Raw genomic sequence first — 144179 nt, forward strand, 5'->3', positions numbered from 1 at the left:
CGGTGAAAACCAAAAACGGTGTACTCCGAGGTATGCCGTTTGCACATGCGGAACACCGTTTGCACATGTGCAATGCAAACAGCGCACCAGAGATATTCAAAAGTCACCTCAGAAGCCGACGGAAGCTGAGGCGACCGCTGATCTCCAAGGCGACCAAACGGCCGGGGGCGACCAGCAAAGACCGAAACCATCGACCTCTGAGGACAAGGAAGACCGAGGTTTGACTGTATATTGGATCACAGCCAGCTGGTTCCTCCTTCCCTCTTCCCTGGCTGCTGATTTACTTTTATTTATTTATCGTATTTTAATGATGCTGTTCATACAGATCTATATAAGGAAGATAGAGCTAGAGATGTTCAGAGCCAAATTGACTGTATGAGCAGAGCCGTTAATGTAAATAAGTAGCCAGGGGAAAGAGAAGGAGGAATCAGATGACTGCAGTCCAGTTCCTTGTCTGTTCAGAGACCTGGAGATCAGCTGTAATTCTGGGAGGGCTCCAGGCTTCACCTGGAGGTGGGCAACCCCGATTTGCCACAGTGTCCCCCATGTAGGGTTGCCAGCTCCAGGTTAGGAAATGCCTGAAGGTTTGGGGGGTGGAGCCTGAGAAGGGTGGGGTTTGGAGAGGGGAGGGACTTCAGTGGGCTATAATGCCATAAAGTCTAACTTATGAAGTGGCCATTTTCTGCAGGTGAACTGATCTCTGTTGCTTAGAGATCAACTTTAATCCCAGGAGATCCCCAGCCACCACCTGGAGGTTTGTGACCCTACCCCCACAGACAAGGCCACAGTTTCAGAGTCCCTAATTGGGGATGCTGATTCCTATGGGGCTATGGTTGTAGTAGTGTTTGTAATGGGCTCTTTTTCTGAGAAGGTTGCCTCAGGCTTGAGCTCTGGGAACCGGCAGGTCCTGGCCCGGAGGGGCCAAGTCTCCCATTCTCCACTGCTGCTCAACATGGAGACAAGGGTGGGGATGATTCAGCATTTTAGGTGAATCCTAGAGCATATCTCCAACACAGTGGTGTACCACCCATGGGGACAGGGGTCAAATGACCTGGACGCAAAATCGCCCCACCCCCTCCTCCCTCACACCGACCCAGCTTGGAAGAACTGAGTCGGCGCGGGGGACGCACCTAAAGACAGAGCTGGCCTGCTGCCAGGAGCCAGCCTGTTGCCGTGGCACCCGTCCGAGCTGCCTCCTTCCTTCCCCAGGCCCTCGGGGCGGGGCTTGGGGTGCTGCCAGTCTGCCACTGCTGCGGTACCCATCTGAGCTGCCCGCCCCCGAGCAAAGGGGGTTTCAGGGTCAGCCCCCTTGAACGGGTGTTGTCCCCAAGTGCCATTCCCCCCCCCCCCCGATACGCCTTTTCTCCAACACAGTAACTTCACTTCTGGTTTCATACAAAAAGTGGCATAGTGGATCAGCATTCAGCAGTGATGCTGAATCCCTTGTGCCTGCCCCCCTATTTTTCTTGCCAGAGTGCCAGCCAGAGCTGGCAACCTTCTCCTGGCATCATGTCAGTCTTCCCCAGGTTGTTCATCGCCTTGTGGATTTCCAGTATTGCCCCCAAAAGACAGTAGCAGCCCCTCTCTTAAAGCTGAGCTTTGTAAAATAAATAAACCCAACCAGACTGTGAACCAACTGGTTGGGCTACTTGAAGGTGGGCCAAGTTCGAGAGCTGTTATATTTGCTTTGACCTGAAGAACTTCCACTCACCATTGTCTCGAGGCCTTCTTGTTCTTATTCAAACGCTGCTGCCGTTTGACTACTTGGAAATAATTACCGACTGAAAGCACTGACGACCAGGGAATTCCGGGCTCCAGCGCAAAGTTAGTGGTGAGATTTTTGTGTGACTATGACAAGCATATGCAAGCATGTCCAGGCACGATAATTATATATCATTAGCATGAGATAACATTTGTGCAAATGAGGTTGATTAAACTCTCCTGGGGGAAAGTCTCAGTAGAACTTCACAGCTCAGCCAACTTCCAGCCTCGCTTGGCACACCATGTGTCCTTTCCAAAAGACTCAAAGAGGGGGAAAGAAACAGGTCAGTCCTTATTGCTCAACTGTTTATTATGATACATCTGTAAGATGATTGGATCTATTGATTTACAAGATAGGAATCTAACTACCGGTAAGCAGGGGCAGGGTTCTTGGCCCAGGGTATATCCCCGATGTTAGGAGAAATGTATGTTAGTCCTTATTGTTGTGGCCTAAAAGCTTACCGTACTCTGCTGGCAGCTCTAAAGAAAACCAAGGAAAATGCATTACTCAGTCGCTGCTCATTCCACACTCAACATCCACAGTTTACCACGACCAGTCTCTTTTGCTGGTAGCCAAGTCATGAAATGTAGGCACTGGCATCTCCTCCAAAGGTCAGTGGTCCCCAAGGGATTTGTCCCCACATACAAAGGCATCCTTGGCTATTACGCTATTGTCTGGAATAGCCCTAGAGAGAGGCTGTGTCACATTTCCTGAAAGTTAAGAAATCGTTTTCTGAAAATCATGGACTCGGACGATAGACTCCCTTTGCAATTCTAGAAAAAAGCTCTCATTTCCTGCTGTCTGTCACTGGAAAATCCCTATTTCTCTCTTGTCCCTAGTTTTACTTTTAAAGAATACTTTGCTGTAGTTGTGTTAGCATGAATTGCTAGAATTGTCATTCTTCAGGGTTCAATACCCTTCCCGGGTTCAATCTCTGCCCGTAATTGCTCTGGGCCCACAGATAAGGACTATCAGAACGACTTCATTTGAAGAGCAAATAAAACATTTCGTCCTGCAGCCTGCAAGACTTGTTCCTGAACAAACAGAAAGTATCTGATTTTAGGGCAAATCCACACATTGCCAGTTCTTTAATACTAGGAAATATGAGGGAATGTCTCTAAATTATAACCTGACACTATGCAGTATGGGTTTGGATGCACGCACATTTAAATGTGCACATACAAATATGAGAGTGTTGCAGAAGTGCCTTTTCACATGCCGGCGAGGTTCATTTTGAAAACCAGGTTGGGCAGACAATTGTGTTTTCCTGGCACGTGTTTAACCTCAAACACAAAACTCACTCTTGGCTTTTAAGGCTGTGCAGAATAGATTATTGCAGAATAAATGAGTAAAGCATATGACAGAGTGCAGCCTTCAGCAATGCATAACTGAGAGACTGAGCGGTACACCCTGATATGAGCTTTTGGGCACTGCAAACACGTTGCTACTTTCATCTATTAAATGTTGGAGGGTTTTATAAGCACATGAAGATTTATGGACTGGAGAAGAAATGGAGCAAGGGAGGGCGAAATACACGTATCTGCTTGGCTCGGCTCCGACCCTCGACTAAAATTTACTCCATTTAAAATCACAAGACTCGACACTACCTTTTGTATATATAAAATAATCACGCACTTATAGGCCTGAGCTTTGGTCTCAAAAAGTGCAGCATACATTTTCATCCCAAATATGTGTTACCCATGTCATTTCCAAGATTAAATCCTACTGTGCTTCTCAGAGGATAGGTTTATTATATTTTAAAAAAATATATTTTAGTGATGTATAAATCAGTGCTAAAAGGCAGACAGGAATTTTATTGAAGGACGAAGGTCCCCTGGGCTTGTCTGGAAAATAAGAAACATGTTCAGAGATGATGTTTCTTGCAGGTCTTAAGCTCCGCAAGAGAAGGTCTACGAGGAATCTAGTCTAGACTTAGAGAGCTGCCTTTCATGAAACGAGCAAAATAGCACAACCAACCTCTGATCACAAATACGGAAATTGTTCTGTTTCATTAATAGTCGATTTTTTTACCCTAAATTGAGCCATACCACAGAATGATGTCCAAAAGGGAAATTGTCATATACAGAAGGGGGGGGGGGGGATCCAGGAAATGAAATCCAGCAAGTTAACTTTACATTTTAAAAAGTTTTGGGGATAACTTTTAATGAAGACTTAGAAGAGATACATGAAGAAAAAAACCCAAAACCAAACAGAAAAAGTACACAAAAAGTACATAAAAAACACATTACAAAAGGACTGGGAAGGCTCCTGCTTTTATCTTGCTACAATTTAAACACACAAATTTACTGCTTCTTTCTAATTACCATTATAAAATTAATTCGAACTAATAAGGTTCACACTTTATTATATTTATTTTACTGTTCCACAACACCACAAATCCATTCATTTTTTCTGTCTTAATACAATGATTTATCATAGGTTTCCAGATATCAATGAATTTAGATAAATTATTTTCTCTAATCAAAGAAGTTTAGCCATTTGTGCTAATCCCAACAACTTTACAAGCCATTTCTCTGCTTAAGGTATAGATGCAGTTTTCCATTTTTTGTGCATATAATATTCTGACCACTGATGCCATATATAATAACAAGATTCTGTTTTTCTAACTGTCTGACCATAAGACCCAAAAGAAAACCCTCTGATTTCATTCGTATATTAATCTTCTGAATTGCTGAGTGTATTTGTATCCATAATTTTTTTTAGATTTATTACAGGTCAACCATAAATTAATGACCCTTCGTTATATTCACATTTCCAACATACATTCGGGAGACTTTTATACATTTTTTTCCAACTTCTCCAGTGACAAACACCACCGGTCCATCATTTTATAAAAGTTATCTTTAACAGATCAATCCAGACTGCAGAGGTGGCTGTTGATAGCACCTCTGCTGCCCTGCCTCATTGCCTCCAGCAGGCTTTCTGGAGGTGTAGGGAGGGAGAAAGCTCTTGATGGCAGAGTTCTCATACCAACCAGGGAACTGGGTTATGATCAGGGATCTGGGTTATGACAGTGGCTCCTTCAATATGCTAACTTTCACTGAAACTTTTGCCCTCATTAAAGAGAAGCTGTTAGCAATGGACTATCAACAACTGCAGAGCTTGGCAAATAAATCTTGTTCGCCAACAAATATGTCAATTCCTTTCATGCAGGGATACCCAGCCTATTATATTACAGCGCTCACAAACCCTATACACAGGAGAGCCTATATGCTGGCTAGATTTAACATCATGCCATCTCCGCTACATAGAGGAAGACTTAAAGGTCTTCCAAGTGACAAGAGGTTTTGTCCCTGTAGCATAGGACAGCTGGATTCCATCCCACACATTCTCCTGAACTGCTTATTATACCAAGAACTCCGATCCAGTTTGCTATGCCAAGTTATAGACTCCATGATTGATTATACTGAATCAGATAAAGTAGTCATGCTTTTAAATTGTCAGAATTTTCATTGTTGCCTTATAGTGGCAAAGTTTTTGTCAGAAGTTTGTAAGCTGAATGTATGACAAACGCGAAGTCTTTTACTTTTTACCTTTTAACTGGAATTGTATTTTATACTATTGTGTTATGTGCCAATAAAGGCTTATTGAAATTGATGGCAGAGTTAATGTTAGCAGAGTAGCATAAAAGAGACCAATACACAGTTGCTGTTTTATAGAAATGAATTTACCAACTATTTATGGAGGGTTACGTGGAAGAAAATAAGAATTTTCTATTCTAGCACTAACTTGGTTACATGCGTGTGTAACCTCTATCTGTGGATTCTGTGGGGCAGAACTTGGAAAGAGTTGCAAAGAACTAAATTTAAAACAAAATGGTTTACTTTCTTAACAAATAACACTTTTAACATTTAACATTAACACTTTACAGTCCTGTTAAGTTGCATTTCAAGTCCTTATATTTACAGTCTACTGATAATGCCAAGTCAAATTCTTCTTTGCTGGTGGTTGGCTTATGAAGACTTCAGAGGCTTGGTGAATGGGATCCAAGATGATGAAGGTCCCCAAAGAACTCTCACCGATTACATATACAAAAACCCTGAAACAATAAATTCTAACATTTACAATATAGCAAAAATAAACACTCCCTTCCCACTATTCCCAACAACATTGCAGTTACCTTAAACAAGGTGCTAAGGGCTCAATAAAATCAATCAAGGTCCCAGCCTGGTAGCCTTGCTTCCTCCGACCTCATGAGTTCTGCAGCCTTCTGCTTCTTTTCAGACTCCACCCCTTTCTGGGTCATCCCATTCTTACATAGGGGTTACACTTGCAGCTTGTAGTCTCACATGATGCCTATCCTGCAGTGGTCCTGTATTCAAACAAAGAAACGTACTTTACTTTATAACTTTCTGTCTACGTGGTCAGTGGCATGTAAACAGTGCCGGGCAAAACTGACCAATATTTTAATCAATAGACTGGCCATTAACTGTGACCGTGGTAATTAATTAGCATGCACACAGTTAACCCTTTCATGATTGAAGTGTGACAGACGCTTGCAAAATACAAACAACCCCCTTTTCAAGTTTCAGTCACATGAAACATGCAAACATAAACTTTCATAAACTTTCACAAAGTTTCTCAAAAGAGGAAAGAGATTTTTGGAGGTGGTTTACCACTGCCTGCCTCCAGGGGCGGAGCAAGGGGGAACTGCACTCAGGGCACGTGTCCGCCCTGCTCCCTGCTTCAGTGGCGCCCGCCCCCACCATGCCCCCGCCACACCCCTGCCACGGCACTGCCCAGGGCGTCACTCCCCCCAGTCCCTGTTGGCGCTACGCCACTGCCTGCCTCTGAAAGAACTATGACAGGCCTAAGGTCACCCAGCAGGCTTCATTATTATTATTATTATTATTATTATTATTATTATTATTATTATTATTATTATTATTATTATTATTATTATTATTATTATTATTGTTGTTGTTGTTGTTGTTGTTGTTGTTGTTGTTGTTGTTGTTGTTTAAATTTAGTATACCGCCCTATCCCCGAAGGGCTCAAGGAGGTGTACAGATAAAACATCAGCTAAAAACATACATATAATTAAAACAGCAGTCATATCTTAAAACATCGCCCGCGCCCTTACGAAACCCTCCTAATGCGAAATAATGGGTCCTGATGGTATTAGGGCCCATGGGGGTAAGTGAGGAGAAGTGAGGAATCATGAGGAGAAGTGAGGAATCAAACCCGGTTCTCCACATTAGAATCCACCACTCTTTACCACTACACCACCTGCCTTTCAAATGCTATATATTTAGGCTTAATTCCTTTGGAATCCAACTTTGGGCCAAGAATCACAGTGGTTATTTTATTTATTGCAATATGCATCTTTTGTGATCAACCCACAAAGAATCTGAGTCACTCAATGTATTGTTGAAGGCTTTCATGGCCGGAATCACTGGGGTGTTGTGGGGTTTCCAGGCTTTCCGGTTGCCCAGAAACCACAGAACACCCCCATTTGAGTTACCATTCTGGCACCTAACCTGTCACCAAATGCAAAGACCCAGCCACTGGGGGTGCAAGATTCAAGCAGAAAGATCAAGGCAGGGGAACCTGATGCCGAAGAGTGCCTCTCCGTTGCAAGCAAGCCAAAGGCTGGAAGGAAGTTTCTTCTCATTCCCTCTGCAGCTGTGCCAACTGCAAGAGGAAACAAACAGCCTGGTGACTTAGCCTCCCCGTTAGAATGGGCACCTGGGCTTCGGCCATTGTTTGTTCAAGCAGCTCATTAAAAAAAAAAGACCTCAGCAGCTCTTTTCTGCTTCAGAGGGTTTGTTTGGAAGAAGTAAGCTCCAAATGGATAATGGGCATTGTGTTTTATTGCCTATTGGTTTGTTTCCTGGCATTTAGACTGCCTGAGTGAGAGAGGAAAGGTTTGGCAAAGCCTCTATCGACTGCGAAGGTGTGGCCCTGTTTCGTACGCAGCCTCACAATCAGCCCTGGCTTCTGCAAAGTCATGTAAATAAATAGAGGGGGGCTGATGAAGGAGCGATCGTGCCTGCTTTCTTTCTGGTATTTTAAAAATAGTTCCGGCATCTGTAGAATTCATAGCATGACTATTTTTGTCATCCTGGTTGCAGAGGGGGCTCAGTGAAGTGCTCCTCCAAATGTTCAGTGCTAATTCTTGTCATGGAAGCCGTGGCTGTCAAGAAGTGTAGTCTGCAGGAAGGCCGGGCACCCAAGTGGGCATACATGGGCCAGTTTTCAGAATTCATTCTCACAACCATCACATCTTGCATGTGATGAACTGTGAGTGCATGTCACACATTGCATTCATTGCAAAGTCAGATTTAGCCCAGTACACGTGCACTGCCCCCCAGCAGTGGCGGAGCTACAAGGGGACGGGAGGGTGCGCCATGCACCGGGCACATGCCTGGGGGCGTGGAAAATCATCCCCAGGCCGCTCCCCTCCCCCTCCTTCCTCGGCGCCCCCCCTTGCCACACTTACCTTAGTTCCTTTCCTTTTCCTAGAACTTTTTCAGGCTGAAAATAAGGCCTGTTCACAGTACAGGCTAAAAACGGCCTGAGGAATTACAGTTCCCAGGAGTCCTTAGGGCAGTTTCCTGGAGAGATTAGTAGCCTTGTTAACTAAAGGTAGCGTCTTCATTCAGAGGCAGCAAACCTCTGAATACCAGTGCTAGGAGGCAACATCGTCAAGAGAAGGCCTCTGTACCATGTTGCTGGACCTCCAGAGGAACTGGTTGCCTCTGGATGAGACAGGATGCTGGACTAGATAGCCCACTGGTCTGATCCAGCAGAGCTCTTCTAAGTTCTTTTTACTATCTGAAAACAAAATGACTAGGAACATAATTTGGCAATGTACAAATCGGCACACAGCTCCTTCCCAAACCGTTGGCTAGAAATAAAGGGTGTCATTGTTTGATGATCCTCTACAGGCAATTATTGGGGTTCTGCCCAGCCCCCTTAGTTTGTTTTGAGTGGCTAAGTTAAATGGCCCTTTACAGGAGGGTAGGAAAAGCCTGGGGCTACAGATCACCATGTTGTTTTCTAATTAGGACGGAATGAAAACAGGTCTGAATCCCTAGAGCAGACAAAAATATGTTTTCATACTTGGTGCAGGATAATAATTACAGCTTCTCAGAAAAGCGGCTAATGACGGCTTGCTATTTTGTGACCTCGGGCAGCAGCGGCTTTCTTTTGTTTCCTGCAGGCTGATTCAAGGTTTCAAAAGAGACCTCCATAACATGGTCTTACCTCATGGCATCGAAGAGTATTCCTCTGTGGATCTGCATATCCTTAAAAGGAATATGAAAGCGCCATTTGTGTGGGATTGCTGTTGCATATATGATTGTACCCTGTCCAGTGACTGGATATAGCTGCCAGTATAGTGCAATGGGTAGAGAGTGTCAACTAAGGCCCTTTCCGCACAAATTACTAAGATGTTTCTAAAATATTTTAGTCCCTCCCCTTTACAAAGATACATATACGCACTGACCCCCTCATGCAGAATAATGCACTTTCAATCTGCTTTCAGTGCTCTTTGAAGCTGTGCGGAATGGCAAAATCCACTTGCAAACAGTTGTGAAAGTGGTTTGAAAACGCATTATTTTGCGTGTGCGGAAGGGGCCATGGTCACCATTACAAGATTTCCCCTTTTTTTGAGTTCTGTGTTGAATCAATGCTTCAGTGTTTCAAAGCCTTGCGTTGCTATTCTCTACTGGTATACTTGATACATCAAAGATTGCCCCCCCCCCCCAATTAAAAAAAATGCTGCAAATAAACAGGTGAGTGGGAACGGAGTGAGCTGAAAAGAAAGTTCAGGGAAGCACAGAAGTGTGGGAAACATAGTCAATAGATCACACAGGAACTGAAGACGTTTTCAAAATGTTTCAGCTGGAGAATCATTTTAAAGGGTGATTAATTTGAAACCAGTTAAATTATTTGAATCCCTCCACTGCTCTTATCCCATTGTAGTGACTGTACATCTTGACTCTATGTAGCATCCTCTTCCTGACTCCATATCTTACATTGTTTTGCTTCTTTGTAGGTGTGGAAGATCTTCTTCTCAATGCCATGGATGGAATTAGATGGCTTCTAGAATCAGCGTCTTCAAATTTACTGATGTTCCATTTGAATCTGCTGTGATTTATGATTGTTAAATACCTGCTCTGGCCTCATATTTTTACATTTTTATTTTAATGTGTTGTGTTGGCATCAAATAATCCCTTTGGGTGATCGTTCACAAATATCTTGCACAGAACAGATTTAAATGTGCTGGCCAAACAGGACGAAGTTGAATAATGCAGAGGTACAAATTATATTCCTCTTTCACAGGTGTTGGGAGGAAAACCCTTTCACCAACTACGGCCTCTTCTGGACAGAGGCCCTTTCCCCACTTACCTTTGACCACCCTTTGCTGCGTGCTGCTCTCAGCGCGTATCATCTCTGGCGCGCGCCTGGGCATCCCCATGACCCTGCGCTCAGCACGGGGTCATCAAAAGGCACCGTTTTGAGGAGCGCCAGGGATGCCGTGCGCTGAGGGAGCGCGAGAGCGGCAGCGTCGGGGCGGCTGCGCTGTCGCCACCCCTGTAGTGGGGAGTGCTCCGGGACCCCGCGCTACTTGAGGAGAGTAGCGCGGGGCTTAAGGTAAGTGGGGAAAGGGCCAGAGATTATCTGGCTCCAGTAATCCATGCATCCAAATTAGACTATTGTAATGTGCTTCATGTGGTGCTGCCCTTGAAGGCGGTTCCAAGCTGCAATTAGTGCAGAACACAGCAGCAAGATTGCTAACAGGTATTGCTGGCTAGGTGCCCATCACCCCAGCCTTAGAAGAGCTGCACTGGCGGCAAATTTGCTACTGAGCCCAATTCAAGGTATTATCTATGACTTATAAAGCTCCAAACAGCTTGTGACCAAGGTATCTAAAAGAACACCTTCTCCCATATCGACCTGTCTATGCCCTGAGATCAGCAGATTAAGCCCTTCTGGTGGTCCTACCACCTTCACTGGTAAAACCAGTGGAGACCAGAGACAGGGTTCTTACAGTGGTGGCCCCTCCTTGAGGTGTGAAAACATGTTTTTAATATGCATTTAGAAAACTAGTAAAGATGCATCTGTTTTCCCTGGCCTTTGGCTGAAGAGATGATTTTCCCCTTCTGATAATATGCATTTTTAATTAGGCTTTGTGAATTTTTAAATGGGTTTTAATGAGTTTTTATAAGATTTATTCATTTTGAAAGGTTTTAATAGGTTCCATGGATTTAAAATGGGTTTTATTGTTATATATTGTAATTGTTTTTAGGGTTATCAATATTTTATGACTTTTACCTTATGTTGTCACTCGCCCTGAGATCTTTGGGTATAGGGCGGGCTAAAAAATACATATAAATAAATGCACAAAAGAATAAATGGACATACATCCAACATAAAACATTAAAAACTCAACACTCACCATTGGGGAACATTTTAATCTTTCTGATCATACTATTGTTGACTTAAGAGTCACAGTCCTGAAACAGAGAAACTTCAAGGGAAGATTAGAATGTGAGATTGCTGCACTTGTGTTCATTCACAAGTTCAGAACACTGGACTCCCCAGAGCTGAATAGGAACATAGGATTCTTATTTAAAATGCTAACGTTCTGCCCCCCAAGAATTTCCCCTCATGCACACTGTATCTCGGCATTCTGAATCTCTTCTTTGCAAAACTCCCCCCTCCCTTCTGACTGGGATATAAGGACTTGGAGATCTCCATTCCAACTTGTATCTCAGGCTCATTCCGCACATAATAATGCACTTGCAAACTGCTTTCAGTGCTCTTTGAAGCTGTGCGGAATGGCAAAATCCACATGCAAACAGTTGTGAAAGTGGTTTGAAAACGCATTATTTTGCGTGTGCGGAAGGGGCCTGACAGTGGGAAATTTGACTCTCAAAATCTTCAACTATGGGGATCTTGTTGGTCTCTCAGGTTCTACTGGACTAGCTGATCTACTGCAAACCAAGACAGCTATCCTCCAAAACTTTGTGTATAGGTTATGCAGCTATAGTAAGAAGTGATATAATAATGCTTATGCATTGAGCAGCACATTGAAAGCTTCATAAGAGGAAAAGTTATGACCACAAGTTACGATCACATGACCTCTCTGGTTTTCTGTCTGAAGCTGTTCTGTTATTCCAGGAAACTGTATGATGCAATGACCGCTTTGCTGGAAAATAAAATTCTCTAGTGCAATGGTTCTGTGACGTGGGTGGATGGAATTACTATAAATAGAATAATGCTACTTCTTTTTAGGTCTGGTATCAGCATATTTGTTGCCAAATCATGGGTGGGGGGAAGAAATGCTGACATACTGAGAACATCCCTGTGAATATTTTTTCCCCTTATATGACAAATTTAGAGATGGATTGACATCTTGTATTTTAAAAATGCAAGTTCCCCTTAAACGTGGGAGCTGCATGACAGTCCTGTGGGCAGTTATGGAAAATAGGTTGACACCTCTACGATTTGTAGGAGTTCTAGCCTGATCCTATGCATCCAGTATTTATCCAGTGATAAATATTAATATTATTACATTGTTTAAAATATCACACTTTTTTTGCCAAATAAGAGCCATCAAAGCAGTTGACAATTTTTTAAAAATCCCATAAAAGTACTTCATAAAACCTGTTATTAAATTAAAACATATAATAGCAATTAAAACATATTACAGGATACAGTAGAATTAACAGGATATAACAGGATACAGCAGCAATTAAAACATATAACAGGATACAGTAGAACTTATTCCAAAATAAGGAAGTGTAGGACTTCCTCCATAAGAATATAAGAACAAGCCAGCTGGATCAGACCAGAGTCCATCTAGTCCAGCTCTCTTCTACTCGCAGTGGCCCACCAAGTGCCTTTGGGAGCTCACATGCAGGATGTGAAAGCAATGACCTTCTGCGGCTGTTGCTCCCAATCATCTGGTCTGTTAAGGCATTTGCAATCTCAGATCAAAGAGGATCAAGATTGGTAGCCATAAATCGACTTCTCCTCCATAAATCTGTCCAAGCCCCTTTTAAAGCTATCCAGGTTAGTGGCCATCACCACCTCCTGTGGCAGCATATTCCAAACATAATCCATAATCTTTAACATACCCCCCAATCTTTAACATACCCCCCCAACTTTGAATCTTCTGTGTCCATTCAAAATGCTGCCTGTTTGCCCACGCCCTTCCAAGTAAAGGACCAGAGAGGTCAAATTGGGAATCTCTCCTGTACAGGTAAATTTTCCAGTATTTCTTGTTGTGCGTGAACTTTGATTGCTCACAGAGTGACTTTATACTGCTTGCTATCTGTAATTCAATCAGATTTCTACACAAAAACCTTAGAGATTGCTGAAATGCATGTAATACAGTGAGGATTTTCTGAAATACCAGGGGGCAGAATTTTTGGGGAAGTTAAGATGGGTATAACTACCCTGTTTCCCCGAATATAAGACATCCTCGAAAAATAAGACATAGTAGAGGTTTTGCTGAAGTGCGAAATATAAGGCATCCCCCGAAAGTAAGACGTAGCAAAGTTTTTGTTTGGAAGCATGCCCGACAAACAGAACACAGAAAAATAAGGCATCCCCTGAAAATAAGACATAGCGCATCTTTGGGAGCAAAAATTAATATAAGACACTGTCTTATATTTGGGGAAACACGGTATATCTTTTTTTATACCTGACTTAGAATGCCAGAACTGAACTGCAAAATCTCAGCAAACAGTCCTGTGACCTTTCTGAGCTTTGGAAAGGTCACGCGTTCATATCTTCCCTCACTTCCTTCCGCCATGCAATAATGATGCTGATTGTGAATGCAGAGAAAAAACGTTTATTATCCGGTGGTGAACTCCCACCTCTGTGTGTGTGTGTGTTTGATATTTGAATATAGTATAAAAATTAATAAGACACAAGCTCCATCAGGCAAACGGAAGAAATCGGCTTCCTTCCTTGTCAACTGCAAATGATGTGCCCGCCGCATGAAAAGAATGCATATTTTAGAAGTCCTGGGAAAAGGTCAGCGGATACTAATAGGGTTGAAATGCTTATTTGCACTGAATCGCTTTCTGCTTTTTTTTACTGCCTTTCATGAGAGGGAAGAAAGACAGGACGAGGTCTGTGCTGCAGAGAAAAAAGTTGGAAAGGGCGGGTGACTGGAAGAAACAGGCCATAATAATGCTCGGAAAAAGAGCCTCCTTGACTTGGAACGCTGGAGACTGGCAACTTGTAATGTTATCATTAGCATTTCATGCCCACAGTTGTATGCAGCACAATGCGAGACACCGCCGCTACGCCGTCTCTCTCCAGAGACTTGCTCAAGATGGGTAACAATGAAAAGGAAATAATAAAAATGCAAATGAAAAGAATACATCAAGAAACAGTTCAGTCGGGCGAATGCTGCGCCCCTGAAAAAAAACACTCTCCCTGTTCTGCAGTGATAAAACCGGCGGCCGTCAACAGAATCAACAACAGCATCAAACAATTATAGACGCGCTAAAGCAGGTCAGGAAAATATCAGCCAGGAGGGCAAAAGACACCGTGATCTTTAAAATAACAATAAAGATGACTTAGCTGGCTGCCTGAATGCAAACTGGGTGAATGCCAGGGGACTTCGAGCCCTTCGGGGGTGAGGCGGCTTATAAATAAATAAATAAATGAATGAATGGATGGATGGATGGATGGATGGATGGATGATGGATGGATGGATGGATGATGGATGGATGGATGGATGGATGGATGATGGATGGATGGATGGATGGATGGATGGATGGATGGATGGATGGATGGATGGATGGATGGATGGATGGATGGATGGATGGATGAATATCTCTGATGCTTCCCCCTCCCCGCCCCCTCTTCCCCTGAAACTCCCAGGATTCTCAGGGTCACGGTAGACAATCTTGTATCTAACCTTGCACTACAGACAGACTTTTGATACTTTTTTTTGCACAAGATCAGTTTACCCAAACTAAACTACAAATGTCCTAAAGACTTGTTAGTCAGCCCTCACACTCAGATGGGTCCTGGCATGCCTTGGAAAGGTACTGAGTATTGAATCTATTACCCCACCTTTCTCTCCTGTAAGGAGACTCAAGGCGGCTTACAAACAGCTTTCCCCTCCTCTCTCCACAATGGACACCTTATGAGGTTGGTGGGGCCGAGAAAGTTCTGAAGAACCGTGACTAGCCCAAGATCAACCAGCAGGAATGTAGGAGTGAGGAAACAAATCCAGTTCACCAGATAAGAGTCCTCTGCTCATGTGGAGAAGTGGGGAATCAAACCCAGGTCTACAGATTAGAGTCCATCTGTTCTTAATCACTACACCATGCTGACTCTCAACACACTGGCCCTCATTTGTTACAAGGGCTGGATATCACATGAATGTGACTTGGTCCAGCCAGGCTCCGAGGGGGAGGGGCTTCCTTGGCTGGCCCCAGAATGGTGCTGGGCAGGGGTGCCAGAGCGGGGTGGGGTGGTTGCCTCGAGAGGGCTTATCAGGCCCATGAACCAGCTGAAGCAACTGCTCCCTCACTCCAGATCTGGAGTGGGGGACTTGCCTCAGCTGGCTTGCGGGCCTCATAAACCCCCTCAGTGGGCCAGAGTCAGCCCCTGGACCACATGTTTAACACCCCAGCCCTAGCCCCTTCCCCATAGCTACAATGTTCATAATTTTCTAGGAAGAAGGAATGTGAAAAACCAGAGCCTGAAGTATAAATAAGCTCAGTATCTCTCATTTTATAGCACGAACAGCAATGTTACTATGAATAGGGCCCGATTCTAGGCATATTTACTCAGAAGTAAATTCTGGTGATCGTGTATGAGATTACAACAGCAAAGGGCCGTACCCTTATCTTGCACATACTAATGGTAGATAGCTTTTTATACATAATGCTGCTGTTCATATGACAGCCAAATGGGGTTGGATATGTGAGGTGTAATGACAACAAGACCTTGAGGAAATGCAGTAAAAATCCATGCAAATAAAATCAGATGCAATAAAATCCATGCAATAAAATCAGAACTCTGCTGAATTCAGGAGCTTGGAAAATAATGTTGGCTGCTTCAGATGTCTTCAGTTACATTGTTGTACCATGAAAAAAAGCTGAAAGATGAAGGTGTTTGGATACGTACATTTATTATTGGCTGAAACACTTTGGCAAAGCCCCCATGATAAATAGCATCTATTGAGTTCACGGATCTTATCCCACTGCTGGTTTCCAAGGGACTATCCAGCTAAAGAGACAGTAGGAAATGGGGCATTGTCACATTCAAGGCTGAGGTCCGTCTGTAAAGCAGCCCTGAGCATCTTTCAGAGGATGAGTGATTAATGTTAACCCAGTAAGAATGAGAAACAAAAGGCAGGCTTGACCTTTCAACGGGACCTGGGAGCAGTCTCAAGAATTATGGTCATCAGAGCAAAGACAGGGGAAGGAAGGAAGGAAGGAAGGAAGGAAGGAAGGAAGGAAGGAAGGAAGGAAGGAAGGAAGGAAGGAAGGAAGGAAGGAAGGAAGGAAGGAAGGAAGGAAGGAAGGAAGGAAGGAAGGAAGGAAGGAAGGAAGGAAGGAAGATATTTAAAAGTTGTTTTTCACAAATCTCCTATGGAAATGACTCAAAGAGACTTGCCTCAATAAAACAATAAAACACCACACCCTGTGGTGATATTGGGCAGGGCTGGATCTGCTGTGCGTGCGTGCGTGCGTGCGTGTGATGGGGATAGGTGCAGTAGCAGGAGGTGGGAGAGGTTCAATTCCCTGAAAGAGATGGCTCATTTTGCAGTGTGCACATACCTGTTCCCCCAGTGAGGCTGCCGCTAGGAGATGGGGAGCCTCAATTGCCCAGCAGAGATTACTCTGTCCGCAGTGTGCGCACCCTGTTCCTCCGATTAGACTGCTGCTAGGAGGTGGGGAGGCTCAATTGCATGGAAAGGATGGCTTGTGTTGCCGCACGTGCACCCCCTTCCTCCAGTTAGGCTGCTGCTAGGAGGTGAGGGACAGGCAAGACTCGTGCTTTGTTTCCATGTGAGGTTTAATTGGGGACCAGGAGAGTGATGGGGGGCTGAAAAGGCATCTTTGTCTAGCCAGGGGTCTGCAACCTGCGGCTCTCCAGATGTTCATGGACTACAATTCCCATCAGCCCCTTCTAGCATGGTCAATTGGCCATGCTGGCAAGGGCTGATGGGAATTGTAGTCCACGAGCATCTGGAGAGCCGCAGGTTGCAGACCCCTTGGCCATGCTGGCAGGGGCTGATGGGAATTGTAGTCCATGAGCATCTGGAGAGCCGCAGGTTGCAGATCCCTAGTCTAGGCAGCCTATGGCAGACCTCAGCAGCTTTGGACAGTAACGCCTTTAGAAACTATCTAAAGGGAAGCCACATCTTGGCTTTCTTTAGGTTAGGAAAGCTTGTTTTATCACACTCCATCTCCATTAATTTCAGAATACTGGACAAAAGCCGAGAACACAGAAAGTGCTTTGATTTCAGATATTCTTAAATAATCAGATGGAACCAGCTCGCAGTCTTATCACAAGGGCATATTGCAATTGGCCAAATGTGACAAAGTTCAGAACTTTTGTTTTAAGAGTTTCTGACCCCCTCTTTGGGTTTAGAAGTTCCTTGCCGGAGCTTGAATTCATCAAAATGTTTTTAGATGCTGTCATTTCACAACTGCAGCTGAAATACTTTTTGAGGGGAAAGCTAGACGCCAGGTTCCATCAAACGCCTTTCCTCCAGATCCATTTCTTAAAAACCGGAGAGTTGTTTTGGATTCCTATTTTAGTGACTTTTTAATGGAATGTTTCTTCTAAGCTTCTTTCTCCTTGTGATGTCTGGATTTGAATGTGTATTTATATGTGCGCGCACACATTTTTTTTAATGGTTAGCGGTACATCAGAGAGAGACTTCAGCTTAAATACTTGCATGGAAAGAAACGTAGCCTGTGTTTGAAAAAGTGCTTTGGCACGAAGCAGATAGTTTTGAATATCCATTTACCAGATGGATTGATTTGTTCAATACAACAGAAGAAATTGGTAAATGATGTGGAATGCTCTTAAAATGCATTTTGTTGTTTATCAGAATTCTCATTACCTTCAAGTCTTCAAGTCTTACACTATTTTATTACAAAGTATTTAAACTATTCTCCTTTTTTTTCAGTCTGTAATAGTTCCTAACAATAACAAGAAGAACCATAAATGCATGCTACAATATCATGGTGGAAAAATGTGCTAAAGTATTTCCATAAATCAAATGTAGCACTTTGGCATTAGCTTTGAGGCAGTAAATTTAGAAAATTAGGACCAGATGAGTTTAAAATAGAAACTTACATAACTGTTTTGCTGGGATACATTTTTATATCTTGCGTGTGTACATACATTTGTGTGAATAAGTGCTTTAATCCAATTGTCCTTTCGAAAATATTTTGGCAGCTGCTTGGACAGCATTTTATGTTTACCGGCATTATCCGGCATTAGACAATAAATGAATATGAATTTCTAAATACAGACCTGTTTTCATAATTCTCATAAAAATATGTTTAGGCGTGAGGTCCAACAATTCTAAAACAGCCGTCACATTGTTCTAATTTTTGAAAGTTAATTGTTTTGAACAAAGAGCACACTAGTAACCTTTTCTTCTAAAAAGAGACAATATGAAACCTATACGGCTTCAGTCCTGGATACCTGAGAGAGCGTATCCATCCATATATTCCTGCCCAGGTGCTGAGACTGGAGGGGGAGGTGGCCCAAGGATGTAAATAATGGGGGGTTCCCGGGTTCAACTCCCCCATTACATGTCCGAAGCGCCGCCCCCCGTTGTGGGTTTTTAAATATTTTAAAGTGTTTTTTTGTTTTTGGCCTGCAGGGGGAGCAATTTTTAGGCTAGCAGCACCAGATTTTCAGGGATGTTTTGGGAGGCTCTCCTGATGATACTACCCAGGTTTGGTGAGGTTTGGCTTGGGGGGGGGGTTCCAATGTTATGGACTCCCAAAGGGGGTGCCCCATCCCCCATTGTTTCCAATTGGAGCTATAAAAGATGGGGGCTACACCTTTGAGGGTTCATAACTTTCGACCCCCTGAACTCTGGCACTTCAGATGTTTATGGACTACAATTCCCATCAGCCCCTGCCATGCCAGCAGGGGCTGATGGGAATTGTCATCTACGAACATCTGAAGTGCAAGAGTTGGACACCTCTGTTCTAAAGCAGCCATTTTCTCCAGGGGAACTAATCGCTATAGCCTGCAGATCAGTTGTAATTCCAGGAAATCTCCAGTCACCACCTGGAGGTTGGCAACTCTGTTATGCTACGGAACTAGATTACTGAACGAATGTTCCCAAGGAGCTGCGAAGGCTAAGATGTCAACCAAGATAATAAACTGGGCATCAAATAGAGGCGGCCATGATGTGTCAATGGCTATCACCTTCAGACTCCAAAGATACAACTGACTGCTGATAGAAACTTCCAGAGATATATCTGGCTGCTGGAAACAGAACAGTGGATCCGACAGACCTCAGCAACATCCAGTGAAGCAGGACTGACTTTCATTCATCCCTTTGTGGGGGCGTCCATGATTTCTGTAAGGAAAAGTTGTCGAACAAAGCCTAATACACAACCGAGCCTTTCCTTGCATTGTTCACCGCGAGGGCTATGTCACAGTAGCTCCATTGTGCTTCCCTTTCAAAGCCGGACTTCCCAGTGATTTGGGTGGGGCGAGGAGGAAAATATCAGGAAGCTCGGCTTTGAAAATGGCTGGGGAAAGGGCAAGGAGAGCAGCTTGCTTCTGGCTGCATCAGAGGCCCCTATGAATAAATGGACACGAAAGAAATGGCAGCTCAGCCAGATCCCTTTGCTTTGACAACCGAGCCTGGCGCGGCGGTCAAACCACCACTAGTTAGCAAAAGCACAGGATTTGCAGTTGCCTTGGTAAGGTAATTGTTTTGCTAGAGTTATGAACGTTAAAAAAACACACCCATCCCTCTTTCTTTACTTTTAGCACAAGTGGGAAGATCGGCACGCTACGTTACACTGCCGGAGTGTGTCCGTATGTTAAAGAGGTCACGGCAAACAAGGGGAAAAGAACAGAAAGTAGCATTCAGTGCGCAAGACGAGTGCCACTAGGCTTTGTTTCAGAAATGAAAGGCTCTTTTTAAGTGTCATTAGAAGCAATAAACCATCTCCTTACATTCCATTCCTTCTGCTGCCTTCCCCACATAACTCAGATTCTTCCTGTTTTCCGACAACTCTGGTTTGCGACTGAATAGGTCAAGGGGAGACTCACAGTGGTGAGGAAGTGTCTACGTTAGTGGTTTAATTGATGGACTGATTGATTAGATTTGTAGCCCACTCTTATTTATTTGTTAGATTTATAATCTCTCCCTGCCGCAGCAGGCTCAGAGCAGCTATCAACCTGTTTGCACAAAATAAAATATGATTATAGAACAATAAAACAAGTTAAACAATAAAACAATAATAAACCCCAACATTAAACCCAACGTGGCACATAAACAAACCAGGGTGGAACGGTTTAAAAATAATATCTTCTCAACTTTTGTTCCACACATTCACCACAAAATAGGTGAATTGGGGGGGGGGGGAGGAAAAAGGAGGAGGGGAAAAGAGAGAGAAGAAGAAGAAGAAGAAGAAGAAGAAGAAGAGGAGGAGGAGGAGGAGGAGGAGGAGGAGGAGGAGTTTGGATTTATATCCCCCTTTCTCTCCTATAGGAGACTCAAAGGGGCTTGCAATCTCCTAGCCCTTCCCTGCTCACAACAAACACCCTGTGAGGTGGATGGGGCTGAGAGAGCTCCGAGAAGCTGTGACTAGCCCAAGGTCACCCAGTTGGTGTGTGTGGGAGTGTACAGGCTAATCTGAATTCCCCAGACAAACCTCCACAACTCAAGTGGCAGAGCTGGGAATCAAACCCGGTTCCTCCAGATCAGAGTGCACCTGCTCTTAGTCACTACGCCACTGCTGCTCCCAGAAAAGAAGAGGAAGGGAGAAGGACACCATAGAGCAGTGGTTCTCACCCTTCCTAATGCCGCGACCCTTTAATACAGTTCCTCATGTTCTGGTGACCCCCCCCAACCATAAAATTCGTATATATAAAATATAAAAAGACCATTTTCCAATGGTCTTAGGCGACCCCTGTGAAAGGGTCATTCAACCCCCAAAGGGGTCACGACCCCCAGGTTGAGAACCACTGCCATAGAGGAAGGAGAGTTGGTTTTTATACTCCACTTTACTTTTAAGGAGTCCCAAAGTGGCTTATAATCACCCTCTCTTCTTCTCCCCACAATAGTCACCTTGTGAGATTGGTGGAGCTGAGAGAGTTCTGAGAGAACTGTGACTGGCCCAAGGTCATTCTGCAAGCTTCATGTGGAGATGTTTACTGGATTAGAGTCTGCCACTCATGTGGAAGAGTGAGGAATCAAACCGGTTCTCCCAGTTAGAGTCCACTGCACCTGACATCTAATGAGTGTGCAGTCATACACATAGATTTGGTATTTAGCATTCAGATAGAAATTCAGATAGAAATTAATCAAAATCCAACCTCAACAGACCCTGCTTGTTCATATAGTTATGGCAGTCCCAATAGGAAAATTAACTATGGTTGGAACCTGCCTCCTTTCTCATTCAAGCTTGCACAATTCCTCTCCCTATTATGGTGCCCATCCCACATAATTTCTGTCCATGCAAATCCCATGATTCCCAGCATAGACTTTTTCATGGTCAAAGGGGACCTCCTCTTCCCTTTTTAAAAAGATGAAATGCTGGTTGGATCCAACCCATTATTTGTATTGAAGAGTTGTTGGCCCTTTCCCCACTTACCTTAAGCCCCGCGCTACTCTCCTCAAGTAGCGCGGGGTCCAGCTGCACTCCCCACTTCAGGGGCGGCGAGAATGCAGCCGCCCCGACGCTGCCTCTCTCGCGCCCCCTCAGCGTGCATAATTCCTGGTGCCTTTTGAAATGGCGCATTTGGGGGAAGCCAGGGCGTACGCCAGGAATTGCGCACGCTGGGAATTGCGCGCAGCAACCCTCGGACAAAGGTGAGTGGGGAAAGGGCCAAGGTTTTCATTCTCTGCGTACTCTTGGGCGCCTTGTTTGACCATGGCCCTTTCCGCACAACTGAAAGAAAATGCCTTGAGGCAGGAAATGAAACATTTCTTCTGAAGAGTTCCATATGGTTTTTAGCTCAAAACGTTTTATTTCCAGCCTCAAAACATTTTATATTCATCATCTAGTTGAGCAATTATTTTTGTGAAGGTCTTTAAAAACATTTCCTACTGCTCTCTGCAGTTCCCGGACTTTCTCCTCAGCGCCATTTTCTGATCTCTCTCCGTTGTCTCGGCTTTAGTTCCATATTTTTAATGGGGTTTTTAAAAAATACATTGAAACTATGAAGGCACAACCCACGAAGAATTACAGCACAAGGCTTTGAAGCACAGCGACGAATCCACAGAGATATTAAAATAAAACAGGAGAATCACAAAATGGCAGCCAGGAAGCATTTTTTTCAAAGGGGTGAGTGCGGACATGCAGGGAGGGTTGAAAACGTTTTGCACACCTTTTGCAAACATTTCCAGTGACTTGGGCTGAAATGACCCTTGTCTCGTTTTTCATCGGGCTGTGATGGGGAGACAGAAGGGAAGGGGGAAACGAAAGAGATTATCATGCATTAGTTTGTTTAGACTTAACGAAAAGTATCAGGCGGCTTTTGTTTTTGGATTCAGCGTCTTTGAAGAGGTTTTGTGAAAAACAATGAGGAATTCTGGGTCACTCTTAGAATATACACAAACAGGACAATGTGTGCCAAGTATACAAGCCTTGCAACAGGTGGCATCTCTGTTTGGGGCAATCAGGATATGAATAGTTCGAAAACACAATGAAGATTTTAGTTGAAGGGTGGTGTTTCAGATACAGCTATACAGAGGAACACAGGAAGAAGCACTTTTCTTTCTTCTAGAAGCATATCAAGGCAACTGCAGTCACAAACAATTGCTCATTTTCCCAGTGCAGTAAATCAATGTGTCAAATGAGTAATTCTCAAGTTACAGTAAACACACATTTACTTAACACCTGTGATTGAAGGCTCATGTTTATTCTCCATGGTCTTTAAATTGTTTGTTTATTTATTTATTTATTTATTTATTTATTTATTTCTACTTTACTCTACTTCTACTTGCACTTACTTTTACTTGTACTTGCCTGCACTTACTCTACCTTGCCTTGCCTCTACTTTGCATTTCTTGTTCTTCCTGGTCTCCCGGGGTCCAGCAGGCGGTTTGTCTGCATGAATGTGCACACCACTGCAAAGGCGGGCAAGCCACGCCTCCCCCCCCGGAATAGCGGGCCCTCATTGGCCCAGCGGAGGTCTGGGGAAATGGGCAGTTTATGGGGCTCAGGTGTGACCTGGGACCCCGGCGAAGGGTGCATTACCTGCTCGCCACGGGAAGGGACGTTGTGTGAAAATTTGGGGGCGATCCGTCCAGCCGTTTCCGCGTTAGACCGTCACCAACAAACGGATGGTTAGCTTTTTATATATATAGATTTACTTATTTATTTCCCACCCTACCCCCAAAGGGCTCAGGGAGACTTACAATGGCATAAGTCTCAGATCATACTGTTCCCTAAGTAAAATATCTTAGGTGCCCTGTACTCGGCCAGAACAGAGTGGAGACTCACAAGCAAGGTGTAACAGTTTTTTTTAAAAGGTTTATTGCTAGAAGAATTGGGACCCTAACTCCTCCCAGGGTCTGACTAAAATAAAATACTTGCTTGATTGGAACAAGTTGAAGCTTGAGACTGATTCTTTCTTGACTTTTCCCAAGAAAGTCCACTTTGTGCTTTCTCTTGGTTCCTTCAGTGTCTCAACCCATACTACCTATAGCAGTGTTTCCCAACCTTTTCGACGTCGCGGTACCCTTGGCCTCGCTCTTCATATCTCAAGGTACCCTTGAGGTTCATTTGAATTTTTTTGCATTTTAAAGGATTTTTTCCTTTTTTGGCCTGTAGGTGGGGGGAGTGGCAAGCAGGGGGAGGGGAGGGAAATCAGCATTGACAGCCACATTGTTTGTTTGCCTACATTCGGCATGGATTTGGGGGGATTTAAAGGAAAAGCTCCCTTTAAATCTACCCCCCCAATCCACACCGCATTTAGGCAAATAAAACAATGCTGTTTTAAATGTTGTTTAAAGGAAGCCCTTGAGGTTTCCAAACCCCCCTCCCCCCGCCCCTTCAAAATCCATTTGATTCCGGTGAGGGGGGCAGGCGGTAGCATTGTCAGGGTACCCCTGGGACGTGCTCATGGTACCCCAGGGTACCACGGAACCCTGATTGAGAATCACTGACCTATAGGGATAACTGAGACTTTAAAAAGTCTGGGGGCATGACACATACATAAAATTCATACAAAATTTATAAATAACAATCAATAAAAACAAATCATAAAACCATGATGGCAAAACATATTGTTTTTCCCACAGGAGGCTCAGGAAAGATATCATAATTGGAAACATCTGGATGACTTGATGGAAAGGCCGGGTGGAACAGCTCTGTTTTACAGGTCCTGTGGAATTGGGTCAGGCTCCACAGGGCCCTGATGTGACTGGGCAGCATGTTCCACCAGGCCGGTGGATGACCTGGCCCTTGTTACAGTCAGCCAGATATCCCTCGGACCTGGAACCACCCGTAGATTCCCCTCTGCAGAGTGGAGAGGTCTCTGATGGGCACAGGTCAAGGGGGCAAGTAGCGGATCAAGTAGCAGCCAGAATCCTTTTGACATCAGTGTGGTCAAGCAGTCTGAACTGATCTAGACAAGGACCAGAAGACGGGCAAGGGGCCTCCAGTTCATTTACTGTATTAAATGTGGCAGGAAGGTCAAGGCGGAGAGACGAGTTTTTACCTGTGAAAAAACTTGCAAAAGCCTCACAGCTGGCCAGTTCCTGATATTTGGGACCTGTACTCAAGATCATAAGTGTCCGAATTACCCTAAACAATTGTGCCAGGTGTGAGCTCACAGTGGCAAAAAATATTATTTTTGCCTCCTTCACTGCACTCTTGTAGGCTTTCATAAGCATCCCAAAAGAGTGTCTCAATTCCTCATCGCCAGTATGCTGCCACACTCGCTCCAGTCGTCTCAGATCCTGTTTAGTCCTTCTCAGCTCCTCAGTATACCAAGGGGCCAATTTGGGCTGAAAACAGAGAGGATGCCGCGGTGCAACAATCTCGATCGCTTCAGAGAGTTCAGTTTCCCAGCTCTCTATCAGCCCTTCAAGAGAGTCATAGGCAGGTGGTGACCCCCGCAGGATGTTCTGGAACCCAGTGGGGTCCCTAAGTCTCCACAGGTGGGCCCAAATATGCCCATTGCCTAAGCAGGGTGGGGGGCATAGCAATTTCAGTCCGGGCCTTAAGAGCGAAGTGGCAGGACCATGGCACTCTACCTATAGAGGCTAGGACCACACCTGCCCCGAAGATCAAATCCTTATAAGCGGGGCCCTCGGTGTTCATAAGGGAGAGACCTAGTGCCGCCATGGACACAAAGGGAAGACACGTTGGCTCTTTCTTAGGCACAGGTGAACGCACCTACATGCAGGCTGAATGTGTGTTCACTGCAACATGTCAGCAGGGCCAAAGGAAACCATCAAATCAAAATTGATAGAGTTGCCATGTCCCCTCAGGCCACTGGTGGGCAGTGGTGGGATCCAAAAATTTTAGTAACAGGTTCCCATGGTGGTGGGATTCAAACTGTGGCGTAACGCCAATGGGGCTGGGCGGGGCACGACGGGGCGTGGCCGGGCATTCCCGGGGCGGGGCATTCCTGGGCGGGGCTGTGGCAAGGACACAGCCGCTGTGCCGGTCCTTGGGTGGGAAACGAATGCACGCAGGCACAGGCTGCCACGCACGCCGTTGCACCTCCTGCTAGACTGCTTCAAGTTCTGTGCGCTACTGCTGAGAGGAGGGGCGTAACTAAGGCAAAAATCTCGTGGCGAAATCACCAATTAGTAACCCCCTCTCGGCACACACAAATAGTGAGTAACCTACTCTCGGGAACCTGTGAGAACCTGCTGGATCCCACCTCTGCTGGTGGGTCATTGGGGTGGGGTAGGGTTACCAGATCCAGGTTGGGAAGCCCCTGGAGATTTTGGGATGGAGCCCGAGGAGGACAGGGACATCACTGGTGTAAGGTGCCATAAACTCCACCCTCTGAAACGTACATTTTCTCCAGGGGAACTTTTCTCCATAGTAGGGTTGTCAGGTCCTCCACAGGCCACTGGTAGGGGATGTGGTGGTAGGTTGGGAAACTGCTGGATTTGGAGGTGGAGCCTCAGGAGGAAAGAGAACTCAGTGGCCCCTTCCACACACGCAAAATAATGTGTTTTCAAACCACTTTCACAACTGTTTGCAAGTGGATTTTACTATTCCGCACAGCTTCAAAGAGCACTGAAAACAGTTTGAAAGTGCATTATTCTGCATGTGCGGAATGAGCCAGTGTGGAATAATGCCACAGAGTCCACCTCCCCTCACAAATCATTCATTTTCTCCAGGGAACTCATGTCTATAGTCTGGAGACAGGCTGTAATTTCAAGAGATCCCCCAAGTTCTACCCAGAGGTTGGCATATCTAAGGCATCCCCCTCCCCAAACTCCACCACCCAGAAACAGGTTTGCCTATATATCTCTAACACACCACATTCATTTTTCATTGCGCTGTTCCCACTTTATTGAAAAGCAAGAGGCTGAATTTTCCAAAAGGGACCAGTAACAAAATACGAAGCTATAAAGCCATTAACATCCATAAGGTTATTAAGAAAACGTGAGTCTTTTTATTAACCGCAAATCTGGCCTTTGTAGAGCTTGTTTGACTCTGTCATTAATGTGCAAGGGTCAGAGTATCGCAGTTGCTCACATCCCTTTCAAACTGGATCCGGTTTCTAACGTTTGTAAAGGATCAGAAACATAGTAACGTTTGCAGGTTGTGTTCAAACGACGGCGGTAAAATGGAATCTTTTATCCCAATGGAAAATAAAAATAATGTCAAATGCCCTCCCCCTTTCTTGCCAGCCGCATGATATTTTAAACACTGTTGTGTCTGACTGGTTGGCTTTTAAATGCTGCAGAGTCCAAAGTTTGACCATCACAATTATGGGGATTGGTGCATCATGAGGTCAAAATCACGTCACTCCGCACGAGAAAGCTAAAGGATGAAAACACCCTACAAATTCCAAAAATAAATTTCAAAACTTCTTCTTTTTGCTCACTGGTATACAGTACAAAATATCAGGCGTACACCGTGTACGCCTGATATTTTGTACTGTATACCAGTGAGCAAAAAAGAGGAAGTTTTGACATTTATTTTTGGAATCTGTAGGGCGTTTTCATCCTTTAGAGTCCAAAGTTTAAAGCAATTCCTTTGTTGCTCATGTTAGTTACCTAAGGCCTTTTTTGCACACACGGTTTATTCTAGAATTAAAGCAATCCGCATCGACATCCTGACCTTTTTGATGCTGTTTCGTCGCTCAATAGCATTCACACATGGCCAGGTTGTCATGGATCTTCTGCTTGCTTCGCAACTCCCGGGTTTTTGCATCACCCAGGAATGCGGCGCAAACGACGACTCTGATTGGCTGTCGCGCCGTCCTGGGGCTGCCATGACACGCCCCTACCTGGAGCCTTTCCCGAAATGGCGGCTGATGATTTCCAGGCTTCCAAATTGTCTCCCATCCCGTTTCCGTGGACAGGCTGTTGAGCTACCGTGTTAATGGGGGGCTTAAACGACCAACGAGTCACTGTGCTGCAAATGTATCGAAGCAACAGTGCCATGGGAACTCGGTAGCTCGAAGCTATCAGGCTTATCACAACCGAACGCGGAGGGAGGGGAGGGAGTCGAGTGGAGACTCCAAACAGAACAATGGGATGTGGCGACGCGAACCGGCAAGCCCAATCGTGATCTCTCATTGGTTGGATCAAATCATAGGCCACACTGTGGGTAAGTCACCCCCTGACTGTCGCTTACTCCAGATTTGTTTCGCACCTAGCCACCAGATTGTGGGGGGAAACCGGTTTTTCCCAGAAAGTTGCACAAGTATCGAGCGACAGGAAAAATGTGGAACAACGGCTGAAATGAGGTACAGATGGGGGGGTCGGGACACATTGCGGCTCAAGTGTGTGCAAAAAAAGTGTGAAACAGTAACGACCTCACATGTTAGATCTGCAACAAACAGTCTGTGCGAAAAAGGCCTAATTCAGCTAAACAAGCACGTTAACTAATCAGAGGCAACCACTTCAGTGGAAAAGTTGCATAGAATTGCAGCCGAGTCCATAAATATGGATTTTAAAATGTTTTCAGGCCCACAACATATTTATATTAACTGATGCATTTGTTTGAAATCTTTTTTCAATCCCACTTTTCTTAATCATTTCAGAAAAAAATAAAAGAATACCACTGGCAAAGAACAGAACCACAACAGAGAGGACCGACCGAGCAACAACAAACACGTCATTGTGATCATAATATTTATAGAGCGTTATCAGTGCAGCATACATGTTATTTTAGAGATTAATGTAAGCAACGCAAAAGTTGCCGCCCCCCGCAAGATCTTGCAATCTGAATTAAACTGAGTGTGTGTCCGTGTCAGAGGAAACAGCAGAGGAAGGGGCAGGAGGAAGAGATGAGGATCACATCCATCAGTATGTTTTATGTCCGCTGCAGATGAAGCCAGAGTTTTGATTTGGGGTTAGAAGGAAGAGTCAGAACTTGGGTTGAGAACAGAGGTGGGATCCAGCAGGTTCTCACCAGTTCCCGAGAGTGGGTTACTAATTATTTGTGTGTGCCAAGAGGAGGTTACTAATTGGGTCCGCTTTCCCATCTCCACACCCTCGCCTCCCCGAGAGGCATACTGCCTTTGAACGTGAAGATTCCATATAGCAATTCATACCACAATGTAACTCCCCTTGAACTTAAGTTAATCTCTTTCAGGTACCTCGTAATTCATTAATTCTCGGGGCCTTTCGTACTTTTTTATCTCAACGCCCTCTATCAAAGAACTTGTGTGTTTCACCATTGCTGTGTTCAGATTTGTGAGTTGGGGCATTTTCTATAATGTGATGATGATTTAGAAATGACCTGGTGCAAAAAGAATTTGGGGGGTTGTGGTGGGGTGGCTGCCCATGGGCATCCAATTCAGGTTTTGCCCAGGGCTCAGGTTTGCCTAGGTACGCCTCTGGCCCCTTTGCTGAGGGGGGGCTGGCAAGGGAACCTGTTACTAAAATTTTTGGATCCCACCACTGGTTGAGAACCTCCAGGCAGTGACAAAGATCTCCCATTATTACAACCGACCTCCAGTTCACCTGGACAAAAACGGCCGCTCTGGAAGGTGGACTCTATAGCATTATGCCCCACTGAAGTTCATCCCCTTCTCAAACTTTGCTTTCCTCAAACTCCACCCCTTCCCCAACCTCCAGGTATTTCCCAACTCTAGACAGAACTCAAGGGACAGAACAAACTGTACAGGATCCAAAACTCTATTATGATCAAATCTTCCTTGACTTTCTTTTTTAAAAAAAATCACCTGCCTGCCACAAGCGGATGGGGGTCACAGTACTTGGGGGGGTCGAATAGGGCCAGCCCTAAACAGCACCTTCCCATCTCAGCTAGCCAATTCCCATCTCAGCTAGCCAGTTGCCTCCTGCCTGGAGATAATGCTCCTTGTTCCCAGCTTCTTGCACGATTTGCCCTTCTTACAACAGTTTGGACATTGTTTCTGGTTGCCTGATGCCAGGGCACCAAAATGGTGGCTAAACTATGGTGACAGCAAGTAGCCACATGCAAGTTCTGGAAACCCTTCAGGAAAAATGTGACTTGGCCATACTTTCTTGTCAAAAGAGCAAGGGACATGAAGAAGTAAGGAAAGTTATTTACTTAGGTTCCTGGGCAAGGGTGGCGGCCGCAGCAGTGCGAGGGGAACGGTCTGTGTGTGTTAAATGCCATCAAGTTGCTGCTGACTTATTGCAACCCTACGAATTAATGAACTTCAAAACATCCTATCGTTAACAGCCTAGCTTAGCTCACGTTGTTGGAGGCGGCTTCAGAGACATGCCACGTTTTTTTGTGGCATATCTCTATTATATCCTATGAGGGATTTTTGCCAGCATTTTTTCCTTTTCCGGTCTCGCTGCACCTTGGGGGAGTCCTTTGGAGCAGGCGGTGCAGTGCAAGAGTGGTGTTGTCCCCCCCTGCTTGCCTGATCTGGATTGGGCTGCGAGTGTCTTCTGTTTCTGAGGTCAGTTTAAACATCTGGCACTTCTCTTTCCATACACGGTAGCAGTTTTTGCTATTAGATTTTGAGTATCGCTTTGCTCGCATGAAATATCAGCGTGATGGTCCAGTGATTGCTGTAGTCTTTGACCTTCCCTTTTTTACCCCTCAACCCACAGGGGACTTGCAACATTTAGAAATAAAACATTTAAAATACAATAAATGCAAATAAAATGCAAATAAAAGCAATAAATAGAACAATAAAACCAATTAAAATATCAACGTCAGAAATTTCCTGGGGAATTAAAACAAGCCAGCTTCCCAGTTCTCTGCATTAGACAAAGACCACACAAAACAAATCAGCCTTATGTGTTCTATAGAATGTTGAAAGATCTCACAGGACATGAACTTCCCTGGGGAGCTGATTCCAGAGAGAAGGAGCCACCACTGAGAATGCCCTTGTCCTGGTGTTTGATAGAGGACAGAGTAAATAAGTAATTTTAATTGTTAAGCAATGTATATTTTTACATGCAGTAGTAACAGATTAACATTAAGACTTGAAAAAAAGAAAATAATTGATTAAGAAGAGTTTGGATTTTTACTCCGCCTTTCTCTCTTGTAATGAGACTCAAGGCGGCTTATAAACTCCTTCTCTTCCTCTCCCCATAACAGACACCTCGGTGGGACTCAGAGTTCTGAGAGAACTGTGACCAGCCCACGGTCACCCAGCAGGCTTCATGTGGAAAAGTGGGGAAACAAACCCGGCTCACCAGATAAGAGTCTGCTGCTCATGTGGAGGAGTCAAACCCGGTTCTCCAGATTAGAGTCAACCACTCTTAACTGCCACATCGCATTATGCCTCATGACTGCATACTTTTCCATATATTGTCTAAATTTAGCAGCCAATACAGCAATTCAGCCCAAAATTGCAGTTATATAACTATCATGTTAATGGATACATACAGCAGTTGCCAGTGTATCATTCCAGCTGAAAACCAAGTCCACAATTCCTCTCTAGAGAACAGAAAGGAAACAAGAACTTCTTGCTAAGTTTCTGCCACTGGACACAATTGATCAATTGACAGAGCACTGGCTATGAACAGAGATGCTGAGGGCATGGAAGGAATCAAAGAGAAGAAGAAGAACAACAACAACTGTAGCCAATCATCCTCAAATACTTTTCTAAATGCTGAGATTTCCACTAAACTCCCCAAAATTGGTACTGGTAAAATCTCGTTGGTTTCTCAGGGGAAGTAATCATCCAGACAGAATCACTGCTGGCAGGCCTTTCCCAATTCCATAATAGTTCTGACAGAATGTAAAGGGCTGCATTGGTTATTACACAGTTAATTAGAAGAAGAAGAAGAGTTTGGATTTATATCCCCCCTTTCTCTCCTGTAGGAGACTCAAAGGGGCTTACAATCTCCTTGCCCTTCCCCCCCACAACAAACACCCTGTGAGGTAGGTGGGGCTGAGAGAGCTCCGAGAAGCTGTGACTAGCCCAAGGTCACCCAGCTGGCGTGTGTGGGAGTGCACAGGCTAATCTGAATTCCCCAGATAAGCCTCCACAGCTCAGGCGGCAGAGCTGGGAATCAAACCCAGTTCCTCCAGATTAGATACACGAGCTCTTAACCTCCTACATTTATTTTCACACACATATATATTGAAGATAAGCCACAGAGGGAAATGGGGCCAGAAAAGAGCAGGGATCCAACCAGTTCTCACCACTTCTCTAGAAGTGGTTACTAATTTTTTTCTGAGTACCGAGAAGGGGACTGGAGGTGTGTGTGTGCGGCGGCACCACTGTTTGAATCCCACCACCATTGGAACCTGTTATTAAAATTTTTGGATTCCACCACTGAGCAGGGATATTTGTTTCATAATTTAATTTTGGTCTGTATGTGTAAATTGAAATTTTGATTTCCCCCCCCTTCCAATATTTTAGCACAAAATGGTTAGCCAAATCAGGCAGGCACATGGCCACCTATATAAAGAAAGGGGGGGGGGCCTGAATCCCCTCATAGTCAGTGAAGGCCCAGCCACATCTTACTCTGAAACGGAATCCTTGTATAGTAATCGGGTAACAGAATACAGCCTACTGTTCATTTTTAGACCACTGGAAGCAATCCGAGAGCATCTGTGCCTTGGAAATACTGGTGCAGGTCCAAGTTGGTCAGAATAAAAGAAACAAACGCACAGCCAGAGGGGCTCCCACCAGCGGAATGCTTTGAGACTCAGACTGGAGGGTTTTCAGTCCAAATGATTTTGTCTGGCTGGAGTTCCTCCCAGTTCAAGATAGTGAATGTCTGGCTAGGAATCATCTAAACCTAAGAAAGAGGCCAGTTATAAATAACAGCAATAGTATTTCATCTTTGATTCATCTCTGTTCTGGCCCCATGTGAACTCAGATGGCTTTTTAAGTCTTTTTAAAATGGTGACTAAATTTTTTTTAGTTCATTTAAGCCAAGGCCGGTACCTGATCCACATGGAAATAAGATTTCCCCGTGAAAATGTACCTTGGGCTTTTTGATTGTCGAGATAATGGTTAGAGCCAGTGGTAGGATTCAAATAATTTAACAACTGGTTCCAAAAGGACTCAGTGGTGGGATTACAACCAGTTCTCTGAACTAGACAACAAATTAGCTGCCGGGTCTACAGAATAGGTGCGAATAGGCTGAATCCCACCACTGGTTGGAGCATTATGGAAACCTCCCATCAGGAAAACAGAAATAATTAGGACAGCAGGAGAAGAAGGACCACACCACAAAGAAGAAGAAGAAGAAGAAGAAGAAGAAGAAGAAGAAGAAGAAGAAGAAGAAGAAGAAGAAGAAGAAGAAGAAGAAGAAGAAGAAGAAGAAGAAGAAGAAGAAGAAGAAGAAGAAGAAGAAGAAGAAGAAGAGTTTGGATTTATATCCCCTCTTTCTCTCCTGTAGGATACTCAAAGGGGCTTACAATCTCCTTGCCCTTCCCCCCTCACAACAAACAGGTGGGTGGGGCTGAGAGAGCTCTGAAGAACTGTGACTAGCCCAAGGTCACCCAGCTGGCTTGTGTGGGAGCGCATAGGCTACCGGTGATCTGAATTCCCCAGATAAGCCTCCACAGCTCAAGCGGCAGAGCTGGGAATCAAACCCGGTTCCTCCAGATAAGAGTGCACCTGCTCTTAGCCACTACGCCACTGCTGCTCCTGGGAAAGGATCTCTTTCGCAAAAATATCCACTGAGAATGAACATGTAACTTGTGAAGGTAAATTATGTTGTCAATGAGCCCCTTGGGTGTCGCTGATGGGCATCCCTTTTGAGAAAGCTCACTTTCACAGAACGTTAGAGAATCTATATATCTAATCATAAGTCTGGGTCTCTATTTTATGGATATCCAAATGAGTGCAGATCAGGGCCACCTGACACTTAGAACAGGAATTTGACTTTCTGAAGCGCGGGGATCTCCTAGGTTTTCAGAAAAAGCTGATATGTTGAAAATACATGGGGGGTGGGTGGGTTTTCAAATCCCACCAATTAACATATTGTCTGCACATGTGCACTTAAAACAGATATTGTTAGGACCCGTTGGCATCCGTGGTGGAGCCCTGGAGCCCCGATAGGTCTAGCTGCAGCTGTAGAGGAGCCTGGGAATCCAGTGGCGAAGGCAGCTGGGAACCAGGGAGGCTAGCTGAGGTGGTGGTGGTGGTGGTGGAGGTGGTGGAACCTAGGAGCTGCTGCAGGTCTGGCTGCAGCAAAGGCCAAAGAGGTTCTTGGTGACTCCCAGACACTGACACTGCTATGGCTGCACTCCAAGGTGAGTGGTGGTTTCTGGAGCCACACCAGACAGCAGTTGGGGGCAGGAAAGATGGGATTCCCCCCACGAGTTTTGTTGGCTCCCTACTTTTATATCCTAAATCTCTGTCATTCTTTTGCTGTGGTCATGACACACTTAATGCTTAAAGATCATTTTGTCATGCAGTGACTAACACTGGCATTAACAACACATTTAGTTTTCATTCCGCCTTTCTAATAAAACTACTGTGTTTCCCCAAAAATAAGACAGTGTCTTATATTAATTTTTGCTCCCAAAGATGCGCTATGTCTTATTTTCAGGGGATATCTTATTTTTCTGTGTTCTGTTCATCGGGCATGCTTCCAAACAAAAACTTTGCTATGTCTTACTTTCAGGGGATGCCTTATATTTCGCACTTCAGCAAAACCTCTACTACGTCTTATTTTCAGGGGATGTCTTATATTCGGGGAAACAGGGTAAGTACAGAAGGCGTGCTGCTATAAGGTCTGCCTCATCTATCGTAAAATTCCTACAAACAACGTGCTAAATGCTAAAGTATTAAGGAGTAACCATTGGATCGTAAGCAAATGACATTGTACATATATTGGGAAGCTGTTGCTTATCAACAAAAACAAATGGGATGTAGGATTATTACAGGTGTGTTTTTTTCCACTTGCATTGGTATAAAAAGCTCTTCCATACGTCATTGTTGTCGTCATCATCATCATCATCATCTGATTTTGTTTAATATCACAGCTGCCAGTTCTTTAGCTGGTTATTAACCTTTCATTACAATTGGAGCCTCACCCAGAGGCGCAGGACATTGTAATGTATTGGCGTAGTATTTGGGCAGATCACAGCAGCCTTCTGAATCGGACAGATGTTGATTTTGTCCATTTGAAGATGTTTCAAGTGCTGCCCCAGTGTTCTTGGAATGGCTCTTGTCTGGGCCATTCCTTCAGACTTTTAGGAGCTTTAGTTAGTCTTGACTGTAGCTTCCCACTTGGTGGGGAGAGTCTGAAAATAAGAACATAGTGCTCCCATCATGAAGCAGTTCATTGGCTACCCATTTGTTTCCAAGTCCAATTTATGTTATTGGTATTGACCTTTAAGGCCGCACATAGCCTGGTAAGCGACTCTAGGTGAAAGATTGCCTCTCCTGATAGGAACTTGTGTGCTTCAAGGTTCATTTCTTTACTGAATCTAATGTTGTTAGTGTTTAGTTTTAGGTTCTCCTGACCCCAAAGCAACTACAAACAAAAGAAACTGCCCATTCTTTTCTTAAAGCTACAAGTATTCCTTTTGTTATTTTGGTTTTTTAACTCCACCCCATGTGTTTTTTCTTTGTTTCTTTTTAATTTCAGATTTTTTTCTGCAAACCTGAGGCATTTTTCAGAGTTCTCCAGAGTGTCTGGGGGTATGTAAAAAAAAAAATTTAGAGAACGGGTTTGCTAATATTAGGGTACAAGTTTAGGGAAATGGGTTGCCAAGGAGTGCATGAGTAAAAAACGGTTGGGAACCACTGGTTATAGGCAGTTGGCATGCAGGTCATTGACAAATCTTACACAGGTGCCCTGTCTGTATTGTTTTATTTTGTTTTCATTTTATGTTGATTTTTAATCCCCGGAGATGGTTGTGATCTTTTTAAGTGCCATCATTACGTTGTGTACCCCTTGGCCACCCAACTCCCCAAAATTGCACCCCCATATTAGCAAAACCATGACATAATTTTTTTTCAGTACCTCCAAACGCTTTGGCATGTACCCCTGGGGCTCTGCGTACCCCACCTTGGGAAACACTGTCCTACCCCTATGTTGAAAAATAAAAAGACCTTAAGACTTGATTGAAAATTGCAAATAAGAGTTGCAAATAAAGGAGAAACCCTCAAGAAGAACCAACAAGCAAGCAATTTAAAGAAAAAGCAGAGTAGATGCAGAAAGTCTCCCCTGCACACATGTCTTGAGAGATGCAAAACTTGGCAGTTACATGAATTCGGCGCCAAGTCAAGTCACACTTCGAGCCGAATGAGCGAGAGCGAGAGGAGCCCATTCGAATAGAACGCCTCCCGCACACGCGTGTTGGGCTTCTGCAGCGTGACGGGACCCGCGGGGGAAGGGGCGGGGCGAGGCTTCCACCTTGTCGCGCTCCAGCCAATCGCCGGCAGCTATGCAGATGAGCTCAGCCCGGGGCTTGTCGCCCAGCACCGCGGTGCGCTCAGACCCGCCGGGGACGGAACGGCGCGCGCCCCGGGACCGCTCGCGCGTGCAAAAGTCCTCCGCAAACAGGGGCGCCTGATTCTCGTTTTCTTTTCCGGGCGCCTTCCATGGAGTGTAAACGCCGCGCGGTCTGGATGCCTTCGGACTGATTCCGCTCGGGGGGCCTCGTTCCGCGCTCGCCACGATGAAGTACAAGGTAAGGAAGGGCTTTGGAAAGTTTTGTTTCGTGCAACGGCGCGATGGAAATGCACGCTGGGTAGTCTGCGTTCGCACAGTTGTTGTTTTTTTTTTTAAACTTGCAGATCGGCTACGGTTTCTTTGAAAGGACAGGGTTTGATCTTTTTCAGCCTCCGGAAGATCGAAGCAAAAGTTCCCCGAAGTGTCTTTCAACAGACATTTGCAACCTCTGCAGCTGTTACAGCGATAGACGAGATAAGCAAGCTTGACTTTATGTGGTTGCTAGCTGCCCTGCAGTATTGATGGTTTTTATTCCATGCCTTAGAACTGTCTTCAAGAGAGTGTTTTGTTGGGCGTTCTCTGAAAAGGCTGCTTCTGTTACTCCCAACCCTCCGGAGCTGTTTAACGTCATACCCTGGACGAGCGCGATGTTTGCATCCACTTACTCTAGAGTAATCCCATTGAGTCTTGTTCGATTAGTGGGTTTGAGAAGTTGTTTAGGAAGACAGAGAGTGTAAAGATTTTGTCAGCAGATGCATACTTGGAAAGGTGTTGCTGAGAAGAGAGGAATCTTCTCCAGAGTTTAGAAAGGGCCCATCACTAAAATAAGAAGAGGAAACTTTTGCCTTCAGTGGCTGGCGTCCCTGAACCACAATCAAGGTAGTGTTTTCCCCTCTTCTTTCAAAAGTGGTAAAACTGAGAGTGCTTGACATTTGCTGGATACAAAATCGTTGGGCTAAACAGGGACTATTTAGCTCTTGACTTAAATAGAGCCAGGATTTCAACCCCATTACGTGTCCAAACGCAAACAGTTGATCAGAAGAAAACTTTTCAGCACCGTTTTATTTATTGCTTTCTTTCCAGTTTAGACCCAAAGCAGCCTATATCGTTCTCGGCTCCTTCCTTTTATCCTCACAGTGACCCTGCGAGGTAGGACAACTGAGAGAGACTGGTTGGCTCAAGATCACCTAGGACAGGGGTAGGGAACCTGCGGCTCTCCAGATGTTCAGGAACTACAATTCCCATCAGCCCCTACCAGCATGGCCAATTGGCCATGCTGAAAGAGGCTGATGGGAATTGTAGTTCCTGAACATCTGGAGAGCCGCAGGTTCCCTACCCCTGACCTAGGACGTTTTTATAGCGCAGTGGGGATTTGAAAGTGGATCTCCCAGATCCTCGTGTGTGTGTGTGAAGCGCCCTCAAGTCGCAGCTGACTTATGGCCACCCCAACAAGGGCTTTCAAGGCGAGTGAGAAGCAGAGGTGGCTTCCTCTACAGAGCCTTCCTTGGTGGTCTCCCTTCCAAGTTGTTACCCTGGTTAGCTTCTAAGATCTGATGAGATTGGGCTATGCCTGGCCCCCTTCCTTCCCACCTCAGATCCTTTAAATAAGATATCAACGCTTTTAAACAAGAAGGCATTTAAGAGCCTGCGCAGGGTTGTGGGTGGAAAGTCAGACATCTCCTAAAAGCGTGTCGCTGTTTGTTTATCTTATCCACTTCACAGAGTTGTTGTAAGGATTAAAAGGGATAATCCTCATGTACGCTATTCCTGGGAGAAAAGATGGGGGCGCAGATATGATAACTGGATTAGATCTGAAATGTCTGGGCTCGCACGTCCCTCGAGTTTGATTTCCCCTGTGAGCAAAAATACGCAAACGGCAAAAGCCTGCCCACTTCAGCCAGGGAGTGATTTCTTGTCTTACACACTATTTCCTCCCCACCTCCTCAAATGACTTACTTTCTAGATTTCATTATGCTTTGGCAAAAGCACGCTTGACACCAGGCATGGTACTACCGTGTTTCCCCGAATATAAGACAGTGTCTTATATTAATTTTTGCTCCCAAAGATGTGCTATGTCTTATTTTCAGGGGATGTCTTATTTTTCCTGTGTTCTGTTTGTCGGGCATGCTTCCAAACAAAAACTTTGCAATGTCTTACTTTCAGGGGATGCCTTATATTTTGCACTTCAGCAAAACCTCTACCATATCTTATTTTTCGGGGATGTCTTATATTAGGGAAAACAGGGTATAAACGAGTCTGAGCAAAACAAACAAACCTGTGGCAAACCCCCCCCCCCCCCCGCGCGCGCGCGCACTGTCTAGAAAATGCAAGGTTCTAGCTCAGGGGTAGGGAACCTGCGGCTCTCCAGATGTTCAGGAACTACAATTCCCATCAGTCCCTACCAGCATGGCCAATTGGGAACATGGCCAATTGGCCATGCTGACAGAGGCTGATGGGAATTGTAGTTCCTGAACATCTGGAGAGCCGCAGGTTCCCTACCCCTGTTCTAGCTACAACGAGTCTTGGTCTCCGGAAACTCTGTCTCCTGACCCCATCCCCCCCCCTTCCCCTGCAGTGTCTAGAAAAGAAAATCCAGGTTGTAACTAGGAAAGAGTCTCGGTCTCTAAAAAAAACTCTGCAAAGAAGTTATCATGAAAGCACTGAAGTGATCAGTCATAACTGAATGCTAATTAAAAAATTCTGTGCAGAGTACAGGAATGCCCCAGGGACATGAAATTAGCAAATGCCTCAGCTACAGCCTTGTTTTTGGAGGACTTAAAATGGAGGGGTGGCAGTGGAAAGGTTTATTTTCTTGCCAAGAGACAAGAGAACTGTCAAGGTCAGCGTGGAACGCTGCATGTTAAGAAAGCCCTTTCCCTTATGCATGCGCACGCCCAGGTCACACAACATTGCGAGCTAATTTGGCTGCAGATTACGCCGGTATAATGTGTAGTGCTGTGCTAGTTCCAACCCATGATTGCAGTCCTGAACAGGCGAAGCAAAAAGTCACGCCTAAAGGTACATTCGCTCATTAATATGCATGTGCCTTCCCAGAACTTTCAGATGTCCTCGAGCAATAGGGGAATTTAGATCCAGAAATCATTAATAAGCCGACATGAAGGTTGCATTTATCATATTCAGGTGACAGAACTGCTTGAAAGCCATGCTTGTATTACCTGGGGCATCTAGCCCTCCCTTCTTCTGATAGGTCTCCTTAGCTACTGTTTTAGAAGATAGTGGGGGCAGGGGCATATCTACAAAACGGGCTTGCCTTTAGCCATGATCCGGACACTGAAACTCGTACAGAACGCGGCAGCCAGGCTTCTTATGGGAGCATCAAGCAGATTACCCCGGTCCTACACCATCTGCACTATCTGCCGACCGAGTTCCGGGTCATGTTTAAAGTGTTCGTCTTGACCTTCAAAGCCATTCACGGCCTTGGACCCGCATACCTACGAGACCGCCTCTCCCCATATCGCCCCGTTAGGCTCCTCCGTTCATCGGAGGAGGACCTCTTGGTGATCCCTGGCCCTAAAGCTATCCGGCTGGCCTCTACAAGGGCTTTTACAGCCCTGGCCCCCACCTGGTGGAACAGGCTTCCAAGGGAGATCAGGGCCCTGCGGAACCTACAGAGTTTCCGCAGGGCCTGTAAGATGGACCTGTTCCACCAGGCATTTGGCCAGCCTGGTTAAATACATCGCTGCCATTTCATCTGGCCTCCTGTGGGCATAAAGGTGGAGAGGGGGGAGGGATGAAACGCCATCAGACGCTGTATGGTTCCTGGTTTTATTATTGATAATTTGTTGTTTTATGTTGTGTTTTTAAGGTGTTTTTATTACTGTTGTTCACTGTCCTGAGCCCCTGGGGGGAGGGCGGTCTAGAAATTTAATAAATAAATAAATAAAATAAAAATGCGCCCAGGGTGAGCTTTCCAACTGTGCTTCCCGTCCTCTTGCAATCTCGATATTAGGCCCCTATTGGTGCACCCCAAGATCGTATTAGCCTTTTTTTGTTGCTGCATCACACTGAATGTTCATATTTAACTTACTGTCCTCCTGTACCCCAAGATCTTGTTCACTCACATTGCTACTCAGGGGCATATCCCCCAACCAGAGAGAAAGGGGGGAGGGAGGGAAAGGGGGGAAATTAAGAGTAGCTTACTTCTAGGTGGTGTGGCTGGGGTGGGGGCTCTTCCTGCATGCCTCCAAGGGGCGCTTGGGGCTCGAGCCCTCCCAGTTCCCCCCAACTGGTTGTTAGCCGCCCTGAGCCCTATGGGGGAGAGTGGGGTACAAGTCCTATAAATGAATGAATAAATGAATGAACTTATGCGTCTGACTGGGGAAGGTATGATTTCTCTCTGTGTCTCCATTCAAGCCTGCCCTCACCTCTTTTCAACATAAGCCACTGTAGATATGTGTCTAATAGAGGAAGACCATCTAATCTCTGGTTCCTATCTCTAAATTCTCCAGCTTTACAAGCCCAGGTGGGCTCTCTGTTTAGCCAGCTGATCACTTGCCTATCCCCTTTCCCCCAAGTACTTGGCTTGTTCAGTAAGTCTCTCCTGTCAGAGTCTCTTGCCATACCTTGAGAGTCTCACCCAGCTGTTTTGGAGGTCTGGTTCGTGAGGGATGTTTTCAGCCAAGTGACTCACTAACTACTTTTTGTCCGAGGCAAGGTCTAAGTGGCCACAGCAATACGGCTGTTGAACGCTGGCAGAAGAATCCACAGGAGAGGGGTTTGGGGGGCGTGGTCATGAGTCACTGGTGAAGATGGGTGGGACAGAATGTCTGTCCTAGAAGATGGGTGGGACAGAATGTCTGTCCTAGAAGAAATGGTGAAGCCTGGCTGGTCTCCTTGCTTTATGAAGGTCAAGGACGAGGAAGGAAAGCAGTGAACAAATCCCTGCACATTTCCTTCTGGCAATGAGGACTGTGGCCGGAGGACCAGTTCCAATCCAGGATAAAATAAGGCTCTTTGTGAATGTTGCTTTGTCACAATGTGGAGAAGAAACAGACTGGTGGAGAGATTTCCTTGGCAAGGAGAATATGTCAGGGAAAATTCTACTATTCTATGGTAGGGAAAGTTCTACTATTTTATGCATTCCTGCAGCCTTGTGCTGTTCACCTTACATCTCACTTGATTCTCATTCCCTGTGGGAGGTTGTGTTGGGTAAGCCCAGCCCCAGAAGGGGGAGGGACCCTTTCTTGACCCCACCCCTCACAAGTGGAAGAGAGTGGTTACAGGCTTCTGGTTTTGCTGTTGGGTGCTGGTAACAAGAACAGCCTCATTTTAAAGGGACTGGTTTCTTATGATGTTCCATCCAATGGTTAGACAGACATTGTAAAGATATATCTTTGCTTACTTCTTTGTGGATTAGTTCTCTGCAGTTCTTTACTCTTTTTTTTTAAAAAAATGGGCATTTTGCCATCGACTGCAGTTGGATATGAGATATTCTGATTAGATTCCAAATAGTCCTTTTGTGGTTGTAAAGCACCTTGACATTTCTGGTCCTTCTCCTTCCCTTGCTGTCAAAAGAGATTATCCTGTTTCATATGTAGTCTCCTTCAAAACAGCGAGGGTACATGAAACGAGTTATCTGTAATGCTCCTTCCTAGTGAGTTAGAATTGAAACTTTGGTTCAGAAGGTCAATCCGTAATTCTAGATGAAGCAGGCGAGACAAAGGGAACCCAAGAACCATGAAAGACAGAAGGTTTGGGGCCTCCATAAAGCGGTCTTGCAAGACTGGCATGTTTACTTTTCCTAATCAATTCCCAGTATTTATTTGAACAGCTTTCCCTGGTCAGTGTTCTTCATCTGAAATCCACAAACCATTTGCTCTGGAGTAGATCTGTTGACTTCAGTGACACTACTTTGAAGTGAATTGTTTGTGGTTCTCGGATGTTGACACAACATAAAAAAAGAACTGTGCAATTAAAAAAATCTGTAAGCACAAGAGGATACTAACCATTCAGAATCTTTATCTGAGCCAGCATGGTGTAGTAGATAGGAACAGGTGGACTCTAATCTGGAGAACTGAGTCTGATTCCCCACTCCTCTGCCTGAGTGACAAACTCTTATCTGATGAACTGGATTTGTTTCCCCACTCCTACATTCCTGCTGGGTGACTTTGGGCTAGTCACCGTTCTTTCAGAACTGTCTCAGCCCCACCTACCTCACAAGGTGTCTGTTGTGGGGAGAAGAAGGGAAAAGGAGTGTGTAAGCCACCTTGAGACTTCTTGCAGGAGAGAAAGGTGGGGAATAAATCCAAACCCTTTCCCCCTTCCCACACTTACCTTAGTTCCTTTTCTTTTTCTAGTACTTTTTCAGGCTGAAAAAAGTGGCCTCTTCACAGTTCAGGCTAAAAACTGCCTGAGGAATTATACTTCCCAGGAGACCTTGTGAGCCTCAAGGTCTCCTGGGAACTGTAGTTCCTCAGACTGTTTGACCCTGAACTGCAAATAGGATGCTTTTTTCAGCATGAAAAAGTACTAGAAAAAGAAAAGGAACTAAGATAAGTGTGGGAAGGGAAAGGGGGCTGCGTGGGGGGGGCAGGGCAGGGGTCTTAAGGAAAAGGGGAGGGGCCAGGGGTGCACCCCCACCACCTTGCTGCTCCACCACTGCATTCATGTGTGATGTGCCCTTCAGTATTTCACATAATGAAAATGAGCATGTGGCCGTTCACATCACGTTATGCTCACAGTCAGATTCTATTGACAGCTTGTATGCTTCTTGGAGCTTTTGTGTTGATGGGCATGCATAGTAATCAAGATGCCTCCATATCCCTTTCAGATTTGTAATATTTACAGTCCCTGGGGAGGACATGTGAACCTGAAGGATGGCAGCTTTTGTTTATATAACAATTTTAAAAAATAGTCCCAAAATGTTCCCCAAAGGTAAAGTAGGGACAGTGGTTTACTAGGAGCAGATTAGGTGCTGTCACCCATCCACCCCACCCCCACCCCCCGGAAAGGAGGGAAGGAATGTTTGAGATGATGAAGGCTAACAGAGGCCCATTACGCACCAGGAGTCAGTTGCGTAGCTGGGGCAAATGTCTGTCACAGCAAGATTTCTTGTATGGATGTATTTCCCCAAGCCCCGCTTTCAATTTTCATTCTCCCCTCGCCAAGTGACACAACTTTAGGTGCAACTCTACTTGTCTTTGCTGTCGGAACGGGGAGATTTGCTAGTGAGCACAGCTTTGCCCCAGACATCTTCCCTCCACCCATGGCCAGCCTTCCCACTCGCTCACACTCTGGGCATTCCTCTGCCCTTCCTTCTTTTCAGATTTGTTATTACTTCATTTTTTTTATTTATTGACAGATCAATATAAACAGAGAAGCACTGCAAAATTGCTGTCTTTTATTGCATTTTAAAACCAGGAAGTGTTTATGTGTATGTGTGGAGGTGGGAGAGAGATATCAGTTCTAGAACTTGGTGCTATTCCTCAGCAAAGTGTGGTTCAGGGAATTGCTTTGCCTCTTTGTTAATATAATTGGAATTGATATAACTGCAATTAAAAGGGCTTTAACAAAGCCCTTTATCTTGCAGTTGTTGGGTGTGATGAGATCTATGCCTTTAAGAGGGAGGAGAGCTGTGCCTTTAAGAGGGAGTTAAGAGAACCAGGAAAAGCAGAAGCCTGTTAAGACTGCTGCAAGCAGCTATGGGGCAGGCAGTGAATGGCTCCTTGTGTGTAATCAGAGAAACGTGAGGAGACCACGTTACAGCCCCACTGTGCGGCTAAGAGTCCCAAGGGAGGCGTTCCATGTATAATGGGCCACTGATGAAAATACTTGAATAGCCACAATCAGGAAACTGCCATTTTCCAAACGCAGATTTTCCTTGGGGAATTTTTCCTAGTGAATCTGTGCAGCTGCAGCATTGCAGACTTTGGCTGGTGTAGAAGATAAGTAGCTTCCAGCTTTGGAGATGCAGAATTGTTAAGGATCAGTGTCTGTGGCAGAACTTCATTCACAGAATTGCTCCTATAAGCTGTTCCCATGAACAAAAACATTGCAATATGGAAAAGATTTATGATCAGTGTCCTCTTGAAAATCTCCCCTGTGTTCTTAGCATACCAAAGTCTGACATGCATAAACAACTGGTGTATAATTCTTTCCTACTCTTTGATTTGTTTCTAATGGAAATGGCTTCTGGGAGAAGTCCTGAGACATACAGCTGTGTAACTTGGGAAGCAGTTCCAAGCCTTGTACTCTGGGAACCAGCAGCAGCAGCCAACTGAGAAGGGAGTAGCCAGAAGGGTTTGGCCAGAGAGAAAGAAACTGAGGCGAAGACTTTTGAACGTGAATTCAGAGAAGTGGCAAACTGGACGAGGAGAAATGTTTGTGGGTCAGTTCGGGGTGTGTCCCCACAGCCCTGACCAGATTTGCTTTTCAGTTTAAGCAAAATGATTGCAAGACAGGACTTCTCTCTTTCAGAAGGACAGCTTAATGTAGAGTTAGTGTGGTGTAGTGGTTAAGAGCAGGTGGGTTCTAATTTGGAGAACCGGGTTTGATTTTCCACTCATCCACTTGAGCGGCAGAGGCTTATCTGGTGAACCAGATGTGTTTCCGCACTTCTACATTCCTGCTGGGTGACCTTGGGCTAGTCACAGTTCTCTCCAAACTCTCTCAGCCCCACCTACCTCACAAGGTGTCTGTTGTGGGAAGAGGAAGGGAAAGGAGCTTGTAAGCCACCTTGAGTCTCCTTACAGGAGAGAAAGGCAGGGTATAAATCCAAACTCTTCTTCTTTTGCCTTAGAGAAGCCTACTGGGTGTATTGTGTAAACTGTATTTGCTTCTTACACCAAACAATGTTAAAGAGAATATGGAAATGTTGGGATATGATTCACCTAATTGGACTGGATCCAGACTAAATTTTCCATCATTGGAATGAAAAGTTTCTGCCTTCCCCTCACGCTGCAGCCCACCGACCCCCATAAAATGTGGCTCCTCTGGGCTAGGAGGCCCTGAGGAATTTGGAAATTGTCAGTTTAGTCTGGATCCAGCCCACTTCAACAGATGTCCATTAACGAGAGAAAGTCTGCCAATTAAAGGCCAGTTCCAATGATACCTGTGAAGCGTTGACAGCAATGAGCAATATGTGGCCACACTTCTTGCATTTGGGAAATAGATAAATGAATATTTTATCCCTGTGCCAAATTTGGTGAGAGAAAAGGGTGGGGGGGAGAAGGCTGGACTAACTGACATTTGAAAGTGTTTTGTAGATGCAGGGTTTGGTCCGTGAAAAGTTTCCATTCTTCAGAAGATGGAGAGGGCCTTGAAGCTGTAGCCGTGGAGCTGCGTGCGGTTCACTCCCAAATGTCCCCTCCTTCTGTCATTTCCGTTCTACTGCAAGTGGGCCTTCAGGGCAGAAGGGAAGAGTGACAGATATGTGCAGATAAGTTGACAATTAATGACACAAAACTCCTGGGATTTTGGGAGGTGCAGGATATCAGCTGAAACTGTCCTACAGTGCAATCCTAAGCAGAGATATACCTTTCTAAGTTAATTCGAGCTAGCAGGGTCACTCTGCTTAGAAGGAGGAGAAAAAGAGTAAGTTTTTATACCCTGCTTTTCTCACCCTTTAAGGAGTTTCAAAGCAGTTTACAAACTCCTTCCTCTCCCTTCACAGACACCTGGGCCCCTTCCGCACATGCAAAATAATGTGTTTTCAAACCACTTTCACAACTGTTTGCAAGTGGATTTTGCTATTCCGCACAGCTTCAAAGATCACTAAAAGCAGTTTGAAAGTGCATTATTCTGCAGGTGCGGAATGAGCCCTTGTGAGATAGGTGGGACTGAGAGAGTTGTGAAGGAACTGTGACTAGCCCAAGGTCAGCCAGTAGCATTGGGTACCTGTAGCATTGGGTCCCACCAGGAAAGAATTACAATGAAGTCACCTGTTGCTTGTCAAACTGAGATGGGGTTGTATTGGCACTTAAAAGTATGATTCATCTGTACCAGCTTGAGGAAAATGTCAAATTGAAGGTGCCCCGTTGCAAAGGAGGACATGGATCCTGTTTGCTTAGTAGTTATATCAAAGAGGAAATAAGCAGGTGCAGCTTGTCATGTAGACTGTAGAATCACTTCCTGTTTCTGTATAGCCATGAAAGTTACAGGGGCCGTGTCTCTCTAGCCCAGTCTCTGGGCTCAGTCAAGGTACAGAATAAAACTAAGAGGTTGAAGAGAGCGATTCCCTTCCATAGTATTTATCCATGATCCACACACAGCATATGCAAATATGCAGCTATACCCTCAGAAACGAAGGAAAAGGTACAGGTTTAGAATTTGTATAATCTATGAAATTGATATGCTATGTCCAAAACAATATAAGATTCACAAACACGCGTGGCACGTAGGTGCTGGCTCAAGCAATTTATATTACGTGTTAGTTACTTGTAAAGTATGCCAAATTGTTGGCTATTAGACTTATCAAACTATTATATCTCCATAACACATATGTATCTCCACTTTAAATCCAATTCAGGCAACAATTTATTACAAGACAACCTTCTGTCAAGTCCATAATCATGTATTTGTTAAACCAACAATGTCCATAATCTTGTAAATATTATTGCGTCAATGTCACCCGTTGTGACTGTAATACAAGTTCATAACAATTAATGAAAATCCTGAATTGGTGGCTTGCTGTGAGATGTCGGGGAAAGCCGTGCAACCTTATGAAGTACTGCATTAGGAGATTTAACATTCAGGCTGATTCTGCACAGGCAAACTAATGGCTTAAATGAACCCGTGTGGCTTGTGCTGCCGTTTGCAGGTCAGGTGCAGGGGCCAGCCGGGATCACTGGGATCCCGGCAGCAGGAGGCAGCATGGTTCACACAGGAAACTCGGTGTTTCCCTGCGAACCGTGCACCCAAGAATCCACCCCCACATGAGAATCCCCCCACTTACCTTCACAATATGGCAGCGGCCAGCTAATAGAGAATCCACTCTCATGGCAGCCACCTGGGGAATCCACCATAATGATGGATGAAAGGGGTGGGTGGGAATAGAGCGCCTTCTGCTTGCCATAGTTCGCACAGGAAGCATCTGAAACCCGGGGTGAAGAAAAAAAGTCACCGATTTAGCTACTTTCATTTAACCCAGGTTCAGGCAAATATAACAGGTTAGAAGCGTTTGGGGGGGGGGCGAGTTCTGTGAGAACTGCTCCCCCATAAGTCTTTTTAAAAGGGCCTGAACCTGTTATATTTGACCTATGCAGAATCACCTTCAGGCTGCCCAAAGTGTAGGAGATTAGATGATGGCCATAGGTTAAGAGAGCAGTTGGACCATTTGGCTGGACTAGTATTGTTTACTGGAAGTAGCTTCGTAAGGTTGTAACTTTATGTGGTTGCTTGGCTTCATGCCGCATCTTCACAGCACAGTCTCTCTAATTTCCTGGGATGTCATACATCTAACTGTACAAAGCCTAAATCTGCACCTTATCTTTTGGTCCTGAGGGTGTAGTTCAGAGGTCTGCAACCTGATTGGCCATGCTGGCAGGGGCTGATGGGAATTGTAGTCCATGAATATCTGGAGAGCCGCAGGTTGCAGACCCCTGGTGTAGGAAGATTCTTTAGAGGAAGGCAACGGTAAACCACTTCAGCTTGCCTTGTAAGTTCCTCGCTGCCATTGTTGTAAGTCGGTTGCAACTTCACACCAAGTACTTACGTACTTAGTATAATTCACACCCATGCATTTTTTAATTGTGAGAAGGTGTTTGAGTACCCTCAGCTAACACAACTGATATATTTATTATTATTTATTTATTTTATTGGATTTTTATACCGCCCCATCCCCGAAGGGCTCTGGGCGGTGCACAACATATAAAATACAGTATAAAATAAGTAACCATTTAAGGCAGCGATAAAAATTATCAATTCCTATTCTAATTATAAAACTCAGCAGGTTAAAATATAGCTTCATATAGCTTCAAATGCTATTTTTGACCATACACGCATTCAGCTTCCAGTCACCAAAATGCTCTAAAAAAAGAACATATTTACATCCCACCAAAGCATTCGCTGATTTTTTTTTTCCACACATAAACGTTCCTCTCCATGGAAATTTTTAGTAAAAGATGGAATATTTTTATGCACTGAAGAGAAAGAATGCATGCAGAACTTTCTATCCTTACCAATCACAGACTGTTTTGTGGGTTTTAGTTATTTTAACTTAATAGTTTTATCAGAATGAAGGAGGAGGAGGAGGAGTTTGGATTTATATCCCCCCTTTCTCTCCTGTAAGGAGACTCAAAGGGGCTCACAATCTCCTTTCCCTCCCACCCCAACAACAAACACCCTGTGAGATGAGTGGAGCTGAGAGAACTCCGAAGAGCTGTGACTACCCCAATGTCACCCAACTAGCGTGCGTTGGAGTGCACAAGCTAATCTAGTTCACCAGATAAGCCTCCACAGCTCAAGTAGAAGAGAAGGCGAATCAAACCCGGTTCTCCAGATTTGAGTCCTCTTAACTACTACACCACGCTGGTCTACCTATTGGTAATGTACCTTCTCCTTGAACATGTTCCTGTGGAACTTTGTCCCACAAGTGGGCAAGCATCCACCTTCTGTAGAAACAAGACTCTTCCCAAAGTAAAAAAAACGAACCAAAGCCTGTCTCCAAGTCTTTGCGTTGCTGCGGGTAGTGATGACATCACTGTTTCGCTACGTTTGTGGCATCATCTGGAGGCATCTAGCTGAACCTGTAAGCTGTTGTTTAAATCTGCTGTTCTAAAATAAAAATGGAGCCTGAAAAGCATATGACAAGAAACGGTGACATTTTGTGACCGAGGGTGAAACAAGGGTAGCGTTTCTTCCCCCCAGCCCTTTTTCAAATATCATCTGAATGGAAAATATGGTTCACAACCCAACTTCAAATAGGGCACATGTCTTTCTCCCTTTGATCTTGAAAAAATGTCTCGGGCACCAAGAACAAACACATCTAAGCTGCCTTCGCCGTAACCAAATCCCCTTTTAAAAGAGCATGTGAACGGCAGCGGCAACAAAACAATAGCGGTCTGGAGAGAATATTTCTGGAACAAATCTTGTTAGCTGTTTTTTTCCTTCCCCGCTGAAAGGAGGCTGTGATTGGAACTTAATTGGAACGATGGACCTCAGAACACAAACAGCATGGTGAATAGACTCATTACTGTCTGTGCCTCCGCCAGATCTAGAGGGGTGATATTTCTGCTGGCCAAGGGTATTGTACTGGTGAATTGTTAGCTCTGTGGATTTGCTTTTGGGGTGTGTGTGTGTGCGTGTTTTAGATCATTAGTTGTCAAATAATTATATGGCAGGAAAGTGTGGATAAACACAGTTTAACATATTATTAAACAACAACAATAACATTTACAACAATGCATCTCCTCCTTTGTGTTACGTCCGGTCAATATTTAACAGAATCAGGAAATGAAAAAACAATTTATTTCAACCAAGAATGCTTCTGTGCACATGTAGAAAGCACTCCTACTTATCAGCGAATAACCAGAATTAGCCCTCAGACACCTGAGATAAAGTAGCAGGGATTCCAGGATTTCACTTCTGAACTATCTTGATTGCTAGCATCTCCCTGTTCTAAATGACACAAGGTGTCAAAGGGAGCAGAAAGTGGCATGGAAATCATGGATAACGTGGGTGTATATGCACACGTAACTGGCTAGCCTATCCCTTAATGCTAACAGTTAGAATAACTCCCTATTTCCGCCCTCCTGTGTTAAGTGTTACATTAAAGATTTGACGGGTGACTATCTGATTTACACTCCTTCTAGACTTTTTGAGACAATCAAGAACTACTCCAAAATAATGTCACCTGCAACAGCAATTATCTGAAAGCCAAACCATTAGAGTTTTGGTTCACCTGCGACCGAGACCATTCAGCTTCAGGCCAATATTGATTTGAGTCCAGTTCATGCAAGGTAATTTACTAGTTCCCGATTGCACAAGAAATTATATTAATTTAATTGCCTTAATTTATAAGATACTTTTAAACTTTGCTGATCCTTTAGCAACTAAAGGTTAAAGTGAAATCAACAAAGTTATACAATAAAGCTGGATTACATTTACTGTAAGACATATCGTTAAAAGGACATGTTGTTAAATACCGTAGTGATTGGAAAAAAAATGCATACCTGTCTGCACACCTTGGCCAGAAGCCCCCTAGATTTTTAGGCCCTAGATTTCAGCCGGCCAAGCCTATAGGCAAATCTGGCACTGCTCAGACTTTTTGATGGCAGAATCTGTAATGTGAGCTCATCTTGATTTTCAAGAGATTCATATGGGAGTAGGGTATTCTCTCAAAAGTCTCACATCCAGGTCATTTAGGGATTTAAAATGATAATGTCTGTACCTTGAAACTGGACAAGCAATAAACTGGAAGTCCGTGTAACTTCTGAGGAACAGTAGCAGGAATCTCTTGCTGTGCAGTTTCAAACGACAACAGGGGTACTGTGTTCTGCACAGAGTGAAATTTCTGAGTAGTCTTCAAGAGCAATGCACTATAGTAGTCAAGATACTCAGGTAAAACAGTTTTTGTCCCTAAAACAAATTATCCATAGCTAGGGAAATGCATCTCTGCCTACAGTCGCTACCTGAGCACTCAGGAGTCATGTTTCTATTGACTTGTGTCTTCAATGGAAGCATGGCTCTTGCCAAATAGAAGCATGACTCTTCTTGGACTCCTTAGCCTTCACTGTTTGGGGCTGAAGAGCTCAAGCATATCTAACACTGAAAAGGGTCACTGCCCTAACAGGGCTGCCTTTCTAATAGTGCATTAAGCATACATAGACCACTTCTTCCATGTTAAGGAGGACCGAGAGGGCATCTTGCCCCCAGATTTTGCAGCTGAAATAACATCCATCTAAAATATCCTGTTTCCCCGAATATAAGACATCCCCAGAAAATAAGACATAGTAGAGGTTTTGCTGAAGTGCGAAATATAAGGCAACCCCCAAAAGTAAGACGTAGAAAAGTTTTTGTTTGGAAGCATGCCTGACGAACAGAATACAGAAATATAAGACATCCCCTGAAAATAAGACATAGCGCATCTTTGGGAGCAAAAATTAATATAAGACACTGTCTGATATTCGGGAAAACACGGTAGCTATTCAGTAGCACATCAGGTACGGCTTGCCCAACAACCAAGGACCAACATAATCCCTAGCCTAGAAAGACGAAATAGATACATATGGTCTTGATAAAAAGGTTGAGTCAATCAGCCACAATGAGGGATTCAAACAAAGGGTGGATTCAAGCCAGCCATCAATTATTTTGGCCAACCTGAGATAATTTCTTTTATGGGCAGCATTTCAGGGACCTAAGAGAAGCTGATACAGCAATGGCCGTGGCATTCCACATTCATTACTTCACTCTAATCACCTGTCTTGGGACGCCTCTTTGACCTGCTTTGCCAAGTCTGCCAGCAAGAACTGCTGCGTGAGCACGGCTATGTGGGACTCAGTGCTTATTTAATGGAAACTTTGAAGCGGCAAAACACTGTATTTGCACAGAGGGGAGCAGCTGCTTGCAAACAGTTCGGTGCGCTCACACCAAAGGCACCATTTCGAAAGTCCTTCTCAATAGCCCCATTAAGATATGGCTTACTTTAGCATGAAGCATGTAGAGTCACATGTCTATTCACTCGGAGTAAACATCAGGGGTAGATTATTTTTTTTAAGCAAGAACATTTTAGAATCAAGTTCTACAAATGCAAAGAAACACTCTCCAAACTTTGCCCCCGAGGCGTATTTAATCAATTTTCATTACAGGGGTTTTTTTTCCTGAAAAAAAAATTAACATTTGAAAAAAAAACCTGGAGATGGTTTTTAACAATTAAAAAGATTTCTGCTCAGAAGCTGGGTGAAAGACATCAGAAAGGAAAGTATTAATAATGAGGGGAGTTTGAATGACCTGCTGACCTCTGTCCATGTACTGGTGGAATTCTGCATTCCCTATCCTAGTTCTTATTGTCTCCAATTGCTTCAGCAGATTAGCCCCTTCCGCTCCTTATCCTCTGCAACATCAGTTCCAGAAGTAGAGGGAACTGCTTGCCCCAAGCTTCTACTGTGGCTCCATGCAATTCTCATTCATTCATTCATTCATTCATTCATTCATTCATTCATTCATTCATTCATTCATTCATTCATTCATTCATTGGGGGGGGGGGGTGGGGGGGGGGGGGGGTGGGGGGGGGGGGGGGTGGGGGGGGGGGGGGGTGGGGGGGGGGGGGGGTGGGGGGGGGGGGGGGTGGGGGGGGGGGGGGGTGGGGGGGGGGGGGGGTGGGGGGGGGGGGGGGTGGGGGGGGGGGGGGGTGGGGGGGGGGGGGGGTGGGGGGGGGGGGGGGTGGGGGGGGGGGGGGGTGGGGGGGGGGGGGGGTGGGGGGGGGGGGGGGTGGGGGGGGGGGGGGGTGGGGGGGGGGGGGGGTGGGGGGGGGGGGGGGTGGGGGGGGGGGGGGGTGGGGGGGGGGGGGGGTGGGGGGGGGGGGGGGTGGGGGGGGGGGGGGGTGGGGGGGGGGGGGGGTGGGGGGGGGGGGGGGTGGGGGGGGGGGGGGGTGAAGTCCATAACATCTGGAGGGCCGCGAGTTTGACACCTATGCTGTGGAGCTTTAGCCAACATCTTCTGCCTGAGGCCCGTGGGCTAAAGTAAATCCTTGTGACGGCGAGGCATGGACTCTACCACTGAGCCTATCTCTGAGGGAACTCTCCAGCAATAATGTTGCAGTGTTCCTTTAACAGTCAGAAGGAAAACTGGTGAGGCAAGCCAGGCCGGGGCATGTGCATCTATTGCTAGAATGTGAAGTATGAGGTATCGATTATCTATTTTTAGATAATTTGTAGGGAGGTGAAGGAACCTAAACAAATTGGTTTGTAATGCTTTGCCATTCGGACTGCAGCGTCAGCCCCTAAATACAAAGTCTTCTCGCCAAGGCAAACAAAACTGTGTCACTGGGAAGAATTACTGTATTTCTAACCATAAATGCTTGTGAAAAGCTGTCTGTAACCACGGCAATGAAAGACCAGAAGCGTTTCAAGGATGTGAAAAGGGAAAAGAATGGCATGTACTTTGCTGACCAAAACCCAAGCATAGTGTTTATTCCGGACATTCCTGATAATTATCCTTGTCACCGTCCAGGGACAAAGTGTGGTAAGAGAGATATGTAAAAAAGCAAAACAAAAAAACCTACCTGATTTTGCAAGCTTGGTAGCCTAGACTGCTCCAATTGCCTGATATCTGAAAGGCTGCATCTGATGGGCAGCATTGATTCCAGAGCGGGAAAAGTAATTAATAAAGTTCTTGGTTACTATTTGGTCATCCCTAACAAGTATAGCATGTGATACTTCTCCTGTTACAGGGCTGCGTCCTGATGAAGTGGACGGAAGAGAAATGTACAGTACATTCTGGGCAGTCTATTTTAGCATGAGTGACCAGAACAAATGCAAACTAAAGCATTTCAGAGGGACACTCTTAATTAGAATTACATGGATGTCCTCATTTATTTGGATGCCTTAGAGAATGCAAAGAGGCTTCAGTTAAAATTTCAGCAGAGGGTTTGCGAAGATACAGTTTTACATGAGCCTTTGGACAAACAGGGTTCTACTCACCTGTTGCTGAGTAGCTTTTATTTGTGGACTGTGATTTTGTTGTATTCAGAACTGGAAGTTGTAGAAAGCAGCTGTGGATCTTCCTAAATATCGTGTGTGTGTGTGTGTGTGTGTGTGTGTGTGTGTGTGTGTGTGTGTGTGTGTGTGTGTGTGTGTGTGTGTGTGTGTGTGTGTGTGTGTGTGTGTGTACACACCGCAAAGGCCTCTTCTGCACATGCAGAATAATGCACTTTCAATTCACTTTCAATGCACTTTGCAGCTGGATTTTACTGTGCAGAATAGCAAAATCCACTTTCAAACAATTGTGAAAGTGGATTGAAAGTGCATTATTCTGCGTGTGCGGAAGGGGCCCAAGTTGCGGCCAATTTATAGTGAACCCTGGTGGGGTTTCAAGATTAGTCAGGGGTCCCCAAAGTGTGACCCATGGGCTCCCATTTGACCCGCCAATCTAGTCTTCAGCCTTGCCTCTCTCTCCTCCCCTCTTATCTCTGTCATGAGATGCAATTGGCAGTAGGGAGAAGTCTTTTCAATGGTGGGCTCGGCCTGGCCAAGTCCAGCTTTCTACTGCTGGATTCACCTCTAAAGCCCACTTAATTTTGGAGGGAGAGTTTTGGAGGCAGAGCCAGCAATATAAAGCTGGAGCAGGCCAGGCCGAGCCTGCAGTTCAGCACTCATCCCTCAGATATTTTTAAAATATACAGTGTGGCCCTCAGACTGAAAGGCTGGAGACCCCTGAGGTAAGTAATTTTTCATTCCATCTCACAGAATCCCTCTCTTTATTTCAGCACCCATGGTTTTCTCCGTGGATCTGCATTTCTCCCTGCATATTACCAAATAAAGGTATGAATGGAATATAAATTCCATAGCATACTTTGATTTTTTGTGTGTGTGCAATTGAATTAGCTTCTTACGATTTGTGAGAGCAGATAGGTTATCTTTGCTCAAAGTTGAGAATATAGATGCACATTCTCCCGGGAAACATGCACTGCTTCCCTTTGAGCTTTAACAGATTGATTTCCATGTGATGAAGCCAAGTTGCAACGTCCTTTGATTTGTAATACTTTGACAGTTCAGACTGTTTTCTTTAAACAACAGTTTCCATTTTCTTCCTCCATTTGAACTGTAGTGGAAATTGCCACCGATTTTTAAATGATTTAATTCCCTTGGCCAGCTTAACATTGGGATACAATTTAGAAATGACACGTAATAGCATTTCTAAAAGTGTTGGTGAGAATCACAGTTTGTGTAAGATGATAAAAAATGATCTCACTTTTTTGTGTCTGGAAAGGGAGTAGAGCCTGCTGTTTTGAAGTTTGTGCTTTATGCCCATTCATCCATTCATGCAAGCAGGCTGGATTAGTATTCTTCAAAACAAGAGTGAACCAAGAATGGACTTGGCTTACATGAATGTAGTCAGCATATTAAGAGGCCTTTCTTAAGATGTGTCCCATTGAATAGGAAGTTGAAATTTCAGCGGGAAACTGCGACTCACACAGAGACAATAGCCTTGGAGGAGTGCTTTACATCATGGGAATAAGTTTTGTTTCCCAATGAGTTCCAAGTAAAAACATCTTTCAAAGCAATGGTCCATAGAGAACCTGAGGCTACAACGTCTAATCTATAAGTTCAAACAAACTGTATGCGAGAAAAGTCTGATTTCATTTGTGGATTCTTCCTCCTGCTAATTCTTTATAGAATTAAAATATCTGAGGTAATCGGTTGACTGGGATTTTCCACATGTGGCTGCTCTTGACAAGATTCTGAAAGGTTTCTCCGCCTCATTATTCATCTGAAATTGAATATTAGGTTTAAATTATAAAACTGTATGTTGTCCTTTTCTACATAAACTCTCCCTCATGAAGTACTATACTTCACAGACATAACAGGGATGAGAATTGGACTTTTGGAAATTTGAAAAACCATGCCATGTTTGGATATCGACCTGAGATTATTTTTCTGTACTATATACTAAAGGCGAGGCTCAGTTTAGGCCTTGTCCTTTCCCCTATTAAAGGAAACGCATAAACCACCTCAAATATATTCTACTCTGGCACTACCTAAAAAGTTGGCAGTGTATTTAATCTTCAGCCTACATGAATGGCTGGTTAACAGTATTTTTTCCCAGAGGCGGGATCCAGCAGGTTCTCACAGGTTCCCGAGAGTAGGTTACTAAATATTTGTGTGTGCCGAGAGGGGGTTACTAATTGGTGATTTTGCCACGTGATTTTTGCCTTAGTTACGCCCCTCCTCTCAGCAGTAGCGCGCAGAACTTGAAGCAGTCTAGCAGGAGGTGCACCGGCGTGCGTTGCAGCCCTGCATGCCTCTTGTGTGTTCATTCCATTTCCTCGCCTGCCATGACTGGCGCAGCGGCTGCGTCCTTGCCACAGCCCCGCCCAGGAATGCCACGCCCCCGGAATGCCCGGCCACGCCCCCATCGTGCCCCGCCCAGCCCCATTGGCGCCACGCCACAGTTTGAATCCCACCACCATGGGAACCTGTTACTAAAATTTTTGGATCCCACCACTGTTTTTTCCCCTCTGTACAAGCCTTTCTCTGGTTGTGCTGAAAATGTGTTTGGTGACTTTGTCATTCACAGATATAATCAGCCAAAATTCCAGTGGCTGTGGAGGGCACAAGCATATTGCACAAATTGTCACACACACCCCAAAGAGAATCCTTAGACTTTCTTCAACCAGATTTTAATTGGGTTTTTCCAACATGTGTTAGGTTGACATATTGAACATATTTTCTTGAAAATACACTGAGAAGAGACAGCTGAGGCGATGAAATAAGCTTGTGTTGAATTTTCTTTTGCTTCTGTTGTTTTCCTAGTCAACTTTTGCCTTGTGGCACCCAGCGTATTCTCTCCTTTCACCAGGAACGTCACTGATTGCTCCAGGGAATTAAGTTGGGGTTTTCCACATGCTCTGTTTTTTTGGTGAGGCACAGTTTTAATCATAGTGAGATCATACTTGGTTTCCCCACCCTCTGCTGCTTCCTTGGTTTCCCCCCCCTTTTTTTTCCTGCCCATACAATAATGCACAGATGCTGTGGTCTTAAAGCCTCTTTTACTTTCAAGACTTAAAAAAACCACTGTAAAAATGGGTGAGGTATGGAGGGAAGTTAAATATATGTGGAGAAAATTCTATGAGCTCATTCATGGCATTTCCAGAAGACTGACTAGTTTAAACATGGCACAAAGGATGAGGTTTTCCTCTGCCTTCGGATAAGTAAAGGCACATCTCTGCAGCACTGTTAATGTTTCTTTGGCAAACTCCATGGAGTTTTGGAAACATGAGAACGCCCAGGCTGCCCCTTCTTGCTTGCTGTACCTGCGTCATCACACACCTACTGACACCTTCCATTAAAGGCAAAGTTACACAGAATCAGTTGACTGGAAGGTGGTGTTAGAAATTTCTCCATAGCAGGATCCTCTATGTGTAATCTCTTCTACACATTTAGCTAGTGCTGGGTCAAAATACCTTCCAACTTGTGTCTTTACCACCTTGGATATTTGCAGGCAACACTTTTTGGTTTAGCATTAAGACCATCCTACATGAGCCAGAGGAGTCCTGTGGCACATAGTGGTAAACTGCAGTCCTGCAGTCAGAGCTCTGCTCACGACCTGAGTTCAATCCCGACAGAAGTCAGTTTCGGGTAACCGGCTCAAGACTGACTCAGCCTTCCATCCTTCTGAGGACGGTAAAATGAGTACCCAGCTTGCTGGAGGTAAAGTATAGGCAGCTGAGGAAGGCAATGGCAAACCACCCCATAAACATAGTCTGCCTTGGCAACATTGTGATGTGACGTCACCCCATTGATGACATGGTGCTTGCATAGGGCACTGCTTTTACCTTTACATAAGCCAGATCATTGTGTGCCAAAAGCCGAGCTACTAATAGGAAGTCTGTTTTTGGCTACAAAAACATACAGGTAAAAGCAGTGTTGTTTGTATTCTGGGCCTTTTTCTCTCACACCGTGTCCTGTGAATACATTCTCATAGCCATCTGGGGTCTCTTATGAGTGTGCTCAGAAGTGGGTGTGGTTAGTGATGCGTGAGGATCGGAGTATAATTTTTTGGTTCTCTGACAACAGTGTGAGAAAACAGTATTTAAAAATGAACAAACAACCACCCCACACTGAAATCTGTTTTCAGTTTGGAAGCTTGTGTTCACAGACATTTTAAATGAATAACAATCCCATGAGCAAACCAACCAACCAACATTCCAACCTTTAGCCCAACAAGCATCACTTTTAATGTGTTCTTAATTAATCAGCATTCTTTGGTACATGACCCATGGCAAGCAGTCATATGGTATACTGGACTAAGGAACTGCTGTAAAATCCTAGATGTTCACACATATTGAGGACTGTTTATATATGTGCAGTTCACAATGGTACTTGCTTGGAAGTACATTTTCAGGGCATTTCTGTGACATTGTTGGTACCAATGTGACCTTGAAATGGAGATCAGGGAGGCACTACAAATACACAGCATTTTCACATGACGATAGTATTGTGGGCCCTGTTTATGAATTGACTGTGTGAGAGGCTAACTAAGGCTCATTCCGCACATGCAAAATAATGCACTTTCAAACTGCTTTCAGTGCTCTTTGAAGCTGTGCGGAATGGCAAAATCCACTTGCAAACAGTTGTGAAAGTGGTTTGAAAACGCATTATTTTGCATGTGCGGAAGGGGCCTAAGAGAATTACATGACAAAGGTTGCCCACCTGAGGTTTTTTTTAGCAACAACTGTTGTGCGCGTTATGTCTGTGTAGATAAGATATGAGTGGATGATATTAATAGGTTGAGAACCAGTTGGCTTCCCTCACAGTCTGTTCAGGAGCTGACTTAATCTCTGGCTCCTATGTCTATTATGACTATAAGTAAATCAGAGTTAAAGTTAGATTTAGATGGAAAGCGGAGTGAAAATTGAGGGAACAAGCATTAACAATGTTACTGGCAGAAGATAGTGAAGACTTGAAATGACGGCTGATGAAGGTTAGAGCAGGAAGGGCCAAACCAGCTGAACATCAAGAAAATTAAGTGATGGCCGCTGAGGATGTATGCAACTTTAAGATTGACGATGAAGAAGTTGAAATTGTGTTTTCTATTCCTCGCCTCAATCATCAACCCAAAAGGAGACTACAACCAAGAAGTCAGAAGGAGATCAAGGATACAAAGGGCAGCCATGAAGTAGGTTGAAAAGATCCTTAAGTGTGAGGATGTTTCACTAGCGACCAAGATCAAGATAAATCATAGCATCATCTTCCCTATTGCTATGTGTGAGCGTGAACGTTGGACAGTGGAGAAAGCAGACAAGAAGAAAGTTGATTCATTTGAAATGAGGCATCGGGAGAGAGGTTTACAGATGCCAGGGACCACCAAAAAGACACATCAGTGTGCTCTGGATAAAATCAAGCCTGAACTTTCCCTAGAAGCTAAAATGATCAAACTGAGGCTATTGTTCTTTGGTCACATCATGAGTCAGTGGAAAAGACAATAACGATAGGAAAAGTTGAAGGTAGCAGGAAAAGAGGATGACCCAACATAAGAAAGAGCCTGCAGGATCAGACCAGAGTCAGATCAGACCAGAGTCCATCTAGTCCAGCACTCTGCTACTTACAGTGGTCCACCAGATGCCTTTGGGAGCTCACGTGCAGGAGGTGAAAGCAATGGCCTTCTGCGGCTGCTGCTCCCGAGCACCTGGTCTGCTGAGGCATTTGCAATCTCAGATCAAGGAGGATCAAGATTGGTAGCCAGAGATCGACTTCTCCTCCATAAATCTGTCCAGGTTAGTGGACAGTAGCAGTAGCAGTAGCAGTAACATCAGTAGCAGAGTGCTGGACTAGATGGAGTCTGGTCTGATCCAGCAGGCTCTTCCTTATGTTGTTAGGTTCATCCCACCCTTCTTCCAGTGAGCTCAGGGTGTGTGTGTTTCTCATTCTCTCTTCCTCATTTTATCATCATAACAACTCTGTGAAGTAGGGGGAGTGGTCCATGGAAGAGTGGCATTTTGAGCCCAGGTCTCCCAGATCTGGCCGTCATGCGCCAGGTATGCGTATAAGCAAGATACAGTTGTCATTCTTTAGCAAATGTTGAGCCAAAAAAAAGGGCACCATTTCATTTCCTTACTTACCTCCTCCCCAATGTCCACCAGTCCCTTGCCAGAAGTGGTGGGTTTTTCCATTGCCTTTTCTTACCTTGCGAAGAACTAGCGAACAGTTGGAGCAGGTAGCAGAGAGTCACCTGCAGGATATCAGTGTCCCATTGCATTAGCCCACCAAGAAAACAGATCCCTTAGTACAGGGATGGCGAACCTATGGCACGGGTGCCAGAGGTGGCACTCAGAGCCCTCTCTGTGGGCACGAGCAAACAGTCGCCCTCCCCTCCCCCACACAACTAGACTGACCTGGGCCGCTGGGCTTGATTATTAGCATTAAGTTTTGGGGAAGCAGTGTAGGTAACCCTGTTAAGCGCTGTTAAACCCCACCAATTTTCATGTAAAGTACTAAAGTGTGATCCTTTACCTGGGAGTAAGCTTGGTTGCTGGCAATGGGGCTTGCTTCTGAGTAAACCCTCTTAGGGTCATGATTCACCTGTTGGAAGAGTTGCACGGTTGCTTCAAAGCAAAGCCACCGACTACCACCAAGCTTACTCCCGAGTAACGCACACCTCGGAGCCAACCGTTTTTCTAAACGAAGACCTCAGTATTCAGGTTAAATTGCCGTGTTGGCACTTTGCGATAAATAAGTGGGTTTTGGGTTGCAATCTGGGCACTCGGTCTCGAAAAGGTTCGCCGTCACTGCCTTAGTAAGAGAGGAACGTAACATTCCTTGAAGACAATTCTGTGCTAAGGAGAAGGGTGAGGGTCTTCCATGGGAGATGGGGGGCAATATAAATTATGCTTCCACCTTATGTTGCAGTTTGCAGCAGGATCTTGTCCCTGTTATAGGGTAGAACAGCTGTCTTCCCAGCATCCGAAGGAACCCATTTCTGAATGAGTTATTCTCCAACTTGTCCCTAAATTGAGTGCAGAGAAAGCGCCTGGCTGACAGCCGTAATCCATGATATGCCTCCCTCAGGCGGATCTGTTCTGAAGTCTGATTCATCCCTGTAACGCATCAAAGTTTGGAACTTATGTGTGAAACATCTGGAGCTTAATTATCTTGCTGGATACGTGCCTGCCACACCTGGAAAGCCAGACTGCTATTGCTTGGTTAATCCTGGAAGCAAATTTGGGTCAGTACGCCAACAAAGAAAATGCAAGTTAGTAAATGATTGGTTTTTTAAAAGGAAAAGCAAGTACCTTAATTAATGCTAATGGAATACAGTAAATTACCATCAAAGAGAGTGCATTTTGGACTGTGTTTTGATTTTTGTTGTGTTCAACTTGATCAGTTCATCTTGCTGGATTCAGATCTTTGTACGTTTCTTAGTATGCAGGAGGCGGTTTTATGGGACGGGGAACTGAGACACTTGCTTGTCTCTGACCCGGGCCCAAATCTTGCCACACTCCGTTGCCCCCAGACAACTTGGCAGTCCTGAAGCTCATGCTGACTGGCAGCCCCTGCCCTAGAGATGCACAGGAATGAAGTGGCTGGGTACCCAGGACTCAGCGCCTTCTCATGGCTGCATCCCAGGCGTTGGAAGCCTTCGTTTTTTATTTGTATTAAAAACACATCTTCCAATATTTTGGAGGGGAAAATGACGCCGTGCTGCCAAAATAAAACACACTGTTGGAATTATTTTTTGGCTGACGGGTTCTACAAAGATCACCCTCCCCCTTTCTCTTTTCACCAAACGAGCTTGAGATTCACTTCTTATGACACATTTTTGCACTTGGTAAAACCTTTTACATGATGTGTAGGGATCGCCAGGGCGGGGGCACGGTCCTACCTGGATCCCTGATTTGCTGCACTTGAATTAAGGTCAGGGCACCTTAAAGATTCACGATGTTTTGGAATAAGAAAAGGTCTTTTAAAAATAAATCAGTGGTAACAGGTGACCCCCTTGTAGTGCTTTAGTGGTATCTTGGAGCAGCAGTGGCGTAGGAGGTTAAGAGCAGGTGCATTCTAATCTGGAGGAACCAGGTTTGATTTCCTGCTCTGCCACTTGAGCTGTGGAGGCTTGTCTGGGGAATTCAGATTAGCCTATACACTCCAACACACGCCAGCTGGGTGACCTTGGACTAGTCACAGTTCTTATGAGCTCACTCAGCCCCAGCTACCTCACAGGGTGTTTGTTGTGAGGGAGGAAGGGAAAGGAGTTTGCAAGCCCCTTTGAGTCTCCCATGGGAGAGAAAGGGAGGATAGAAATCCAAACTCCTCCTCCTCCTCCTCCTCCTCCTCCTCCTCCTTCTTCTTCTTCTTCTTCTTCTTCTTCTTCTTCTTCTTCTTCTTCTTCTTCTTCTTCTTCTTCTTCTTCTTCTTCTTCTTCTTCTTCTTGAGTTTTCAGGGCACCTGGAACTGGGCTGCCCAGTCCAGAGGCTACAGCAACCAGGGATAGCTCCATTGTGCTGCCTCCAGATGGCTTCCAGGTGGTGCAGGGAGGCAGAACAAAATAGAGAATCCCAGCCACCTGAACCCTCCATAGGACTAAACAGAGTGACGCTACCCTTTTGGGTGGTGTAAGTCTGAGGCCTGCGACAGGGGTGTTCCCAGCTCAAAAACTTGGTGGAAACCGACTAAAGTTGGATCCATACCCGGGAAAGTCTCTAGCCTGTCCCCAGTTGCACCATTGGACAGGTTTAGCCCAGTGGGACACAGACTCTGCCCACATCCCAGTTGCTGTTCCCAAAGGCATAAGGGCCACTTACACTGGTGGCGTGGGCCAATACACCAGTGGCCCTGCACCAGCTCCAAGAACTGATTTTCCCCCTCCTGTAGGATTTGGCTGTTAGGGATTAGGGTGCCAAACTGAGATGCCGCCCTCTACTTGTCACTTTGGCTCTTTATTTTTTAAATTTTGTCAATTTAATACACACACACACACCCAAAAAAATTGGATGAGATTTGAGCAATACACGTTATTGTAAAAATCACCATTACCAAGTTTTCTTTCTTGTCGATGGGTAATGCTTGTGTAGCCTGAAAAAGATGTCAGGCGAGCACGCAGAGGAAGTGTGCATACTTTTTAAAATGCAATCTTCAAGGAAGCTTTGCAGCTTATAATATTGCTGTCTAAAAATGGGACTTTGCAAGCCTCAGTTCTTCGGGAACCTCCTGCTTCCTGCGGACAGATTTGTGACACACTGTGCTCCAGTCATTTTCTTCCTGGAGAATACAACACAATAGGCACTTTATCCCAGGGTGGGGGATGGGGAAAGTTGAAAGCGGGATTGAAGCTGTGAAAGAACTAAAGCAAAACTAAAGCAAAAAGCCGGTGTCTGGACTACCTAGCACAGTGATGGCAAACCTATGGCACGGGTGCCAGAGGTGGCACTCAGAGCCCTCTCTGTGGGCACGCACAAACAGAGTCCCCTCCACCCCCGCCCCTACACATCTAGGCTGGCCTGGGCCACTGGGCTCGATTATTAGCATTAAACCTAAGACCTAGTTTTGGGGAAGTAGTGTAGGTAACCCTGTTAAGCGCTGTTAAACCCCACTGATTTTCATGCAAAGAACTACAGCGCGATCCTTTACCTGGGAGTAAGCTCGGTTGCTGGCAGTGGGGCTTGCTTCTGAGTAAACACTCCTAGGGTCATGATTCACCCGTTTGAAGAGTTGCATGGTTGCTTCAAAGCAAAGCCACCGACAACCACCAAGCTTACTCCTGAGTAACGCACGCCTCAGAGCCAACTGTTTTTCCTAAACTGAAACCTCAGTGTTCAGGTTAAATTGCCGTGTTGGCACTTTGCGATAAATAAGTGGGTTTTGGGTTGCAATTTGGGCACTCGGTCTCGAAAGGTTCGCCATCACTGACCTAGCAGAACCAGGTAGGGGCTAGGATCCAATTGGAACGTTTGAAAACGAAAACGGTCCAGCCTGTTGCAAATGAAGTTACAGTTCTGGGGTTTTTTTTTTCCGTTTGGTGAGCCAGAGTATGGAAATGTTCACTGTCAGAAAGCCCAATAAAATATGACCTCCTTTATCTTGCACACTGATTTTGCTATATTCCTGAAGGTTTAGTTTTAGAACTTGTGTTTTCTCTTCATGGTGACTAGTGCTACTACCAATACCAGTAAGAACTTTATTAGGCGTGTCATATGCAGGGACATTACGTTTCAACCATCAGGATCAAATACTGGACTATTAAAATATCCAATAAAACTAAATAGAATTTTAAAAAGGCAAACTAATTCAAAATGTACTACTACATTCTTTAAATAATTAAATCAGACTAGTTAAAATCAGATCAATTAGAAAGCTGTCCTCTTTCATCTGCCACTTCAGCTAAAGTAGCAACTTCTTTAGTTATCTCAGGAGAATGATCGTTCAGTAGATAGGGCACCACATGGACCATTGACAATCCTTTTTTTTTTGCTTTGAGAAGTGGGAGTAAATGGATGTTACGTGGAATAGAATGAAATTGACAGTCCAGAAGAATGTGCTGTATTGAGTCCACTGAACTTCCAGAACATGAACAGTGCCTTTCTAAATCTGGAGTCCCTTGAAATCTTCCTGCCATGACTTTAGAGGGAGACTAGTGCTACTAGTGCTAAGCTACTAACTAGACCATAATGTTTCAGCTATCAGGAGGGGGGTCTTCTCCCTCCCAATTCCCTCTATACCAGAGGTGAATCCCAGGCTCTCAGATGTTCTAGGAATTCCAATTCCCATCAGCCCCTACCAGCATGGCCAATTGGCCATGCTGACAGAGGCTGATGGGAATTGTAGTTCCTGAACATCTGGAGAGCCGCAGGTTCCCTACCCCTGCTCTATGCCATGTCCCAGTTATTCACAAGCACCCCCTGGACTCCAGAGTGGCCTTTTGGGGGAGCAAGTTGGATTGGCTGCTGTGGTCAAGAGGAGACGGCAAAATTGCCTTCAACTAACTCCTCTCTATTCAAAGATCTTAGGATCTCATTCCATATCTTCCTTCTTTTCTGGAAGACTTTAAGGGCATGATTTCCAAAGACGGGGCATTATTATTACCATGACCATACAGTTGTCTTTTTTGAATCATTATTTCTCCTTCTTCCTATTGTGCTATAGCAGTGATGGCGAACCTATGGCACAGGTGCTAGAGGTGGCACTTGGAGCCCTCTCTGTAGGCATGCACACACAGAGTTCATCATGGGGGGGCGGAAAATCACCCCCCCACACACACACATCTAGACTGGCCTGGACCACTGAGCATGACGTGTGTGCACCGCGGTGAGCAGGGAGGACTCGGCTGGCGGGCCTGATGCTTGTGCGCCAGGTGGCTGCTGCCTGAGGGGGGGGGGCGCAGAGGAGGCAGAGATGCTAGAGAGGCACAGAGCGGTGCGCGTGGGACTTGCTGGAGACTAGGGCAGGCTGGCCCCTGCTCGAGCAGTGGGGGCGGAGGAAGAGGGAGCCAACCGTTTTTTTCTAAACTAAAACCTCAGCATTCAGGTTAAATTGCCGGGTTGGCACTTTGCGATAAATAAGTGGGGTTTGGGTTGCAATTTGGGCACTTGGTCTCAAAAAGGTTCACCATCACTGTGCTATAGGCAGTTGTCAGGACCCTAGCCACAGCTAGTAGCTCTACTTTGGCTTTGGAGACCTAACTAGACATTGCCGGCACACTCCCAAAGCAATTTGCCCACCCACAAGGACCAGAAACTTGTTTTTTTTTAAATGAAGGCTGAGATTCTCAGGATTCAGCATTCTGTGCCTATTGCTAGATTGTTTTTCTTACGTTCACACAGGATTGGGGAGGGCACCGCAGGGCTCAGAACTTTTGTACCCCCCGAAATTAACTTGCCGCAATTTGGGTCACCATGCCCAATTGCTTATGTGGCACAAAAGCAAAGGATGCAGAGAAAGGACAATAAACTGCATTCAAGACGAACAATAAACTATTCGAGACAAACAAGCCTTCTTGCTGATTAAAAGAAAGAATAATGTCAAATTACAGCCGCTTGCTGAAGAGTTTTTGTTTGTTTGTTTGTTACAGATGCATACATTCTTTTCATTTAATGTCTCCCTCCTCCCTGTTACTGTCTAAACTTTAGGTGGGGTGGGACGGGGGGTGCAGAGCGAGGGTGAAACAGCTGAGAGTGGGAAGTGAGCAGGAATTTCTTCTTTGCTCGGCGAAGGTGATAGTTTCCTTGGTAGCTGTAATAATAAACTCTACACTGCGCTGCGTAGGTGGCTGTAAATGAAAAAGAGTTAATCATTCTGGTATACGGTTGAGTGTACACAAACCTACGTGCTCGGGGACATTTTATTCCCCTCCTTCTTCCCCAGCTGGGGCAGGAGTGGCTGGCACAGAAAAGATTGCGAAGCCATTTTTTTATTAGTTATTGTTGTCTGGTGGGGAGGATCTAAGCGAGGAGTTCTGTAGGGGGGCATTCGGACCAGATGCGGTTAGCTGGGCAAAGAAACCATTGTGCTTAATCTCCACATGCTGTAGTTATCGTCTCTCACTGTTTGCTTCAAGGCTGCCTGCATCTACCACCGTCCTGTTACTCACGTCATTCTCTTTGTTTACTTTGTGAGGCAGGATGGATACTCCCAGCTTTCCCACCCTGGCTCGAGTTTGACCTCTTTCCCCTTTGTCGTTTCAAAGCTTTCCCTGCGTCTGCAGCCTGAAAATGTCTTTCATCCGCTTGCCTTGAGTGTGAAAATGAATGAGCCGACAGAAATTCTACTTTTGAGAGCGTAACTGTTATTTTTCATACGGTGATTCCCTCCCCCCTCACCATCTCAGTGAATTTAAGTGCTTGCTTTGGCTTGGACATGATAGCATGTCCCAGTTGAATTCCGAATCATCTTCAAGGTGTGGGTGTTGACCTTTAAGGCCTTACGCGGCCTGGGACCCTCGTACCTTCGGGACCGCATTACCCCATATGTCCCGGTTCGACCTCTGCGCTCGGCAGAGGCCAATTTACTGGAAGTCCCTGGCCCCTCAATGACGCGGTTGGCCTCTACTCGGGCCAGGGCCTTTACGGCACTGGCGCCGGCCTGGTGGAACACTCTCCCTCCAGCTGTCTGGGCCCTGCGGGACCTTGGAGAATTACGCAGGGCCTGTAAGACCGAGTTGTTCCACCGGGCCTTTGGTGAGACCAGCCACTGAGGGTGCCCCCTGCCCCTGCCCCTGCCCCTCCTCTTTGCCCCATATGGGTCCCTCATACTATTGGGACCCATTGTATATATATATTTCTGGAGAGGGTTTAAGCAAGGGTTTCATGGGACGCTGTATTAGGAATTAACTGTTGTTTTAATTGTATTTATGGCGATAATTTTGTGACAATTTTATGTATGATGTTTTTATGTTGTACTCCGCCCTGAGCCCCTCGGGGATAGGGCGGTATATTAAATTAAACAAATAATAATAATAATAATCTTTTTCAACATTTGAATCTACCCTAGACCAATGGTGGCGAACCTCTGGCACAGGTTGGCATGTGCAAACAGAGTTCGTCATGTGGGGGGGAATCGCCCCTCCCCCCCCCACACATCTAGGCTGGCCTGGGCCGCTGGGCTCGATTATTAGCGTTAAATCTAAGACCTAGTTTTGGGGAAGCAGGGTAGGTAACCCTGTTAAGCACTGTTAAACCCCACTGATTTTTCATGCAAAGAACTGAAGTGCGATCCTTTACCTGGGAGTAAGCTTGGTTGCTGGCAATGGGGCTTGCTTCTGAGTAAACCCTCCTAGGGTCGTGATTCACCCGTTTGAAGAGTTGCACGGTTGCTTCAAAGCAAAGCCAACTACCATCAACCTTACTCCTGAGTAACGCACGCCTCGGAGCCAACCATTTTTTCTAAACTAAAACCTCAGTATTCAGGTTAAATTGCCATGTTGGCACTTTGCGATAAATAAGTGGGTTTTGGGTTGCAATTTGGCCACTCGGTCTTGAAAAGCTTCACCATCACTGCCTTAGACTGAGTCATATTATGGGTCCATGTAGATCGTTGTCCACTGACTAAGTTGGTCTCCAAGTTCTTAAGCAGAGAAAGGTTCTCAGAACCTCTAACTGGAAATGCCACGGACTGATTTTGAGATGTTCTATGTGTTACCATGGAGAGCCAGCATGATGTGGTGGTAAAAAGCAGCGACTCTGATCTGGAGAATCAGATTCAATTCCCCACTCCTCCACATGAAGCCTGCTGGATAACCTTGGGCCAGTCACAGTTCTCTCAGAACTCTCTCAGAGGTAAGCAATGGCAAACCACCTCCTAATGTCTCTTGATAACCCTGTGGCGTTGCCATAAGTTAGCTGTGACTTGACAGCATACCCACAGTCCTTCAGGTACCTCATCCATAAGCCATTTAGAGATTCAAAGGCAAGAACTAGCGCTTTGAATTGGGCCCAGAAACAAATGGGCCACCAGTTCAGATCTTCCAACACTGGCAGGATGTGGTCCTTGCATCCAGATGCTGACAATGGTTTGGCTGCCACATTTTGTTCCTGCTATTTTCAGAGGAGCACCACATAGAGCGCATTACAGTAATCTAGCCTTTATGCAATCCGTGTGGATCACAGTGGCCAACTTGTGCTTTTTGAGGAATAGATATAGCTGCTAAAGCTGAGAAAAGGCATGGCCACAGAGGTAGGGTCACCAACTCCAGTTGGGAAATTCCTCGAGATTTTGGGATTACAGCCCAGGGTATAGAGTTACCATCCCGCCCCCCAGGAACAGGGGCCCCCTGCTTCGAAACCCCTCCCCCTCCAGAGCCATTCAGCTAGCCCAGGGGTCTGCAACCCGCGGCTCCGGAGCCGCATGCAGCTCTCTCAGCCTTATACTGCAGCTCCGCATGGCCTGGAGGTCGGTGGGTAGCGTGGGCATGTCTCTCCAGCCCTCCAGAGCAGCGCTGGAAGGAAAGGTGAGTCGAGGGGCCGAACCGGAGGCGGCTCCATGTGGAGCCGCCTCTCCGGCTCAGTAGATCTTTGGGGCCGTGGAAATCGGGTCCAAATGGCTCTTTGGGTGGTAAAGGTTGCTGACCTCTGAGCTAGCCAATGGGGAGACTTACTTACTATACCCCAGAAAGATAATAGTAGAGTTGTATATTCCTCTGCCACAGAACAAAGCATGCTAGACCTTCTTAATTGTAGAACGCTCCGCCTACCTAGCGCTGCTCCCCCATCCGTTTGATAGACATTTGATGAACTATAAATGCTCTTGTATCAAAGCCCCATGTTCAGTAATGCACAAAATAATGCATTTTGCTATAGTGTAATGCGGAAGCATAGTGTTTTCTCAACCACTGCACCACAACTGACCACACTGTTATCTCTCTGTGGAACAGAGTATAGCTGTAAATGAAGTCCTGTGCTGAAACATCAACAGCACTTCTTAAAGTGACATCATCGTGTCACCGACAACCATGGGAACACTGTGATATCTAGGCAAAAACCAATGGTAAAAATAGCTTCTACTCTAGATTTTTTTCTCAAATACCAGAGTGTTCCTGTTGTCCCCAGTGATGCGATGATGTCACTTCCAGAAGTGATATCATTGCTGGCCTGTGGTTACAGCTAGTAAGTTCTCCCTCCCCCCTGGTTGCCAGGGGATACCTGGCAAACCTACTTGGGTGGGTGAGGTCTAGGGAGGGGGAGGGTATAATACTATAGAGTCCATCCTCAAAAGCAGTCATTTTCCCCCAGGGGAACTGATTTCTGATGTCTGGAGATCAGTTACTCTAGGAGATTTCAAGGTCTCACCTGGAGGTTGGCAACCCTACAGAGGAGACCTGGTGCTCCAACCACAGAACAGGATCCAGAAGCTCCCCCAACCTGTCAACCTGCTCCTTCAAGGGCTGTGCAATCCCCTCCCCACAAGGCAGTCTAGTTTTGTAATTCTTGAGCAGTTTCTAACTCCATTCACCAACAGCAAACTCAGTCTTGTCTGGATTGAGCTTCAGTTTATCGGCCCACCGTCATACCATTAGTTTTGACAGACTCACCTGACTTAGCTGCTAAGGAGAAATAGAGATGGATATAATCTCTATTTCATCCACATAGGTAGGTCCTCCTCGGAGGAGGACCTACTTGTGATCCCTGGCGCCAAAATGATCAGGCTGGCCTCGACGAGGGGCAGGGCCTTTTCAGCCCTGGCCCCTACCTGGTGGAACAGGCTCCCTAGGGAGATCAGGGTCCTGCGGGACTTACAGAGTTTCTGCAGGGCCTGCAAGACAGACCTGTTCCGCCAGGCGTTTGGCCAGCCTAGTTTTTTTAAAAAAACATCTACCATGTCATCTGGCCTCCCGTGGGCACAAGGGGGGGAGGGGAGTAGTCAGACGCCATCCACATTTTAAAATGGGTTCTGTTTTTATATAATTGATATTAAATTATGTTTTAATGTTTGTTTTAACCTGTTGTGAACCGACCTGAGCCCTCAGGGGGAGGGCGGTATATAAAACTAATAATAAATTTTTAAAAAATAAAAAAAATATTGGTGGTATGTACTCCAAACCCTCTGATTCTCTCTCCCACTACACAAGTATTAGGTGCTGGAGAGACAAATGTGCTGGCATTTGTTGGTATCACTGCTGAAATTATGGACGATTGATTGATGAGTGAAATTATTGATGATGAAATGAGTGGAGGGGAAATTATTTTCACATGACAGTACAATCCTGATTAGAGTTACTCCACTCTAAGCCCACCGATTTCATAGATGTCGCTGTGGGATGGTTACTATCCATCCTTGGCAACTTTGACATTGTTGAGCAACTGTAATCCACAGAGCCATAGAAGCATGAAACAACCCATAATAGCCATCCAGTCGAGCTTTTGAGGGGATGGAGGAGGAGAGGCCGTAACTGGTTCCCCTTTGTTAGCATTGGGAAGCCCTCCAAATTATGGCTGACACTTTGTCACTCTTAATTTTTTCTCCTACTGTTTTCAGTGCATTTTGTCCAATTAAACGTTGAAACAGGGATGGTTCTCCTTGCCTGGTCAAACACAATAACTGTCTGTCGTCCACCCAGCTGTGAAATAGGGACCTGGAACAGTAGGCTGGGAGAGGTCAAAGCTAATTTAACATGGCACTTATTGGCTATATTACCACCTCATAAAACTTAGGCTATGGAAACTGGTGTGCTTTATTCACATCTGGCCCAAGGAAGAGAAAGCAGAGCTCTGGAAAGGAAACGGACTTTGTTTTAACAAAATGAAATTGATTGTTAGATTTCACTTTTTCATTGAAGAGCAGTCTTGTGCTTGGGTGGTCGGTTTGTCCTTGTACAGGAGCAAACGTATATACTAACAGCAGAAATTTGGCCACTTCTTAATGTCAGAATTCCCATGGTTTGGGAGACATCGAAAGTTGTCTGACATAGATGTGTAGGTTTTTTGTGGATAGACTTTGTTGATTTTAGAACAAGTGAACTAACAATGGAAGTCCTCAGAAGAAATAAAGAGAGTGGAACCTAGTTGCTTCTCCCTTCAGATTCTAGGCCTTTACCACAAGCACAGCTTACCACAGATTTTCTCAGTGATCAGACCTTGTGTCTTGGAAACATTTTCTATGAAATCGGTCCGCACACCTCCATTCCCCCCATTGCTTCCCCCCTTGTCTCTTTAGTTGAATTTATTCCACATGATACTGTTGAAAATATATTATTCCTAACAGTATACCGCAAAAGGCCAATTCTCCCCATCAGTCATTTTCTCCTTTACTTTGTCCTCCATTTTTGAAAGGAATTTTAACTTTTTTTCTCTATTGCCTTCATGTTGTAAATGTAAAGGCACAGACACAAGCCAGATCAATTGTATCAGCTTTGTCAATTTCATCCTGAATGAGTGATGTCACCTTAAGGTGAAGACATAATGTGTTGGCAGTTAGGAAGAAGAAGAAGAGTTTGGATTTATATCCCCCCTTTCTCTCCTGCAGGAGACTCAAAGGGGCTGACAATCTCCTTGCCCTTCCCCCCCTCACAACAAACACCCTGTGAGGTAGGTGGGGCTGAGAGAGCTCCGAAAAGCTGTGACTAGCCCAAGGTCACCCAGCTGGCGTGTGTGGGAGTGTACAGGCTAATCTGGATTCCCCAGATAAGCCTCCACAGCTCAGGCAGCAGAGCTGGGAATCAAACCTGGTTCCTCCAGATTAGATACACGAGCTCTTAACCTCCTACGCCACAGCAAGTGAAATTGATAAGGGAAGCTGTTCTTGCAGGAAGAAATTGACAAGGGACTGCCAAAGTAACAATGGTGCTTTTCTACACCAGTTCCTTGTCAATTTCTCCTTGCAAAAGCTACTTTCCTTTTCAATTTCATTTGTCCTTGACTGCACCCACAATGTATCTTTCCCTTAAGGTGGAATCGCTCACTTGGGTTGAAACTGACAAAGCTGATACAATCGACCTAGCTTGTGTCTGTACCCTTATGTTACACTGTTAATGCGAAAGAGATTTTTAAAAGAATTCCTTTCGAAAACAGGAGAAAATGGCTGAAGGAGAGAATGGATAACTACATGGGATTATAGATAAGGGTCAAGTGTTTGGTGGAGTGTAGAAACAAAGACCGTTTCAACCTGATTCCATGCTCAAGGGAAGCTGGCTCAGAAAAGGATAGGAAAAAATCACCACAAAGGTGCTCAGGAAAACAATGAAGGGAAAAAATGAAGGGAAAATGTTTCTGGTACCAAACTCAGGGAAAACATGTAGAAGTAAAAGCAAAAAAACCCCTAGCATATGGCTGTGGTGGCGAACCTTTGGCACTCCAGATGTTATGAACTACAGTTCCCATCAGCCCCTGCCAGCATGGCCAATTGTAGGGGCTGTCCATAACATCTGGAGTGCCAAAGGTTCGCCACCATTGGCGTATGGCATCAAGATACATTGTAAACGATTCCTGTGAAAAGGGCCTTGCAGCGAAGGAAGAGATCGAATGCTGATTGAGGAGCTCATCAAACCTTTCTGTTTTAATATAACAAATTGATACTTTCAAACCAGGCAGGTGGTTTTCTTCATGAGATCCCAGTGCAGTAGATTATTAGTTCAATATTGAAACACTTCTCTGGCACTGAGCCCTATTGAGAGAGCCTGAGTTGATTCTGTGTAGACTGCCTTGGGATTGTTCTCTATACAGTGGAACCTCGGTTTTCATTGGTAATCCGTCCGAAAAGTATCGATGAAAACTGAAACCGATGAAAACCAAGGCAAACTTTTCCATAGGAATCAACGTAAATCCAATTAATCTGTTCTAAGCACTCCAAAAAACACACCAAACACACTTTTTTTGGTGAATAAACAAAAGACCTCCAAAGAGGTCGTTTCTGATGCCTCTTTAAGATTTGTCTGAAATGGAGCAAGACATTGTCATTAAACAAGTTGCAGACACGGCCTGCAACAGCTTTGTCCGGGTGATTTTTCTCCACAAACCCCTGCACCTTACTGCAAATCAATGAGAACCGAGGCAAATCGATGAAAACCGAGACAAATTTTTCACTGAAAAAATCGATGAAAACTGAAACCGATGAAAACCGAGGTTCTGCTGAATCTGGAGTTCTAATGCCAAATTTCAGTAACTTCTAAATAAGAAATATTTTAAATGGCCTGTCTTTTTAACAGTGAGTAGCAGGGGCTATCTAGGCTTGCGGCAGAGTGGAACAGGCACAAGACAGGGGTCTATTGCCCAACTGGCATGCCCCAGTACAATCTTGCCCTTTGCCGTCAATTCCTCTAGTGGGCAGGCTGAGGAATTGGGTGGCTCTGGGGGACAGCAATCGTGCTGCCCCGATGCGTGGATCACCCACCTATGCTGCGCCATTTTTTGCTTCCTGTTAACTCCTTGTTCATAAATACCTCCGGCTATGGCCTAAATTTTTTACCCACAAACAAACTGTTGCATGTTTATTGGTTGAGGGGTGGTTTTTACATGTTGCCTTGAGCCCACAGGATCCCTCCTTGGCCTGCAATGCAAATTGATCTTTTACCCGGGTTGATTTTATGTAGTGCTATAGAGACTACCTAAGACAGCCCTAACAATCCTTTCCCTTAAAAACAGCGGTGTCAGGCAGGAGTTCTGAAAAACTGGAACACTTCAGAAATTAGCTTGAAGCGTGAGCTCCAATCATAATTTAGAATAAACCTATAACTTGTTGAAAGACTTCACAAAAGCCACAGATCTTCAACTTGGAAGTATGACTGTTCGTATGTTCCACATGTCAGTGTTTTAAGGCTTCAGATACATTCCCTCTTAATTTTCAATAGTTCACTATTCCTCTGTGTTGTGAATGCCTCCTCCGGCATGCAGCGGGTAGACAGGTTAATGGCTGTCAGTATGCTTTGCTCCAGCTACCCGAGCCAAGAAATGAAGTGTTCTGGGTCTTTGAAAAGGTTTCCAAGAAAGACAGCCCATACAGATTGTCTGCTTTTCTCTGAATGCCTTGCTTGGCTGATACTCTTAAAACTGAATGTGCCAGACAGTCATGTATACAGTTACAAAAAAGTGAGGCAGGCAAAGCATGTTTTGTCTGTGAATGGAGACAGCATATTTTTAGATAGGTACCAGAAAGTTCATGTTATGAAATGATATTATGTGAGTATCAGATCAGCCAAAGAGCTCTGTCATGGATATAAAGTAGGGTTGCCAGATGTCTTCTTCTCTCCAGCAGGACAAAAATTGGGTGGGGGGAAGAGAACAACATTGTAACATCACTTCTGGTTGTACTTGGAAGTGACCTCATCACATGGAAGTGACTTTATCACACTCTAGGAATTCCTCCATCTCTCTGGTAAAAACCACAGCGATTTAGGGAATTCCTAGAGCTTCATGACATCCAGAAGTGATGTGTCCATTTTTGGTCCAAGTTGAGTGAAGAGAGGAGGCCAGGAGATTGGTCCCCATGGCAGACAATATGGTAAGCCCTAATACAAAATGGGGCCTAATACCCATGATACCCTGTTGGCATTGGGAGCCACATCAGCGCTGCTTCTTCTGGAACTGCTGTAAGATAAAAAGACAAAGAAAACATGTGAAAAGCCCAACTCCATATGAAGAAGAAAAAGAAGAAGAAGAAGAAGAGGAAGAGGAAGAAGAGGAAGAAGAAGAAGAGGAAGAAGAGGAAGAAGAAGAAGAGGAGGAGGAGGAGGAGGAGGAGGTTTGGATTTATATCCCCCCTTTCTCTCCTGTAGGAGACTCAAAGGGGCTTACAATCTCCTTGCCCTTCCCCCCTCACAACAAACACCCTGTGTCTTGAAGGATGGTAGCAGCGTTGCAAACAACCACAGAGGGGGATCTTCCTGTGTGGTTGGCACTTCTGTTGTTATTGAGGTAACATGTGCAGAAATGTTGTGGCTGCAGATCACTTGCTACAAGGGTAATATGTCTGCTGGGTGTTAGATTTGGGTTTGATGTCAGGGTAGAGAACATTACATGTCTAGTTTCTTTTTTACATGGGGGGCACATAACTTTTAAGGTTGTTCTCCACAGCCACAGATTACAAGGAATCAGAAGATTTTGCAGCAGGGAGCCGAACTTTGAGGTGCCAACCTTATAAGGAAATAACTGAGCTTGGTGGGTATATGTTGGGTGGGGAAAAGAGAAGGGAAAGGTGTTTCGTATTCTGTCATCAAAGTTTTGCACGGAAAGTCAGAACCTGCTGATGTCACCCATTTGGAATGAGTTGTCAGTTGCCGAAAGTTGGCTTCATAAACTTTGTCTTTCTCATCCTCCCAACAATCCGGTGAAATAGATCTTCTTTGTAATTGTTAGAGAGGGATCAAACAATGTTTCTTTGGAAGAAGAATAACAGCTGCACTTCATAACATTATAGAAACACGACAGTACAACAGTAAACAGAAAGGCAGTTAACATCTTTTCTCTGAGGCCAATATAACACACCCTGGCAGTTGAAGTGGCACCAGAGGGGAGGGGCTAGATCTGGAGGGAGCATTTTGAGCAAACAACCCCCTCCCTCCATCAACAGTAAACTTCCTATGCAAATTCGGCCTCGTTGCTTTTTCCAACAATAATTCCCATTATCTAGAACAGGAACTGAGGCTGAGAAAGGGGATTTGCTCAAGGCAATGTGGTGAGTTAATGGCAGGATTAAGAATTAAGCCCGGGACATCATCCACCCTTTTCTATCATCAGAGAAACCTTACGAAATATTAAAAGTGGTTTTCCAAATGCAGAAACCAGAGTTTTGCAACCCATTCTCCTGTTCAGCATAAGCAAGGTTTTTTGAGGCAAATTTGGCGTGCCCAATGTTTGCCAGTAAAGGTACTAAGCATCTTTTCCTAGGAGAACACCGCAGCAAAGAAAACACATAACTTTCTAATTCCTAGACTTCAAGGCGAATGAAGAGATCTCCTGGTTATACGTGTACAATATTAGTTTCTATCTTAGCTGCGTTGATAGAAAATTTCTTAGTATTTGTATTTTATTTCATGGCAGAAATACTGTGTTTTGACTTCTGTGGTTTTTAAAAAATATCCTCTGTGTAAAGAATTCCATGATTAGGCATCCCTAAAACATGTTTAGGTGGCTCCGTTCTGACACTGAAGTCACGTGGCTTCAAGCAGCTGATCCCGGATGAGGTGCCATTTTGTGCCGTCTGAACGTAATCTTTTAATGCTTAAAGAATGAAATAGGAATAGTCAGTGGTGGGATCCAAAAATTTTAGTAACAGGTTCCCATGGTGGTGGGATTCAAACTGTGGCGTAGCGCCAATGGGGCTGGGCGGGGCACAACAGGGCGTGGCCGAGCATTCTGGGGGCGGGGCATTCCTGGGCAGGGCTGTGGCAAGGACGCAGCCGCTGCACTGGTCCTTGGGCGGGAAACAAATGCACGCAGGCGCAGGCTGCCACGCATGCCGGTGCACCTCCTGCTAGGCTGCTTCAAGTTCTGCGCGCTACTGCTGAGAGGAGGGGCGTAACTAAGGCAAAAATAATGTGGCAAAATCACCAATTAGTAACCCCCTCTCGGCACACACAAATAATTAGTAACCTACTCTTGGGAACCTGTGAGAACCTGCTGGATCCCACCTCTGGGAATAGGAGTGGAAGGTGTCACTTTGATGGCTCTGGGATTCAGCCACATGAATACTGATGTATAGGTCATGCTTATTTAATGGTACTTCTATGTGACGTTGTTTTTTACTTTAAAGAAACCAGGCGTACCCACAATTGACTGTATGCTTAAGTTCCCTCTGTCTTTTTGGTATGTTTACAGAATCTGATGGCAAGAGCCCTCTATGACAATGTCCCCGAATGCGCAGAAGAGTTGGCCTTCCGCAAAGGTGACATTTTGACCGTGATAGAGCAGAACACTGAAGGACTGGAAGGGTGGTGGCTCTGCTCCTTACATGGAAGGCAAGGCATTGTCCCCGGCAACCGTGTGAAACTTCTGATAGGTCCTATCCCGGAGAGTCCTCCTCACCAGGAAACACCAAGTGCAGGATCAGTCCCTCAACCCTTTAACCAGCAGAAGGTCTACCAAGTACCAAGTGCACATGCTTCTCCTCGCGACCCTGTCTACCAAGTGCCTCCTTCATACATGAATCAGGGTATCTACCAGATACCAACTAGTCACGGTCTTCAGGGGCAAGATGTGTACCAGGTGCCTCCATCTGGGTCAAGGAGTCTTGGCGGAATGGATGGCTCTCCCATCAGCAACAAGGTGGGTACCGTTTACCTTGAAGCATCTGTTTTGAAACTATTTGCTTGACCTGGGGAAACTGTGGGATTTGGAAAGCAGATGAACTTGCATGAGGTGAACTGTAGGCAGCAAGAAATGGAATGAAAAGTCATATAGCTTCATTTAAAAAAATACCTCTGTACTTTTCCAAGTTAAAAAAAAAAGAAACAGTACCTGAGCCAACGGCTATTTTGTTTTTCTTTCCAAACTGAGAACCCTCCTTTTATTTATAAACTCAAAGCAGCTGCCACACACAATATTCAACCCTCGCGCCCCCCCCCCCCAATTTTTTTACAAAGACATATATACAAACAGGCACTTGAGATGCTTCTTCTGGAGGAGAGACATCTATGAAGACATCTCACAGCACAATCTGGTGGGGAGGGCCAAAACCACGCAGCAGGTGGCATGACCCTGGGGTAAATGCCACTTACACCAGCATAAGGGGCATTTAGAGAAGATAGTTTTGGATTTATATCCCCCCTTTCTCTCCTGCAGGAGACTCAAAGGGGCTGACAATCTCCTTGCGCTTCCCCCTTCACAACAAACACCCTGTGAGGTAGGTGGGGCTGAGAGAGCTCCGAGAAGCTGTGACTAGCCCAAGGTCACCCAGCTGGTGTGTGTGGGAGTGCACAGGCTAATCTGAATTCCCCAGATAAGCCTCCACAGCTCAGATGACAGATCGGAGAATCAAACCCGGTTCCTCCAGATTAGATACATGAGCTCTTAACTTCCTACGCCACTGCTCCCCAGTGATGGGGAGCTACGCAGCAGCACGACACCCAGGCGCCAGGGCAGTTTTGGTAGCAACACTTCTTTGGCACAGGAGCTCATCATGCCAGCACTGAAGGGGGCATTCCTGGGCCCGGTCCAGCTTTAGTCAGCTTCCTGAGCCCTCCTGGCCCGGGAATGCCCCATTTGCCAGCACAGACACATGTAGGCAAAATCAGTGGCTCAGCCCATTATTCTGCATAGGCTTCCTTCATTGGGAAAGCGATAGCTTTGCTATTAGCTTGCTGGCTGCAACGCATCAAGCCTTAGCAGGCAACGTGGCTGTGCTGCTATTGTGCTGTTCCCATCTGCAGCACAACTCTCCTGTCCTCAGGATCACAGTGCCAGTCTGATACTGGTTCTAGCAGCGCAGTGGGGGATTACAAGGTGCAAACCACAGGAGCGAGCATAGGGAGTGAGTCTGGGCTTGTGGTAAAGGGTACAGAGTGATGTGCAGCTGCCATCATGTTCAGCTGGCTCAGATGTTGCCTGTTTTCTCCCTTCCTTCCAAATTGACAAGAGATCCCAAATGCACGGTGACATCTTGAACTAGCAGACTTGCATTCCAGTCCCTACGAGCGTACAAGGTGTATGTAGTCAGCCTAATGGATTCTAAAAAGGAGACCTCAGCTAACTGGGCCTCTGAGTGGGTCTTAGTATAGATGCTTGGTTTTATCATTTGATTAATCTGTGAAGCTTTGGTTCGATTCATGGTGGTTGTGTGGATGGTAGAAGACGTTTTGGCCTTCTTTGCACATAGTAACATATAGATTCTTGTGCAGAAATACAAAAACGATTTCATTTTTTCCCCTTTCACACTACTTGTTAGCAGTCTGCATTTACCCAAACTAAATTCAGTGCGAGCCAGCAAGGTACCTTGTTGCTCAAAAATAAAATGATGATGCAAGGTGTGTTCACAGTCTCTACCAGGAGAACAGGAAATTGGATAATCTCATCTGAAATGGTGGATTGAATATGAAGCCTAGAGTAAATAAAGCTACGCTTGACATGCCCACTGCATGACGCAAGAACCAGAGGAAGGACTGCTCTGTGAAAATCCTTTGCGTTTCACCCGATATGAAGCAGCTGGAAGCTGGGCTATCAGTAAATCCTATGTAATGTTTCGAGCGCGTTACTTGACCCCTATAAATATGCCCCAGTGACGTGTAGCAGACAGGGATACCCCAACAGGAAGTGCATGTCTGGAAGGTGCTGTGGTTTAACCTTTCACTGGAGTTGATGTTGGCTGCCATTCTGACTCTTTTGCGATGAAGACCGCTATCCTCCCGGCTTGTCCTTTATTCATGCCCCATGCATTTGCCAAGTAGCTCAAACTGTCTGGAGGTTTAGAGAACCACTTTTTCCATACAGGACCTTTTCTTGCCTGCTTACTTTGGGTTTGTATGTGTGTGTGAGGGGGTTGTGGGTTTTCTAAGAAGACTTGCCGTGCATGCCTGATCCTTTATATGTTTCTCTTGTGCAGCCTTGGAAACAAATCCATGAAAATTACCAGCCCACAAAAGTCTTTACACAACCATCTGGCCACACATACCTGTGAAAGTGATATGTAGGCAGAACGATGAGGTAGGGGGACAGGGACGGAGGGAGAAGGAACTGCACTTGGGGCACGACCTGCCCGCGTGCCCCCCAGCCCGCCCACACCCCAATCCACCCACGCCCCTCCCCTGGGGAGGCGGGTCAGGGGGGCAATTTTCCACCCCCACATGACCCCAATGGTGCACACCCAGGGTACACCCCCCCTCCCGGTTGCAGCTTTGCCATTGTGGGGGGATTTGGTAAACCTTTCTACCTGTACTCTGTCTCAGAAAAAGATGTTAGTACCATCAGTTGAGGTGCAACAGTCAAGAAAATTGTACACTTCCACATTAGGATATAGTCCTGAACAAATAAGAGAATTATAATTCATTTTTACATCCTGTCTTTGTCAAAATCAATATTCAGGAGCAGCAGTGGCGTAGGAGGTTAAGAGCTCGTGTATCTAATCTGGAGGAACCGGGTTTGATTCCCAGCTCTGCCACCCAAGCTGTGGAGGCTTATCTGGGGAATTCAGATTAGCCTGTACACTCCCACACACGCCAGCTGGGTGACCTTGGGCTAGTCACAGCTCTACGGAGCTCTCTCAGGATGTTTGTTGTGAGGGGGGAAGGGCAAGGAGATTGTCAGCCCCTTTGAGTCTCCTGCAGGAGAGAAAGGGGGGATATAAATCCAAACTCTTCTTCTTCTTCTTTTTATTGTACAATGTTGTATAATTAAACGGAATGCCAAAGTGCATTTTTACTTTCAAACAGATTGGGGCAGGGGGGAGAGTAGGACTAGGTAGGCACTAGGACCCAAGCGGAGCGTTGTGTAACAAAGAAGGTCTGGCACGTGGAGTTCTGTGGCAGAGGAATATACAAACCTACGAACATCTTTTTTCTGAGACAGACCATAGTTGTCTGGAAGGAGTTCTTCCCCAGTCTGATTAGAATCTGAAAGACCCAAGTGTGAATCCCTGAGCTGCCATGGAAACCTGCCAAGTGACCTTGAACCAACCGTACATTCTCTGCCTAACTTTACTCCCAGGGTTATTGTGCATGTAAAATGGAAAAGAAAACAGTGTGAACTGCTTTGGGTCTCCATTGGGAAGACTGGCTGCAGTATAAATGGTGTAAATACAATAATTGTGGTGCGGTCACCTTAGAAGTTTGCAAGTCTGATGGAGGAAGCTTTTTAAAAAATAAATTGGCATCATCCTCTATAGAAGGAGAGCGCTTCTGGATGGATAAGTTCATGCAAGCCAACGAAATGGCATCTGAAATATTATTGGAGTGCATGTGCCCAAGCATACAGAATTTGTGAACCACCAGACACCATTCATCACCCCAAATGACCAAGGTGACTTTTAGGTGCTCCCAGCAGACGTCATGAGATCACCCACTCAGTCTTGTGCTTCTACCAAGCCCTGTACAATCTCAGGTTGTGAGGGAGCCCTCCTGGGCAGTGAGCCACCCTGGGAAGAAGGAACGGAGAGCGCCAAGTGGTGTAATGTTTAGATTCGCAATCTTGGACTGAGAAATCTCCCTGGGGGAATTTGGGTCAGTGTCTCTCAGCCTTGTCTGCCTCAGTGAATTGTAGTTATGATAAAACACAGGATGTGGGAGTGTGAAATATTTGCATGAATGGGGAAGAGGAAAAATCTGAGAGAACTGAAGCTGACAGGCCTTGGTGCAGTGGCAGAGAGAGAGGGAGGGAGAAGGACTTAGAGCAGGGGTGTCCAACTCTGGCACTTCAGATGTTCATGGACTACAATTCCTATCAGCCCCTGGGACTGATGGGAATTGTAAGTTGGACACCCCTGTTGGAAGTTGGAAGTGGGACCCCCCTGACTTAGAGGAAGGGTGCCTGTGAAAGGTTGGTAGGACAGGAACAGGTAGACCACCCACTAGAGCACAGGTGTCAAACTCGTGGCCCTCCAGATGTTATGGACTACAGTTCCCATCATCCCCTGCCAGCATGATGCTGGCAGGGGATGATGGGAACTGTAGTCCATAACATCTGGAGGGCCGCGAGTTTGACACCTGTGCACTAGAGAGAGGAGCCTTACCCACTCTCAGAAAAAGATGTTAGTAAGGTTTTGTATATTCCTACGCCACAGAACTCAACATGGCGGACCTTTTTTGTTGTAGAATGCTCCTTCTGGGTCGTGGTGCCTACCTAGCCCTGCTCCCCTCAACCCGTTTTAGAGTTAAAATACATTTTGCCTTTAAGATATAAACAAAGACAGGGGATGTGCTCTACTCTGTACTTTCCCCTTTAAAAATGGAATAACCCTTATTTTAAAAAAATTCAAAAGGGGGGAATTATCGAGTAGACCCCCAAAACTTGTGGTGATTGGTCGTGAAACAGTCATTGAAGAAGATAACCATAGTTACCCGGACCTTGTTGCTAGTTGTGAGGGACCCACATAACATTTCAAGGTTCACGGCCCCAAAAATGTCGGTCCGCCCCTGGCCACAAGTCACGGCTCATAAGATGTGACACCTTTGTAACTGTGGCTATTTTGGTTTTTACTGGCACAAATACAGCCATTTACTGTACCTGGAGTTTAAACAGTGATAAACACTTAAATGAGCCCAGAGTGGGTGTGGGCTTCCAAGGAACCCAGACAACAAATAGACATTAGCAGTGCAAGGAAGTGACTTCCTCTTGCCTTTGAATCATGTGGGTTTGGCTGTGATGCAGGAGCAATAACCAAATCCAATTGGATTTAGCCTAATTAGTACCTTAGGCCCACTTTTGTGTGTAAAAACTCCACTCTGAAGTCATCCGTGGGCGGAGCTTAACAGTCTTGTTGTCTGAATTGCTCCCTGTATAATTAACAAGGTATTTTCCTCAGAATGTTTTGTAAAAAAAATTGTTTGCTCAGAATCTGATAGCTGGCCCAGGATTTTGAATGTGGAACATTCTATCTATCTATCTATCTATCTATCTATCTATCTATCTATCTATCTATCTATCTATCTATCTATCTATCTATCTATCTATCCATCTATCCATCCATCCATCCATCCATCCATCCATCCATCCATCCATCCATCCATCCATCCATCCATCCATCCATCCATCCATCCATCCATCCATCCATCCATCCATCCATCCATCCATCCATCCATCCATCCATCCATCCATCCATCCATCCATCCATCCATCCATCCATCCATCCATCCATCCATCCATCCATCCATCCATCCATCCATCCATCCATCCATCCATCCATCCATCCATCCATCCATCCATCCATCCATCCATCCATCCATCCAAATCCGTCGTCAAATCCATCCAAATCCGTCCGTCCATTCGTCATCCATTCAATCCAAATGATCCAAATCCGTCCGTCCGTCCGTCCGTCCGTCCATCCGTCCAAATCCCGTCCGTCCATTTAGATTTGTATACCGCCCTATCCCCAAGGGGCTCTGGGCCGTGTTCAACATAATCAATACAATACTAGATTGAGAGCAAACCATACAAATACACAACAAAATTAGGTCATGACTCCCTCCATTTAAACAATCATTAAAACTTACTAAAATTCCATTTAAAACAGCGGTTAATACGATAAAAGGCGTCCGGTTAACCCATTTTTAAAACCCTCCCCCAAAGAAAGGGGGAACTGCTGGACCCCTCCATAGGAGGGTTACCCAGATGTAAAAGATCAGAAAGGAGAAAAGAGCGAACATTTGAGAATGTTTGCAATTTTTACAATTCCAGAAATCTTCTTGGGGTGCCAACTTCATGTATATCCATTCTATGTCGCCAAATTGCCTCTAACTCATGCTGACCCTATGACTGAGCGTCCTCCAAAATATTATGTTGTTAACTGCCTTGCTGTGGTCTTGCAGACTGAGGGCCGTGGCTTCTTTCACAGAGTCAATCCTTCTCATATTGGTTATTCTCTTGTCCTGCCGCCTTTGACTTTTCCAGTGACTCTTATCTTGTCATTATGTGACCAAAACATAGCAGCCTCAGTTTAGTCATTTTAGCTTCTGGTGGCAGATCAGCTTCATTTGATCCAGACTCACTTATTTGTCTGTTTGGAGGTCCCTGGTATTCATACCATTCTCCTCCAGCACAACATTTCAAGGAATCAACTTTCTTCCTGTCAGCTTTCTTCATTGTCCTACTTTCAGATAATTCCTCGAAAACCCCATGAGAATATCCATACTATAATACTTTAGAACAAAATTCGGGCAAGCCCCACTCTGCTGCCAGTGTACGTTATCACTCACGTGTTCATTATCACTCTACGTCATAGGTGTCAAACTCGCGGCCCTCCAGATATTATGGACTACAGTTCCCATCATCCCCTGCTAGCACCATGCTGTTCCCATCATCCCCAGTTGCTGGGCGATGGCAACAGAAGAAAGAAGATGAATTTTCCTGGGGAGAGGGTTCCAGGGTTTTGGTGCCATGACCGAGAAGGCCCTCTCCTGGGTTGTCATTAGCTAAATGTTCCCATCATCCCCTGGAACCCTCTCCCCAGGAAAATTCATCTTCTCTCTTCTGTTGCCGTAAACCCAGCACAATGAATGATAGGGAACTAGCTATGTTGCTGGCAGGGGATGATGGAACTGTAGTCCACTAACATCTGAGGCCGTGGAGGTGGATACGTGTGCTTCTATTATCTCGATGATCAGGCTGAAGGACCATTGGTGTGATTTCACCCCATCCTTAAAGGAGTGAAGGAGAAATGTCCCCATATTCTAAAATTTGGCTAGTGACAACCCAGGAGAGGGCCTTCTCGGTCATGGCACCAAAATCCTGGAACCCTCTCCCCAGGAAAATTCATCTTCTCCCTTCTGCTGCCATCTTCTAGCAACAGACAATGACTTTTTTGTTTGTTTGATGTTCCCTTAATGATCACTCCTTCCTGAAATGAAGTCTAATGAAGTCCCTGAAGCTAAAAAGAGGACAGGCAGGTCAGTAGGTGTTCCTAGCATGGATTTCGTCGCCCTGCAGAGCTCTTTGGGTCCTGCTGTACAGCTACTAATGTTATATCTGGTCTTGTTGTTGTCAGCCTCTGCTTTTTTCTTAATATCCTGAAATTTGTAAACTATAAGCAAATGATATTCAAACTGACTTCACTTTATTCAGTTCTAAGGCAGAATTTGTGTTTCCTTGGGGTGGAATTTTGCTGACATGGAAATATTGGGTTGGATCCTACAAAGCAGATTGAAGGGATCTAACTAGGCACATGGTATTTTACATAGCATCACAAGCAAGAGTTTTGAACAGCTTACTCTTTCAACAGTGGAGTGCAAGTGTAACCTCTATCTGTGGGTTCTGTGGGGCAGAACTTGGAATGAGTTTGCAACAACAAATTTTAAAAACAAAATGGTTTACTTTCTAAACATATAACATCAAACATCAACATTTAACATCACACTTCAAGGTCCTGTTCAGGTTGCATTTTCAAGTCCTTATATTTACAGTCTACTGATACTGCCAAGTCCAATTCTTCTTTGCAAGTGGGCTGGCTCCTGAAGACTCCAAGGGCTTGATGAACAGTCTTCAACATGATGAAGGTTTCCAGGAGAACTCTCACCCATTACAACCACACAAAAAAACCCCTGAAACAATAAACTCCAGCATTTACAACATAGCAAAAATAAACAACTACCTTCCCACTAGTTCCCAACAAGCATTTGCAGTTACCTTAACAAGGTGTTAAGGGCTTATACAAATCAAGGTCCGAGTCTGGTAGCCTTGTCTCCTCCAAACTACATGAGCTCTGCAGCCTCTTGCTGCTTTGAGTCTCCACCCCTTTCTGGGTCAACCCATTCTGAGCATGGGGGTTACACAAGGATGAGAGAGCACAAGGAAAGATAAGATTTGGAGAATCAAGGGTAGTAAAGCAGAAAAGAAAAGGCAGAAATAGAAGAGGCAATACCTCTCTGAGGCCGGGGGACCAATTCAGGCAATCCGTTGAGTCATAGTTAAGGAAGTTTGAGCTTGATTTGACATATTATTATAACGAACTATGATTTGTGTTGAGCCTGTTCACAAACTGTGGTTTGCTTGATTCATGTTTGGACATTCATCAGTACTTTACATTCTAAACTATGACTTAGAGGCCATGCTTTAGTGTGCCGTCTAAACTGGGCTTAGTCCACAGCGGACTTGGAGCAAGGTTGTATTTTGAAATATCTTTTAACAGCAAGACCAATGCAATGTACACATCAGATGAAAGCTGGCCTTAACTCCAGTGTATTTAGTGGAATTTCTGAACATAACGTAGGAAAGAATCCCACCGCTAATTAAATACAAGAGTTTCCCTCCCCCCGCCCCCATCCCTGGCATCTCTGAGTATTGTGCAGTTTTCTGTTTGTCAAAAAAACAGAAAAGCTGTCAGCCCCTCAGTGCTTTCATAAAACAGCGTCCCTAATTAAAAAAGGATTTTTATCTTCTCTTGTGTCTCCCCTCATCTAAACAAGGCAGTCTCTCATCTTAAATCCCCATTCTCGGGAGCTCAGTAAAGCAATCTTTAAGCATTTAAGGGAGCTTGGTGCTACCAACAGTTGAGCTCGAGGTTTCTTTGCCTTGACGTCGAAAATGATGAATATCTTTCCTTCAACTGGCAGCACCTGTCCCCGGAGGATTAAGTGAACTGCTGTGCCTACTTTCCTTAATGCGGGCTCTGCTTGCAAGTGCTCTGTATGTCTTGGCAAGGCTCTAGAGTTAAAAATATTCCATCTGCTGTGATCTCAGAGATCCATATTAATAGCAGCAGGTCAAAATATCTATCAGCGAGGCTGTAGTCACCCTGCAAATGGCCTATAAATGGCTTCGGTCTCAAGCCCCATCATGCCTCCCCTCCCCCCCGCAGGTATGCCACTGGACAGTAGTGTGGGGGGCTGTCTTGGCAGTTGAAAAGGCATGGGGGGGGGGAAGAGAACGACAAAACTGCCTTGCCTACCATGCAGCAGCATAATTAAAGGGTTGAGTTTGGCTCTACAATGGCATAGGAATCCACAGGTCAGGTCTGTGGATCCCATAACATCTTGTTTGGCCCAAAGAGAGTAAAGGGGTTGGTTTTAATATATATAGAGCCGTTATTTAATGATTATTGATTTTATTGTGCTCTATCTATTTGTTTGTTCACCGCCCTGAGCCCTCCGGGGGAGGGCGGTTTATAAATATAATAATAATAATAATAATAATAATAATAATAATAATAAGAAGAAGAAGAAGAAGAAGAAGAAGAAGAAGAAGAAGAAGAAGAAGAAGAAGAAGAAGAAGAAGAAGAAGAAGAAGAAGAAGAAGAAGAAGAAGAAGAAGAAGAAGAAGAAGAAGAAGAAGAAGAAGAAGAAGAAGAAGAAGAAGAAGAAGAAAGGGAGAGGCAAAGGCAGCATAGAATGGAAGAGGATTTATATCCCCCCCCTTTTTCTCCTGTAAGGAGATTCAAAGGGGCTTACAATCTCTCCCCCCCCCCCCCAACAAACACTCTGTGAGGTAGGTGGGGCTAACATTGCTCTGTAGACTAGCCCAAGGTCACGCACCTGGCATGTGTTGGAGTGCACAAGCTAATTAGTTCCCCAGATAAGCCTCCACAGCTCAAGTGGCAGAGCGGGGAATCGAATCTGTTCTCCAGGTTGGAGAACACCTGCTCTTAACCACTACGCCACTGCTGCTCTTAACATGAGCAAATGCAGTTAAATGTGTTTTTTGTTGCTGTTTACAGTATTTATTAAAATTGTGTCCCACCTTTCAGTTAATAAGTTCAAATCTCTACAGGACTTGACACAGTTTCACAAGGCCTGTAGGACAGAGATGTTTCACCAGGCAAACGGTTGAGGCAGCAGCGGTATTACATCAATGCAAACCCCCTTTTCTTCCCCTCCCCTTTTCTGTCTTTTTCTTGCACTGTGGAATGGGATAGAGGAGTTTTTAGTTATTTAACTGCTAAAATTTTAACACCATTTGATTGGAACTATTTAGTGGACTTCGATTATATTGGAATTAACTGATTTTATTGCTTTTTATTTACGTTGGAAGCCATCCTGAGTCCATTAAAAAAAAGGGCAGCCTATAAATAGAATGGATGGATGGATGGATGGATGGATGGATGGATGGATGGATGGATGGATGGATGGATGGATGGATGGATGGATGGATGGATGGATGGATGGATGGATGGATGGATGGATGGATGGATGGATGGATGGATGGATGGATGGATGGATGGATGGATGGGTGGGTGGGTGGGTGGGTGGGTGGGTGGGTGAATGAGTGAGTGAATGAGTGAGTGAATGAGTGAATGAATGAATGAATGAATGAATGAATGAATGAATGAATGAATGAATGAATGAATGAATGAATGAATGAATGAGAATTGCATGGAGCCACAGTAGAAGCTTGGGGCAAGCAGTTCCCTCTACTTCTGGAACTGATGTTGCAGAGGATAAGGAGTGGAAGGGGCTAATCTGCTGAAGCAATTGGAGACAATAAGAACTAGGATAGGGAATGCAGAATTCCACCAGTACATGGACAGAGGGTCAGCAGGTCATTCAAACTCCCTCATTATTAATACTTTCCTTTCTGATGTCTTTCACCTGGCTTCTGAGCAGAAATCTTTTAATTGTTAAAAACCATCTCCAGGTTTTTTTTTTTTCAAAATGTTAATTTTTTTTTCAGGAAAAAAAACCCTGTAATGAAAAAAAATTGATCCTTCGGGGGCAAAGCTTCTGAGAGTGTTCTCTTTGCATTTGTAGAACTCTGGTTCGTAAACGTTCTTGCTTTAAAAAAAAAAATAATCTACCCCTGATGTTTACTACTCGAAAGTGAATAGACATGTGACTCTACATGCTTCCATGTAAAAGTAAAAGCCATATCTTAATGGGGCTATTGAGGAAGGACTTTCAAAATGGTGCCTTTGGTGTGAGCCCACCGAACTGTTTGCAAACAGCTGCTCCCCTCTGTGCAAATGCAGTGTTTTACCGCTTCCAAAGTTCCATTAAATACACTGAGTCCCACATGGCGTTGCTCCGCATGGCAGTGCTTGCTGGCAGACTTGGCAAAGCAGGTCAAAGAGGCGTCTCGAGACAGGAGATTAGACTGCAGTAAGGAATGTGGAATGCCCACTTTGACCATTGCTGTATAAAGCTTCTTAGGTCCCTGGAAATGCTGCCCATAAAAAGAAATTATCTCAGGTTATTACTAAAATAATTGATGGCTGGCTTGAATCCACCCAGTTTGTTTGAATCCCCTCATTGTGGCTGATTGACACAACCTTTTTTATCAAGCACCATATGTATCCTATTTCATGCCTTTCTAGGCTATTAGGATTATGTTGGTCCTTGGTTGTTGGGCAAGCCGTTACCTGATGTGCTACTGAATAGCTACCGTGTTTTCCCCGAATATCAGACAGTGTCTTATATTAATTTTGCTCCCAAAGATGCGCTATGTCTTATTTTCAGGGGATGTCTTTATATTTCTGTATTCTGTTAGTCCAGGCATGCTTCCAAACAAAAAACTTTCTCTAATGTCTTACTTTTTTTGGGGTTGCCTTTATATTCTAGCACTTCAGCAAAAACCTCCTACTATGTCTTATATTTCTAGGGATGTCTTTATATTCGAGAATGGGATATTTTAGATGGATGTTATTTCAGCTGCAAAATCTGGGGGCAAGATGCCCTCTCGGTCCTCCTTAACATGGAAGAAGTGGTCTATGTATGCTTAATGCACTATTAGAAAGGCAGCCCTGTTAGGGCAGTGACCCTTTTCAGTGTTAGATATGCTTGAGCTCTTCAGCCCCAAACAGTGAAGGCTAAGGAGTCCAAGAAGAGTCATGCTTCTATTTGGCAAGAGCCATGCTTCCATTGAAGACACAAGTCAATAGAAACATGACTCCTGAGTGCTCAGGTAGCGACTGTAGGCAGAGATGCATTTCCCTAGCTATGGATAATTTGTTTTAGGGACAAAACTGTTTTGCCACCTGATTATCTTGACTACTATAGTGCATTGCGCTTGAAGACTACTCAGAAATTTCACTCTGTGCAGAACACAGTACCCCTGTTGTCGTTTGAAACTGCACAGCAAGAGATTCCTGCTACTGTTCCTCGTCAGAAGTTACCGCGGACTTCAAGGACATTGCTTGTCCAGTTTCAAGGTACAGACATTATCATTTTAAATCCCTAAATGACCTGGATGTGAGACTTTTGAGAGAATACCCTACTCCCATATGAATCTCTTGAAAATCAAGATGAGCCCACATTACAGATTCTGCCATCAAAAAGTCTGAGCAGTGCCAGATTTGCCTATGAAACTTGGCTGGCTGAAATCTAGAGCCTTCAAAATCTGAGGAGCTTCTTGCACAAGGTGTGCAGTATTTTTGAGACAGGTATGCATTTTTTTTCCAATCACTACGGTATTTAACAACATGTCCTTTTAACGATATGTCTTACAGTAAATGTAATCCAGCTTTATTGTATTACTTTGTTGATTTCACTTTAACCTTTAGTTGCTAAAGGATCAGCAAAGTTTAAAAGTATCTTATAAATTAAGGCAATTAAATTAATATAATTTCTTGTGCAATCGGGAACTAGTAAATTACCTTGCATGAACTGGACTCAAATCAATATTGAAGCGCAAAGAGCTGGAATGGTCATAAATTAAGCGAGGTGAACCAAAACTCTAATGGTTTGGCTTTCAGATAATTGCTGTTGCAGGTGACATTATTTTGGAGTAGTTCTTGATTGTCTCAAAAAGTCTAGAAGGAGTGTAAATCAGATAGTCACCCGTCAAATCTTTAATGTAACACTTAACACAGGAGGGTGGAAATAGGGAGTTATTCTAACTGTTAGCATTAAGGGATAGGCTAGCCAGTTACGTGTGCATATACACCCACGTTATCCATGATTTCTATGCCACTTTCTGCTCCCTTTGACACCTTGTGTCATTTAGAACAGGGAGATGCTAGCAATCAAGATAGTTCAGAAGTGAAATCCTGGGAATCCTGCTACTACTTTATCTCGGAGTGTCTGAGGGCTAATTCTGGTTGATAAGCTGATAAGTAGGAGTGCTTTCTACATGTGCACAGAAGCATTCTTGGTTGGGAAATAAATTGTTTTTTTCATTTCCTGATTCTGTTAAATATTGACCTCGGACGTAACACAAAAGGAGGAGATGCATTTGTTGTAAATGTTATTGTTGTTGTTTAATAATGAAAATATTTAAACTGTGTTTATCCACACTTTCCCTGCCATATAATTATTTGACAACTAATGATCTAAAACACGCGACACACACACACCCCAAAAAAGCAAAATCCACAGAGCTAACAATTCACCAGTAGCGCAATACCCTTGGCCAGCAGCAGAAATATCACCCCTCTAGATCTGGCCGGAGGCACAGACAGTAATGTGGATCTGTTCACCATGCTGTTTGTGTTCCTGGGAGTTATCGTTCCAATTAAGTTCCAATCACAGCCTCCTTTCAGCGGGGAAGGAAAAAAACAGCTAACAAGATTTGTTCCAGAAATATTCTCTTCCAGACACGCTATTGTTTTGTTGCCGCTGCCGTTCACATGCTCTTTTAAAAGGGGACGGTTACGTTCTGGCGAAGGCAGCTTAAGATGTGTTTGTTCTTGGTGCCCGAGACATTTTTTCAAGATCAAAGGGAGAAAGACATGTGCCTATTTGAAGTTGGGTTGTGAACCATATTTTCCATTCAGATGATATTATTTGAAAAAGGGCTGGGGAAAGAAACGCTGCCTCTTTGTTTCACTCCTCGGTCACAAAATGTCACCGTTTCTTGTCATAGTCTTTTCGAAGCTCCATTTTTATTTTAGAACAGCAGATTTAAAACAACAGCTTACAGGTTCAGCTAGATGCCTCCAGATGAAATTACCCACAAGCGTAGCGAAACAGTGATGTCATCACTTCAATTACCGCTTGTGCTTATAAAGACTTGGAGACAGGCTTTGGTTAGCTTTTTTTACTTTAGGAAGAGTCTTGTTTCTACAGAAGGTGGATGCTTGCCCGCTTTGTGGGACAAAGTTCCACAGGAACATGTTCAAGGAGAATTACATTACCAATAGGTAGACCAGCGTGCAGTGTAGTAGTTAAAGAGGGACTCAAATCTGGAGAACTCACGGGTTTGATTAGCCTTCTTCTTCTTGAGCTTCGTGGAGGCTTATCTGGTGAACTAGATTAGCTTGTGCACTCCAACGCATACGCTGGTTGGTGACATTGGGGTAGTCACAGCTCTTCGGAGTTCTCTCAGCTCCACTCATCTCACAGGGTGTTTGTTGTTGGGGTGGGAGGGAAAGGAGATTGTGAGCCCCCTTTGAGATCTCCTTACAGGAGAGAAGAGGGGGATATAAATCCAAACTCCTCCTCCTCCTCCTCCTTCATTCTGATAAAACTATTAAAGTTAAAATAACTAAAACCCACAAAACAGTCTGTGATTGGTAGGATAGAAAGTTCTCTGCATGCATTCTTTCTCTTCAGTGCATAAAAAAATATTCCATCTTTTTTATAAAATTTCCATGGAGAGGAACGTTTATGTGTGAAAAAAAATCAGCGAATGCTTTGGTGGGATGTAAATATGTTCTTTTTTAGAGCATTTTGGTGACTGGAAACTGAATGCTGGGTGTATGGTCAAAAAAATAGCATTTGAAGCTATATGAAGCTATATTTTAACCTGCTGAGTTTTATAATTAGAATAGGAATTGATAATTTTTTCTATGGCTGCCTTAAATGGTATATTTCTTATTTTTATACTGTATTTTTTATATACAGTTGTGCACGCCCAGAGCCCTTGAGGGATGGGGCGTATAAAAAATCAATAAAATAAATAAATAATAATAAATATATCAGTGTTAGCTGAGGGTACTCAAACACCTTCTCACAATTAAAAAATGCATGGGTGTGAATTATACTAAGTACGTAAGTACTTGGTGTGAAGTTGCAACCGACTTACAACAATGGCAGCGAGGAACTTACAAGGCAAGCTGAAGTGGTTTACCGTTGCCTTCCTCTAAAGAATCTTCCTAGGTCAGTGGTGGCGAACCTATGGCACTCCAGATGTTCATGGACTACAATTCCCATCAGCCCCTGCCAGCATGGCCAATTGGCCATGCTGGCAGAGAACTGATGGGAACCTGTAGTCACTGTTATCTGGAATACCATAGATTTTCCTGCACGATCTAAACAATCTCTTATCCAACTACCAACCTGCTAAGCTGTCATAATCGAGCTATACCACACTGCCTTCCCTCCCTAAATTATACTATCTAAACGGAATTCTCATGTAGAAATGAAGTGTATCCTCAATCCTGGTTCTTCTGTAACTTTAAAATGCAGGTTCTCAATTCCTACTTACCACACTGAGCACATTACAATTGTGTTATGTTCACGCATCTCTATCTGTAGCTACTCATCACCTTTCCAGGTGTTCTCAGAAACCCACTAATTGGAGAATCCTTCAACCGCCAAGATGTTGTAGTAAGCGATGATTCATGTATGTGAGTGATGTCAGTAAAAGATTATTCCAGGGCAAGGCCAAGTTTTTTATATAAGCTTTATCTGTGCAAGTGATGAGAGACAAAGGCATTCTTTGCTACACCCAAACAGGCCGTGGAACATTGACGGCTTCTGATTTTGGTGATGCAGGACAGAAAAAGTGGCGGAGTTCTTCAGGCAAAGAGCCGGTGTTATCATAGTCATGAAGCAAACTATGGGTTTGTGAGTTTTCCAGGTTTTGTGGTCATGGTAGTTTTTGTTCCTGACATTTGGCCTGCATCTGTGGCTGGCATCTTCAGAGGCATCCTAATCAAGGTGCAGAGAGCTCCGTAATCATAAATAACCTGTACCTTGGCTTCACAGTCAAATGACTGAAAATTGAAAAATGAAAAAAAACTAGATACTGAAAGACTAACATCAATAAACTGAGGAAAAACTTGCCAAAATAAAGGACTGCATGAAGCATCTCTGGATGTGGTATCTGTTTCTCTTCAGAGGCATGTCACACTGAGATGTGTTCCTCTCTGTGACACAGTGTGAAGATGCCAGCCATAGATATGAGTGAAACGTTAACAGCACATCTATGAGACCATGGCCGTGCAGCCCGGGAAACCCACAGTATCCAATTGATTTTGGCTGTAAAAGCCTTTGGTGGCTTTTAAAAAATGTTTTAATTGATTCCGCATGGGCCAAAAACAGCAGTGTGAAAATAGTATAAATGGGTTTAAAACGGTGTAAAAGGGTTTATACTGTTTTCACACCGTTTTCACACCACTGTTTTTGGCCCATGCGGAATCAGCCATAGTCTAAAAAGATCCCCTCCCAGCCCGTCTCTCACACTGCCAAACCGAGTTATTTTCCCCATTGCTACCTTAAAGATATCCGTGTGCTGTTACACTCTTAGCAGCTGGTGGAGATTCCCTAAAAATACGTTCACAACCTGTTAAAGCTGGGTAACAACAGTTTTTTCTATTGCGACTGAGAAAACTGTCACAAATTAAAGAGCAAGTTTTTTCCAGTTGTGTCCCCATATACTATTGTTTTATACAATTGATCTGGTCCGGTGAAGAATTCTGGGGAACTTGAAAAATTGCATACTGTTTGGGTTGGGGAAAACAAGTCTTAGTTAATAGAGTATTAGGCAAGGCTCTGTGTCTAATGAAAAAGTTCTTGTGGGGATAAGAATAAAGTAAAGATCAGTTTACAAATAAATGTAAACAGAAGGGGTGAGGAGGAGCATAATTTGGATATATAACAACATACGTTCTATGATGTTAAAGACTCGATGGTATAGTTAGTGGTAGTGGTCAGGATAGGAGGCCGGCATGATGGTACAAGACAATGGGTGGCCTCAACCAAAAGCCCAACAGAACATCTCTGCCTTACAGGTCCTGCGGAATTGGATAAGATCCTGCAGGGCCCTGGTGTCAGGCAACGAGAGAGTTTCACCAGGCTGGAGCCAGGGCCGAAAAAGCCCTTTCTCTTGTCAAGGTCACCAGTAGTCTTTAGGGCCAGAGGTCACCAGTAGATTCCCATTGGAGGAATGGAGTGTCCTCTGCGAGCATCATGAGGAGATGCAGTCCCAAAGATATGAGGGTTCCAGACCGCTCAAAAGTCAAAACTAACACCTTGAACGTGACCCGGAATTTGGCTGGCAACCAGTGCAGCCGATGTAGGATGGGGGTGATATGCTTCCTCGCTGTTGCTCCAGGAAGGATCCAAGCTGCCGCCTGTTGCACCAGCTTTAGCTTCCGGATCAGTCTCAAGGATAGGCCTGCATATAGCGAGTTAGCCTGGAGGTGACCATCACACGGATCGCTATGGCTAGATCGGCACAGGAGAGGTAGGAAGCCAGCTGCCTGAGCTGGTGAAGATGGAGAAATAAGAAACAAAACATGGACCGGGTCAGCCAACCCCCAACACAAAAACTTGCCACGAATCAAGGAAGCTAATATAATAATACTATATTGACTATACTTGTATTAACACATCCAATGAACATATACCTCAGTCCACTCACCGCATTACCCAAACATGGAAAGCTGGATGTCCAAAGTTCAGTAGTAGAGTGGTCAAACTTGAAGCGTATCAACCGGCAACAATTGGTAAGTGATCCCAAAGTGCAACATGACGAACTTGCATTGCACTTTGGGATCACTTACCAACTGTTGCCGGTTGATACGCTTTGAGTTTGACCACTCTACTACCGAAATCTTTCTGTTATAATTCTTGGTATAAGTTCATTGGATGTGTTAATACAAGTATAGTCAATATAGTATTATTATATTAGCTTCCTTGATTCGTGGCAAGTTTTTGTGTTGGGGGTTGGCTGACCCGGTCCATGTTTTGTTTCTTGCTTTGTATCTACTTGACTAATTGCTTCCATTGAAGATGGAAAAATACCACCTCTATGGTGTGTGGGACCTGGGCCTCCACTAATAATGAGGAGCTCATGGTCACACGCAGGCTTTTGATGAAGGAAGCAGTTAGGATAGATGGTGGCCCACCTGCACAACAGATTCTGTTGCTTGGCTTGCAGAATTGGCCTGCAGATTATAAGCATGTTCACGCTGTCTTCGTTGACATCTTACTCACCCCTGCATTGAATTTGTAACATGAGTGGCAGGCCGGTGTTTGTTGGCTGCCAGTGCTCCCGCATGGTGTTCATGTGCTGAATGTCAGCAGCACATAGAATAACAATACTTCCCCAGTGTTTTAAATATTACAGGAGTCTTGGCATAAAAGACGTGTCAAAGTTCTGCGTTCTTCCTGCCTTGCTACTTATACGAAATATGTCAGATATGTCTGACCTTTGTCCTGCCGCTGATGGGAGTCTTAATTCCACTGGAACTCCGTTGGAGAAATAGCAGAAGTGTAAATAGAGTCGACATAATGACAGGGTTGGCAGTTGCAAAAAAAAAAATTCCACCTCCCAGTCTAACCATGAAAATTGGTTGGTAGCCGTGTCTGTTAACTGTCATGTTCAGCGGCGGTACGCCAGTTACCAGATGGCCGCCTCTATCACGCTGTCTGGGGAATTACCCCAGGGCCTTGGGGTGACCTTTCTTGAAAGAATTCTGGGGTTAGGTGGACCACAATGTCTAGTCCAGCAGGGCACGAAATGCTGCCCCGTTTGTATTCCTGAGGTAACAAGCAGGAAGAATCTACCCTCCATTTGTATAAGGAAAAAGAAGAGTCTAGATTTATACTCGGCGTTTTTCTTCTGCAAGGAGACTAAAGGCAGCTTACAAACTCCTTTCCCCTCCTCTCCCCACAACAGACACCTTGTGAGGTAGGTGAGGATGAGGGAGTTCTGTGGCTAGCTCAAGGTCACCCAGCAGGTAGACAAGAGTGGGGAATCAAATGGAAAAGAAGAAGACGACGAAGACAAAGAAGAAGAAGACAAAGAAGACGAAGAAGAAGAAGAGGAGGAGGAGGACGAGGACGAGGAGGAGGAGTTTGGATTTATATCCCCCCTTTCTCTCCTGCAGGAGACTCAAAGGGGCTTACAATCTCCTTGCCCTTCCCCCCTCACAACAAACACCCTGTGAGGTAGGTAGGGCTGAGAGAGCTCTGAGAAGCTGTGACTAGCCCAAGGTCACCCAGCTGGCGTGTGTGGGAGTTCACAGGCTAATCTGAATTCCCCAGATAAGCCTCCCCAGCTCAGGGGGCAGAGCTGGGAATCAAACCTGGTTCCTCCAGATTAGATACATGAGCTCTTAACCTCCCACGCCACTGCTGCTGGCTCTCATGTGGAGGCGTGGGGAATCAAATCTGATTCTCCATATTAGAGTCCACTGCACCTAACCACTACATCACACTGGCGCCCCGACGCTGGCTCATTTAATGAACCACAGAGCTGCTTGCTTGACAGGATACATGCATATGCAGCAATTTTTTTTCTTTGTAAAAGAACACACAGTTGGCATAGAGTAAGCACAAGCTACCACTCTTGAAAGAGCGAGCGCCCCACGGCCTTTCAGCTCCGCTCTTTCTTTCGTAACGCATTGATTTAATATTGCAGGTCTGATGCTAATTCTTTACTTAATGCCCCCAAGCCCGGTCCTGTTACCTCTCAATTAGTAGTTCTAAAAAAATGAAGCAGTTGCCGTGTTTGGCAATTGTAAGTGAGGGCGGGGGGGGGGGGAGGAGAGAGAGAGAGAGAGAGAGATTGTGGGTTCACCATCTGGTTCTGTTAATGCGTAAACAAGTTAAAAATTCTGGTTTGAGCCGTAGGATTTTCAAGAACCAGATGACCACAGGCATTCTTTTAAAAGAGGGGAAGTGGGGGGGGGGGGGGGATAGTTTGTAGTTCACTGACATTTCTCAGGAAGCAAATTCCTGCATACCAGGATGGAAAAAAAGAATAATCGCAAAGAAAGAGAGCTCAGAAGGGAAAGGTTTCTTCTTTCCCGGTGTTTCCATTATTGGAAAGTTCTTTCTTTTAAATGTTACATTATGCCTTGGGATTTTGTTTATGTACTTTAGTCTTATCCCATAATAATTGGGGCCAAAGCACAGTGTATGCTGGATCCCAATGGTACATCCTCTTATTCCTGCTGCTAGAAGTCAAGTCTAGAAGGAGATTTTGGGACTTCTGGAGTTTTAGTTGTGGCATGGGGCCCACATACCTACGGGACCGCATCACCCCTTATGTTCCACATAGGCCACTGCGGTCGGCAGTGGCAGAACTGCTGGTGATCCCTGGCCCTGCAACGATGCGGCTGGCCTCGACCCGGGCCAGGGCCTTGACTGCTCTGGCCCCTGCCTGGTGGAATGCTCTACCTTGGTGAGTTCCGCAGGGCCTGTAAGACAGAGCTATTCCATCGGGCTTTTGGAGGGGCTGGCCGCTGTTCCATCGCCCCCCACTGAAATCAAAGCTGCCTGTCTGGACCACCTTGGTTGGGCCCTAGTTCCATCCTGGGCCCTGCCTACCTCCTCCTCTTCTTCTTTTTTCTTGGCCTTATAGATCGGGCGCCTGTATGTGTATGTTTTACACAATTTTTGTTGTTTTAATTTACTTATTGTTATTAACTGCTGCTGTGATTTAATTGGATTCAGTTTTTATACTGTATTAAATTGCTGTTGGAAACAACCATGTTGTGAGCCGCCTCAAGCCCTTCGGGGATGAGGCGGCCTATAAATTTAATAAATAAATAAACTCTGGGCTGCTGATTTGTACGTTACCAGAGCTGGGTCCCATATTGCTGTGATAGACCGCCCCAGGCAGAGCCTTTGTGCATTGAATAAGTGATGGTGCTTCTTCCTGTACTAGCATAGTCCAGACCTCAGAAAGGAGAAACATAGGCATGGGGGAAAACCTTGCCCATTTCTGAACCTTCACAAATCCCTGCGACAAATATTATTGGGGCCTCCTGTGATCCACCCATGAGGGATGTGTTCCCGTACTGCTCCACTGAAAAATCTTTCCTGATGATTCTTCCAAGGACCCATGTTTGACAGCTGAAAGTAATTATTGAAAATTCCTTGCATTTGACCTGCACAAAACACAGGTAGTAAGATCATGAGGGTGCTGCTTGTTCAGGTCAACAGGCAGGGATGGCCTTAGGAACTGCGGGCCCCTATTGGGAACATTTTTGGTGGGGCCCCGGGGTCACAGCCAAGGTCTGTAGAATCATAGAGATGGTAAATGAAGTCTGTTACAGACTTTATATCTCTGTGGTAGAATGAAAAGCTCTTTTTTTTGCACTTCTAAAAATTACTGAAGGTTAATAAATTATAAATGAGTCCTATTACTATTGCCTTTGGTTATGAAAAAGTTCTCTTTCTTGCTTTTTTCTCTCTGCAAAAGACCATTTTACAGGGCAATCCCTCTGTGGCTGGTATATTTAATTCAAGTACAGAACAAAAATCAAAATGGAAACAGTAGAAACAAACACTTTTTAGGAATTCAGAAGAAAATTATAATCGTTGCTGTTCTCTCTTAAGCCTGCAATGTGTTGCTGGGTGTACTTGACAAGACTACAGTCGATTGCACTAGGGCGGGGCTCCCTTGGGCACGGAGCCCAATTGGGAACAACTTGTCCAGTTGGCTTGAAGCTGGCCCAATCAACAGGCAGTTCCACGGCCCCACTACAGCAAGGACAAAGATAAATGTACGAAAGAAAAATTGTCGCTTGCGTGTTCTGCTGACGGGACTGAGATGTTGGATGTATGAGCATGGTAGATTTTGGACCAGATTCTCTGTGTCATGAGAACAACATGTTATAGAATCATAAATTCATTCCATCCATTACAGATATTTATACGTCATGGAATGATGCCATCCCTACAGCAAAGGGAAGTCACATATGAACATAAGAACATAAGAAGAACATAAGAACTAGCCTGCTGGATCAGACCAGAGTCCATCTAGTCCAGCATTCTGCTACTCGCAGTGGCCCACCAGGTGTGGCTGTGACTGTGACTGTGAAAAGCATCTTTGACTGTGAAAAGCATCTTTGCCTTTTGATCTCCTGGAGGGAGGACAGGGAACTATGCAGAGGTGCTAGGATGCAACTTAAAAGTTACCTCATGGCTGGAACAGAGTTTTCCTGAGAAGGAGAAAACAAAGGATTTGGGATTCCATCTTGAGACGTGGTCAGAGAAGCATCTCTGGGCCATGGGTTCCCGGAATGGGGACAAAAGAACCAAAAGGAATGTAATCAGCTGAGCAATCTCTTAACTGCATTTATGTTTTATTTCTTTGATTTGTGTTTTTCAATAAAAAATCGTTGAGACCTCAGCTGGTTGGAGTTATTGGAGAAAAGGACCCAGAATTTTACTGAAACAAGCGTGGCTCTCCCAGGCTTGGTTTCATGATAGTATATTAAGCAGAGCAATTGGACATTTCTGCTTTGGGTTTTATCACTGCGGTAAGCTCATCCTTCAAGCTCACAAAAAAACTCAGAACTGGTGCTGGCTCAGGAGTGGTCTCTGAGTCCCTCACCCTTGGGGAGGGCAAACTTCCTCCTGTAACGTATTGTCGAAGGCTTTCACGGCAGGATTCAACTGGTTGTGGTGGGTTTTCTGGGCTGTGTGGCCGTGGCTATGGCCACACAGCCCGGAAAACCCACCACAATCAGTTTCCTCCTGTAACCTTGCATCGACGTTTATAGGGAAATCTTAGCACTTAAAAAGCCAAAGACTTCGGAATAAAACAGTGTTAGTTAGGCTTAGATGTACAGAAAAATGCATCTCCATCTGCGGCCTGCAGTACATGCAGCGGTCACGTGGTATCTCTTGGGTCTCGGGAGCACAACCACATTTACATGGGTTCTGATCCAGTAAAGAAAAAGCAGCATAGAAACATGCGTCAATCCATGCGCCTCCCCTGCTGGATTGGGGCAGTGTTCTTTTTCTTCAACCACTAATTACCACCTGGACTATGACTTTGTACATGTGCTTTTGGGGGGGGGGAAAAATCAAAAGAAAAACTACCGAGAACTATCCACATAATTGCGGCTCTGTGTTCAGCTGACCACTTCAACAAGCTGCCAGCATAAAGTGCCCATGCAGCAAAAAGCCGTACGCAGATGGACGGTCCCAAGTCTTCTAAACCGTTTGCTTGTGCCGGGCTCCATCTAGGCAGAAGCAAAAAAGAAGGGACAGTTTGCTTTATGGATACAAGAATTGACCCCCCCCCCCCTCCACTTACCAAACTGCTTTGGTAATCTGCTGAGGAGGAACAATTCGATTTCCTGCCATTTAACATGCATACCAGTGGTATTTATAGGCTTTAGTGATGCTTTTGGCCTGGTTCCAGAGAAGCCCGTATGACTGAGCATTTTCTCTGTCGTTCACGTAGGCAGCCTGGCGCCAAACTCTGTGCTTCACAGAGAAGATTAAAGTTTAAGGGTGCCTTGGGAAGAGCCTTTTGTTTTCAATTTGCCCTATCTGTGCTCCTGCAGGAGAGTTTGTCACACCTCAGAGACCTGTCGTTTATGTAAAACAGAATTGCTGCAAATTAAGAGACCTTGGGGGGGGGGGTTGATCGTAAAGTGGTGCTTTAAAAGAAAAAATATTTTTTTTTTTCCACCAGTGCATCTCTGCTACAAGTACGGTCTGCCAAATATTCAGAATTACTAGATGAGGCTAAGAGTGTCTTATTGAAAGTTATGGTCTAGATGTTTTTGCTCGTATTATTTATCATTCATAGGGGGGAACAACTGTGCTCCAAAACTATTTGCACACTCAAGGAAGGGAAGAAGGCTGAGAGACTGTAGCCTTTGAAATGTGTTTCAAAGTGTGTGCATGTGTGTAGACTCTGGAAAGCAATGAGATATCACTGGGAGGGGGAGTGCTCTGCCTTGCGATTCTTTTTAGAAATTCGGCCAATCAGCAGACTTGATGAATCTGTGCTGACATACTGTCAGAGCAACCCTATGCAGTTGTTATTCCAGCAGAAACTCACTGAAAATGGTTGTGTGCAGTGGTGGGATCCAAAAATTTTAGTAACAGGTTCCCATGGTGGTGGGATTCAAACAGTGGTATGTGACAAGTAGGGCTGAAGTGAACGACACAGCCAGTGTAGCCACCAGGCATTCCGGGGGCGGGGCATTTATAATTTCTCTGTTACTGTAAAAAACTCTTACTGTAAAAAAAAGTTCCTAATTTCCAGCTGGTATCTTTCTGTCCATAATTTAAACTCAATGTAGCAAGTCCTATCATCTACTGCCAACAGAAACAACTACTTCTCCTCTAATTGACTGCCTGTCAAATAATACTTTCAAAACTTAATTTTGTTTCTAGAAATCAAAAGAAGGATACTTTCCTTAAACAAGGAACTTTACCATATTTCTAAAACATGTTTTTAAAACAGCCCAACAGGGAGAATTATCCCGTTTTCTACCTTTGCTAACCAGCCACACAGGAAACAACAGGACTTTATGATTTTTGGACCTAATGGAATTTCTAACAGAAAAGCAGACCCAATTAGTAACCCCCTCTCGGCACACACAAATAATTAGTCACCCACTCTCGGGAACTGGTGAGAACCTGCTGGATCCCACCTCTGGTCGTGTGTGTGTGTATGTGCGTGTATTTTGTTATCTAGTCACAGCTGACTCGTGGCGCCCCCGTATTGTTTTCCAAGGCAAGTGACGTTCAGTGGTGGTTGCCATTGCCTGCCTCTGCATAGTGACCCTGATATTCCTTGAAGGTCTCCCATCCAAATATTTGCCAGGGTCGAGAAGGGACTGTGTGACTGGCCCAAGATCACACAGTAAGTTTCCATGGCTTTAACTCTTGAGTAGGATTAGACTGTGACATTTTTCCAAGTTCCACGACTCTTGGGGCAGCATATTGCAAACTGCAAAGAGCCCCTTAACTCACAAAATTCAGAGGTTACACTACAGGAAGACACTTAGCTTGGCCCAGCTAAGAGATGTTAGCACTGATCTTGTAGCTGGATCAGCTACTTTGCTTGTGGCATTTTTTTTCCACCCTACTGAATGTGAATAGGGAAAAGTTCTGCCCTGATACATTCTTAGAGGAGTTTGGATTTATAGCCTGCTTTGTAAGGAGTCTCAAAGCAGCTTACAAACTTCTTTCCCTTCCTCTCCCCAGCACAGACACCTTGTGAGGTAGGTGGGGCTGAGAGAGTTCTAAGATGACTGTGGCAAGCCCAAGATCATCCAGCAGGAATGTAGGAGTAGGAATATCCAGTTCACCAGATTAGAGTCTGCCACTGAGGTGAAGAAATGGGGAATCAAACCTGGTTCTCCAGATTAGAGTCCACCGCTCTACACCACGCTGGCTCTCCACATGCAGTATAACAAACATTCTTCCTTAGTCCTTCAGATCTCTCATATGTCAAGTTTTTGTGCTGTTAGTGGTTATGCATCTGTTCGGGATCGCAGTGGGGATGGCAAGAGAGATGTAGAAAGCATCATGACAGAATGTAATCACCTGACTAAGGAAAACAAGCTGAGAAATTCAGTTCTACTTTCACTAAAAGTATACCCCACTTCTGCGGGGCGTGGGAGGCTGGTGTTTGCTAGAAAATACTAAAAGCAGTTCTTATCCAATATACCCCTTAGCAGAAATAAGTAACACTTTTTGCAACCCACTGTCAGGCATCTGCTGGTTCTGTACTTTTTAAAAAAATGTGTAGCTAAATAACTTTTAGAATTTAGGGAATATCCATTTCCCCTATAAACTGTGTTTATCAATGATTTTATAATGTAATTACAATGAATTGAAAGTTTCCCATGCTGATGTTCATTCTAGATCAGGGGTAGGGAACCTGCGGCTCTCCAGATGTTCAGGAACTACAATTCTCATCAGCCCCTACCAGCATGGCCAATTGGCCATGCTGGTAGGGGCTGATGGGAATTGTAGTTCCTGAACATCTGGAGAGCCACAGGTTCCCTACCCCTGTTCTAGATGCATTGTTCATCTTGATACATTTGAAATTATAGTGGCAGAAGATTTCTTAACCAAGAGTCTTGAATTTTTCTCACCTCTTGAATGTCTTAGTCTATGCTCAGTAAGGAGCTGCGGCCAATCTGGCTGTCGTATTACTACAATTGTCGTATTACTACAATCTGTGGCCAAGCTGGCTGTCGTATTAATACAACTGTATGATGCATGTGCTTCTTGATATATCTCGAATCCCCACTACCGTCTTAGCCAGGTTTCAGAACACAAACTAACCAGGTTTGAGGTAGTTTGTGTTCACAGAGCCTGGCTGGCTGAAGACTGACCAGGAGAATCACTCCACAAACTTGGTTTGTTTGTGTTCTGAAACCTGGCTAAGACGGTAGTGGGGATTCGACCCTTCACACAGTAGGGTTGTGAACTCCAAGGAGGCAAATTCCAGGAGGATTTGGGGGCGGAGCCTAGGGAGAGTTGGATTTGAGGAATGGAAAGATCTCAGGCAGGGTATAATGGCATACAGTCCACCCTCCAAATCAGCCATTTCCTCTAGGAGACTTGATCTCTTTTGTCTGGAGATGAACTGTAATTCCAGAAGATCCCACCTGGATGTTGGCCACCCTGTCACACAGTGCAACAGCACACAGTTGCCCTGGAGATCACACACAGACATCGACTGTGATTTTATGTCTCCACCAGCAGGCTTCTCCATGTAGGGGGACTGGGGGAGGTTAACCATGCTGCTTGGGAGTATTTGATTGACCAGTTAATCCTATGCAGATGTAGCCAGAGGTAAGTAACAGTAGGTTTGTTTAAAGTAAAGGGAGAGGAGGTGAGCTTTATCACCAGCAACTAGTTTGGGATTGCATATTTTATTTTCAAAAACGTGATTTTTTTCCCCCTTTAGCAGCACTTCCCAGATCAAATGCGTCATCCAGGAAAATTAATGTTTGCATAGACTCTTAATACACACAACCTGAGACTGGCAAAGTTTCTCACTATTTATGTTTTCCTGTCTGTCTCTTTCAACCTATAGGTTGTAACTCCAATCAGGTCAGGACAAGGTTATGTTTACGAGTTCCCTTCCAAATACCAGAAGGATACCTACGATATCCCACCAGTTCGGCCTCTCCAAGGGGTAAGTACCAATAAAACTGTCAGCGGCACTTAAACCAAGGGACCCAAAAGGACTCGCTATTTATCAACTTCCTAAGTGCAGATCAAGTTCTCTCATACCAAAGTGAAAATATTTTGTTCCCAACTGAGGTGGCCTTTCCGACTCTGCCGACCACCAGAGACATTAGACGTTTGAGAGGCCCAAAAATATAAAATCCACATCTGTCTTCCAAAGGGCACTGGTCATTAAATTGGTCAGCCAGAATATGTGATGTCTGCAAAGAGAAATATTTTGTTCAGGTATTATTTTTCAATTGACATGTTTATAAAAGCCAGCTAGGTCTCAGGAGCGCTGACAGTACAAACAGTCAATCTCAATATGGGAATAGATTATATTTGCCTGCTAGGGCTGTTTTGAGGGCATTTTCCTCACTTTGGGTAGAGTGAATATGTCCTGATACTAAGTGGAAACATGGAATGATTCCTGAGGAGGTTATAGGAAGCATATGTGGGATTCATAGGGAGTTATCCATGTCAAAAACCATATTTCTGATCCATAGAAGGCTTCTGTCATGATAAGAGTCTCTTCAGTTGTGCAGCTCCAGTCAACCGCCTACTATTACAACAGAGCCACTCCTGCCTGTATCTATGGTTATTCTCTGTATATTTGTGAAAGCCATAGTTTCCCTCTGAGGCACACACATAACGGAAAATCACTGTTAGGCTGCACTCCCGTGGCATGTAGAAGAAGAGAAGAGTTTGGATTTATATCCCCCTTTCTCTCCTACAGGAGACTCAAGGGGCTTACAATCCTCCTTGCCCTTCCCCCCCCTCACAACAAACACCCTGTGAAGTGGGTGGGGAGCTAGAGAGCTCCAAGAAGCTGTGACTAGCCAAGGCCACCCAGCTAGGTGTGTGGGAGTCACAGGCTAATCTGAATTCCCCAGATAAGCCTCCACAGCTCAGGCGGCAGAGCTGGGAATCAAACCCGGTTCCTCCAGATTAGATACACGAGCTCTTAACCTCCTACGCCACTGCTGCTCCATGTAGATGCCATGCTGATGCTATCTTGCACAAAATGGTGTCCTCTGAATGCACACAATTGACAGGTACCTGCCTGCTAATTTAATGTAAAGCAATCCCAAGAGAGAGAAGCCACGCGTCTTCCTCTTATTGAATGAGGGGCCAATATTAGCAGACTCCACAGTGTTCCATGCTTCAGTTTCCTTCTCTCTGGGATTGAGGTTTTCCACAAAGCACACAGCGGAAAGATACAAAAAGGCACCCAAATGACAGCTTTTCCATCTCCACCTCTAAGGCCCTGGAACTGGAGAACATATGTGCTGATCTCAGTGGAACAGAGTAAGGACGATGCGGGTGCGGGGTGGATGAGTTAATTCACACTTCATGAAAATTGCTAGGGATTAGGCATCAATTACGGCCGGCAGCTGCATTCGTACTTCAGTGGAGATTGCCTGGGTTGGCTGCATCTCTGAGATAAATCATAAATGTTGAAGGATATGCCTGGGCCAAATCTGGCCCGTGTTCTGAGGCCTTTTATTTGTTTGGATTTCTTTCCTGAATGAGCTTGACGTATTTGAGGTACACCATATTGAACTTTATTCTGAGGAAGATGCCCGTTTGTGCCACACGGGAGCTAGAGACGTTTTTTATGTAATTTCCTCACAAAGCCTATTGTGAAGATCTAAAGATCTAATAAACTTCTCCACCTTGTACCTTATTTCTTTTTTTCTCCTTCTTGCTAGTGCAGCCTTATCTTCTTTCTGTTATGCCAAAGGTGCTCAAAACTATCAAGTGAGCTTTATTGAATTCTGTTTTGTATCTTTCTCAGCTAAAGGTTACTTCACATAACTGCCTTATTTGGTGGCTTGGAGTGTTCTGGAGTGTGCTTCTTGGGGGGGCATGCTTATGAGGTGTGTGTTTCAAACAGAGGGGTCTTCAAACTACTGAAAAGCCCTCAGATGTTCATGGACTACAGTTCCCATCAGCCCCTGCCAACATGGCCAAGTGGTATGGCTCATGGGAATTGCAGTCTATGAACATCTGGAGGGCCATAGTTTGAAGACCCCTGGTTTAAAAGGTTAAAAAAACTGAAAAACTACCCACCCACCCCCAACCCTCATCCTGTTTGTGACAGAAACAGCCAAGTAAATTTATCCCAATTCCTAAGAAAGGGGGAGGGGGGGCTCATCTGAAATACTCAGTTACCACGATGTTCTGATTTGTGTGATTTATTTGTTCTTTGTTTAGATATATGATGTCCCCCCTGCGTCATTTAAAGGTCCTGCACAAGCTACTCAAACGGGCGATGCAAAATCCCAGGGGGCGTACGACGACGTTCCTCCCGCAAAAGGGGTGAGTGGATTGCTCTTTTATTTAAAGCAGACATGTACTTTCTTGCCGGGTGAAGGGCATGTTGAAACAAAAAGTACCATTTCTGCACTGAAGCGAAGGTGGGGAGAGAGATGGTAAGTGCTGAACTCTAGCCTTTCAGCATTCCCATAAACATGGCTCATCTATTAAAAGGAACTGTGATAAAGATAAAGTTAAGAATGTAATGACTAGTTTTATGTAAGGTCGCTGTGTAATTAAAGTTCAGAACGGTACACGGGCCCTTTTTAAGGATGGGGTGATGGAAATATTTGGGAGGTGGCCACACGAGCATTGACAAATAGTGCAGTGTTAACGGTGTGCGAAATTATTGACTCTTTTTCGTTCCATACTGGAAAACTGGTCAGCGAAAATGTAACCTCCACCCCACCAAGTCTGGGATTTCCCTGCGTTCTGTTTACTAATGACAGAGCTATTCCACTGGGCCTTTGGGGAGGCTGGCCGTGGTTCTGTCGCCCCCCACTGAGATCGAGGCTGTCTGTTTTTTCCATCCTGGTAGGGCCCTGAGATTTCATCTTGGGCCCTACTACTCCTCAACTTTTGAAGCTTCTGTTTTTAGTAATTTCTGTTAATTGTATTTATTTTAGAAACTGCTGCTTAAGTTTTAATAAGTTTTAATGGGTTTAAGTTTTATTTGTATTGGTTGCTGTCTAGAGAACAGCTGTGTTGTGAGCCGCCTTGAGCCTTTCGGGGGTGAGGCGGCCTATAAGTCCAATAAATTAAATAAAATAAATAAGGCAGGATCGAAGGATTGTCTCGTGAGGTCTGCAAATCTAATTTGCATTTAGTTCATCAGTTCCCTTCCTTCTCCCTCCCGTATTTCCCGGGTAGACCGTCGAGCCCCTGAATCCCAGAACCTTCCCAGGGTCCGATGAGCTCTTCCTCCTGCCTCAGACAGGGCCTCTGGGTACAGCTGCATTTCCCAAGGCTCACAAATTCTGAGTCAGAATGTAGCTGCATGGGAGCCTCCTCCCTGGCCATCCAGACCCTTTTTATTCCCTCCCCCCAATCTGGGTCCCACCCCTGGTCCATCCCCCCGGCTCTTCCCTCAGAGCCTTTAAAGGCACTCAAGCAGCCCGCTTGCTCCTCCCCATCTTTTCCCTGCTACTGCTCCAAGAGACCTCATCTTGGCTTCTGGGCCTACTCCCGGCCCTTTGCTAAGGGCCTGGGCTTCTGGTGAAGCATTGAGCCATGTCTGGTCATGGCTTGGTCTGCTTTCTAGGCCTTTGGAGCCCAGACCTTGACCCCTCTAGCTCAGGCGGGAGACTCCCCTCCCTCCTGGCGGCTTTTGGCCTTGGTCCTACAGGGTCTCCACCTGGTCTTTTCTCTCCTGGGCTATCCCAGGCCTTCGAGAACCCTCTACTTTGGAACAGACCCTCCTACTTTGGAGAGCAGGAGACAGAGGCCAGTCCATGCGCTTGTTCCTTCGGATTAATTGATTGTGGCTTGTTATAAATTGCGAATTGTTATTCGCTTGTGGCGTGTTATTAATTGCTAATGGCTTGTTGTGGTACTGAATACACTCGTTATTAGTCCGTGAAGTTGCAATGCTAATTGGGTTTTTTTAATGTAAAATTAAGATGTGGAGCTGATCCCATGTTTGGCACTATGAGTTTTTAAGTAGAAATTTCCACTTGGTGAGTGTTTTGTAAGCCCATGCTCTTAGAGCCAAATTCCAACCTGCATGGAGATTTATTGGCTGAGGATACAATCTTGTGTTGGGACTGTTGGATTAAATCCTTAATTTTTTTTGGTGATGTCATCAAGTTTTGAAACCATCTCATCGGGGATGGAGCACTTAGCGTATCAGCCTCAGTTGCTTCAGCTCTTGAAGGCTGAGAGAACTTGTGTAATTTTATACTTCCAATGCCTCAGACCATCCTAACTCTACAGGAAGTATGTGATTTGGCCAGAACTCACTTGACTATGGCTGCCGGGGATGGAAAGGAGTTTTATATTTTAATATAACTGAAAGAGGCAGATGGTCACTTAAATGGTGGAATAATACCTGGATAATTGTTATTAGCTTGTGGCTTGTTATTAATTGCTAGTGGCTTGTTATTAATTGCTAATTGTTATTAGCTTGTGGCGTGTTATTAATTGCCAATGGCTTGTTATTAATTGCTAATTGTTATTAGCTTGTGGCTTGTTATTAATTGCTAATGGCTTGTTCACTAGATTAATTGCAACGCATCTACCTCAAAGCAGCAAGGAATACTTAACTGGCCCAGCTCAGGTGCCAAAAGATTATGTTGCCATCTCCCAACCCTGAGAAGCCCACTAAGCTAAGGTTCATCATGTACCAGGGGGAGGGGGGGCGGCACTGGATAGATCACACCAACTGAGAGCATTTCTGACAGCTGCCTACATGTGTGAAACAGGACAATGCCTCTGAGCCTACATTTGGTGCAGAGTGTCTTCCAGTCTCCCATATGTTTTAATATAGTGGTTTTGTCTGTGTGCTACTACAGCATACATAGTGATCGGATTATGCTACATACTGGTTAGCTTTGTATACCAGAACCATGTGGCTTGTGAGATTGCTTTCATGGTAATGCTTCTCCAGCCCTTCCCTAGGTATTGGAAACGTACAAAATCAGAGGTCTCCATGGTATCATGTGTATTTGCCATCTTGCTAATTTCTGCAAACATATCAACATTACCAATCAATTACTTTCAGTTACAGTTTGCCCCCATCTGGGGACACTTATGTCTAATAGCGTTGCATTTTGCCTTCCAGATCTACGCCATCTCCCCTTCCACCTGCAGAGATGACGTGGATTCCAGGGAACACTTGCCCGACTTGGCCGCTTGCGTAAAGCACGATACAAGACCAGAAGGTGTGTACGACATTCCTCCTCCCATTGCCAAAGCAACTGCAAAAGAAGGTGGACAGAAATGCATTTGCAACCCATCTCCCGCTTACGAAGGGACCTCACACCACCACGGCCTATACGATGTCCCAATGAGCCATCAGACTCACTTCGCGGGGCAGCAGATGGCTCCGCAGACAGATGTCTATGACACTCCCCGAGGAGTCCCCTTCCCCGGGCAGCACCTGGGGTTTGTTGATGGTCTGAATCCTGAAGGAAAAGAAGGAGTCTATGATGTCCCTCCACAGGTCACGCAGGACACTAAAAAACTGCAGGATGTGACTGATGGGATGAACAGGTTGTCTTTTTCCAGTACGGGAAGCACCCGGAGTAATATGTCCACCTCTTCCACGACATCAAAGGAATCTTCTTTGTCAGCGTCTCCTTCTCAGGACAAAAGGCTGGCGCTGGATCCCGACACAGCCATAGAGAGACTTTACTGGCACCAACATGCGGTGGAGACAACTGTCTATGGTTTAATGGCCTTCGTTGGCCCAGACTGGCGGTCTTACGAGTCCATGGAGAAGCACATCAACAAGATCCGCACTGCTGTGGACAAGGTGGAGCAGTCACTGGTTGACTACCTTAACTTTGCCAAGGGAGCGACTGCCAACGCTTCCTTCATCCCCGAGCTCAGTCTCTACAACAAAATGAGACGGGAGCTGCAGAGGCTGGAAGATTCCCATCAGATCTTAGCCCAGACCAGCCACGACCTCAACAACTGCAGCTGGTCCCTGAACGTCCTGGCTGTCAACAAGCCGCAGAACAAAATCACGACGTTTGACCTGGACCCGGTTAGTGAATGGTGGTGAGGAACCATCCCGGACGGCCATTTCGGAGCAGCTGGACCACCAGCATCAGCGTCAGCGCCCGAAGTGCGTTTTTTTCCAGACTGGCGCCCTGTATTTCGCCGCGGCAAGATGCAGTGCGGAGAACCTTGAATACCTGGCGTGGATTATGTGTATGACAGTCCTCAAGGCCAGACAGCGTTTCATCCTGGAGACAAGAGCCGGGACGGCTGTGGTTCTTTGGCACCGCTTTTGTCTAAAGACCCACATTATCAGTGCAGCAGCAACGGCTCCGAAAAGAGCTGGATGGATGATTATGACTATGTCCACTTGCAGGTGAGCGCCACACTATTTATATTTACTTAACTTATATCCCACCTTTTCCCCCAATGGGACCAAAGAAGAAAAAGAAGAGTTTGGGTGTATGCCCCACCTTTTTCTCCTGTAAGGAGTCTCAAGGTGGCCTACAAACTCCTTTCACAACAGACACCTTGTGAGGTAGGTGGGGCTGAGAGAGTTCCAAAGAACTGTGACTAGCCCAAAGTCACCCAGCAGGAATGTAGCAGTGCAGAAACACAGAAAGGTTTTTTAAAACTACCAAGCCCTAACCCATTCAAGCAATCTTATTGACAGGACCCTTCAGAAAGCTTTTCAGCCTGGAGGAAACATGTGCGTATAGTTCTTATGCTACCCCTTCATATCTGAAATTAGCAATGACTTTCCCTTAGATTCTTCCAGTTCTGTACTGGTTCTTCTGGGAAAGGAAGGCATTCCACAGCACCATCCACGGTCTAGATTGCAGCTCTTTGGAACATGACTCAAGAAGCTGAGGTTGCCTTCCCTTAGTCTCTGGTTGAAACAGGAAAGAGAAGCCTCTAGACCAGGGATCCCAAACTACAAGTCCGGGGGGCCAAATGCTGGCCCCACAGAGGCATTTATCCCAAGGCCCGCCAGACATGGCTGATGAAACTACATTCATATTGCAGTGGGGAGGCACCGAGAGGGAAGGGAGGAGCTAGTCTCAGCGGCTGTTGGATTACAATTGCCCAGTGGCACCCCCCCCCCCCCAAATCTCCATGAATTTCCTGACCCAGAGTTGGAAACCGCCCTGCGCGTAAGCAACTCCTGCTCCGCCCTTCCTCGGCTACTCATGTATGTGCTAAGCCTCAGGCTTTCTATTTCTGCCCTCACTCCCATTGGCATCAATGGAGCTGGCCGGGCTCCTAATCGCTGTGGCTGCTAGAGGAGGAAGAACCCAGGAAGATACCTGATCCTGGGTTAGATGCAGAATGCTCATTGGGAAAGTTCTGCTTTTTTTTTACAGGGAAGGAATTCCACAGCCCTCCCCAACAATATTTGGGAGCCCCACCCTGGCACTCTGACGCCACTTTGGTCACTGTTCTAAAATAGAACCATAGCAGAAAGGCTGGAAAGGTGAAATCAAACATTTTACAATCATTTTGTGCATGGGAATTTTGTTCATAGTTTTTTAGTCCGGCCCTCCCCAACAGTCTGAGGGACAGTGGGCAGGCCCTCCTTGTTTAAAAGTTTGGTGACTCCCTGCTCTAGACCATAGGTAAATCAAACTGTGACGTTCTCCAGATGTTATGGACTACAATTCCCATCATCCCCTGCCAGCATCATGCTGGCAGGGGATGATGGGAATTGTAGTCCATAACATCTGGAGGGCCGTGAGTTTGACACCTGTGCTCTAGACATGCAGCATCCTTCTCCTGGTGTTCATGTGTTCTAAAGGCACATGAGCTAACAACTTCGTTGAAAACTGTGCAAGTCTTGGTCTGGCAATTCTTGGATGGGAGAACTATCTGGGAACCCCGTTTGAAACGTACTTCAAATTTGAAGCTTATTACAGACTGTCCTTTTATCAAGAGCAGATCTGTGGGTAAGCTGTTGATATTCTCCTCCTCTTCTTCATGTTGGCAAGAAAGCTGGCATAAGAAGACAGTGAAATGCTTGTTGAATAGTAGCTACTGGCATAAGAAAACAGTGAAATACTCGTTGAATAATAGTTAATCTATCAGTTGACCCAATACTTGTGATTTGTTAAACTAATTTTCTTTAATGTTCTCCAATCAGGGCAAGGAGGAGTTTGAAAGGCAACAGAAAGAGCTTCTGGAAAAAGAAAATATCATCAAGCAGAGCAAAATGCAGCTGGAGCACCATCAGGTAGGAGTCAGAAGGGAAACACCTGGTCACCCAGAGCCAAGCCCTGGTTAGGAACGGGTGGGATATGAAGTCAATAAAGATAAAATAATAAACACCAAAATATGGCAGGAAGACACTTAGAGACACTAATTTTGTTTGGGTGAACTATACTAAACTAAGGGCACATTCGCACATGCAGAATTATACACTTTTGATCCACTTTCAATGCACTTTGCCAGTAGATTTTGCTGTGCGGAATAGCAAATTCCACTTGCAAACAATTATGAAAGTGCATTGAAAGTGGATTTAAATTGCATTATTCTGTATGTGTGAAAATGCCCTATGAATGCCTGGTGGAAAACCAAAACTTTGAGAGCAGGTTGCTGTACAACCATACATTTAAAAAATGTCCTTAAATATCTCAGGCTGTTTCTGCACAGCCAAGGGAGAGAGCCTGCATCGGCGTTAATCATGCCGATGCAGGCTCTGGGGCCGTTCGCACAAACGGCCCCATGGGATGCGCAGCTGTTGGAGCAAGCTCCGCACAGCCGCGTATTCCCCTCCCCAGCCCCAAATGCCTCCTTACCTTCTGTTGGCAGCCGCGTCTCTTTGAGGAGGGAAGGGGACACGCCCCCATGGCCACAGCGACGGCTGAAGCACCAGAGACCAGGGGGTGTGTCCCCTTCCCTCCTCACAGCGACGGCTGCCAGCAGAAGGTAAGGAGGAGTTTGGGGCCGGGGAGGGGAGGGGAAAACGCCAGCTTCCATCCGCTGCTGTTCGCATGGCAGCAGATGGAAGCTGGCTTTTGCAGGAAAACTCACTCCCCAAGTGAGTTTTGAATACATCATTTTGGCGGGCACAGAGCGCTGCTGCATTGATTTGGCAGCGGCGCCTGTGCGAAGGGTCCTCGCCAAAACGGTGTTTTACCAGGCTGAAGCCATTGCTTTCAGCCCGTGCAGAAACCACCTCAGCTTGTCAAAATACATTTGGCATTTTTTCAGACATTTGCATTATTGCACCAGGCTGAGGTTGGCAAATGGATGGTTGCATTCAGATGTGACAACAAACCTCCCCTGAAAGAATGGTTTAGACCTGTTTCAGAATCCTGGTTTATCACAAGGAAACAAACTCTGGTTAACCCAGATGCCTGCATTCCAACATCACAGCAAATAAGAGTTTGACTCGGTACTACTGACACTAAGAGGCCTTCATGCGCACTCCATAAGTGAGAGAGAGAGAGAGGCAGAAAAGCGCGGATGAACATGCCAACAAGCCATGTTCACGCTTGTCCCAAACCATGTGTGTCTCAATGCAGTCTCTGTTGCTGTTACTAATTGCCAAGGGTAATTTAAAGAATGCCAAATGCTTTCATTATTATCAAAAGCACTACAGGCTACGTGCTCAAACTGCCTCTCCTCTTTGCCTTTCAGCTGAACCAGTTCCAGTGGCTGGAGCAAGAAATCACAAAACCGGTGGAAAACGACATCTCAAAATGGAAGCCACCGCAGGGCCTTCGCCCCGCAAACAGCCTCCTGGCCTCTCAAGACAGGCAGCTGCTTTTGTTTTATTCAGACCAGTGCGAGACTCACTTCATTTCCCTCTTGAATGCCATCGACGCCTTCTTCAGCTGCATCAGCGCCACCCAGCCCCCCCGGATCTTCGTCGCGCACAGCAAGTTTGTTATCTTAAGCGCTCACAAACTGGTGTTCATCGGAGATACACTGACAAGGCAGCTGGCCACTCAGGAAATACGCAACAGCGTTATGAACTCCAGCAACCAGCTTTGCGAGCTGCTTAAAAACATTGTGATGGCGACCAAGGGAGCTGCGCTGAATTATCCCAGCACGGCGTCTTTGCAAGAGATGGTGGACCGAGTGACGGAACTCTCTCACTACGCCCAGTTGTTCAAACGCTCTTTGGTACAGATGGCCTCGTACTGAGGGGCATAAAACTGACTCTCGGCGACAAAGAGCAATGCTTAGAAAAGAACTGGAAATATTTTCTGCCGTGTACATAAATAATAATTAATTAATTAAACCCGATCATTTATTTTTTTTGTAGATATTTTATATTAAATATTTCAAATTCCTTTTTATGGCTTAGAAAATTGTAACAGTTTTCAGCAGTCTCTCTCTGTTTTATCATTTTGAATATATAAAGTGGTATTCTGCATATGTGTATATATTTGCAACATTCCATAAATTCCATGAAGCACCTTAAAAAAGCATCCTTTTTTGTGGTCTGAGTTATCATTGGTTAGATTTTTAAAAAAACCTTTGTGGGACTATAATGTATATTCTGTTTGAACTTAATTATACCCTGTTTCACAAAAAGATGTTAGCACTTTATATATTCCTCTGCCACAGAACTTAACATGCCGGACCTTCTTTGTTGCAGAACGCTCCGCCTGGGTCCTAGTGCCTACCCTGCTCCCCCCATCCGTTTGAAAGTTTGATGATAGTCATTCAATGAACTATAAATGCTCTTGTATCAAATACTCTTGTATCATGTTCAATAATCATTTTGACAAAGGCAGTACATAAAAATGAATGCTAATTCTCATATTTGTTTGGGACTATATTCTAATGCAGAAGCATACAATTTTCTCAACCGCTGCACCTCAACTGACCATGCTAACATCTTTATCTGAGACAGAGTATAGTGCCACAACAATGAGGTGGTTAAGGTTTTGGTAATTTCTTGGGAAAATCCAGGATTAGATCTAGCCATCTGTTTAGCTCAGTCTTAGCTAACTTGCTTTCTTGTGGTCCCTGTACCACATGGCTTTTGTCCATGGAGGTTGCGTTGCCTCCAGCATAGCCATTTTGATAGTCAAAAAGGATGCTTGCATCTCTTTCCTTTCAATGGGAAAGCTGGCTGGATCCAATCCATAGTCATAGTCCCAAGTACACACCCTACATATCAATTCCTATTAAATAAGCTGTACTGTTTGGGAACACATTTCTGCATGTTACTTTGAAAACGTCTGTGCTCAAATTGCAGATTCAATCGTACTTTATGTTTTGGGAGTCAGCCATTTCAAATACTTCGGATGCTTCCTGGAACAACACAATTTTGTAACATTCAAGTCAAGAAACTGTCAAGTTTTTCTGAGAAATGGCCATGTTTCAGGGACCAGAGGGGCCTGTAACTCTGTTTATGATGCTGAAGTTCATCTAATTTTGATGAATTCCAACAATAGCCATGTGGTTATCTAATTCCAATTGGTTATCTAATTCCAATGAATTCCAACAATAGCCATGTGGTTATCTAATGTATTTGCATTAGCAAATCAACATAGTTGCTATATTAAAAGGATTGTTATTTAGCCTTTGGTACTTCTGCTTGGGGTATCCAATGCCTATGATGCACAGAGATAAGTATTTCCACTATATGGCCTCATGTGAAGTTGCAGAAATATTCACTAGTGTAGCCACCCTGACTCATCAAAGGATATGTTATAACCTTCTTTTGGTCGTGCCTAAACAGGACTTTGTATGTGGCAATTTTTGCACATGCAGACTTCTTTTGATGTATACCAATGTTTCTTCACGGTGTAGCCAATGGACTTACTAAATAACGTTTTAAAACTCTGAATCCTCCAGATTAACAATGGGGCATAAATTGGCATAAATGCAGCTCTGTTGATGAGCTAAGAAGCTACAACAAGGCTTAAGATCAAAGAAAAGCAACTTTGGGTGATAACAGGGGTATCACCAGCCAGATGAGGAGACGGCTTTTATATATCTGCCAGGCAAGCTTCTCTTTGAGTGTTACTGAGAAGTAATTAGTCCTGTGTATGTGGATATGCCCTGTGTCTGCTTGTCGGTGCCTCCTGCAACATTAAGAACTACTCTGGCCCGTGAGGTAGACTTAAGACAACTTAAAGCCAAATTATAGCCATTCAAAAGCTTCCTGAGTAAAGACATACCCCACTCTTTGTCTGGATTCCCCAGTGCTGGCAATGACTTGCTGTCATTATTCATTTGTATACGTCAACACTGTGACAATACCTCCCAGCTGAAGGTAACAGATCACTTGCTAGTACAGACCTGGGCATTATACGGCCCGCGGGCCACATCCGGCCCGCCGGATGACCCTGACTGGCCCCCCTGCCTCGGTGGGAAGCGAGGCGTCTTTGAAAGCCCCGCAGAAACCGGTTGCCTTGGCTGCCGGCTTCTGCGGGGCTTTCAAAAGCGCCTCGCCCCCCCTGCCTTTTGGCCCGGCCCTCCACAATATTTTCTGTTTCTCATGCGGCCCCATGGAAAAAATAATTGCCCACCCCTGTGCTAGTAGAAGAATTTATGGGATCAACCCTATGTGTGTTAAGTCCTGTCAAGCTGGTTCTGACTTATGGCGATCCTCTGAATTAATGTCCTCCAAAATACCTGTTCCTTAACAGTGTTGTTCAGGTCTTGCAAACTGAGGGCTGTGACTTCCTTTATAGAATCAATCCATCTTATGTTAGATCGTTCTCTTTTCCTGCTGCCTTCAACTTTTCCTAGCATGATCGTCTTTTCCAGCGACTCTTGTCTTCTCACAATGTGACCAAAGCATGATAGCTGCGGTTTAGCCATTTTAGCTTCTATCTAAAAGAGAGTTTAGGCTTGATCCAGAACCAATTTGTTTCTCATTTTTGAGGTCCACAATATCCGTAAAACTCTCCTCCAAAACCACATTTTAAAAAAAATCATCTTCCTGTCAGCTTTCTTCATTGTCCAACTCTCATACCCATACATTGTAATAGGGGATAGTACAACATGGACTCTTGGTTAAGAGTGACACATCCTTACACTTAGGATCTTTTCTAGCTCCTTCGTGGCTACCCTTCCTAGTCTCAGTCTCTCTCTTGGTTGATGGTGGAGCCAATGCTACCCTAGTCAAATGTTGCCCTCGATTCAGGGCTGAGCTGACTTAGGGCCCCTCCGCACTGTAGGATTCGACCTTAGTTCGACGTAGGTCCAACCTGGGTACTCCGCACAGCCGTAGCGTTCGACTTGTGTCTGTCTCGGCTCCCCCTCACTGTTAAATTTTTGAGCTCGACGGGGAGTTGCAACTTCCTGGCAAACTCAGGTTGCACTCAAGCCGAAGCCGGCGGAGTGCAGAATCTCCCTCGCCTCAACTCTGCCAGCCAGCCAATCACAGTGCAGTATTTTTGGCCATGCGCAGAACGGGAGACTCGTGGCGGCAGCAAGAAGTACGCCTTTTTAAAAAAATCCTCCTATGTAGCTCCTACGTCGGTAAACAGAAAAAAACCACTCACGTTTCCCGCCATAGAACGACAGCCAATCGGGAATGAGGAGCGGAAGACGTGAGGAGGTAATCCCGCCCTCTGAACTCGGCTCTGGAGACACGAGTCAGCTGCTGTGTGGAGTAACAGAGGAGTCGAGCTCAGGTAACGATTTCCAAAGACACGAGTCGAACCCTAGTTGCCTCTGCTGTGCGGAATAGCTCTTCAGAAGAGAAATGCTTGGAAAAGCTAGCAGCCCACAGGACCTCTGCTGATATTCTGCAAAATGAAAAGTGGGGCTATAATAATCTCTTCTTTCAAATGGGGGCTGTTCTGCAACGACCGTTGCTGTGTGAGATGACTTTTAACTGTGGTGTCAGAACCAGGATCAAAGGATTGGTGTGTGGGATATGCCCCAGTGTCATTTGAAGATGGATGACTGCTTGTGCCCTTCTGAGATGATGTGAGCTGCGCAATTGTTATGTGTTTGCGATATTTTTTTTGCATGTTTTGCTGAGGCAGCAGGTTGCTGCTCACTGAATGCGATAGCTGGGCAAGTCAAATAAGATTTGTTCTGCACAACAGCACATTTGTTACTTTTGCAACGGATGTCTTAACATGTCCGCGAGGGCTAAACACATTGGCCTTACATACCTAAGAAACTGCTGATCTTCTGAAGCCCATTGTATTGCACCCGTTAAGAACAGCTAAGAGCATCCATTTTACTGTACTGTTCATGGGCCAAGGATAGCGTAGACAGGCATCAAGAGATGTTTTTGTTTATTGCTGTTCCACAGTATGTTTCCGTACCCACAGATTATCAGCAGAAGCAACCCATTCATAGGTTGAATTATGCAATATCTTTTAGGAAGAAGAAGAAGAAGAAGACGAAGAGGAAGAAAAAGAAAAAGAGGAAGAGGAAGAGGAAGAAGAAGAGGAGGAGTTTGGATTTATATCCCCCCTTTCTCTCCTGCAGGAGACTCAAAGGGGCTAACAATCTCCTTGCCCTTCCCCCCTCACAACAAACACCCTGTGAGGTAGGTGGGGCCGAGAGAGCTCCGAGAAGCTGTGACTAGCCCAAGGTCACCCAGCTGGCGTGTGTGGGAGTGCACAGGCTAATCTGAATTCCCCAGATAAGCCTCCACAGCTCAGGCGGCAGAGCAGGGAATCAAACCCGGTTCCTCCAGATTAGATACATGAGCTCTTAACCTCCTAGGCCACTGCTGCTCACACAACTGTCTGCAAACTTGAGTATTATCAGGTTGGATATTTTAAAAAGCTGATGAGGGGGATATTTTTCACGTCATTATGGAAAGACCTCCAGTCTGCAATTTGTTCAGGGTATATTACGGTTTAATACTGCACCAAGGACTCCTAAGAAGAAAGTAAAAAAGAAAGGGCATTCAGAGTTAGCTACCGGTAACTGTGTCTCCAGTGTTGGTCCCTTAAAAGAAAGGAAGGAGAGGGAAAAATCTTGTCATCCTTATAGTCAGAAGCTGCATATGAACAGTCATTCCATCACAACTGGAATAACATTTCTCACCCCCTTTCCATCTCTTGTGTGTTTGCCATTCAGCCAGATGACAAGTTCCTGATAAATCCAAAGCCATGTACACTATTTCATATTTTGGTTGGTGCAAACGAAAGCTACAGCCCAACATTTCTTTCTGCATGTTAATGGAAACCAACAGAACAACATACAGTATCATACACAAGACAACAGTGTCCTTCCATCTATTACCTTGAATTTTAAATAATGTTTTTTCACACATCGAATGAACTACCAAAACATACAAACATAAAAAAACACAACCTAATACACATCAAATATTGACTTCCAGCTATCGCATTGTTGATTAAACGTTAACTCTAGATTCATGCATTGTCGTCTTTAAATTTCAAACTCTGCTTGAATAGATTTTCAAAAGATATTCCGTTAAAGGTCTCCAGTTTTCTTAAAAAAGAGAAAGTTGTCGTCGTCCAAACTGTTATCTTTTAGTAGGGTCATCAGCTTTGTCATTTCTGAATATTCTGTAACTTTCAGAATCCAGCCCTCTTTTGTTGGTACCTTATTATCTCTCCATTTTTGCACATATAAAGTTCTTGCTGCAGTCCTCAAATACATAAACAGAGGCCCCTTCCACATACGCAAAATAATGCATTTTCAAACCACTTTCACAACTGTTTGCAAGTGGATTTTGCCATTCCGCACAGCTTCAAAGAGCACTGAAAGCAGTTTGAAAGTGCATTATTCTGCATGTGCGGAATGAGCCCCAGTGAAGCACAGCAGAATAATGCAGAAGGCAATGTAAGCCGTCAGCTACGTAGGCCATAGTCCTGCTATTTGGATTGGCATCATGTTGATAAGGCGCTTTTCATGTGCCGTGCCTTTTGACTGTTTCTTTGTGCTTGCTGTTGGTTTGCTTTGCCTTAAAAGATCCCCGAGACCTTGGAATGGAACCAGCTTAGAAGACTAATAAATCAGCATGCACCTTCTTGAGACATATTTGTCTTGGAAAGTAAAACTACTTGAACACGGAGAATGATATATTTTGAGTTGTCCTAGATCTCATATTGTGAGGGGGTTGACTTCCCCCAAGAACAGCTCCAGACTCCAAAGTTACATCTGGTACAAACATTTAGAACGCTGTTCAGCAAAAGGAGACGGCTCTGGTTACCGGCAAGATAGGCTTACTAAAAGGAAAGAAAGAAATCCCAGTCTGTTTGAGGTATTCCTAAGCTTCACGTGGGGATGTTTTTTTAGAATTTCCATTGTCAAAGTTTTGTTTGTTTTGTCCCCTAGTGCCTATTTAAGTTACGCTCAATGAAATGCAATCATGAGGAACGAAATGCTGTGACAATAACCAAAAATGCAAAGGAGGGGGGATCCCTTTTAAATCAGTGGGAGTTAAGCATTTCATTACACCTTTTGTTTCAGTTCTTTCAATGACCCTCCGTGAGCCATACTCAGGGGCTACGGAGCCCTGTCGTAATGCATGACTCACAACTTTCTTTTGGGGGTAGAAAAGGTGGCAACTGCAGGAATATTCCTCACTACACGTGGCTAATTTTTTTTTCATAGAACAGAATGAGAAGCCAGTGCTTGTGCAAAGCTCTGGCATGCGGCTTATACAGTCTGTCTCAGAAAAAGATGTTAGTTGAATTGTATATTCCTCCGCCACAGAACTCAACATGCCGGACCTTCTTTGTAGTTCAATGCTCCGCCTGGGTCCAAGTGCCTACCAAGCCCTGCTCCACACACACACCCCCATCTGTTTGATTGTTATGCAACGAACTATAAATAATCTTGTGTCAAAGTACCATGTTCAGTAATACACAAAATAACATACAAATGAATGATAATTCTCATATTCATTCAGAACTATGTTCTAATGCAGAAATGTACAATTTTCTCGACCGGCGTACCTCAACTGACCATATGAACATCTTTTTCTGAGACACAGTATAGCCATTTGATGTTCCTTGCACTTGCTTGGGACAGAGTGCTTTGGCCACCCCTGGTTTGCAAAGGGACTCTCTTGACCAAATATGTGACAATATGCAGCCTAGGACAGTGATGGCGAACCTTTTTGAGAGCAAGTGCCCAAATTGCAACCCAAACCCCACTTATTTATTGCAAAGTGCCAACCCGGCAATTTAACCTGAATGCTGAGGTTTTAGTTTAGAAAAACGGTTGGCTCCCTCTTCCTCCGCCCCACCCGCTTCAGCAGGGGCCAGCCTGCTCTAGCCTGCAGCAAGTCCCATGCGCACCGCTCTGTGCCTCTCTAGCATCTCTGCCTCCTCTGCGCCCCCCCCCCCCTTGGGCAGCAGCCACCCGGAGCTCAGGCACCAGGCCCGCCAGCCAAGTCCTCCCTGCTCACTGTGGTGCGCGCACGTCGTGCTCAGTGTCCCAAGCCAGCCTAGATGTGCGTGTGTGTGGGGGGGATGATTTTCTGCCCCCCCCACATGACAAACTCTGCGTGTACGTGCCCACAGAGAGGGCTCCGCGTGCCACCTCTGGCACCCATGCCATAGGTTCACCATCACTGGCCTAGGATCATGGTCCACAGATGCAGATGCCGGTGATGGCATTCAAAAATACACAAATAAACTCTCTTTCAATTTTCCACAACGTGCAGCAGGGGAGGCAGAATCAGGCCCTGCGTTGCCTCGTGGAAATTCTGAAGGAGATGTCTGCATGCAGAATGAATGACGTACTGTATGTGTTATCAGGTGGAAAATACTTCAGAAATCATTATGTACACAAAGAATGTTTTTAAATAAAAAAAATTTCACACGTTACTTTCTTCTCCGTTTTTTGCGCGTTATAAAATGTAGATGATGACTTAGAAGAGAAGAAGAGTTTGGATTTATATCCCCCCTTTCTCTCCTGCAGGAGACTCAAAGGGGCTGACAAACTCCTTGCCCTTCCCCCCTCACAACAAACACCCTGTGAGGTAGGTGGGGCTGAGAGAGCTCCGAGAAGCTGTGACTAGCCCAAAGTCACCCAGCTGGCGTGTGTGGGAGTGTACAGGCTAATCTGAATTCCCCAGATAAGCCTCCACAGCTCAGGCGGCAGAGCTGGGAATCAAACCAGGTTCCTCCAGATTAGATGCCACTGAAGCCCTTAACCTCCCTCAGCCCCCCCCAGTGGTGGGATCCAAAAATTTTAGTAACAGGTTCCCATGGTGGTGGGATTCAAACTGTGGCATAGCGCCAATGGGGCTTGGTGGGGCATGACGGGGGCGTGGCCGGGCATTCCGGGGGCAGGGCATTAATAATTTCTCTGTTACTGTAAAAAAAGTTCCTAATTTCCAGCTGGTATCTTTCTGTCCATCATTTAAACTCATTATAGCAAGTCCTATCGTCTCTACTGCCAACAGAATCAACTACTTCTCCTCTAATTGACTGCCTGTCAAATACTTAATACTTTCAAATACTTAATTTTGTTTCTAGAAATCAAAAGAAGGATGCTTTCCTGAAACAAGGAACTCTTTAATTCTCATTTCTAAAAAAAACATGTTTTTAAAATAGCCCAACAGGGAGAAATATCCCGTTTTCTACCTTCGCTAACCAGCCACGTAGGAAACAACAGGACTTTATGATTTTTGGACCTAATGGGATTTCTAACGGAAAAGCAGACCCAATTAGTAACCCCCTCTCGGCACACACAAATAATTAGTAACCCACTCTCGGGAACTGGTGAGAACCTGCTGGATCCCACCTCTGCCTACGCCACTGCTGCAAGGGAAAAGCCCGGGAGGTCTCTTGTGGATCTGACAGGCGATTGGCAAGGCAGATGCTGGGGAGCGCTGAGAGGGCAGTGTTTGGTGGGGGGGGGGGTCGCATCAGCATCCATTTTCTAGAAGCCAACATACGATTTTAGATGTCCCTCTTTTCTAAATTGTGTACCAGGCTGCTGAAAGCTACCACAGGCTTCCAGACCAAGACTCCCTTTGCCCCCTCCCCACCATCCAGACTGAACCCAAATGTCATATGAAAACAAATACGTGATTTGCCAGTCTCCACAGGTCTCTAGGATTTCCGAAATCTTGTCCCCCCCCAAACTTCGCCCAAACAGAAGTCTGAAACTGCAGACCTAAGCATTTTCTAAGCATGTAGACATCCACATAATTAAAAGTCCCCTCTTACCCACCCCCACCCCACAAATCCTTGTGTATTATTGTATGAAACCAAGTAGATTTGTGATTTCTGATTATTTCAGAATTTGCTAATCAAAGCATATTTCCTGGTTAGCATTAAAGTTTGGACGACAGCCGAGGAGGGGGGGAGGGGGGAGAGAACCAGAGGTGGGATCCAACCAGTTCTCACCACTTCTCTAGAAGTGGTTACTAATTTTTTCTGAGTGCCGTGAAGGGGTTACTAAAGCAACCTCCCTGCCCAATAGGGACTGGAGGTCCGTGTGTGCGGCGGCGCCACTGTTTGAATCCCACCACCATCGGAACCTGTTATTAAAATTTTTGGATCCCACCGCTGGAGAGAACCCAAGCAATTTTAGTCATTCATAGAAAAAGCCTTGTGCATTGAGGTGGGGGGAACCCACTCATTCGTTTTCTGTGCTTCATAAAGCAGATTCATGAATTATGTTTTTGCATCTTGTGGGTTCTGGATAACCAATTCTGGGCTTTCTGAGTCAGAGCTGAAATCTTTGCCTCCAGTTATGTGGAAATGGAAAAAAATCCAAGAGGATGAGTCGACAGGGACATAAAAGCGAGGGATGGATTTTCAGTGTATTTTCATTCTGCAGGACTTTTTGGGTTGTTGTGGGGTTTTTTTGAAAGGTGATAAAATTCTTAACAGAAGGCTTAAATGCTTTTATCTTTTAGGCAGCTACCAATAGCTGTAATTAATGTGCCTTCCAGTGGCAATTCAAAATAACCCATATGGTTTGCCCTGCACTGGATTTTAAGGGGGAAAGAAGACTAACCATTATGGCAACAAAACTTGAAATTTTCATGAAGAATCTTACGAAGTTGTATTCTTACTACCCTGTTTCCCCGAATATAAGACATCCCCTAAAAATAAGACATAGTAGAGGTTTTGCTGAAGTGCGAAATATAAGGCATCCCCCAAAAGTAAGACATAGCAAAGTTTTTGTTTGGAAGCATGCCCGACGAACAGAACACAGAAAAATAAGACATCCCCTGAAAATAAGACATAGCGCATCTTTGGGAGCAAAAATTCAATTATAAGTACACTTGGTCTTATATCCTGGGAAAGTGGGTCCAAAAATCATAAAAGAGTCCTGTTGTTTCCTATGTGGCATTGGTTAGCTGAGAGAGGACAGTAGAAAACGGGATAATTCTCCCTGTTGGGCTGTTTTAAAAACATATTTTAGTAATATGGTAAAGTTCCTTGTTTAAGGAAAGTATCCTTTTGATTTCTAGAAACAAAATTGAGTATTTGAAAGTATTAAGTATTTGACAGGCAGTCAATTAGAGGAGAAGTAGTTGTTTCTGTTGGCAGTAGACGATAGGACTTGCTACAATGAATTTAAATTATGGGCAGAAAGATACCAGCTGGAAATTAGGAACTTTTTTTTACAGTAACAGAGAAATTATTAATGCCCCGCCCCCGGAATGCCCGGCCACGCCCCCGTCGTGCCCCGCCCAGCCCCATTGGCGCTACGCCACTGTTTGAATCCCACCACCATGGGAACCTGTTACTAAAATGTTTGGATCCCACCACTGATCGAAAGCGTCTTCTTTCTTCATCTCAGGCTTTGTACAGTACTCAAAAGATCATACTTGCTTACAACGAGAAGGCACTTTAGGTGGAGGGGGCAAAACACCCGAGCAGTAATTTGTCCCCCAGCCCCACTGCTGCAGAACCCAGAAATCCAGGCTGCAGCAGGTTGTGCTAGCATCCCGCTTGAACACCAGCATGGGGAGGAGCAGCCCAGGCCATTCGCTGGAGGGGGGCTGACATTATGAGGTGGGGCCATCTCTGGGTTTGCGTGTGGCTGTAAGGTAGACATTTTACCAAAGACATTTTCAGATCACAATCCCGCAAGACTGGTTTTTAAAAGAGAATCTAATACTTTCAGGTGGAGATTAAATGAAGCTTTACCTCAAAGGATGTAATTGTTGAAGACTGTAAGAAAAATATGGGATTACCAGATCAAATAGATCTGATAAGCAAAATGGGATTGACTGTTTGTAAAAGGTGAAATACCGGTATCTGGGTGCTATGTTGACAAATACGAATTGAATTTTTTTTTCAAAATAATTACCCTGTTTCCCCGAATATAAGACATCCCCGGAAAATAAGACATAGTGGAGATTTTGCTGAAGTGCGAAATATAACGCATCCCCCAAAAGTAAGACGTAGCAAAGTTTTTGTTTGGAAGCATGCCTGACGAACAGAATACAGAAATATAAGACATCCCCTAAAAATAAGACATAGCGCATCTTTGGGAGCAAAAATTAATATAAGACATTTCGGGGAAATACGGTATGTTAAAACATGGAATGAAGTTTTAAAAATTGTTGAGGTGGAACAAACTTCATCTATTGTGGGGGAGAATTGCTGTGATTAAGATGACTGTTTTACTCCGAGTGTTATGTTTGTTTCAAACAAAACCTGTGTCAGCAAATGATATTCCAATTAAACTATGGCAGAAGGATATATCAGCTTTTGTATAACAAGGGAAAAAAACTCAGGTTAAATACAAAATTCTACAAGATGCAAAGGAAAGAAGAGGATTAGGTTTGGTTGATCTGAAATTATATTTTGCTGCCTGCTGTTTGGTTTGGTTGAAAGAATGAGTTTTGTTGAGAAACGGAAGATTGCTGGAATCAGAGAAACATGACAAGAGATTCAGGTGGCATGCCTATTTATGGTATGACAATGTTAAAGTAATTAAAGATTTTAAAAATCACTATATTAGATGTGCCAACCTGAGAATATTGGATAAATATAAACCTAAATTGTGTCAGAAAACACCATTATGGCTCTCATCACAAGAAACCCCATACAGATTAGAAATTATATAGTTGAAAATAGGTTGTTAACATAGGCCCCTTCCGCACATGCAAAATAATGTGTTTTCAAACCACTTTCACAACTGTTTGCAAGTGGATTTTGCCATTCCGCACAGCTTCAAAGAGCACTGAAAGCAGTTTGAAAGTGCATTATTCTGCATGTGCGGAATGAGCCATATCGTGATAGACAACACTTTTTTCCGAGGGGATGCAAAATGAAATCAAGGGAAGATTTCGAAGCAGAAGGACATACCTGTCACTGGGGTGATTTTATGCACAATCATTAGAAAGATTAAAAGCACATAAAACATGGTTCTGAATATTCTAAGACTGAATTAAAAATAGAGCTATCTATGAATAGGGATCATATTATTGCCAAAATGTAGAAACTTCTGTTGAAATTTGAAACACAGAAGGAACAAGTGAAAGATTGTTGATAAAATGGACCAGCAATTGTGGGCAAAATATACAAATGGATCAATGGGAGCATATGTGGTTAAAAAGTCTTAAATTTCATTAAGTTCCAGCCTCAAAGAGAATTTCTATAAAATGACGTATCATTGGTATTTGTCACCAGAGAAGTTAGCAAAAACGTGTAAAAACGTCCCGAATGCGTGTTGGAAATGTGACCATCATGAAGGATCGTTTTACCATTCACACTGACCTTGGAATAAAACTAAACAATTCTGGATACAAATACATTCAACAATCCAGAAGATTTTAAAGAATAATATACAAATGAAACCAAAGGCTTTCATTTTGGGTCTGATGGACAGGCAGGAAAAAAGAGAAGATATGGAATTTTGTTTTTATATATAACATTGGCAGTGAGAACACTATATGTACAAAAATGGAAAACTTCATTATGCTCCCAATAGAAGAATGGTTTGTGAAGATGTTTGAATTGGCTGAGATGACTAAGCTTACTTATTTGATCAGGGGAAAAAACTTCTAAGTCTATCAGTAACTGGAAACTCACTGGTGGACTTTTTGCTTATGACAGAAAAAAAGTACTAATGATTTGTGGATTTCAGAACTAGGAGACTAAAAAAGGGATATAATAGGGCAGTGGTGGCGAACCTTTGGCACTCCAGATATTATGGGCTACAATTCCCATCATCCCCTGCCAATTGGCCATGCTGGCAGGGGCTGATGGGAATTGCAGTCCATAACATCTGGAGTGCCAAATGTTCGCCACCACAGTAATAGGGGGAAAGTGTGAACTCAATCTATTTATTAACAGTAATTAAGAATTAATTGAACTACAATTTCATAATTGTAACTAGGAGCATGTGTTAAATCTTTAACTGTGTTCCTATTGGGTGCAGAGGAAATCAGGAGCTGTCCCTTTTCCCTGCCATTTCTGTCTGTCATTTTTGTTTGCCTTTTAAAAAGTTTTAATTAAAATGATAAGTCAAAAGGCCTGGGACCTCCGTACCTGCGGGACCGTCTTGCCCCATATGTCCCAACTTGGCCTCTACGTTCAGCAGAGGCCAACCTACTGGTGATCCCTGGTCCCTCAATGATGCGGCTGGCCTCCACCCGGGCCAGAGCTTTTACAGCTCTGGCCCCTGCCTGGTGGAACGCTCTGTCTCCAGCTACGCGGGCCCTGCGGGATCTAAATGATTTCCGCAGGGCCTGCAAGACAGAGCTGTTCCACCGGGCCTTTGAGGGGTCCGGCCGCTGATGGTTCCCCCCTCCTCCGCTTCTCTCTATAACATCTATAGACCTACCGCCCCTTTCTTCCCCCCTTTTCCTTTTAGGGGATTGATTAGAGAGATGCCATCGATATATTTGTTGTCAGAACGCTGCTTTTAATGGGGTTGGGTTTTAATATATAGAGCTATTCCTAATGATTTTATAGTTTGATACTATTGATTTTATTGTGCTCTATTGTCTGTTGTTCGCCGCCCTGAGCCCTCCGGGGGAGGGCGGCTTATAAATATAATAAATAATAATAATAATAATAATAATAATAATAATAAAAGAGAGATCATACTTGCTTTGTGTTTTCTTCTTTTCCCCTTTTTTGTGAAAACTGAGCTTTATTTAATCAGTAAATAAGACGCAATCATTCAAAATAAACATTAGAAAAATAAAAATTCATATTACGTCGTTTTTGAAATAAGATTTTTAAAGACTTCCAACTTTCCTCACTCAGAACTCAACAAGGGCCAATTTTGCGCAAGGTGCTTGGGGCACAATGATGGTGAGTGAATTCTTTGTGGTAAGAATTCTTGTATGGACTTATTTCCTCAAGCCCTGCTTTCACTTTCCACTTTTTGTCTCTGCAGCAAGCGAGACCACTTCAAGTGCAACTTTTAATTGCTTCGCTGCCAGAGCGGGTAGATTTGCCAGTGAGCACAATTTAACCTGGGACATGTTCCCTACACCTATGGCCAGGGGCAGAGTGAGGGAGAACTGTGCCTGGGGCACACACACTCCCTGGGCTGCTGCTGCAGCGCTGCCTGCCCCACCCTGGAATGCCCCAGCCATGCCCTGCTGCAGCAAGCGCCTGGGGCATCACACCCCCATGTCCCATGGATGCTATGCCACTGCCTATGGCCATCCTTCCCACTCACTTGCACTGCCTTCCCCCTTACATGTTGCCAGCTCCTTCCTGCTTCTTGAATGCTCATATTAAGATATCGATATCTCGATCTAATAAAAACAACAGAGATGGCTTTTCCAAGGAACAGTACAAGCAGAGTGTCTTTCTGACTCCACTCCGCCCCTCCCACCCTACTTCTGCCCTCCCCAGTGACTGTGACAGGGCGGGAAACAGGGGTTGGCAGTGTGGCAGCCTCCTGCGCTGTCACACTGCCTTCTGGGGCGCTCCCGTTTCCCGCCCTGTGACAGGGCAGGAAACAGGGGAGCGCCCCAGAAGGCAGTGCGCACATGCATGCGTGGACGCGCACGCGCAAGCGCACCCCCCCCCCAATGGTGTCCCGCTTTAAAAAGGTGAAAATCTGGTCACCTTAGACTACTGGGTATGGTGAGATTTGTGCTTTTAAGAATGACTTGATGGGTGGAGCCCCCTGCAAAACCTCCCTGAGACTACATGAACCTTTCTTTAAAAAACTGGGCAGATTCATTCATGGATTGTCCGGCATCTTGGCTACTTTGGCCCTTTTCATGGCACTCGTGGGAGATCAGTGCTGTACAAAGCTAGCGGACAAACCCAAGAAAACCAGCAGGGCCCACCCTTACATTGAAAGTTTTTAAATGATCCCTCACAGACATTTCTCCACTGAAGTCATTACAGAGATATGCTGATTTTATTACAATGGAAACCACTTCACATAGCTGTGGGATGCGACACATGTGTGTTCAAGCTAAAAATAACAATTCTTTAGGTTAACAGGCATTTTTTCCTCATTTTTGTATAACATATTCTTAGGAAGAAGAAATAAAAACATGTTTTGAGCAGGGCTGAAACTGGGTTGTGTAAGGGTGGGGGAGGGCAAAATGGCTCCTCCAAGTTTTCTGCCAACATGAAGTAACTCATGAGGTTATTCTATACCTAGGCAAAAAGATGACTAAATGAAAAATCATCAGCTTTACTTATTTGACACCTTTTATTCTCTGCCACCAGCATGACTGAGATTATCCATGACAAGGCCGTAGACAGAAGGTCAAAAAGCTGCAGATACTTTCTAGAACTTTCTTTTCCAACAGGTACCCTTGCAGCTAAGGCTATTTCCACACGGGCGGAATACAGCGACCCAGGGACGCTAAAAACAGCGTCCCTGGGGAGGGGTTCGCATGCAACCCCCGAGCGGCGCGAAGCCGCTGTTTCCGAACCTCGCTCCCTGGGCAAGGTTTTTCAGAAACAGTGGCTTCCAACCACTCCCGTGCGAACGGCAGCGGCTGGAAATCGCCATCCCCCCTTTCCTGAACGCCTTCCCTTCCCTCTGACCTTCTGGCACATTGTCCAGGCCTGGGGACACGCCCCCCCGCCCTGCGACTCCAGAGCTGTCGCGCAGGGCAGGGGGGACATGTCCCCTGGCCTGGGCGACGCGCCGGAAGTTCGGAGGGAAGGGAAGGCATTCGAGCGATGGCGCAGCGGTGCGCTGTCTTCCCCGCCCCTACCGGGACCGTTCGTGCGAACGGTCCCAGGGGGGTACGTCGGCGTCGTATACGCCGATGCACCTCCCGAGCATGGCCGTGCAGAAACGGCCTAAGACTCATAGCTGCATGAAGGAAAGGAAACATTCAAGAAAACACCTGAGAGGTAAACAGCTTTCAACAAAAAAGGGACTGATGGTGGAGCATGGATAGCCATATATCATAGAGCCACAAAAGCAAGTACATGGTTATAGGGGCATTTCTTTAATTTGCACAGTTCTTACAAATAACTGCACAAGTAGCTTTTGCCAGTTCTGAGGCCTACTTGTAAACAGAGAGTTTTTTAAACAAACGAAAAGAGTCGGTGCCTTTGTCCAAGATGTTTTGCATGTGTGTAAAGTACCTCAAGTCACAGTCAACTTACAGAGAATCCAGCAAGGGTCTTTCAGTGCTAGTGAGATGCAGAGGTAGTTAGCTATTGCCTTCCTTGGTTGTTTCTCTTCCAAGTACCTACCCTGCTTAGCTTCCAAAGATCTGTCAACATTGTGCAATACCATCCTGTTTTCCTTCCTCCAAGATACCTTAGGAAAAAGCTAAGGCTAAATATCTAGGGCTGATTCCGCATGGGCCAAAAACAGGGGTGTGAAAACGGTGTGAAAATGGTGTAAAAGGGTTTAAAACCGTGTAAAAGGGTTTATACCATTTTCACATTGTTTTCACACCACTGTTTTTGGCCCATGCGGAATCAGCCTAGCTGTTTGGGCATAGCCCACAGTAGCTTGACCTTCCCAACAGCTGTTGGTTGTATAAATGTTGTTACCAGTTTGTACCAAGACATGGAATAAAACAATAAATTGGGTTGAATCCACTGTTCGTGTGAACAGAATCAGTTTGCAGAAGGGATCTTTGTCCAGGGGATCTTTCTTTCCCCACTACATCCCCTGAGAAGCAAAGCACTCCCGTGACTCTTGGGAACAATGAAGGATGAGGTGTAAGGATCATAGCAAGCAGTGGGGAAAGAGTACTTGAGAGCCAGTGTGGTGTAGTAGTTAAGAGTAGTGGTCTCAAATCCGGAGAACCAGGTTTAATCCCCCATTCCTCAACAACATGAAGCCTGCTGGGTGACCTTGGGCTAATCACAGTCCTCTCAGAACTCTCTCAGCCCCACCTACCTCTTAAGGTGTTTGCTGTGAGGAGAGGAAGGGAAAGAGTTTGCAAGCTGCTTTGAGATTCCTTACGGTTGAGAAAAACGGAGTATAAATGCGAACTCCTCCTCCCTCTCCTTCCTAAACCAAGTGGTTTCGAAGGATCCTCGGCTATTGGAAGTGGCTTGGGAGGGAGGTTATTGCAAGAGGCTGCATTGGGAAGGAGCAGACACCAAGGCTCATTCCGCACATGCAGAATAATGCACTTTCAAACTGCTTTCAGTGCTCTTTGAAGCTGTGCGGAATAGCAAAATCCACTTGCAAGCAGTTGTGAAAGTGGTTTGAAAACACGTTATTTTGTGTGTGCGGAAGGGGCCCAAGATCTCTTCAACTAATTCACTGGGTAGGTATCAAGATTTGTCAAACCCTGCAATAACCAGACTTTGGGGTTCAGAAATCAGTTTAATGCCTGGATACCACGAACAACATCAAGCAGGCTTTGCTAGAACTAAATTCCACCACAGCCTTCTTTGGTTAATATCTTTCCCCCAAAACATCCCTCTGTCCCCCAACCTCGAGATCCCAGCAAGGTAAAATCACTAACAGTGTTCCCAGGCATAATAGAGTCTCCAAGGCCATGCCACAGATAAGGCCAAAGGATGCTGTGTGACTAAAGCAAAGGAAAACAAGCCCGAGGTTTCCATGTTGCCATTTTCTCCCACCCCGCCCCCAGAGTTTCATGGCACCAACCAGGGAAGAGCTGAAATATTAACAGGTCTTAACAGGGTCTTGACATTAGAATCTGATCCACTGTTTTCCTCCTCAGAGATAAAACCCTGTAATGCTCTGAAAATATATTTTGCAAATCTTTTGGTTTTGCCTTTAATATTCCCTGTAGATCTACTTGGATTACATTTTCCTTATTTGCCCCCAGTTTTGGAACTCCCTCGTGCAGGGGTTGAGAACAGGGACTTCCCTCAAGGTCTTAAAGGCGGGCTTGGGGATTTGACTTTGATGGTAAAGCTTTAAATGCAATTGGTAAGAAACGGTATGACAGGGAAATGGTGCTACAGAGAAACTGGTTATCTTGGATTTTAGTGCTTTGTATTTGGAAAGAAAAAGTTCTGTATTTTACTATTGTTTATCTGCTTCACTTATAGACTTCCTCCCCAATTGAGAACCCAAAGCAGTTTGCATCCGTCTCCTCTCCACCATTTTATCTTCACAACTGTCCTCTGAGGTAAATAATAATAAGAAGAGTTTGGATTTATATCCCCCTTTTCTCTCCTGCAGGAGACTCAAAGGGGCTTACAATCTCCTTGCCCTTCCCCCCTCACAACAAACACCCTGTGAGGTGGGTGGGGCTGAGAGAGCTCCGAAAAGCTGTGACTAGCCCAAGGTCACTCAGCTGGCACAAATAAGGCACAACTAGCCCAAGGTCACCAAGTGAGCTTCCATGGTAGAGGGTGGATTCAAATCTTGGTCACCCAGAGCCTAGTTTGATGCTCTAATCACTACACTGGCTATTCTTGTTATTGTTTTGTGTGGTAAACCACCTTGGAAAGTTTGTTTTAATTTAATCATCTCGTAAACAAACTGAACTTGTTTACGGATCTGCTGTAAAGACTCAGCAGTGTTAACATATTGCTATGGCAATATTCTTTAAATTGCTAGTAAGAAAGTCCATTTGGTCTTCTTGATTTTGAGTTTAATTAACTTTATGGTGCCAATTTACATTTATATATTATTTTATCTTAAGTGCATGAAAAAGTACACACTTTAGAGTGGCAGCCAAAGACCATTTATGCACTTGTGTTCTTTGCATCAAGTCGATGGCTCATTCCGCACATGCAGAATAATGCACTTTCAAACTGCTTTCAGTGCTCTTTGAAGCTGTGCGGAATAGCAAAAACCACTTGCAAACAGTTGTGAAAGTGGTTTGAAAACGCATTATTTTGCGTGTGCGGAAGGGACCTTTCTTCGCTTCAGGACTGATTTGTGGTCATGTTTTCCCCTCTTCAGAAATCACTGCAGTGTCAGATAAGAGAATTCCCACAGTTTCCAAAATCTTGCAAAGTACAACTTTTCCTCTTCCTTTGCAGGGAAAATGAAGAAGATCAGCACTCATTAGCTTTTATTGGGTTTTCTTCTTTCTCCCCACCTTTTCCTGCCCACACCAGAGCAGTTCCTCCCATTCTTCCGGTCATCATTTCAGAACAATCAAAAGGCCTTTAAAAAACACTGAAGGTCTATTGCTGGAGCTGCAGACCCTGTGAAATTGACAAGAAATTGACATGATCTGGCAAAGAAAAATAAAGGCAGCAGGCAACCTCCCCAAATGGAGGTCGCACAGAAACAACCAGGAAGCAAGAAAAGAAGAGTTGGATTTATATTCCCCCCTTTCTCTCTTATATAGGAAACCCAAAGGGGCTTACAAACTCCTTACCCTTCCCCCCCTCACAACAGACACCCTATGAGGTAGGTAGGAGAGGGTGGAGATGACCAAAATGACGGCTAGGGGCACTTTGCAGGAAGAGAATCCCTGCGTAAACAAAAAATTGTAGAAAAACCCCACAGCAAAGATAATAGCCATGGGATAAGTAGGGCGTGCATAAATCGCCAAAGCCACATTATAATTATCCACTGTGAATCTGACTCATCGGTCCTGGCATCCAAATACAGGGGACCACACCACCTCGGCGAGTGAACGTTGCTCTCAGCTCAAACTTGTACACAGCAGAATGGTACAGCCTGTACTGTTTTGAAAATCCTGGCCCATCCGCAGCCATTGTCTTCTTTGTTGCGAGAACAAATGGAAAATGTTCTGCCTCAAAGAAATATTAATTGAACGGCAAAAAAAGTTGCTCAGAAACCTCATCAGTGTTCCAGTTCGGTAAAAGACCTGTGAGTAATCCATAAGAAAGGCCAAGACACACAGTTAGTGCCCCTGCGAGGGCCTGTCATTTGGTTTATCAGTCAAATCAAGACATTTTACTTCTGGTGGAACAGCTCCACTCTGACCTGCAGATTCACTTCCCTCCTGCCCTCCCTGGCATCTGGGCACCAGTGGCTGGCCAAGTTCCCCACCTGGCATGCACCACCCACACGGCTTTCCCAGCACACGGAGGGGTTTTTCTCTCCTTCTGTCCATTCGTCTACTGCCACCCCCTGGCCTGTGCAGGAACTGTCCCGAGTGGACCAGAGCTCTCAGTTTCCTCTCCCTGCTCAGCCATTTAAGACCCTGCCTCATGCCTGTGTCTTCCGCCACCCATGTCTGGGTAGCACAATGGACAGCTTACTATACTTGGCCACCACCAGGAGAGTGGCCACTTGCCGATGAATTGCTTGTCCTCTGCATCTGGTGGTCCTTTTAAAAATGGTGTGTCTGAAATTGGAGGTCTGCAGTCCAGGCTATAGACAGCTTAGGCTAGCCCCATCTTACCAGATCTCAGATGGGGGGGGGGTGGGGGGGGGGGGGGGTGGGGGGGGGGGGGGGTGGGGGGGGGGGGGGGTGGGGGGGGGGGGGGGTGGGGGGGGGGGGGGGTGGGGGGGGGGGGGGGTGGGGGGGGGGGGGGGTGGGGGGGGGGGGGGGTGGGGGGGGGGGGGGGTGGGGGGGGGGGGGGGTGGGGGGGGGGGGGGGTGGGGGGGGGGGGGGGTGGGGGGGGGGGGGGGTGGGGGGGGGGGGGGGTGGGGGGGGGGGGGGGTGGGGGGGGGGGGGGGTGGGGGGGGGGGGGGGTGGGGGGGGGGGGGGGTGGGGGGGGGGGGGGGTGGGGGGGGGGGGGGGTGGGGGGGGGGGGGGGTGGGGGGGGGGGGGGGTGGGGGGGGGGGGGGGTGGGGGGGGGGGGGGGTGGGGGGGGGGGGGGGTGGGGGGGGGGGGGGGTGGGGGGGGGGGGGGGTGGGGGGGGGGGGGGGTGGGGGGGGGGGGGGGTGGGGGGGGGGGGGGGTGGGGGGGGGGGGGGGTGGGGGGGGGGGGGGGTGGGGGGGGGGGGGGGTGGGGGGGGGGGGGGGTGGGGGGGGGGGGGGGTGGGGGGGGGGGGGGGTGGGGGGGGGGGGGGGTGGGGGGGGGGGGGGGTGGGGGGGGGGGGGGGTGGGGGGGGGGGGGGGTGGGGGGGGGGGGGGGTGGGGGGGGGGGGGGGTGGGGGGGGGGGGGGGTGGGGGGGGGGGGGGGTGGGGGGGGGGGGGGGTGGGGGGGGGGGGGGGTGGGGGGGGGGGGGGGTGGGGGGGGGGGGGGGTGGGGGGGGGGGGGGGTGGGGGGGGGGGGGGGTGGGGGGGGGGGGGGGTGGGGGGGGGGGGGGGTGGGGGGGGGGGGGGGTGGGGGGGGGGGGGGGTGGGGGGGGGGGGGGGTGGGGGGGGGGGGGGGTGGGGGGGGGGGGGGGTGGGGGGGGGGGGGGGTGGGGGGGGGGGGGGGTGGGGGGGGGGGGGGGTGGGGGGGGGGGGGGGTGGGGGGGGGGGGGGGTGGGGGGGGGGGGGGGTGGGGGGGGGGGGGGGTGGGGGGGGGGGGGGGTGGGGGGGGGGGGGGGTGGGGGGGGGGGGGGGTGGGGGGGGGGGGGGGTGGGGGGGGGGGGGGGTGGGGGGGGGGGGGGGTGGGGGGGGGGGGGGGTGGGGGGGGGGGGGGGTGGGGGGGGGGGGGGGTGGGGGGGGGGGGGGGTGGGGGGGGGGGGGGGTGGGGGGGGGGGGGGGTGGGGGGGGGGGGGGGTGGGGGGGGGGGGGGGTGGGGGGGGGGGGGGGTGGGGGGGGGGGGGGGTGGGGGGGGGGGGGGGTGGGGGGGGGGGGGGGTGGGGGGGGGGGGGGGTGGGGGGGGGGGGGGGTGGGGGGGGGGGGGGGTGGGGGGGGGGGGGGGTGGGGGGGGGGGGGGGTGGGGGGGGGGGGGGGTGGGGGGGGGGGGGGGTGGGGGGGGGGGGGGGTGGGGGGGGGGGGGGGTGGGGGGGGGGGGGGGTGGGGGGGGGGGGGGGTGGGGGGGGGGGGGGGTGGGGGGGGGGGGGGGTGGGGGGGGGGGGGGGTGGGGGGGGGGGGGGGTGGGGGGGGGGGGGGGTGGGGGGGGGGGGGGGTGGGGGGGGGGGGGGGTGGGGGGGGGGGGGGGTGGGGGGGGGGGGGGGTGGGGGGGGGGGGGGGTGGGGGGGGGGGGGGGTGGGGGGGGGGGGGGGTGGGGGGGGGGGGGGGTGGGGGGGGGGGGGGGTGGGGGGGGGGGGGGGTGGGGGGGGGGGGGGGTGGGGGGGGGGGGGGGTGGGGGGGGGGGGGGGTGGGGGGGGGGGGGGGTGGGGGGGGGGGGGGGTGGGGGGGGGGGGGGGTGGGGGGGGGGGGGGGTGGGGGGGGGGGGGGGTGGGGGGGGGGGGGGGTGGGGGGGGGGGGGGGTGGGGGGGGGGGGGGGTGGGGGGGGGGGGGGGTGGGGGGGGGGGGGGGTGGGGGGGGGGGGGGGTGGGGGGGGGGGGGGGTGGGGGGGGGGGGGGGTGGGGGGGGGGGGGGGTGGGGGGGGGGGGGGGTGGGGGGGGGGGGGGGTGGGGGGGGGGGGGGGTGGGGGGGGGGGGGGGTGGGGGGGGGGGGGGGTGGGGGGGGGGGGGGGTGGGGGGGGGGGGGGGTGGGGGGGGGGGGGGGTGGGGGGGGGGGGGGGTGGGGGGGGGGGGGGGTGGGGGGGGGGGGGGGTGGGGGGGGGGGGGGGTGGGGGGGGGGGGGGGTGGGGGGGGGGGGGGGTGGGGGGGGGGGGGGGTGGGGGGGGGGGGGGGTGGGGGGGGGGGGGGGTGGGGGGGGGGGGGGGTGGGGGGGGGGGGGGGTGGGGGGGGGGGGGGGTGGGGGGGGGGGGGGGTGGGGGGGGGGGGGGGTGGGGGGGGGGGGGGGTGGGGGGGGGGGGGGGTGGGGGGGGGGGGGGGTGGGGGGGGGGGGGGGTGGGGGGGGGGGGGGGTGGGGGGGGGGGGGGGTGGGGGGGGGGGGGGGTGGGGGGGGGGGGGGGTGGGGGGGGGGGGGGGTGGGGGGGGGGGGGGGTGGGGGGGGGGGGGGGTGGGGGGGGGGGGGGGTGGGGGGGGGGGGGGGTGGGGGGGGGGGGGGGTGGGGGGGGGGGGGGGTGGGGGGGGGGGGGGGTGGGGGGGGGGGGGGGTGGGGGGGGGGGGGGGTGGGGGGGGGGGGGGGTGGGGGGGGGGGGGGGTGGGGGGGGGGGGGGGTGGGGGGGGGGGGGGGTGGGGGGGGGGGGGGGTGGGGGGGGGGGGGGGTGGGGGGGGGGGGGGGTGGGGGGGGGGGGGGGTGGGGGGGGGGGGGGGTGGGGGGGGGGGGGGGTGGGGGGGGGGGGGGGTGGGGGGGGGGGGGGGTGGGGGGGGGGGGGGGTGGGGGGGGGGGGGGGTGGGGGGGGGGGGGGGTGGGGGGGGGGGGGGGTGGGGGGGGGGGGGGGTGGGGGGGGGGGGGGGTGGGGGGGGGGGGGGGTGGGGGGGGGGGGGGGTGGGGGGGGGGGGGGGTGGGGGGGGGGGGGGGTGGGGGGGGGGGGGGGTGGGGGGGGGGGGGGGTGGGGGGGGGGGGGGGTGGGGGGGGGGGGGGGTGGGGGGGGGGGGGGGTGGGGGGGGGGGGGGGTGGGGGGGGGGGGGGGTGGGGGGGGGGGGGGGTGGGGGGGGGGGGGGGTGGGGGGGGGGGGGGGTGGGGGGGGGGGGGGGTGGGGGGGGGGGGGGGTGGGGGGGGGGGGGGGTGGGGGGGGGGGGGGGTGGGGGGGGGGGGGGGTGGGGGGGGGGGGGGGTGGGGGGGGGGGGGGGTGGGGGGGGGGGGGGGTGGGGGGGGGGGGGGGTGGGGGGGGGGGGGGGTGGGGGGGGGGGGGGGTGGGGGGGGGGGGGGGTGGGGGGGGGGGGGGGTGGGGGGGGGGGGGGGTGGGGGGGGGGGGGGGTGGGGGGGGGGGGGGGTGGGGGGGGGGGGGGGTGGGGGGGGGGGGGGGTGGGGGGGGGGGGGGGTGGGGGGGGGGGGGGGTGGGGGGGGGGGGGGGTGGGGGGGGGGGGGGGTGGGGGGGGGGGGGGGTGGGGGGGGGGGGGGGTGGGGGGGGGGGGGGGTGGGGGGGGGGGGGGGTGGGGGGGGGGGGGGGTGGGGGGGGGGGGGGGTGGGGGGGGGGGGGGGTGGGGGGGGGGGGGGGTGGGGGGGGGGGGGGGTGGGGGGGGGGGGGGGTGGGGGGGGGGGGGGGTGGGGGGGGGGGGGGGTGGGGGGGGGGGGGGGTGGGGGGGGGGGGGGGTGGGGGGGGGGGGGGGTGGGGGGGGGGGGGGGTGGGGGGGGGGGGGGGTGGGGGGGGGGGGGGGTGGGGGGGGGGGGGGGTGGGGGGGGGGGGGGGTGGGGGGGGGGGGGGGTGGGGGGGGGGGGGGGTGGGGGGGGGGGGGGGTGGGGGGGGGGGGGGGTGGGGGGGGGGGGGGGTGGGGGGGGGGGGGGGTGGGGGGGGGGGGGGGTGGGGGGGGGGGGGGGTGGGGGGGGGGGGGGGTGGGGGGGGGGGGGGGTGGGGGGGGGGGGGGGTGGGGGGGGGGGGGGGTGGGGGGGGGGGGGGGTGGGGGGGGGGGGGGGTGGGGGGGGGGGGGGGTGGGGGGGGGGGGGGGTGGGGGGGGGGGGGGGTGGGGGGGGGGGGGGGTGGGGGGGGGGGGGGGTGGGGGGGGGGGGGGGTGGGGGGGGGGGGGGGTGGGGGGGGGGGGGGGTGGGGGGGGGGGGGGGTGGGGGGGGGGGGGGGTGGGGGGGGGGGGGGGTGGGGGGGGGGGGGGGTGGGGGGGGGGGGGGGTGGGGGGGGGGGGGGGTGGGGGGGGGGGGGGGTGGGGGGGGGGGGGGGTGGGGGGGGGGGGGGGTGGGGGGGGGGGGGGGTGGGGGGGGGGGGGGGTGGGGGGGGGGGGGGGTGGGGGGGGGGGGGGGTGGGGGGGGGGGGGGGTGGGGGGGGGGGGGGGTGGGGGGGGGGGGGGGTGGGGGGGGGGGGGGGTGGGGGGGGGGGGGGGTGGGGGGGGGGGGGGGTGGGGGGGGGGGGGGGTGGGGGGGGGGGGGGGTGGGGGGGGGGGGGGGTGGGGGGGGGGGGGGGTGGGGGGGGGGGGGGGTGGGGGGGGGGGGGGGTGGGGGGGGGGGGGGGTGGGGGGGGGGGGGGGTGGGGGGGGGGGGGGGTGGGGGGGGGGGGGGGTGGGGGGGGGGGGGGGTGGGGGGGGGGGGGGGTGGGGGGGGGGGGGGGTGGGGGGGGGGGGGGGTGGGGGGGGGGGGGGGTGGGGGGGGGGGGGGGTGGGGGGGGGGGGGGGTGGGGGGGGGGGGGGGTGGGGGGGGGGGGGGGTGGGGGGGGGGGGGGGTGGGGGGGGGGGGGGGTGGGGGGGGGGGGGGGTGGGGGGGGGGGGGGGTGGGGGGGGGGGGGGGTGGGGGGGGGGGGGGGTGGGGGGGGGGGGGGGTGGGGGGGGGGGGGGGTGGGGGGGGGGGGGGGTGGGGGGGGGGGGGGGTGGGGGGGGGGGGGGGTGGGGGGGGGGGGGGGTGGGGGGGGGGGGGGGTGGGGGGGGGGGGGGGTGGGGGGGGGGGGGGGTGGGGGGGGGGGGGGGTGGGGGGGGGGGGGGGTGGGGGGGGGGGGGGGTGGGGGGGGGGGGGGGTGGGGGGGGGGGGGGGTGGGGGGGGGGGGGGGTGGGGGGGGGGGGGGGTGGGGGGGGGGGGGGGTGGGGGGGGGGGGGGGTGGGGGGGGGGGGGGGTGGGGGGGGGGGGGGGTGGGGGGGGGGGGGGGTGGGGGGGGGGGGGGGTGGGGGGGGGGGGGGGTGGGGGGGGGGGGGGGTGGGGGGGGGGGGGGGTGGGGGGGGGGGGGGGTGGGGGGGGGGGGGGGTGGGGGGGGGGGGGGGTGGGGGGGGGGGGGGGTGGGGGGGGGGGGGGGTGGGGGGGGGGGGGGGTGGGGGGGGGGGGGGGTGGGGGGGGGGGGGGGTGGGGGGGGGGGGGGGTGGGGGGGGGGGGGGGTGGGGGGGGGGGGGGGTGGGGGGGGGGGGGGGTGGGGGGGGGGGGGGGTGGGGGGGGGGGGGGGTGGGGGGGGGGGGGGGTGGGGGGGGGGGGGGGTGGGGGGGGGGGGGGGTGGGGGGGGGGGGGGGTGGGGGGGGGGGGGGGTGGGGGGGGGGGGGGGTGGGGGGGGGGGGGGGTGGGGGGGGGGGGGGGTGGGGGGGGGGGGGGGTGGGGGGGGGGGGGGGTGGGGGGGGGGGGGGGTGGGGGGGGGGGGGGGTGGGGGGGGGGGGGGGTGGGGGGGGGGGGGGGTGGGGGGGGGGGGGGGTGGGGGGGGGGGGGGGTGGGGGGGGGGGGGGGTGGGGGGGGGGGGGGGTGGGGGGGGGGGGGGGTGGGGGGGGGGGGGGGTGGGGGGGGGGGGGGGTGGGGGGGGGGGGGGGTGGGGGGGGGGGGGGGTGGGGGGGGGGGGGGGTGGGGGGGGGGGGGGGTGGGGGGGGGGGGGGGTGGGGGGGGGGGGGGGTGGGGGGGGGGGGGGGTGGGGGGGGGGGGGGGTGGGGGGGGGGGGGGGTGGGGGGGGGGGGGGGTGGGGGGGGGGGGGGGTGGGGGGGGGGGGGGGTGGGGGGGGGGGGGGGTGGGGGGGGGGGGGGGTGGGGGGGGGGGGGGGTGGGGGGGGGGGGGGGTGGGGGGGGGGGGGGGTGGGGGGGGGGGGGGGTGGGGGGGGGGGGGGGTGGGGGGGGGGGGGGGTGGGGGGGGGGGGGGGTGGGGGGGGGGGGGGGTGGGGGGGGGGGGGGGTGGGGGGGGGGGGGGGTGGGGGGGGGGGGGGGTGGGGGGGGGGGGGGGTGGGGGGGGGGGGGGGTGGGGGGGGGGGGGGGTGGGGGGGGGGGGGGGTGGGGGGGGGGGGGGGTGGGGGGGGGGGGGGGTGGGGGGGGGGGGGGGTGGGGGGGGGGGGGGGTGGGGGGGGGGGGGGGTGGGGGGGGGGGGGGGTGGGGGGGGGGGGGGGTGGGGGGGGGGGGGGGTGGGGGGGGGGGGGGGTGGGGGGGGGGGGGGGTGGGGGGGGGGGGGGGTGGGGGGGGGGGGGGGTGGGGGGGGGGGGGGGTGGGGGGGGGGGGGGGTGGGGGGGGGGGGGGGTGGGGGGGGGGGGGGGTGGGGGGGGGGGGGGGTGGGGGGGGGGGGGGGTGGGGGGGGGGGGGGGTGGGGGGGGGGGGGGGTGGGGGGGGGGGGGGGTGGGGGGGGGGGGGGGTGGGGGGGGGGGGGGGTGGGGGGGGGGGGGGGTGGGGGGGGGGGGGGGTGGGGGGGGGGGGGGGTGGGGGGGGGGGGGGGTGGGGGGGGGGGGGGGTGGGGGGGGGGGGGGGTGGGGGGGGGGGGGGGTGGGGGGGGGGGGGGGTGGGGGGGGGGGGGGGTGGGGGGGGGGGGGGGTGGGGGGGGGGGGGGGTGGGGGGGGGGGGGGGTGGGGGGGGGGGGGGGTGGGGGGGGGGGGGGGTGGGGGGGGGGGGGGGTGGGGGGGGGGGGGGGTGGGGGGGGGGGGGGGTGGGGGGGGGGGGGGGTGGGGGGGGGGGGGGGTGGGGGGGGGGGGGGGTGGGGGGGGGGGGGGGTGGGGGGGGGGGGGGGTGGGGGGGGGGGGGGGTGGGGGGGGGGGGGGGTGGGGGGGGGGGGGGGTGGGGGGGGGGGGGGGTGGGGGGGGGGGGGGGTGGGGGGGGGGGGGGGTGGGGGGGGGGGGGGGTGGGGGGGGGGGGGGGTGGGGGGGGGGGGGGGTGGGGGGGGGGGGGGGTGGGGGGGGGGGGGGGTGGGGGGGGGGGGGGGTGGGGGGGGGGGGGGGTGGGGGGGGGGGGGGGTGGGGGGGGGGGGGGGTGGGGGGGGGGGGGGGTGGGGGGGGGGGGGGGTGGGGGGGGGGGGGGGTGGGGGGGGGGGGGGGTGGGGGGGGGGGGGGGTGGGGGGGGGGGGGGGTGGGGGGGGGGGGGGGTGGGGGGGGGGGGGGGTGGGGGGGGGGGGGGGTGGGGGGGGGGGGGGGTGGGGGGGGGGGGGGGTGGGGGGGGGGGGGGGTGGGGGGGGGGGGGGGTGGGGGGGGGGGGGGGTGGGGGGGGGGGGGGGTGGGGGGGGGGGGGGGTGGGGGGGGGGGGGGGTGGGGGGGGGGGGGGGTGGGGGGGGGGGGGGGTGGGGGGGGGGGGGGGTGGGGGGGGGGGGGGGTGGGGGGGGGGGGGGGTGGGGGGGGGGGGGGGTGGGGGGGGGGGGGGGTGGGGGGGGGGGGGGGTGGGGGGGGGGGGGGGTGGGGGGGGGGGGGGGTGGGGGGGGGGGGGGGTGGGGGGGGGGGGGGGTGGGGGGGGGGGGGGGTGGGGGGGGGGGGGGGTGGGGGGGGGGGGGGGTGGGGGGGGGGGGGGGTGGGGGGGGGGGGGGGTGGGGGGGGGGGGGGGTGGGGGGGGGGGGGGGTGGGGGGGGGGGGGGGTGGGGGGGGGGGGGGGTGGGGGGGGGGGGGGGTGGGGGGGGGGGGGGGTGGGGGGGGGGGGGGGTGGGGGGGGGGGGGGGTGGGGGGGGGGGGGGGTGGGGGGGGGGGGGGGTGGGGGGGGGGGGGGGTGGGGGGGGGGGGGGGTGGGGGGGGGGGGGGGTGGGGGGGGGGGGGGGTGGGGGGGGGGGGGGGTGGGGGGGGGGGGGGGTGGGGGGGGGGGGGGGTGGGGGGGGGGGGGGGTGGGGGGGGGGGGGGGTGGGGGGGGGGGGGGGTGGGGGGGGGGGGGGGTGGGGGGGGGGGGGGGTGGGGGGGGGGGGGGGTGGGGGGGGGGGGGGGTGGGGGGGGGGGGGGGTGGGGGGGGGGGGGGGTGGGGGGGGGGGGGGGTGGGGGGGGGGGGGGGTGGGGGGGGGGGGGGGTGGGGGGGGGGGGGGGTGGGGGGGGGGGGGGGTGGGGGGGGGGGGGGGTGGGGGGGGGGGGGGGTGGGGGGGGGGGGGGGTGGGGGGGGGGGGGGGTGGGGGGGGGGGGGGGTGGGGGGGGGGGGGGGTGGGGGGGGGGGGGGGTGGGGGGGGGGGGGGGTGGGGGGGGGGGGGGGTGGGGGGGGGGGGGGGTGGGGGGGGGGGGGGGTGGGGGGGGGGGGGGGTGGGGGGGGGGGGGGGTGGGGGGGGGGGGGGGTGGGGGGGGGGGGGGGTGGGGGGGGGGGGGGGTGGGGGGGGGGGGGGGTGGGGGGGGGGGGGGGTGGGGGGGGGGGGGGGTGGGGGGGGGGGGGGGTGGGGGGGGGGGGGGGTGGGGGGGGGGGGGGGTGGGGGGGGGGGGGGGTGGGGGGGGGGGGGGGTGGGGGGGGGGGGGGGTGGGGGGGGGGGGGGGTGGGGGGGGGGGGGGGTGGGGGGGGGGGGGGGTGGGGGGGGGGGGGGGTGGGGGGGGGGGGGGGTGGGGGGGGGGGGGGGTGGGGGGGGGGGGGGGTGGGGGGGGGGGGGGGTGGGGGGGGGGGGGGGTGGGGGGGGGGGGGGGTGGGGGGGGGGGGGGGTGGGGGGGGGGGGGGGTGGGGGGGGGGGGGGGTGGGGGGGGGGGGGGGTGGGGGGGGGGGGGGGTGGGGGGGGGGGGGGGTGGGGGGGGGGGGGGGTGGGGGGGGG

At 48.0% G+C, this 144179-nt stretch overlaps 1 protein-coding gene across 1 annotated transcript; it reads left to right on the top strand.

Moving 5' to 3' along the window:
* The first annotated feature begins 35997 nt into the window (after positions 1 to 35997).
* NEDD9 (neural precursor cell expressed, developmentally down-regulated 9) lies at positions 35998 to 115009 on the top strand. Its single transcript, XM_048508261.1, is given in 7 exon segments — positions 35998 to 36183; positions 76795 to 77241; positions 104464 to 104565; positions 106815 to 106919; positions 109696 to 110952; positions 112714 to 112803; positions 114213 to 115009. Coding segments are annotated over 7 exon segments (2523 nt in total). The 5' UTR covers positions 35998 to 36171; the 3' UTR covers positions 114723 to 115009.
* The last annotated feature ends 29170 nt before the right edge of the window (positions 115010 to 144179 follow it).

This window comes from Sphaerodactylus townsendi, linkage group LG09 (assembly GCF_021028975.2).
Source record: "Sphaerodactylus townsendi isolate TG3544 linkage group LG09, MPM_Stown_v2.3, whole genome shotgun sequence".
Taxonomy (NCBI): domain Eukaryota; kingdom Metazoa; phylum Chordata; class Lepidosauria; order Squamata; family Sphaerodactylidae; genus Sphaerodactylus; species Sphaerodactylus townsendi.